The following is a 128,266-nucleotide window of genomic DNA, read 5'->3' as shown; positions in this document are numbered from 1 at the left end:
GCAAACAAAATATGACAAATTTTAAATGCGGTTGTAACCGTCAGCATGTGTCGTAACCTTTCGCTCTGTTTACTGCATTTTGTTTTATACTATATTTATTTGTTAACTTGAAAAGGGAAGAAAATATTTTAAAATAGGTCATTAACAGGTGTGCATCGTGAATCTTCTATAACATTACTACAGTGTAATTCCTACTATTGCCATGCATGCGCCAATTCAAAAGAATAAAATATTTTTAAAAAAAAAAAGTACACAATCGTCTGCACGTTAATTTTATTTCATTGTTTTTATCTCCTCAAAATTAAAGGATTGTAAATGAACCAAATTTACTTTGGGAGATACACCTCAGGTATGTAGGTTACCTTCAAAATTCCTCCCAGAGTTTTAAAAATAAGCCAAGGGAAGAAGAGATATACATGTGCATATACATAAGCACACACTTAAGCATATATATATATATATATATAAATATATGAGTATATATATGCAAGTACTAAATTACATATGTAGAAATATATCGCTTCATTCTTACAAGACATACCAACCTTTATTTAAAATGCCAAATAAAGGCGGCTTTTGCATAGGCATAGTGCAATTTATAAAATAAATTATATGTTACACAACTGTCAAAAATAAAATAAAATTATAAAAAAATTATAAAAAAATTACAAAAAAATTACAAAAAAATTACAAAAAAATTACAAAAAAATTACAAAAAAATTAAAAAGAAATATAAAAAAATTACAAAAAAATTATAAAAAAAAATTAAAAAAATATATTATAAAAGAAAACTATAATAGAAATTATAAAAACAAATTTTAATTTAAAATTAAAAAATTACAGCATGTTGGTTTCCCTGTTCCTCAACATACATATTTCATAGCCCTAAAGGAATATAGTCTCTGTTTTTCGTCTTAAATAGTATTCTACGAAAAAGCCAGTTGTCATCCTTTTTTTTTTTTTTTTTTTACCTACTTATGAGAATTAATACGTACATTTAAAACATAAGCGCATACATATATGTGCATGCAAGATGTATGTTCCTACATAAGTAACACATGAAAAACATGTAAGCCTACGTACTTAATCGCAAAACGTTTATTTCTACGTACGTAAGCAAATTATATATGGTATGCACAAATAGCAGTTACTAAAACATTATCAGTCGACCATCCCATTTCTCATCGAATTAGACTCTCGTTTCAAGATAATATAGCAAAAATAAAAAAAATAAAATAAAATAAAAAAGTAAAAAAGTAAAAAAGTAAAAAAGAATCAAAAAGAAAGGGAAAAAAAAAAAAGTAGAATTTTTTTTTTTTTTTTTTATCTCTTCCCTTTTATGCTCTTTTTTTTTCTCTTTTCCTTTCTTTTCCTATTTTTTTCGTTTCATTTCTTTTTTTTTTTTTTTGCGTCAAGTTAACGGCTTTTCGGATGTCACATGCGTAGCTTCTGTCAATTTTTTTTTTTTATTTTCGGAAAAAATATTCGTTTTCCTCTACTATTTTGATATATATATATCCATATATATAATATTTTTTTATGCATACATTTAAATATATATTTATGTATTGATTTGTATTAACATATATTAATGCGTACTTCTTTGTATTTGTATGTACGTATTTGTATTTATATGCATTTATATATATTTATGTTTTTACATTTATCTTTTTTTTTTACATATTTATGTACATTTTTTTTTTTTTTTTTCTCTATTTTTGCTTAAAGAGAGAAAAAAAATTGACAAATTTTTTTTAGTAATTACATAATATTTAGTAGTAACAAAGAGCGATCATGTGTTTGTTTGTTTTAACTGTAACATATTATGAATTCATATTTATGTGTTTATATTTCAATTACATATATGCAGTTAAATTTAGCCATTTATTTTTGCGCAGTCATATTTACGCATTAAAATTATGTATTAAAAATATACGTGTTAAATTTGTATGTTTACTACTCTTTTAAAAAATTGAAGAAGTTGAATTTGTGCTTATAACAATATGCTAGATAGTGTATATTCCATGTTTTCCTCTTATTGTTGTCCATTTATTTTTCTTTAATTGCCTTTTTGTTGCCTATGCATATGTAGTATTATATATATCCCTTCAGCAGTTTTTTCGTATATATATATATACATACATATTATGCCCGTACCTGCATACGTACGTACATGTATACATGTATTTAAGTATTTATATGCGTTTATGTGTATGTATTTATGTTTATATTTACGAAATATACTTACGCGTAAATGCATATACGTACGCGTAAATGCATATACGTACGCATAAATGCATATACGTACGCTTAAATGCATATACGTACGCATAAATGCTTATTATTTTTTTTTTTTTTTTTTTTTTTTTGTAACTCAGTCGAATGCTATTATGCGCAGACACCTTCATATTTGTAGTTATTACATACTTTGTTACGTAGATACTTGTACGTGTTTATGTTTAATGTATAAATACCTGCACAGGTTTCAGTATATATTGTGTGTTTCGACGTATGCAAGTATATGCATGTGTTAACATATACACAAGTGCGCATGCATTCCCATAAATGATGTGGAGGGAGTTTTCACACACGAAGAAGAAGAACGATAGTATGGACTTTGATGACAATTTTATTTTTAGCAATGAATGGAATGGACTAGGAGCATCATATAAAAGAAAAGAGGAAGAGGATGTTCTAAATGAAAAGATAGAAAATTCAAATAAGATAAACAATTTAGAGTTTTTCTTTGATAATTTTGAAAATAGTAATAAAGAGTATTTGTCTCATACCAATAATCAGTATGGTTATAGTAGTGAAAGAAAAGAAGTTAATGGCGATAATAATATCATGAATGAACTTAATGATTCGTTATGGTTAGAATCAAATAATAGCAACAGTATGAATGAAAACAGAGAGGAGGAAATTACAAAAAATGCGTTCACAAATGAATATGAAAATTTTAATGATATATTTGAAGATATTTATGATGGCAATAAGCAAATGGATGCAAATTCTGGTGGAACCAAAGCAGACATCAGTGCGAGTTTTGATCTGTGGGGAAGCAACGACAGGTATGAGCAGGAGCAAGTGAAGCAGCAGGATGGGCATCATGGGAAGTATGAAGTAGCTAGTACTAATCCAGTTCAAGAAAAAAGAACAAATATTTATAATTACAAGCGTTATGTAGATGGGGAAGAGAATGAAAGAGATAAAGAGGGGGAGGGGATGGACGATAAGGAGGATGAAAAAAAGAGAAAGAAAAACATTGATCAGTTAGACTTGTTTGTGTACAATGGAACAAACAAAAGCAGAAATAGCAATAGTCAACAACTACTAAAGAAGGGGAAAGACTGCGTTCCGAATGAATGCGATAAGAAGAGGGAACTACAGAGGTGTATAGAGGTAAATCCACATGATGAGGATTACAGTTCTCCCGTTAATTCTTGCCCTGATGCACAAACGCACGTTGTAAGTAGCTCAGATATTTTGAACGAAGAAGGCCGATTTAATGCGACAAACCGCCTGAATGAGGAAATACAAATGAATGGGGCGGGTCGCTTAAAAATACCCACTGCCCCACCTAGTAAAAGTAATCATGTTAACACAAATGAAGACAACGATACATGCAAAATCAATTCGACGGAAAAAAAAAATAATAAGGTAATTATTGCTTTAGATAGTCATAAGGAAAATTTGCAAGAATATATTTGTAAGAACAAAAAGAAAAGTTTTTCTATTAATAATAGTGGAAGTGAAAAGGTAGATTGTAATGATAGGGTTGCAACTAGTGAAGAAGCATTAAACGGAAATAGCAGCATCATGCATGCTCATAAGTACAGCAGTGAACAAGTGAGTAGTCAAATAGATATTGGTCTAAAGAAGAAGAAAATATTAACTCCTAGTGATGTGAAAAGTAGATGTAATAATGCTGATAGCAACAATATATGTGGTAATGATAATAACAATGGTACTGTCAATGGGAGGACTCCACTCCCACAGCATGTGAACAAGAAAATAAAACAAGGCATTTGCATTAACAAGGACAGTAGTAGAAGAAGTATGAGCATTAGCGGCATTAACAACAACAGAAGCAGCAATGTAAGCAGCAATGTAAGCAGCAATGTAAGCAGAAACGTAAGCAGAAATGTAAGCAGCAATGTAAGCAGCAATGTAAGCAGCAATGTAAGCAGCAATGCAAGCAGAAACGTAAGCAGCAATGGCATCAACAAAAGTGGCTGTAAGAGCAGTGCAGTCGAAAGTTCAGTAATGACTGTAAACAGCTTTTTATCTGATGATAACAAGGGAATAAAACAAAGAATAGATTTAAAAAAAAAAAAAGGTAGTAGTTCTTGTAATATGATATTAACCCAATCGCTTATATCCGCATCTGACAACTCGAACGATATAGATAATTCGAAAAAAACTTCAAGTAAAAATAATCTTTTCAAACGAAATAACAACTTGAATGAAACTTTAATTAATTCTAATCTAGAAGAGAAAACAACAACAAAAATGGTAAAAAAAAAAGAAAAGAACTGCATACCATCGTCCTCATTAGAAGAAGAGGATGAAGATGATGAGGATCCTATTTTTGACACCATTGCAATTAATGATGAAAAAAAATTTTTCAGTGAAATTAAGGAATACTTAAACAACAGAAGTGCAAAGGAAATGGGTTCTAAACGGCTCAGTGACTCTCTTCGTCCATTACATAACAACTTGAGGAAGCATGATTACATGGAAGGGGAAGAAAGGGGAAGCGAGCAGGAAAAGGGAAGAAGAGATAAAGTAAAGGTAAGGGAAAAAGGAAAAGATAAAGAAAAAGATATAGAAAAAGATAAAGATATAGAAAAAGATAAAGATATAGAAAAAGATAAATATACAGAAAAAGATAAATATACAGAAAAAGATAAATATACAGAAAAAGATAAATATACAGAAAAAGATAAATATACAGAAAAAGATAAATATACAGAAAAAGATAAATATACAGAAAAAGATAAATATACAGAAAAAGATAAATATACAGAAAAAGATAAATATACAGAAAAAGATAAAGACAAAGTAAAGGTAAGGGAAAAGGGGAATGATAAAGATAAAGGAAAACCCACCTTATATAAGCAGTCCTTAAATAAGCAGTTGAACAGTCCTTCGTCAAAAGATGAGTTACAAACGTCAAAGGACAAAAGGATGAACATAAAAGTAAAAAAATTGCTTGTAACTCCCAGCAGTCCAAATGATATTGCTAGCTTAGGAAAGCAAAAAGATAGTGAAGGGAGGGTGCTTAAACCTTCAGTCCTAGTTGATTGTAGCGTGTGCAGTAGCAATGGAAGTGCAAAATATAGCCAAAATAGTGGAGAGAATGACGGCACTCTAGCAAAAGGTGCAACCCGCTATGTGAATGCCCAATTGGGTGCTACTCAGGTTGTAGAAGCAAAGATGGAAAACCATAACAGCAATGGTATATTGTGTGCAAACGAGAGCAAAAAAAATCCCCTGATAAAGGAAAGGACTAGCAAGGATACAACAATAAATGTTGAATATGGGGAAAATGGTAAAATAAATTCTCGTAGTTATTCAAATAAGTCTGTTAAAGGATGGAATGAACTTATCATCAACCGAGACTATCCACAGCAGAATGGTGTACATTACAGTAGTGATGTGAATTCAAATGGATCAACCATAATTGAAAAAAAAAAAAAAAATTAATCGACAAGGAGATGCAGCTGAAGAGGAGTTATGTTAGTTCCTCCAAAGAAAATCCCTTGGGGGAAAGAATCGAGGGAAAAAGAGAAAAAAAAATTGAGGCGAAAATTGGAGTGAAAAATAAGGAAAAAAATGAAGAAAAAAATGAGGGAAGAAATATTAACGAACAAATACTAGTGGAAGAAACGGTAGGAGGAGAGAAAAATGAAGCTCCAAAAAATCCATGCGATCGTGCGAGCGGCCTATTGCAAGGAGGGAATGTCGAAAAATGGCACAGATCCCTTCAAAGAGAAGAGGAGAAAGAAAAGAGAGAAAATAATGTGGAGAATAAAGGAGAGAAAGGGGAGAGGGGAGAAAAAAAAAAAAAAAAAAAAATGGATTCATAACCCTTAGAATGGATAAACAGAAAGAAAAGGATGAAAGTGTAATTAGCAGTGAAGAGCTTGACTGGAATGAGGATATGATAAATGAAGATAATTTAGTAGAAGAGCGTATGGATGACGTTTTAAGAAGTATTAATTCCATAGATTCAGATGAAAATACATCAAAAAATAAATCGTTTGTTCAACAGAAGAGTAGAAAATTTAAAGAAATATTTATTTCTCTTATCAAAAGAGATGATACTAAAAAAAGCGAGGATAATACTGAAAGGAACAGCAATGGGGTAAATAAGAAGTTGTCAAAGAAGGAAGAAATTACAATTAAAGGTAGTGACTTTAAGGTAAATGAAAGGAACGAAAAGAATGAAAACGAACGTTTTTTATTAAATTTTTACGGATTTAAAAAGAGGTTCATTGAGCAAGATAATGAGAAGGGAGGAAGTGCAGTAGGAGCTGGAGGAAGTGCCGTTGATGTTGGTACTATTAGTAGTAGACGAAATTATTTTTTCGGCAGAAAAAAACAAAATGATGAAACAAATAATGTAATAAATGCAACTGTAAATAAGGATGAGGGTAATAGTATGATATTAAAATTTAATACAATAATTAACAATGCATCGGATGAGAAGAGAAGTGGTATATTCAAAAATGGAAAAGAAAATATGATAATGAGTAATGATACAACTACTGACACAGTTGCAGGTAGTAAGAAAAAACTAAATACATTATATAATAATTTTTTAGAGAGTCTAAAACATCCATCATGTAAAGATGTAGTTGAGAAGGTTAAGAGTTTTATTTTAAATTTCCCTCCAAATTTAAGTAGACAAAAAGCAGCCAATAAAATCCATAATTTTATAAATTTAACACAACCAGTTTTATTAAGATCAGACGTGTATAAAAACTTAAATAAGTATCAAATAAATATGATAATAGAAGGATATGAAAAATTTATTATGCAAAAATTATATTTTTATTTGTATAGAATAGATCCAAATGATAAAGATGAGGATGAAAAAATATACACAAAAATAAATTGTTTGCAATGGATTGAATTAAAGCATTTAGAAATTATAGAAGAAATTAACTTTGATCATTTAAAGATGGCACAAGCGGAGCTTGTGAGAATGCAAAAAATGAAAGCACCCAGTGATAAACTAATTATAGTATTAAATTGCTGCCGAATTGTTACATCCGTTCTTTATGCAGCAAAGAGAAGTGCAAAGGAAGATAAAAAGAAAAAAGAAAAAAAAGAAAAGAAAAGAAAAAAGAAAAAAGAAAAAGAAAAAGAAAAAGGAAAAAAAAAAAAAAAATTCTGTACAAAGTTGGAGAACAACTTGTTAATAAGGAGAACAATATGGGAGATAAAGTAGCAGGAAAAGCAAATAACAATGATAAAAAGCAGCAGGAGGAGGAAGAGGATATACCACACGAAAGTGTTACAAATAAACATATTAAAGGTATAGCGAAAAATGGCCAAGTAGTTCATACTCAGAAGGGAAATCTGCATGAGGAGGAGGAGTATGCAAAAGGAAGGAAAAGTATAAAGAGTTGTTCCCCCCCCGAGCATTATGAATATAATAACGAGTATTACAAATATCAGCATTATGAACAAGACAATGAAAATGATGTCAATTATGAATGCCTACAAGAAGGAGTGGGGGGACTCAGTAGTTCTCGCCATAATCATCCTAGCAAGTACAATTGTGGATTATGTAAAAATATGCAAACATTGGAAGAGAATAATGATGCAAATCTTGACACAACAATAGAGAGTGACGATGATGATGATGATGATGATGATGACAATGATGACGATGATGATGATGATAATGACGATGATGATGATGATAATGATAATGACGATGATGAACTTGTTCCCTGTGCAGATGAAGTCCTTCCCCTACTTATATATGTTATCATTAAAACAAATCCACCTGAACTAATTTCAAATACGACGTTTATCCAAAATTTTAGACATCCCAATAATTTCGTATCTGAAGAGGCTTACTCATTCACTCAGTTTTGCAGTGGTATTGAATTTATTAAAGAACTTGGAAAGACAACTTTTTTAAATATATCAGAAGAAGAGTATAAACGTAAAATCAGTGAAGCAGAAAAATTTTATTTAAATGAAGTTAAGGAGAGCAATAAAAAATTACAAGAAGCTGCTGGAAAATTAAATGATTTGATCAAATTATCAAATGAAAAGAAATTGTTTGGAAATACTGTTAACAAAATTGAAGCCCTAAAATTAAATTTTGAAAATGTGGAAAATTTTAATTCTCTCACTGTTGCAGATTTATCTTCTCTTTTTAATGAATATAAAATTCTTGTGAAGTTAAAAAATGATATTTTGAAAGATATGCAAGAGCATTGTAGTGAAAATTTGAGTCAATAAATGCGCAAAATGTAGAAACGTTGGTGTGTGCAATGCGAAGTGAAAAAGGTATTTTTGTGCTTTTTTTCTCCTTTTTTTTTTTATGTCCATGCAAAATATTATATTGTTATATAATCCATTGCATATTTAGTAAAATATTAGACTTTTTTTTTGCTCATTACTCTTATTATATTACCGCTTTACTGCTCTTTTATTAATTTTTTTTTTTTTTTTTTTTTTTTTGTACGTTTGTTACCGTTTCATTACAGCTACAAACATTTTGATGTACTTGTTTGTGCATGCAGTTTTGCGCGGGTTTGAACATGTACTTGTGTGCATATATGTATGTATGCATATTTGTTATGTGTACATATGTATGTATTATATATATGTATACCTCTTTTTTTCTCTCCCTTTTTTCTTTTTTTTTTTTTTTTGTTAATTGATTTTTTTTCCTTAAGTAGTATAACATCCGTCTCAAAAGGACGCGAAAATGATAACATCATTTCTTTTGTAGTTAAAACTTGTGTTGAAGTATTAAATGAATTTATCCTTTTTTGCAATAATAAAAAAAAGCGAAAATATGAGCAAAGGACAAATGAGAAGGAAACACAATGATATAAATAATATAAACGGTTTATTATAAATAATACAAACGGTTTAATATAAATAATATAAACGGTTTAATATAAATAATATAAATGGTTTGACATGAATGAACAATATGACGTATGGCTCAAGGTGAAGGAAGATGCGTGTATTCCTGCACAGTTCAGGAATTACTAAAAAAAAAAAAGTGCCAACACGAATTGAATTGTGCACCTTGCCAAGTAAGGTGTATTTGCCATTTTACGGAACAAATAGATTTTAAAAACCTGTACCATAATAAAATGTTTAAAAAAAAAAAAAAAAAAAAAATGAACCTTCCAAACATGCATATCCACATGTACATGTAAAAGGTGTAACGCAATAAAGATGTTCATATTTTAGCCATAATATGTATATGATACATATATATGTATATGTTATACTTCCAAAACAAAGGCGCGGTTTTTATTTTTTTTTTTGAAAAGAAACTCTCTTTGGGGAACTAATTTCCAGTCCCATTTCGTCGCAAAGAAAGTATGGCAAAATTTAGCATATGTATTTGTACTTATTTCCATACATATATGCTTACATAAAGCTACATAGATAAGTGCACATGTACCAACATTTGAAATGCACTGCACAGATATAATGAATTTTTTTATCGCAAGCCTTTTTCTCTACGTAAAATACAGAAAATATTATATGAACACAGATCAAAAGGCATCTCCCTTTTGACTGTTTTTTTTTCCTTTTTTACCTGAACATGTCATAAAAATAGATTTTTTCGAACATTTATATCTATAATTTTTTTTTTTTTTTTTTTTACCTTAACCTGTCATATAAAAAAATTATGTTTGAATTTTTGTAGCTATATTTTTTTTTTTTTTTTTTTTCGTTTCCCTTTTAACTATAGTCATTTATTCTGTTATTAATATCCTCCTTCCCCTTTATAACTTTTCTTAACAATTGTGGAAATTATCCCCCATATACTTATGCATAAACACAATGAAGTGCCACCTTTAAGGAAGCTATAAAATTTCTGACCATATTCATATGAATAAATTTCCCAGAAGAGAAAAAAATAATTATGAAAAAAGAATCTATAAGAAAATGTCATAAAAAATATAGGAGAAAAGTAGAGGCATATATGATAAAAATAATAACAATATAGGAGAAGTATAATACATGTTTGAAATGTGAAATATTGTATTTAAAAAAAAAAAAAGAAAAAAAAGAAGAAACCTTTCCTTTATTTTTAAATGTTAAGAGAGAATATTTTAAGATGATTTGGAGCTTCAATTTTTGGAATATTACATTGCTACTATGTTATATTCTTTTTTCATTACACATATGCAAAGGTGTTAAAGTAAATAATCTCAGTAGTTGTACTACCACTAGTAGTAGAAGTAGAAGTAATAGTAGTAGAAGTAGAAGTGATAGTAGTAGAAGTAGAAGTAATAGTAGTAGTAGTGCTCGTGGCGGTTGCTGTAGGGGCATAAATTTACCTCTCAGAAAGAAGCTTCTGAGCATACCTAATAGAGTACCCGCAAAAATAAGTAAAGGTCCAAACCAGCCAATTAAAGAGTACGATGTTAATAAAAGAAATATAATGATCAACTGTTATGATAAGTCAGACATCTTTCATAAGAGTTTTTTTTTATCAATGGATGAGAAAAAGAATATAAAGGATGTCAAGGAAAAGATTGAAAATTTACACGGAATACCAATAATTTTTCAAGAAATAATTTATGAAAATAAACCTTTAAGTAATGATGTAACTATTGAATATTTAATTAAAGACAAAAAAATAAAAATTTTAAATTTTCGACTTATACCAATACTTCCACACTTGTTTAGTGAGGAAAAAGGAGAATCTTTTAACGAATGTGAAAAAGAAAATAAAAAAATAAAATACTTAAAAAAGAAGCTAAAATTTTATGGCTACTTAACACTTCTTAACGAATATAAAAAATTATTACAAAAATTAGAAGAAAAAAATTATATACTAAAAAGTTATGATATCATCGAATCTTTTAAAACATTTGACACTGAATTCGAAAGGATGTTAAACAATAACAATTTAAGTTTAGATAAGATAAAAAAAGAAATAGAAGAATTAAAATGTCTTAACAAGAAAAAGCTCATGTTAAGGTTAGAAGTTGACTACCCACTTATGAGTAATTTGCTCTTACAAAGAATAAAAGAAATGATTCATTTTTATTACTTGGGTGATATTAAATCGGTCCTTAAATTTTCAATCTTTTTTTATATATTATATAAATATGCCAATTATCCAAAAAATGTAAAACAGTTTTTTCTGTACTTATCATTTTTTTTTCTACTGGCACCCTGTAAATCTTTTTACAAAATTTTCCATTTCGTCTTTTTTTTCATCCCACGTGGTCTGCTATTTTCTGGTTATTTTTTAAGAAATAACAAAAAAAAAAAAAAAAAAAAAAAAAAAAAAGGGGAAGATGTCCCACTGTGGTCCTTCCCTGTTTCGAACAAATTACGAGTAAAAACGTTCACTCGTGTGTAATTGCATAAATATATATATGGGTGCATAAGTGTGTTTATATATGTATGTACATATACGTATATGTATTTGTATGTATGGCGCGCTTGTTCGTACATTTTTGCCTTTGTTTTTCCCCTTCTCCTTTAGGCTTCACAAATATACTGTCGGCTTCGTATCAACAAATTTTAATGTGTCAATAGGCCAAACAGCAGCGGCTGTTTTGTCCATGTTCTAATAAGATAATTCAAGGACCAACACAAATATATGGATTTATTCTCCTGTTCAGAAGTTAAAACATTTTGCGCACAAAACGAAAAAATACGTACATAAATGTATAAGCATAAATATAAATATACACGTATATATATGTATAACAAAGCAACGAAACCTCTTAAACGTTTTATTTTTTATTTTATTATTATTATTTTTTTTTTTTCTCTCCTTGTGACGATATTTCATCCTTTTCATTTCCACCCGTATAATAAAAAATAAAATGAGTTGTATAAGTTATAATTTATCTTCTTTTTTTTTTTTTTCTTCTCTTTTTTCTTTCTTTTCTTTTTTTTTTTTTTTTTTTTTTTTTTTTTTTGTTTTTGTGGAAGAACACTGTAATTTTTAACTTCAATTTTTTATTTAAATTTGTAACTCGATCTCAGTTTTATATAGCTTAAAATTTTATATTTATTTTATTACAACCGCAATTTATTCAGTCGTAAATATATATATATATATATATATAATATTAATATACATTTCATTTTATCAAATGAATTATGGAACTGCTTCTTCCATTATTCTCGCAGGAGATGAAGCTTGTGATATTATTAAATACAAATAAAATAAAAAATATATGAATGGAAAAAAATAAAAAATAAAGGAACCTAAGAAGAAGCGTTTCCCTTCCTTCATCTTACGATATAAAAATAGCATTAGCAATAGTAGTAGTACTAATAATTAGAAGAATACTTATTTTTATTTTATTATACTGTGAAAGGAAAAAAAAAAATGTACTCCCAAATAAAATAATAAAATAAAAATATATGTTAGGTCCATTTAGCGACCTTTTTTTTTTTTTTTTTTTTAATTAAAAACACGAACATCTTCTATTTTTATAAAAAAAAATAAAAAACAAAACAACGCAATGTAAATTGTATAAAATAAAAAAAAAAATTATGTAAAATGAAACGAATATAATATCATACCTGTTATGATAAAAAACTGTAACAAAAGAAGAGAAGTCAGTGCATAGCACGAAACAGGCATAACAGGAACATATGTAGTTTTACGTATATGCAGTTATATAAATATATATGTATATATATGTACGTATTTATGTATGTATGTATACAGATATATACGCGCGCAAACGCTTATAAAAATATATTATTAACGATATACACAAAGAGCTTACAAAGATGATACAAACAGCAGGTATACATATATATATATATATATATATATATATATATATATATATATATATTCGCGCAATTCTTTTTATGTTTAGCAATATGGATTAGCCGAAAAATGAAGGAACGTATTTATTTTCACTTGTTATTTGACATTTATCTTAATATATTTTCCACTTTTTTTTTATTTTTTTATTTTACCATTTTTAGAAAAAAAAAAGTGGGTAGATATTGATGTAGATGATGACGAGTCTTTAAACGACAATGAAAATAGTAATTTAAAAAATGTCAAAAATGAAATAAAAGAAATTACATAAGAAAGTGAGGGTGTACTCTTAAAAGGGGTTACACATATTTACATCAATTTTTTTTTTTTTTTTTCATTTTATATGTACCTTTTTTTTTTATTTTTATTCTTTTTCTTTCTGTCCCTGTGTAGAAAAAAAATGGGAAGATATAGATGCGGATGACGATATAGAGAACAATAAAAAGTTGTCCTATTTTACAAACTACGAAAATGGTATTAAAGTTGTTACCAAGTACTCCGAAAATTTAAAAAAGCAAACAGTTAAAGTAAGTACAGGCAGTTTTTTGAAATTGCTACACCTTGATGGAATTAGGCTTTTATTTATATATATATTGCGTTATTTTGTTTCATTTCATTTCACTTTATTTTTTATTAATTTTTTTTTTTTTTTTTTTTTTTGCTTAGGTCACAAAGAAAATTAAAGAAGTTGTAATAAAAAAGAGACTCAATAAAGAAATTAATAATCGCCTTAACTTAAAAAATTTTAACATCGATAGTGTAATAAAAAAATGTGCACATATTATGCATACACGCATATAAACTTTAATACCCTCATAAACATATTTTACTGTTATATTGTTGCAAGAAGTTCTATGACATTTTCGTTAAATAGTAGATGCTACAAACATGATACTGTAATTTTATTCTTTTTACGTTATTCACTCTTTACTTAATGTACATATTATTTTTTATTTTTTTTTTTTTTCCTTTACCTTACACAGTGCAGTTCAGTCATAGTTGAACCAACAGATGTTGTAAATATAGAAGTCCCAAAAAATAATTTGCATGACTTTTTTAAAGGCACAGAATATGATTACTTATTCGCAGAGCAAACTGATAAAACAGCTAAAGACTTAAGGAACAGATTTAAAATCATTAAGGATGAAGAGGCGGAGGTACTCCTGATCTGTCTATTTTTAAAACACACACGCGTGCATACATAGATATATATATATAGGAATATATTACATATACACATATACATACAGATATACATACGTACACACATATTTGCATGCTTGCGTGTGTGTGTGTGTGTGTGTGTTGTATATTCATTTATGTGTTAACTTATTTACATGTTCCTCCTTTTAGGAAGCTAAACCAGAGGATGCCAGCAAAGCTGCAGCCAGGAAAGACGTGCCTTTCTATCGTACACATGTAACTTTAATGCACTTTCATAAAATATTCTTAATTCTTTCTTTGTCCATATTTTAAATTATAAAAAAATAATATCGTAACATCTTAACAGTACAGTCATTTTGTAGTTGATTATTTTGTTGCTTTGTAGTTCCGTTACAATGTTCTGATTCTTTTTTTTTTTTTTTTTTTTTTTTTTTTTTTTTTTACTCAAAATAAAGAATGCACCATTCGTGTAACGAACTTAAGTGAAGACGTCAATGTAATTATAAAAAAAGGAAGAAATATTAAAGCGATTATATTAAAAAAAGGGGGGGAGGGGAAATAACAAAATTATTTGAAAATGAGCTATATAAAAATTAAAAGCACGCATATAAATATTACATCAGTACAAATATATGACATCAATATAAATGTTACATCCATTTAAATTACTTATTTTATTTTATTTTTTTTCTGCTAAAACAGGAAAGCGAATTGTCTACCTTATTTGGAAGAGTAGGGAGCATAGTCCGAATGTTTTTGGCGAAGCATAAGTAATAATATAATACATTATAATACATATATATGTGTACTTGTGTATAATAATACTCGTTGTTTCTTTATCCTTGTCTATTTTCTTATTACTTCTATTACTCCATATTAATTTTTATTTTGTTACTTGTCACTATACAAAATGATGTAATATAAAATTATGCTAACTATTTCTTTTGGTACCTTAACATTATTAGGGAAACAAAAAATTCGAAGGGATTTGCATTTATTACTTATTCAAATAGAGAAGAAGCAAAGAGGGCAATTGAAAAATTGAACAGACATGGTTTTGAGAATTTGCTCTTAAGCGTAAGAAATGAAAAGAGAAATATATAAATTTTTTTTGATTTATTTAAAAAGTGCACCCCTGCACACTTGCAGCATATTTTTTTGTGGAATTTTGTCATATTTAATTGCATTTATTCTTTTTTTTTTTTTTTTTTTTAAGTTTTTCCTTTGTTGCTTTGTCACTTCGTTAATTTTTCCCTTTTATTTCTTTATACTTCATTTTATTTTAATATATTTTTTTTTTTCTTCTAGGTGGAATGGGCCAAGCCATCCAACAGATAAGAACTACTACCTTCCGCACTCCATTTGTTCATTCGTTCGATCGTTTATTCGCTCATTCGTTCATTCGTTCGTTCGTTTGTTCATTCTTTTTTCTTTTCGTTTTTTATTATTTTAAAAGGTCTACACAGTTTAACTTATACTGATTACTATTTTCTATAATGTTGTAATTTATGCCCAAACAATACCTGAAAAAAGAAAAAAGAAAAAAAAAAAAAAAAAAAAAAAAATACAGTATAATACAGTATAATACATTACAATCAAATTAACAGTAAAATTATGCTAGCTAGAAAAAAAAAAAAAAAAAAAAAAATTAAAAAAAATGTACATATAATTTTTTTTAAAACAATTTTAACCATTCAAGCAAATAAATTTCCTCAGGATGTATTATTTTAAACTTTTGTTTTATCTCCTCCCAGTATTTTTTTAAGTTGTTATGTGGATTTCCATACTGCATGTTGAAGATGGCCATGACAAGGTTCACAAAATTGTTATCTATAAAGAGTGGGAAGCACGTGTTTGTACATACATATATATGTATGTGTGTATCTATGTAAGCATAAATGCGTAAACCTCTAAACCACAAACGTGCTTATGTGTGGATAGGTGCATATACATAATAAACGTTTGTTCAAAGATACTATGGGTTTCTTTTTTTTCCTCAATTTCTATTCATACCATAATAATCATAAAGAAAAACAATTTTTTGAGGGGATGATTTTTCCTTAATGCTAAAATAATTGCTTAAGCTATTCACTTGATTATCCTTATTTTGTTCTTGTTCATGTGTGTTTCCATTTTTTAAGTAACCTTTACCATTTTCCGTTGTTGCAGGAATGGTATTTTTGTTGTTATCAGTTGTTTCATTTGCCTGTTCTCTGTTGGGAATGATATTTGATATGTTGTTTTCACTCAATATTCTTTTACTCTCCATTATTCTTTCATCTTTTAATGACTTCAAATAAGAAGTGATATAGCAAATCCTGTTTTTACTTTCGCTCTTTTTCATGAAATTTAAAACAGCTGCATATAGCTGTTTGTGTGAGGGGAAGCCACGGAAATAAAAAAAAAAATAATAATAATAAATAATAATAATAATAATACAAAATAATACAAAATAATACAAAATAATACAAAATAATACAAAATAATAATAATAATAAATAATAATAATAAAAAATAATAATAATAATAATAATAATAATAATAATAATAATAATAATAATAATAATAATAATAATAATAATAATAATAATAATAATAATAATAATAATAATAATAATATATATATATATATACGTACATACACACGTGCGCGTATTTTGCCTGACTTGTTTAGGCAATTTTTCAAAAATACATTGAACAAATGCAATGCGAGCGCGTATGTTGAGCACTAACTTTATTCTCCGGGATATTGTAAGGGTTTGTTATAAAACTGTAATTTACTTCATTTAATATGAAGTCAAAATTGTTCATATTGACATCTGATTTTTTTAAACGAAAAGGTTTATATAAATCAAAAATTTTTTTTTCACATTTCATTTTATTGTTATATTTCATAAAAGATATAATCTGTAATTGATGATCATCTAAATTTTCAATTTTCTCAAAATTTTCATTATAATTTTCTTTGTTATATTTCTCTATTTCCTCATTCATGCTATTCGTTAAAACATCTTTTCTCAATTTATATGTTATGACGTCGAAGGGAAACTTGCCTTAAAAAGGAGGGATGTTTAAAAGGGAAAAAAAAAATGAAAAAAAAAAGTAATAGTAACAGTAGTAGTAGTAATAATAAACAGTAATGACAATACGGAGAAAGGAGGAAAATATAGTCGACAAGCCTACTCTGCATTTCTAAATAATTGTATGCACATTGTAGGAACACTGTGAGTATGTTCAGAGTAAAATAAGTAAGATATGTTAAGCAGTACACATATGCACATTATCTTTTGCAAATTTTCGCCTTATATACCTGTGAAAACGTAGTATTTCTTGTTACTGATACTTGAAGCGAATTGCACACTGTCCTCATACTTATAATTATATAAATCCAAACGACTACAAATATGACTTTGGCCAAAATAGTTGTTCAGAATATAAAAGAACGCAAAATAGGACGTAGTAAAAAATAAAATAATTAAAACTAATGTTTTAAAAAATTCAAAAATAGCATACTTTTTATTTATCTTTAAGTCGCTTATAGAATTTATACTAGAGTCATCAGTTAATGTTTGAGTGAAGAACTGACTGCTGAATATTTTCTTTAAATTTTTCCTATCTATTTTAATTGTTCTTATATTTGTATCATTCTTTTGATAATTCAAATTTTCCTTTTTTCCTTCTTCCTTTTGCTCTTGTTCATATTCATTTTCATTTTCTTCTTTTTCTTCATCAAAATTAAATTCATTGTCTAAACTTTTATAAACATTTTTCCCTTCATTTTTTGAAATCTTATTTGTTTTATCTGATATTTCGAAATTTTCTATCTTGGAAAGGAAAGGTGAATCGTCAATTTTTTTCTCGGCCATTTGGTTCTAGTGAAGAGAAGTGAATGAGCAGTGGTACACGTTGGTTTGTTTTCTTCTTTTTCTTTTTAATTTTTAAGCCTTGCTACTCTTTTAGAGTAGTTACAGTAGTCAGAGCAGTTTGGTTGAAGTATTTTCAGGAAAGGGGAAAAAATAAAAATAAAAAAAAAAAAAAAAAAAAAAAAAAAAAAAAAAAAAAAAAAAAAAAAAAAAAAAAAATCCTTAAAGAGAAGCTTAATATATGCGTAAAATAAAAATGTATTAAAAGTGTGTAAAGAGGAAATTAAAAAATGTAAAAAAATTCTTTGCTTTAAAAAATTTAACTAAAGACTGATCATCGTTTTTTTGGAAATTCTTTTTTTTTTTTTTTTTTTTTTAAATATCTCGGAAACAAGTTTTCTTTTTTATTTATTACATATAACTTATTTGTTCCTCCTGTGTGTATTAGATGGCAAAAGGTATATTCTTTAAAGAGCTACGTACCCGTTAAACGTAGCTATAGCTCTATTTTTTTTTTTTTTTTTTTTCATTTTGGGTAATTAAAGAAACATTCAAAAATAATAATACAACTAAATCAAAAAAATTCAAGACAGTGAAACAGTATGGGCAAAAAAAAAAATAAAAAAATTTATATATATATATATAATATGTACATATAATACATATATGTATATATTTTTGCGAACTATAATCCGCCCAAATTATCGCGCATTTATTATGACTAGAAAAACGCTAGATTTATTTAAAAAAAGAAAAATTGATTCGAGGTGTGATGATGTGCAAATGGGAAACGTCAATATGCTCACGATCGCATGCGTATATTTTGCCTTGTTCATAATTATATGGTACGTATGTATGTTTATTACATATACATACGTGTGAGCTACCTTTCTGAGTTCTTTTTATGGCGTAGCAAAATATATACATACGCAAACAAACATGTATATGTATATATATATATATATATATATAAGAAACCGTGCATATGTCCACTTTTAAAGCGAAATGAAAAAATTACGATCCCGTAAAATTTTTATTTTCTCATTTTGGTAACTCTTAAGGATGTATAAAAAAAAAATAATAATAATATAACAAAAAGGAATAAAGCGCAAACAAAGTATAGATAAAGAATAGATAAAGAATAAATAAAGAATAAATATAATTAGCTGAAAAAAAGGCTTACAATATTTTTTTCTTTAATCAAGTTCACGTTTTCACAAAAGTTTCTCTTCGATTTTAACATCCTGACAACTTACCCCTTCCCCCCACCCCCAATTTTTTATTACACCTCATTTTTACAATTTTTTTTTGATGAAATGGGAGGATATAAAAGTTTAGAAAAGAAAAATGAAAAACAAAAAGAACAAAATGAAAAAATGATTGAGAACTCATTGAAGTCAACATCTTCAGATGAGCACCCATATTTTTTACAGCAAAATAACATTTATTGGGAAACAGGCCATAGGACTTACATACCTTTTTTTCATTTCTTGATACATAAGTATACGAACAAGATAATAGATGACCAAGTAAGCCAATAAGTACTTCATAGCAAGCTGACTATAAATGCGTAGTGTTATCGTAATAATGTAGTGGTATTATCATAGTACTGTCACTGTAAATGCGTAGAACCATCATATAATCGCAAAGTAAACTAAATAAGTTTACAATTCATTTTTCCTTCCTTATCATCACCGCACCCCACCCCACTTATGGCTTTGTCACATGGCGAGTACTTTATTCATTTCGTTTTCTTCCATTTTATTATAGATAAGAAAATTTACAAATAGAGTAAAGAGTGTGCATCATACCCCTTTCGTTTTCCATAAAGAAGGATACTTTCGAAGTTATTACGGAGACCCAGATATTAACATGATTTTTAATTTAAAAAAAAATACAAATTTTGTTTTTAACTCAACAGGAGCGTTAAACTCGTACAATATGCTGAGTAACCATTGCACATACGATAAGGCTACTCAAATATTTGACCAAATACTTATGAGTGCCTTTAAGTTGGATTTGAAGGGTGTTTTGGAAAACAACGTAATGTGATGATTGTTTCTACAAAAGGGGGCCATCGCATTAGATCATAAAGTCTGAGAGAGGCATAGAGGGGCAGAGAAGTAGAGAAGCAGAGAAGTAGAGAAGCAGAGAAGTAGAGAAGCAGAGAAGCAGAGCAGTAGAGAAGCAGAGAAGTAGAGAAGTAGAGAAGTAGAGAAGTAGAGAAGCAGAGCAGTAGAGAAGCAGAGAAGTAGAGAAGTAGAGAAGCAGAGCAGTAGAGAAGCAGAGAAGCAGAGAGAGACAGATTGAGACAATGAGCAACGGATAAAAAAAAAAAACATTGTAACAGCATTTACCTTACATAGACATGCAAATTGAGCAGCAACAATTTACAGAATAAAAGATGCCAAGGCGTGGACTTACACATGAGTATGCATGTATATATGTGTATATACGTGAACAACCCCCTTCCTAATAGCGTTCAGCAATTTTATACTTACCCAGTGCGCACATATAAATTGCGGAAGATCTAACGCGCAAGGTTGATTTCCCCTCGTTTTATCACCATTGAAATAGTTTGGCATTGTTTTATTTGATATGACTCAATTTGTAACAACATGATTTAATATGGTACAATGTGGTGCATACTGATATAATATGATACCATTTAGCTTGACATAATTTAATTTTTTTTTTTTTCCCTATTTTCTTTCCCTTATACACCTTTTTTACAAGTATACCAAAAGAACTTAGCTCACTCGTTACAGTTCTTTTAAAGGTGCACGAATTGATGTGTAATCTATTCAAGCATATTTACATACATATTTATATGAATTACATATATGTGCATATATATATGTATGATACATCGTAACAACTACAAAAATAAAAATGGAGCAAAAATTATGTTGAATGCTCTCTCCTTTTTATCTTTTATATTTTTATGTTTGTGCTTATTCACTAATTAACTCTTTTAACTTGTTCATAAATTACTTTTTTAAAATTTCGCAAAAAGAGTTTTTTTTTTTAAAAAAAACAGCCACTTTTCCCATTGATAAATTAAGTACACATATGCATGTGTATGTATTTATATGTATGTATATATATGTATTTATATGTATATATATGTATGTATTTATATGTATATATATGTATGTATTTATATGTATATAATGTATGTATTTATATGTATATATATGTATGTATATATATGTATGTATGTGTGTATTTATGTATATAATATACGTATGTATGTATGTATGTATATGTGTGAAGGCATTCCCCCATTGTGTGCAGTGCTAAACATAGAGTGCACAACTCCCCAAAATAAACATTTCATTAAACTCATGCATTATGCATGCATATATATATATATATATATATATACATATATTTATGTGTTTTACGTGCGCATAATGCCCATTTTAGCGCAAATACACCCCATTACCTTTTTTGACTAATTTTTATTTTATTTTTATGCGTACTCTTATTTTTATTCTTATTCGTACTCTTATCTTTATTCTTATGTGTGCTCTTATCTTTATTCTTATTCGTACGCTCATCTTTATTCTTATTCGTACGCTCATCTTTATTCTTATTCGTACGCTCATCTTTATTCTTATGCGTACTCTTATCTTTATTTATATTTTTATTTTTCCTTATGATCACTGAAACAAACGCAAACAAAAACTTATTTCTATCTGGGTGATTGTGGAGTAATATATATAATCATAAATCTAATTAAAAAAAAAAAATAATAAAATAAAAAATAAAACACGAAGAAAGCAAGAAGGAAACAGAAGCAAAGGAGAAACGAAACAGGAATGAAATACTCTTCACTTTGAAAATTAAGAGTTGACAACTGACTGTTGACAGCTGAAGTTGACAGTTAACAGTTGGCAGTTGAGCGTTAAAAAAGTATCTGCTGCAAGATACATCCTATGAATTAAAAAAAAAAAAAAATTTAAGAGAGAAAAAGGGCCGCTCTTTTGTAACACATAGGTAACGGTAAAGAGTTATGATAAACTAATCATCTGAATAGGTACACTATTGGATTTAATATGAAAATTATTGAAAAATATTGAAAATTGCTGGCATAACACGCTAAATATAATACGCCCTAGTAGTATATGCATAAGCATATATACGTAAATATATACACGCAAGTATAAACACAAGGGCACACAAAAATATCAGCACAGAGGCACGAACAAATATCAGCGCAAGGGTAAGAGTATATACAAATCCCAAGTGCACGCACTACTAAGACTCATCACGAAGCCACCCGCCGAATGATCAGATAAACCGCCTACCTCCAAAATGTACCAGAGGATTTTTAACAAAATAAATTTGTCGAAAAATTTGAAAAATAATTTTTACTTTAAACGAAAATTCAGTGATACAAAAGAACATGTGGAAATAAAATACATCAAAGAAGGTAAAAAGAAGTACATGTTGTACACAGCTGTAGCTTCATTATCTTTATCAATAGGTCTGACATATGGATATGAAAATTTTGTACTATATAAATGGAATAATAAGTATGATTATTCGTACAACCCTGATATACAATTAATTGAAAAAAAAGCAAAAGAAAAAAAAGAAGGAAAAAGAGATAAAAAGCATGTAGCAAAAAATATTATATTAGTTCGACATGGACAATATGAACGTAAAAATAGACATGATGAAGATTCAAAACGATTAACTAAACAAGGATGTAAACAAGCTGATATCACTGGAAAAAAATTAAAAGATATACTAAATAATAAAAAAATTAGTGTTATATATCACTCAGATTTAATAAGAGCAAAAGAAACAGCACAAATAATAAGTAAATACTTTCCAAATGCTACATTGATAAATGATCCCAATTTAAATGAAGGAACACCATATTTACCAGACCCAATTCCAAAGAGCTCCAAATTTGATTCAAATAAAATTATGGTTGATAGTAAAAGAATAAATAAAGCATATGAAACATATTTTTATCAACCCACAGGTGATGAAGATGAATACCAGTTAGTAATATGTCATGGTAATGTTATTAGATACTTTTTATGTAGAGCTTTACAACTCCCCTTATTTGCTTGGTTAAGGTTTTCAAGCTACAACTGTGGTATTACTTGGCTTGTTTTAGACGACGACGGATCCGTTATATTAAGGGAATTCGGTTCTGTAGCGCACCTCCCCTTTGAGAATGTTACGTATTTTTAGCATCACTGCGGTGTGGAGGTATTGGCCATATTGCACCATTGTGGTAATGCGTGCATTTGTACTGCCATTACTAATATTCCCCTCAATTAATAATGCATGCCTCTATATGTGAGACTTGCATGCACTAGTAATGAAGCATTTTTGCTTATAAGGAGATCATTATAAGGAAGGAAATATGAATCTTTTTCTTTGTGTTTTCATCAGCTGCTAATGTCGAGTATCCTAATTCCACTACATTGGTGTAGGAAAAGGGACAAAAAAGGAGATAGAAAAAGAGATAGATAAAAATATATACCGGAACGGGGGAAAGCACCATTTATTAATATATATATATATGTAAGTTTGTATGTATGTATGTATGTGTGCATATGTGTGTATTTTTTTTTTTTTTTCATCCCCCCCTGTGCTTTCATAAAATACAAATGCGACACATATGACATTCGCATTTAGTGTTAATTCCACTTCCTTTTTTATGATAAAGTATGAGAAAATTTTTTTAGTGATTTTTTTTTTATATTTATATTATTTATATTTTTGCTGTTTTTATTTACATTTCAATTTTTTTTTATATCTTTTGACTTTTTAAAATATAAAGGTAAAATAACACAGCATTTTCCCCTTTTTCATAAACAAGGACTTAAATAGTGCATACGAGAGTAAGCGCATATACATAGAAGTTACTTGTGCGTACATACACACACTCATACATATGTATATCTATACCAACATACATGTAATAGCAATGCCAACCGGTGTAACTACTGGAACAGTTATAACAGTCGAAGTGATCGCATCTGATGTGATAAACAGAAAGGCGCTGGAAAAATTAGAAATGCACAGAGCGCTTCGCTAAGGGTGCAATTCATTTTATGAATGAGCAAGGTTGATTATAAAATGAAAAAAAAAGAATAAAATGGAAAGAAAAAGAAGGAAAAGGAATGAAAAAGATAAATTTTCATGCATATTTAATAACGTTTTTGGTTGGTGGAAAAAGCGAAAAGTAGGAGTATAAAAAAACGAAAAAATGCAGAAATGTAAAAGTGCGAAAAATGCAGAAATGTAAAAGTGCGAAAAATGCAGAAATGTAAAAATGCAAAAAATGCAGAAATGTAAAAATGCAAAAAATGCAGAAATGTAAAAATGCAAAAAATGCAGAAATGTAAAAATGCAAAAAAAATATGTGTTGTGATTCTATCCCCGTCTACCTATACAATACTACTGTACAACACTTTACTCAACCGGAACATCAGATATACCCCTGTTAAGGTTGCCCCGTACCCCTTTTTCTCCCCGGACTGCTCTTTATCTATATATTGTAAAATTCATAATCTCTCAACTGCTTCCTCACATGGGTCTTGTATCCCTGTTCAAAATCGTTAGCAGTAATAATGTAACGGTTTTTTCTTATGGCTTGCATCCCTGCCTCTTGAGCTATAGCAGCAATATCAGCTGCACTAATTTTATCACTTCTTACAACAAAATTTTCAATATTAACATCACTACTAACATTCATTTTACTAATTACAGTTTGAAATATTAATCTTTTTTGTTTTCTATCTGGTAAGGGAAATTCAATTTTTCTATCTAATCTCCCTGGTCTTAATAGAGCTGGGTCTAACGTATCAGCTCTGTTAGTAGCCATAATAACTTTAACATTCGTTGATTTATCAAACCCATCCATTTGATTTAATAACTCTAATAATATTCTTTGTACTTCTCTATCAGCACCAGTTTGTGCATCAAATCTTTTTGTAGCAATTGCATCTACTTCATCTATAAAAATAATTGAAGGTGAATTTTCTCTAGCTAATCTAAATACATCTCGTACCATTCTGGGCCCTTCTCCTAAATATTTCTGAACAAATTCAGAACCTACAACACCTATAAAAGTAACTTGTGTTTCATTAGCTACAGCTTTAACAAGCATAGTTTTACCGGTACCTGGTGGACCATATATTAAAATACCCATAGGTGGTTCAATGCCTATCTTTTCATATAATTCTGGACTTTTTAAAGGTAATTCTACTGCTTCTCTCATTTCTTGTTTTTGTGTATCTAAACCTCCTAAGTCCGTATATTTAACATTTGGTCTTTCACTTACCTGTAATAACTGTATACTACTATCTGACTCAGATGGTAAAATATTTACTATAGAATGACTATGTCTATGTAATGCTACACTCACAGACGGTTTTAAGTCCTCCTTATTTAATGTTGACAATATCCTAACATAATAATTTGAACCTGCTGTACTACTAACTATTCCATAATTATTATCTATAATATCTAAAAACTGACCAATAATTAATGGTACACTTTGAATTCTTTTTATTTCGTTCTTCGATCTTATTAACTCCCTCTTCAAATTCTTATGCTCCTCTTTGATGTACTCCTCCTGCATGTGGGTAAGAACGCGCGCAACATGCACATGTTATGTCCAAATATACGTACACAAAAATTTTGTAAACATGTATTATATATACTCTATATATACATACGTGTGTATGCGTGTATCATATGCATATGCACCCCTGGAATGAAAAAACTGCGGCTCATTTTAACTCCAACGTGGTGCAAATTCATTTTGGAAAAATCACAGGGGCACATCAAAAATAAGCGTATTGGATATTCAAAACGGGAAAAAGGACGTCATATGAAGAAAGTTTCGCTCCGTAATGTACATAAACATGTGCGCATATTTATAACACGTACGAATATATGTATATATATATATACACACATACAAATGCGCCAGCGTACTTTGCCTTTTTCGCCTACTTGAATGTTTAGAACATCAATTTGCTTCTTCAAAATTTTCAATTTTATGTAGTAATCTTCCTCCTTCAGGTATTTATTAATATTATCCATTTTCATCATATTTTATTAATTTATTTTTTTTTTTTTTATTAACTTGTTCTTTTTGCTCTTATAACGTATCAAACTACTCTCATGTTACTTTTATTATGGTGGAAAAAATTTAACCATCGATAATGCGTTTTTGTTTCTCTTTTTGTTTTTGCTTTTGTTTTTGTTTTTCTTCAACATGAAAAAAGCAATAATGATTTTTTACTTTTTCGTGAACATTTCAGCGATTTCGAAAAAAAGAAAAAAAATTATGCATTAAAAGTGGTACCGCAAGCCAAAAGGTTCGCTTAAAAACGCAAAGAAAAGAAAAAACAAAATTATAAAAAAGAGAAAAAGTACAAAATTATAAAAAAGAGAAAAAGTACAAAATTGTAAAAAAAAGAAAAAGTACAAAACTGTAAAAAAAAGAAAAAGTACAAAACTGTAAAAAAAAGAAAAAGTACAAAACTGTAAAAAAAAGAAAAAGTACAAAACTGTAAAAAAAAGAAACAAAAAAAAAAAAAACAAAAAAACAAAAAAACAAAAAAACAAAAACACAAAAACACAAAAAAACAAAAACACAAAAAAACAAAAAAAAAAAAAACAAAAAAAATAAAAATAAAATAAAATTATAAAAAAAGAAAAAATACAAAATTATAAAAAAACGAAAAATAAACACATATATGCTTATATACACTCAACGACGCAGGTGCTGCATTTTGAAAAATCTTCATCTTTTAGCCCATTTTAAAAAAGGATGATTATTATGTACATTTTATTTTCCTTTTTTTCAAAGATACACAAAATTAAAAAAAAAAATTTTAAACGTCCAAGAAATTCAATTTGGTTATGTCACTCCAATTTCAGCCTTTTCCTGTTTAAAGTGAAGAACTATGTGTGTGATAGGCATACAGACATATGTACAAATTTACATTGCACGCTACACAAATTCAAAGTGCAAGTGTCACGTTATATCATAAGAGAAAAATCCCCTCTTAAAATACCAAATGAGCATACACGAACGTGTATATATATATATAATGTATATGTAACTGTACATGTGTGTATACTTAACACGTGAAATATACGTTGGGAAAAAATGAACGAGCTATGTCTTAATCCAAAAGATGTCATTGTGCATAATAAATTAACAAACGAAATGACCTAAAAAGGTTTTTTAATAAAAGTTTGAAATACACAAAATATGCGACTTAGCTGATGATGATGTAAATTGTGTTATCGAAATATAGTTATCAAATGACTGCAAAATGTAATAAAGCACTTTTTATTTTTGAATTTTTTATTAAAAAAAAAAAAAAAAAAATGTAGAAATAAAAGGACACATTATTAAATTTTTTTACAAAAAGTTTAAATATTAACACATTAAAAAAAAAGGAAAAAATTACGATGCTCTTTTTTTTTTTTCTTTCTCAAATGTTTACATATCACATATTTATATGATCACACATACTATGCATGTATAGGCCATAGTTATAGCATTCATGCACATATATTAATATAGATATGAATATATATATATATATATATATATATATATATATATATATATGTGCGAACAGTAAAAAAGCAAATACGGTCCTGCATGGAACATATGTAGCAAGAACTGTGCGTTCATATTATAATCACAAGAAATGAGTATATATATATATATATATATATATTTACACATATATGCATATAGGCATATCTACTTAACGCTTACCACACCTATTTTGTTAGATGCATAATTCAAAATTTTACGCCGTATCTGACAAACTTGTTTTTTTTAAATGATTAATTACATAGTTATAAGCTTCTTCTGTAGAATCAGTAAAATATATGCTGTCTAAATCTTCTTGAGATATAAGACCATAATCCACTAATTTTTTAAAATTTAGAATAGATGACCAGAAATCTTTTCCAAAAAGAATTATAGGTACATTTCGTTTAAATTTCCTACATTGTTTTAAGGTCAAAATTTCCATTAATTCATCTAGGGTTCCAAAGCCTCCTGGTAATATAATAAATGCTAATGATAAATAAACTAACCAAAATTTTCTGGTGAAAAAATAATGAAATTTAAAAGATAAATTTTTATCAACATATTGATTTGCTCCCTTTTCAAAAGGTAAAGAAATCATAAAACCTAATGACTTTCCATTTGCTTCTCTACTTCCTTTATTTGCTGCTTCCATAAAACCTGGTCCACCACCTGTACATATTGCAACAGTATAATTATTTGGACTCTTCTCTCCTTTTATATTTGGTAAAAAGTTATGAACCTTCGGTAAATGATTGGATATATTTTTTACTGCTTTTTGACCTTCCTCTGTTCCGAAAAATAATGTTAATCTTTTAGAAAGATCATATATTTTTACATAATATTCAGTAGTCCATCTTAATTTTTGTAATTTGTCCATTTCTGTTTTTACCTTTTCATATTCTTTTATTTCTTCACCTATTAATGGAACATTATTTGTTATTTTTTCACTGAACTTACTTAGTTTCTTTTCAAATTTTCTTTTTCTTGCTTCATATTTTTCATTGCTTAATGATCTAGATGACCCAAATATTACAACAGTGAAAAATATACCTTCATCTCGTAATGCATCTTGCACACCAACGAATTCGGACAGTATTCGAACCAATCTCCCCCCTTTACCGTTAATGAAATTACTTTTATTATAAATCTCACTTACTTCCACTTCCTTGCCATCGCTTTCTACGTCGCTATTTATCTCGCTTTTTATGTCATTATTGGAGTTTTTATTTTTTTCATCTATTTTATCCATTTTTTTTTTTCTCTTCTTTCTTCTCTTTTCTTCCTTCGTTTCTTCTTTTTTTTTCCGTTTTACATTTTTTTTTCTCTTTTTTTTTTTTTTTTTTTTTTTTTTTTTTGCACACCAATTTGAGCTACTAATAACTATTTTTTCCCTAGAATGAGTGTGTAATATACGTAAAATTTAATGTTGAACCTTTTTACCTGTACTGTTCAGGTATATACTTATAATATTGCAATTAAAATACTGTTAGAGGAATGTCACACAGGTGATCACATGCACAAACGTACATATACAAGCGTATATTATACGTATGTACATATATATATATATATATATATATATATGTATTTGTATGTTCGTACATATTATGTATTCACAAAAACGCATACTACATATAACACAATTTCAACGTATAGAATATCATGTATGTTATTTTAATTTTCCAAAAAACTTACGCAGCATGAATTTTTTTTTTTTTCTCAGAAGTATTATGTACGTGCGTGTTGTATATAAATTTAATAGGTTTTTTTTTTTTCTCTATCTTTAATGTTGCTTTTTATAAAAAAATACAGTATGTGATATATATGTTAAACTAATTATACACATATAAATATATGTTTTAATTTAAGATTAATTTTTTGGAATAATAAATCTTATTCCAAAATTTGAAATTTATGTTTTGCTAAGAACTTACTTTTTTTTACAAAAATGCATGCATTTGTCATATTTTATGTACAATGTATACTTGTTCATACAATTTATAAAGAAGATGATGTATCTTTTTTAATAAAAAAAAAAATATATTAGGTAAATTACAGATACACTGTAAATTATTTTTTACTTTAGTAAATGCAACCATTTTATATAATAGTATTTTTTTTTTTTTTTTCTAGCTGTTTTTAAAAGGTCCTAATAATTGTTACCTATTCGAAAGAAGCAAATATACTATATGAGTATACTTTTTTATGTACCTACTCATGTATGTATAATATGCAAAAAAGAAACATTTACGAGCTTAAAACTTGTGGTGCAGTGCACACACAAAAGTAAACAGAACATAAAAAAACATATCAAAACATAAAAAAACATAACAAAACATAATAAAACTAAATAAAACAATGTGTATAATAAACACCTGCTATATTTATATATGCATATACTCCTATCTATTAAGTTCCCATTCGTGCGCTTAATAAAGAATAACTCACCAAAATTATGTTAATATTTTTCTAATTTGTTCCTTAGCAATTATTTCTAAGAAATTATTTACTTTTACAAAAAGTAAAAGAAAAAAAAATGAAATATGCTAAAAAATAAAGGAAATAGAATATAATAAAGTAAAACAGAATAAAGTAAAAAATTATATAGTAAAATAAAACAAACGCGGAAAATAAAAAAAATGCAAGCTACTCAATTTTGTAATATATGGGGATATTATACAACTAAAACACTGCAAACGTAAATACAAAAATTAACTGTACTAAACATAGGATATTATTTACATTTTATGAACAATATTGTCTGAATGGTTAAATAATACCATACACTATAAAGGATGTGTTAGTGATTATGTTACAAAAATATTATGATGCCTGAACCATGAAAAATGCATTTTTCATAACAGGGTATTTTGTTTAAACTAGAGGTTGCCCCCACATACATGTATAATATATAATGTATATCAGAAGGATAAATATTAAATATTTATCTTTTTCATTGTTATTATATTTTATTTATCGAACAAATGTTCCTAACCATTCAGAAAAAAACTTTAAATATACTAACACATTTGAAGGAAAGACGCCATTTATATCTGCAACGTTAGTAAAAAAAAATGGAAAATTATTAACGAGACAGAATATTATTACATGTTTCTTGAAAAAAAAAATATTTACAAACAATAGCTATATAGGGGAGGAAAAAAGAAAAAAAAAGATAAGTTATTTTAATAGAAAATTTTCCTTAAAAAGCAGAAAATGTAGTGGATACAGAAATACGAGAGAAGGAAAGGAAGAAATTGTTAGAAAAGTTAAAAGAATTTTGAAAGTAACAAAATTATTAATTCAATTAAACAGTTTTAAGTTAACTCCAAATTTAAGAATGGACTTACTAATAAATATGCCAAGACCACATGTACGAATACATATGGTTAAAAACACGTTAATGAAACTGGCTGTTAAAAATACCCCCTTTGAAGCTGTTACTCCATTTTTAAAAGAAAGCAATGTATATTTGTTTATTATGGATGAAAATTACATATCTTTCTCCCTCTATCGAAATAAAATGTTTTGCTCCTTATATAAAGAATATAAACTGAATAACGTTATAAAAGTGGCAGTATATGAAAATACAGTTTTAAATAAAAAGGAAACAGAAGATTTAATAAACTTGAAATCATATAATGTATATTTTGGTCATATTATAAATAAAATCAATAAAATAATTACAAGCATACCTAGCTCGATTATGCAAATTCCTTCATCCATAGCAAAAGGAATTTATTTACATTCGCAAAAAAAAGAATAAATAATTATTTTGTACATGCAAAAAATTGTCTATTTAAAAATTAATTTTTTTTTTTTTTTTCTAAGGAAAATTTTCTTCCTGGAAATCGTTTTCGCAAATTTTAATGTTGTAGGTCTTACATAATTCTTTTTATTTCATTGAAATGCATTGCATTGTATTTGCTTTTTTTATTCTTTTTTATTTTTTTTTGTAACATTTAAAGTTGGCACAACCTTCTCAAAAAGTGTATATGCATTAATGCACACATATACACACGTGTATATATATATATACATATATGCAGAAACCCGTGTGATGTAAATTAATAAATAAAAGGTATATGCACAAATGAACATGTTGAAAAGAAAAATGTGAACAGCGTTATTACATAGGTACAAATGTTTAGACTCTTTTGTATAAGTGAATATATGCCACATCCTTGCCCAAATTTGCACCACATAGACCAATCTTATTGTCGTTGCACACGTACCACCTTAAATGGGAAAGAAAAAAAAACATATATATATATGGATAGATAAATAAATAAATAAATACATCCATACATTAATACATTTGTGTGAACATTTAAGTGTAATTATTCATGCATAAACGGCAACAGTGCTAGCTTAACGGTTAAAATGTGCATTTTTTTTTTTTTTTTTCATTCCGAGTTCTTACTGAGAATTGTCCTTTATGTAGCATATGTAGTGCCCTGAATTTGCATTGTTCCCTATGTGTACGATGGACGCTACTAATTCATAATTAGCTGTAAAGAAAAACATGCAAATGCATATTTACATATATATATATATATATGCATACATAGACGTATGTTCGTATATATGTATATACATACATTTATTCGTGCATACTCCTTGGCCAACATTTTTGGTATAATTTTTCTTTTTTAGCATCTCTCCCAATTTATCAATTTACACTTTTAAAAGCATTGCACATAAAAATAAATAATCTTCAATGTACATGCATGCACCTATATATATATGTGTGTATATATATATGTGTGTTAGTCTCTCTGTCCCTCCCCTGTTTTTTACCCAATCCATCGTCGCACTTGTTGCTACTTATAATCAAGTCGCATTTGCTGTCAGTGAGGAGATCCATGTTTGAAAAAATATAATCAATGGATTTCTGTAGGTCATTTTTATTTATCAAAAGAGAAGCCATGGCCACTTCTTTTTTTATTCCCATACTAATAATAGAATCCAAATTATTCGTATAAATTTCTGTTTTATTGTCATTTGCTTCAAGGTCTAACTCTACTGAATCTTCTCCATAAATATATGATATGCAATTGTTTACATTTTTTACTTTAACTTTTTTAATGGCTTCAATTACTTTGTCTTTTTCAAAACCAAAATCTAATAATGATTCAACAAGCTCTTTATACTGTTCTAAAATATTACTCTCGGAATTTCGATTGTTGTTGTTTGCACTGTTTGGAATGCCCCTTGAACGACTGTCATTGTTAACACCATTATTAACATTATTGTTATCGTTGTTATGATCGCCATCATTACCCGAGTGAGCACCGTTTTCAGACCTCATAAACTCAAGATTAATATATTCGTCCGTTTCCACGGGTATGTTAATTTTTTTAGCGCACCAGTTTTCATCAGCATAAAAACGTTTGAGATGAATGAAAAGATAAGGAGGGAATGATTTGAATTTCATAACTCTATGAGCGGAAACTTTTGTTTTCTCCTTTTCACAATAGTATTCATCTATATGATCTTTTTTAATATAATTTTTTAAGCAATCTAATAAAGAAATTTTAACATTTGTTAATTCCTCCTGTTCATTTTTTTTTAATATAATACTGTCTAGCGGAATGTCCAGAGATAATATAATATTTTGAAAGGAGCTCACACTTTTATTTTCTTCGTTACTCACTATTGTCTGTTCTATTTCGAAGGTAAAGTAGTTAAATATGGACTTTTCCCTTTCCGCTTTTGGGGAACCAGTAATAATGGTGGAAGTAGCAGTACTTTCCATCATTTTTTCGCTTTTATTCGCCTCCCCCTCTTGGGTATACTGACCGTATTCTGCGTTATCCCCATTCTCCAATTTCCGCTTATTGTTATTACTTTTTAATGTTCTATCGAATATATTATTTTCATTATCAATTAGTTCATTTATAAGGAAGGACAAATATTCATATATGTCTTGTTGATTGTTATTACTAAAGGAGTTACTTTTTTGATTAAGGCAATTTCTAAACATGGACGGATTAATGCTTACACAATTTTCATCATCTATGTCACTATCATAATTTACTTGTATATTTCTATCTACACATTCTTCTTTAAATTTTTTAATATAATTTTTTTTTTTTTTAATATAATCATCTGGTTGATATATCATATAACACAACTTGGAGTACTGTAAAAACATATCTTCATGTGTTTTTTTTTTAAAATCTAAACTAAGTAAAAAATCATACATATTGTTGTAATACCTATAACTAATATCTTTAATTGATAACAAAACTTGTAATGCACTATTCATATAGCAGGTATTACCTAAATTGATGAAACCAACTTTTCCTTGTTCACATACTGTCTGTATATCTTTATCTAGTATGGATGAAAAGTTAATGTTTTGATTTTCTTGTATTTCTTTTTCTAAAGTAGTAATTTCTGTTTTTTCTAAATTCATAATATTTATACCTAAATTTTTTAAATGTACGGCAATATATGGATCTATTACACTATCATTTTCATCATCTGCATAAGAAAAAACATCTGCTTCTCCTTCTTTTGTTATAGTACCTAACTTAACAACTAGAGGATATTTCTTACCACTTTCATAATAATGTTTTAAGGATGCTCCCTCCTCATTATTTAAACAACCACCTACATAATTATAAATTTTTCTACCACAACCGATATACCCATCTGATAAATTTAACCAAATATTTTTTGTAGACTTACAAACTGCACAAGCTATATGCTCATTCTTTATTCTAATGTTAGGTAGTTGTATCAAATCTTTTGCATATTTACTCTCCTTAATTTCATTAACCCATTTGTTTATACTTTCTTTTTTCAATTCATTTTTGTGATTTATTATACTGTTACATATTTTTCTAGTATTTTCATCTAGTTGTTCTAATTTTATATATATACCCGTTTCAAAATCATAAATAGAATAATTCCACTCATATTCATAGACCTTTTTCTCGTTAAAACCTCCTTTCGCGTTTAGATTCAAATTTGTTATATCACTCTTTTCTTCTATGTTCTCTAGTAGCTTTTTCTTTTTTTTTATATTTAAATAAAACCTATGTTTTTTACTAACACTTGCTGGATTTAATCGGTTGTAATTATATTTCAAGCACTTCAAACTGAAGCTTTCGAACGACAGCAAATCGATAAATACCCCCTCATCGAAGATGTCCTTGTGCCCTCTACAAAACATGGAAGTGAGAAAAGCAGAAATGGTATACTTGTAGCTAATCACGTATATATATGTATACATGTATGTGTATGCATACATATATGCACTTACGAATAATTTACAAATCGGTGCAAATTTCACTACTCAATTTCGATACGTTGATAAAAGTGTCAAATGAAATATACTATATACAACACAACAGTATGTTAGATAAAAAAAAAAAAAAAAAAAAAAAACTCTTAAGAAAAGCTCCTTTTTAAATAATTATGCTTTTAAGTTTGAGAAAAAAAAATTATCAACTTTGCTTTTATTCTCATTTGTTCGTTCTCCCAACATACTCACATCATATTCACACAATAACAAATGGGTCACCCTCTATATACACATATGAGCAAATGTACGTATATTGGTATAAATAAAAATATATATATATAATACATATATGTACATGTATATATGTTTTATTTTATTTTTTCATTTTCATGGCAATTACGTTACGCTACATTCCCCCAAATATATAATGTCTTCTTTCGTTGGTTCATTTAAACTGCTTGAAATTGAGGATATAACGTTTTTAATATCAGCCATGTTTTTATTCACTTGTTTGAACTCAAAATGGGAGACAATATTATGTTTTCTCCTTCTACTCCGAAGATATTTTGTACTTTCGTACTTTTGTACTTTTTTCCCTTATGTTAGGAGACCTTTATGTACTTTTTTACTTTTGTGAAAATAACTTAAGGTGTTATTACTCGTAGAGAAGCGTTTTTTTAAATATTCATACAAGAAATAAAATTAAAAAAATGAAACATAAAGATAAAATAATAATACCATATAGTATGATATAACACCCACGCACAATGGTGATAAAATGAAGTCAATAAAATAAATGCCTTCTAATACTACTACATGCTACAGGCCCATACGCATATATATGCATAAAATACATATATTATATATATTTATATATGTATGTTTTTTTTTTTTTTTTTTAAATAACTTGATACACTTTTAAATGAAAAAAAAAAAAAAAAACAAAAAACACATGAAATATTGTATAAGGTATAGTACAATATGATATAATGAAAAAAGAAAAAACATTTTTTCTTCACAGATAAAATTGTTCTAATTTTCTAAGGCATTTTTTTCTTCCTAAAAGTAAGTTTATATAAATCAAAAAAATAAAAAAAGAAAAAAAAGAAATATTGTATGAAGTATTAAATAATGATTCATTTTTTTTTAATTTTGCGCACACAATTTTTTTTTCAGTCCTTCAAAAATGAGTAAATAAAACCTAGTGAAAACATTCAATTTTTTTATTTTTTATTTTTTATTTTTTGTTTTTCGTTTTTTGTTTTTCGTTTTTCGTTTTTTGAAGCTTTTTTATATTCGTTATATTCTTACAATGCTAATTATTTCGTATGCCTCCTTTTTGGTCCCTTTGGAAATATAGCTTTCTCTATCTATAATTTTGACTATGTACATGTTTTCGCAGTATTCCAACAATTCTTTTCTTTATTTCAAAAAAATGAAAAACAGAATTATGTATGAGTCGTAAACACATTGGCGCACGTTCATCTTGTTTATTGTGTACGTTCATTTTGCACATTTTTTTTTATTTCTTTTTTTTTTTACGCCTATTATTTTATTTCGTTTTACCTAAATGTTGTAATTATGAATTGTGTTCCTCTTCGAGCTAGTTCCTTAAGTCTGTATAAAAATAAAATGAAATAAAAAAATTCAGCTGCACCACTTTAAATGTAGTTTTTTTTTTTTTTTTCAAGTGTAATACTTTGACGTATAATATTCTGAAATATAATATATTAAAATAAATTATTTTTGAGGCACAATTTTTTTATTTTGTTCATACAGCAATGAGAGATTATCCCTGTGTACTGTATCCAGTGCGGCATCAATTTCATCAAAAAAGAAAAATGAAAAATTATCAATTTTATTTAGACACAAAAACAGACAAATAGCAACAATGCTTCTTTCCCCCCCTAAAAAAAAAAAAAATATAGTAAGTGAAATAAAAAGAAGTAAAATAAATCGAACATATATTTGGATAATATACAATATAACAGAGCGAATTACTATTTGTCCTTTTATTTATTTAAAGCATTAACATGTCCATGATATATATGTATCACCCTTTCAATTTTATTACCTGACAATTCTTGAATTGTATAATGCATTTTCTCATCTTCATTTGAGGTGATATTTATAGAAATTCCCGTAATTTTATCAACATACACTATAAAGGTAAATAATATTTTGTACCTTTTTACCACTTAGTCATTTTTTCGGTGCATGCGTGTATATATGTATATGTAGTTATATGTTTAATTATATACATGTGCACGTACATATGTGTGTGCAACTTCTCCCCTGCACTTTTGCGTACCTTCGTCATCGATCGCTTTTTTCCTTATCTTTTTTTCACTCATTTCCTTTAATTTGTCGTGGTACTCCTTTTCGCTCATTTTCTTTAACACCTAACAAGGAACATTATTTACAATTTATATGCACTATAAGCCTAATCGTTATATTTAAAATGTGCAAGTAGAAAGTAATCCTTTTTAGAACTTACCAAACTAGCTTTTCTGTTTTTAAAAAGTAGCGAGAAATATTCGGAAAAATATTTATTTATTTTTATGTAGGTAGCCTCTAACGCTTCATCCTTTTTTTTTCCAATGTGCTGAAAAATTTATAAAACGTATAAAACGCCAATAAAAAAAATGAGATAAAAAAAAAAAAAAAATGGTAAATTAAGTGTATCAAAATAAAACTATTTCTGCATAGTAAAATGTAGTAACTTCAAGTAAAAAGAAATTATACTTGTATCATCTCCTTAATATTCTTATAAGACGTGTTTATTTCTTCATTTCTTTTTTTTAGTTCATTAAAATCGCCTTAAAAAAAATTAAACAAAATAAGGAATGTATGGTAACTGGAGAGCTAAATTAGCTACAGCGCAATATGCTTGGAAATTTTCTTTCATTTAAAAAAATAAATAAATTAATAAATAAAAAAAAAAAAAAAGTATACTCATCATCATATTTAATCGATCTCCGGCCTTTTCATTTACGTTTGAATATTTTTTCAGTTCCTGCAGTGTTGTCATTGTTATATTTAATGTTGTTACTGTTGTTATAAGTACGCAAATACAACGAAGTATGTTTGAAGGAGTAAAGAATGCATATACACATATGAAAACACGCACATTTTTCATTTCATATAATTTCTTTTTTTACGAATGTAATTGATTTAAGTTTTGAACACAACTCCTGCTTATCATAATTTGTGTATTCTTCGAATTCCTTTATTCCTTGTGGTAAAAGAATTTTTTTTTTTCTTATATTTTCCTCGTTTCCTCTACAAAGTTTTTACATATAACGAAATGAAGAAAAAAGCATTGTACAACATTGCGTTTAATATAATACATACATATTGACGTAACATATACATTATATGTTTTTGTGTGTATGTAATGTGTATATATATATATATATATATATAATGCGTGCGCATTTGTAAGCATGGAGTGTGTATAATTTTTACTCTAAAATTCTAAGTTCTTCATTTATTTGATTCATCTGATGACAAAGATCTAATATTTTTTTTTTATGCTTCTTTTCATTTATTAAAATTTTATCTATGTTGGACTTAACGCTTTCCATTTCTTTCTACAATGAGTGAAGAATGGCGAATGAAACAAAAAAATATATAATTATATTGTTTATAACTATTTATTGCCTTTTTTTTTTTTCTTTTTTTTATGTTACCTTGATTTGTTTTATTTTTTGCTCATAGTGTATCTTCTCCTTTTCAATCTAAAAACAAAAAAACAAATTATTTTTATTATTATTATACAAATTCTTACATATAATACATGTAAAATAAAAGCGTAATATATGACATAAACCTCCCTTTCCCTCTTTGTAAAATGTTTGCTACTATTTGTAACTTGCCTTTTCGATGTAATATTTTTTATCCTTCAGTTCTTTGTTGTATTCATCTATGTCTACATCTTCGTACTCCTCCATGTATATGTTCGAATCATTCTGCATGCCAAATATGGGTAAAATACGCCAAACAAAATGAAAATAAAATAGGACACAAAAAATGGTAAGCAAAACATTAACATAAATGGAACAAGTAGAACAAAATTGGAAAGTTTTGAAAAGAACATCTGGTTTGGCGAATTAAACAATATAAAGGATTACAATAATTTTAATCACATTATTATTAGAAATAAAAAAAAAAAAAAAAAACTGTGATTACCTCATTTCTCTTCTGATAGAGCAATTCCAACTTATTTTTAAAATCATCGTACTCATTTCTAATTTTGTTTAGCTCTTCTTTTAATTTTTTGACCTCATCATTTAAGGAATTAATATCATCTACCCCATTGTGCGATTCATCTGGGTTTATATTATTACTTCGTAACTGTAATATTTGTATTTTTAATTTATCTTTATACTCTTCAAGGTTTTCTTTTTTTTCTTTTAAATACTTTATTTTTTCATTGGTCGTTCTAATGTTTTCATCATTCGCATGTATGTTATTTGTAATTGAGTTAAGGGTTGTTACACAACCATTTTTTTGAGCTAACATAGTTGATTTCTTATCATAAATATCTATTAATTCATCCTCTATTTTTTCAATTTTCTTTGTTAACTCTTCAATAGTACTTTTCTCTTTTTTTTCTTCTTCCTTCAATTCTTTCAACTTGTTGTATATTGTGTAAATGCCATATTTTTTTTTGTTGTACCCGCCATTCATGAAACCATGATTGCTTAGCTGCGCAAGGGTGAACGTACACGAAAAATTAAAAACATATAAACATATATATATGAACATATGTATGTACATATAGGTGTACATCCTCATGCACACACGAACCCATGTGTAAATGGAAATAAATAAAATAGCAAATTTATAACAAGAGGGAAAAATGAGTGTTCAAAAATATGGCGAAAATGTGTATACGTATACGCATAAAGAACAGCTAAGCATATAATATACTGTGTAATATTTTACTTTCCTTTTTTTTCTTTTTTTTCCTTTTTTTCCTTTTTTTTCCTTTTTTTCCTTTATCGTGCGCATATTTGCCTTACGTAGTCTCCCTCAATGTTCACGCAGTTGTAACTGTCTTCTAAATAATTCTGACACGATTCCAACGATTTTACAATAACAGTTTTAAATAAAATATTTTTTAAAAATTCATATATTTTGCTATTATAATTTACACAATTTATCAACGGAATAATGTTCTTATCATTTGGATAAGTAAACTCACTATATTTTTTTATGTTCAATAAAGGTACTATAGTTAATTTTCCGAAAAAAAAATCTTTGAAGTCAAATTCTTTATTTTTTTTTTCATCTCTTTTCTTTTCTATAAACTCAACTATTTTTTTTGCTGTTTTCATATCCTCTACAATTAGCGTGAAATAATGATTTTCCAAAACGGTATCCACAGCCTTGACATACGTGTTGTCTACCTATGGAATTAATAAATGCACGTACGAGTAAATGTGTGTATGAACTCAAGATTGTAAATATGTATGTATCTATCTATTTATGTACGTATGTGTGCACGTATGAGAATACATGCAGCTTAACAACATGAAAACTTCAAACAGCTCAAGACATAGTGCATCTTATATAATCCATAGTTTTAAATTTATAACATTTATATTGTCTATTAAGAATCCTAAAATATTTTCCTTATTTATATTTCCATCTTGTAAGATAAGATCAACCATTTTGACAATTTCTTTATTAGAACTTTTTATCATCTCTTCATATTTTTCTGAAATGTACGGCACAAAATGGATTTTGCATGTATACGTATAGCACATATATGTATATAAATATATATTCTTATATATATGTACATACGTGTGAGCAAAAATTAATTTAAATTATATTGAACGCATTTCATTCTGTGAGTTCGCTTACCATTTACTTCAATCATTTGACTTTTTATGTTATTTAAATTTGCAGTCCCTTGTGATATTTTCTGTTGACATTGCCTTTTTTGTTCCACACAACGTTCTGATTTCTATGAGCAAGTATAAATGGGAGAGAAAAAAAAAATAATAAAATACGTGCGTAAAAGCGGAGATGCTTTCCTACAGTTGCACGTTTTTTGAATTATATGTACACATGTCTTAACGTATATATATATATATATGTATTTATATCTGTCTTTCTGTACGTATGTATATGTGCACACTTATACATAGTACATATATACAATTATATCTTTTACATTGTTGAGTTCATTTATTTCATCCACATATTTTTCTGACAATGATTTATTCCCCTCAATATTCTCCTTTAAAAGCTTGGACTCTTCCTCGAACTCCTGCAGATATTTTTCGTTTTTTATGGTCTGCAAAGGATCACCGAAAAGTAAAAAAAAAAATCAAATAAATAATCAAATAAACAAGCAAACAAATAAATAAACAAACAAACAAATGAACAAACAAACAAACAAATGAACAAACAAACAAATGAACAAACAAACAAATGAACAAACAAACAAATGAACAAACAAATGAACAAATAAACAAATAATAACAGTAATAATAGTAGTAATTATAGTAATATTAATAATGTAATAAATTATTCTATATCAGTAATTCTTTTCTCCCTTTTTTTCCTTGTTACCTCCTTCTCCAAAAAGGACAATTCTTTATTGATATCATTTATCATCTTTTCGATTTTTTTCACATTATGGGAATAACTTCCCTCCTTCGTATTATTCATCTTATTTTTTGATAAAAGCTAAAAAGATGGTAAAAGAAAAAAAAAAAATACAAAATTTTTGGTTTAAACTGAAATACATTTGTATTTTTCTTTGCTTTGTTGTGCCTTAATTTATCGCTTAAAAACAAGGGTAATATACGCGCCAGCAGCTCTAAGCAGATTGATGGCGCTTCAATATTTATGACTGTGCAATGCATTATACCATGTTTATTTCATTGTTCTTATTCTCTATTTCTCTTTCCTTTATATTGATAACACTTTTGAGACTTTGTAACTTTTCATTAACTCTGAGTATAAATTCGTTAATCTGGTTTATATTTTCAATTTTGCATTTATTTTTTGATTCTTTTAAGCTTTTTTCTTTTTTTTTTTCATCAATTAGGATTTCTAGATGTATAATATTTCTTTTATTTTGAATTTCTTCTGAAACCGTTTTGTCTAACTCATTTTGATAGGACACAATTTCTAACTTCATTTTATTTAACTTTTCGGTATATTCTGATTTGGTACTATTACTTAAATTTAAATTATTATCTTCATCTTGTGTTTTACCTTTTAATTGTTGCAGTTTTGATTTTAATATTTGTGTTTCTTCATAAATATTTTTGTAATTTATTTCATTTAAAAAGTATTCTAAATAAACTTTTTCTTTTTCTAATTTTTTATATTCTAAAAATTTCTCAAATTCTTCTTGTAGGCTCTCTAATTTTGTATTCATATCATTGAATTCTTTTTCAATTGTATCTTTTTTAGAATCACATTCTTTTAACATAGATAAAGCATCTTTTTTTTTTTCTTCAAATATTTTTGCACCTAAAATACTTTTTAGATAATTTAAAATTTCTTCATCTTGCATATTACTCAACTTTATTATTTGTCCTTGCTTAATAATATTATATAAGTTATTAATACATAAACCACAACTTTCTAACAACTCAACATATTGATTCTTACTAATATTCTTATCATTAACGTATATTTCACATTTCATATTTTCTAATACTTTTTTTATTTTAATTTCATTCTCTTTAAACATACTAAAATATTTTTCAGAATTATCGAAAATTATTTCCACATAACAACTTCTAACAGCATTTCCTATTCCTTCATGTAAAAAAACCTGCTTGTACTCACATATGTCGCTTAATATAAACTCGATGGCCAGTAGGATATTACTTTTACCTGACCCATTAAACCCCACTACAGAACAGTAATAATTAAAGAAAAAGTGTGTATTAAGGGACATGTGCACATCTAGGTGAAGAACAAAACAGGGCGCTCATATATATATATATATATATATATATGTGTGTGTGTGTGTGTGGGTAGGTATACACGTACATGCATGTATGTATGAATATTGCACATAGGCAAATATACACTTTTTTAAACATATATGTATATGTATAAATGACAAACACAAAACTTAAAAATTGAACTAAAATTGTATTAAAAATGCACAAATTTTGACATAGAAGGCTCTGCAATAAACTTAAAATAATTTATGCCATGTTAAATACCTATGCAATTAATTCCTTTCGTAAAATCGATCGTTATTTCATTTTTGTACGTTCGAAAACCTTTTAATTTTATTTGCTTTATGTGCATTGTATGTTGCTGGTATGTTTTAAACTGTCCACAGTTTTACATTAATGGCAAAAAAATATAAATATTTATTTAGACTTGTATAAGATATAGTAACTTATTTAAAATATATATATTTTAAAAAAATGAACAATAAGAAGAGTACGAAGAATACTAAAAAAGAAAAAATATATCTTATGTTTTTAATTGTTCCCTAATTCATAATCACTTGCATAATAACGAGAACATGTTCAATTATCTTTAAATCTTTTTTGTGTTTTACAGAATTGCTTTTTGTGTAATACTTTGTACATTTTTTGTAAGCGTTCAGGCGATAAAACATGAAAAAAAAATACCCTCCAAAAAAAAAAAAAATTTACACAATAAACACATGTAGTAAAAGAACAAGATAATTTTGCATTATTTCACATTACATCGCATCATTTCGTAATAGTTTGTATTATATTTCGCGGGATTAATTTGAATATTTTTATATTTCAACATTTCAAGCAATATTATATTTCTTTTTTGTTTACCATTTAAAAAAGCACAAAAAAAAAAGCTACATTAAAAAAGTAATATTTTATTTTTGTAAGTTTGTATTTTTTTTTTTTTTCCTTTCATGTGTACATATACATATGTACAATATACACATGTTTGCATACATTTACGTATTCGCGTTTATTTACATTTATAATTAAAAAATAAACAGCACAGAGATAATTTAAAAAAACAAAAAAATATATTACAAGGAAAACATTTGTTTATGAACACAAATTAATGTATGCTACATATGAACAGTACTAATGTGCAGGGACGTTTTAAATTAAAACACTAAACATGCCAAAAAATCATAAATCTGCAAAAATGCATATATATATATATATATTAATACTTACGTATTTTTTTTATAAATATGGCTCAAAATTGTTTTTCCCTTTTATATTTATTCAAAATACTTTTTACATCAAGTGTTAAATTATCCAAACTTAAGAAATGTTTATTCTTTTCAAAATTTATTAGCTCCCTATGCAATTTATCTGTAGATTCATATAAGTCTTTAAATTTCCCCTTTTTTTTCAAAATTAATAGAACACATTCAAAGAAATTTAAAGGAATATTTCTTACGTTAAATAAGCTTAACACGATACTGAAAATCTTCAGGGTCATTCCAACGTTTTCTATGAATAAGAGAGATAAAAAAAAAATTAAATTATCAGTAATTTGGTAAATACATGAACATATGCACACATATCCACATACACATTTACATATGTACTGTCCTTTTCTTTTTTCCCATTTTTTACCTTCGAAAAACGCCGCTTTCATAACAATGTAATATAATTCAAAATTATTTGCCTTCTTAGATGAAGAAAATATTTCAAACTCATTGAATATTAAATTATTCTGAAGAAAAATTGAAAAAAAATGTAATAACATATACAAACCACTTAGAATATCTTTAATTGTATATTTGCAAATTTTGTTTTTTTTACCATATTTCTATCGAAGAGTAAAGAAAAGATATCTATCAATATTTCTGTACTAAGGGCAATGTTACACTAAAAAAGGGAGGAAATAAATATGTAGAGGTATGTATATGCGAAATTCGTGCTTGGGCATATGTATAAATGGGGTACATATGTACGCGTATTCCTATCATCACGCTAAGGAATTTAGTTGAACAAACATATTAAAAAAAAATTTTTTTTTTTTTTTGTTACCTTTCTTAACATTTCCAAGAAATTTACTATATTATCCACCCTTTTTTTACTTAAATCAAAATAAATGCACATATGAATAAAACTTTCGTAGTTTTTTAAAATATTGCTCACTATTTTTTGATTCAATAGATGTTTAAAATAATCTTTATTCATAGACCTTAACATTGCGATATATTCATGAATGTTTATTTCGTTACTTTCTATTTCTAAATGTTCTTCTGATCCTTTGGATAATAAAGCATTCTGTTCCTTGAAATTTCTATTGTTCTCAGCAAAAATAATAATGGTTAAGACAGACAATACATTGTCATAAATCCCATCTAAGTTTTCATATATGCGAAGGAAATCTCTTGAATTTAAATATATGATATTGTTGTACGTAAAAAAAATATCTTTTAATATATTTATTAATGAATCGAAGTTTCTATTACTTACAAACATTTTCAGCTTGTTGAATAAAAAATCTTTCAAAGAATCTTCATTTATTTTATTTGAACCAATTGTATATTTTAATTTAACAAATACATTTGCAACATTATTAGAGCTAGCAAATAGTCTATTTAGTTCTACATGTTTTTCTTCATTATAATTTTTTTCAATTATGTCTTTATATAAATAGTTACTTTTTATTTTAACATTTGCAATTTCTGTAATATTTTTTTTGTTATTATTATTATTATTATTCTTTTGCTTATCATATATGTCTTTTTCCATAGTTGCGTTGCATAAAATTACATTGTTTTTCAGAAGTAAAAATATAAACATTATATTTTTACAGTTTACCGGGTCAATGGTATTTTTGTTATAATCATACGAATCATGTTCTAAACCCATTGAAATAAGCTCCTTCAAATGTTGAGCATTTTTTAAATGATTCACAGATAAGAAGACCATATTTAATATAAAATTGGGTATATATGCATATATATCATTCTTATTCATTTTAATTATTTCATAATTATTGGACAAAAAGAAATTTATGGCATTTTGTTTTAGAAAACGGGCATATTTAATATCGTTTTTTATATATCTTGTCACATAATAATTTAAAAATAGTAGTAGAAAAAAAAATATATTTAGAGTTATCCTATAATTCTGTTTATGAAAAAAAAGGTTCACTGATTCAAAATATATGTTTAGTATATTATTTATGTTACTCAGTTCACTTTCTAATATTTCATCTGACGGATGATCAAAAAAAATATATTCGGTAATAAAGTTACTTAATATAAATAAACTCATGTCATATTTATCTTTTTTCGCAATCTCATAAACTTTATTATATAAATTAAAATCTTCTTTCGACTCTTTACTTTTGAAAATGTAATACGACAGTTTCTTCTTCCTTAAATTTATTATATCATTGTAAATTCCCCTATTTTTTTTAAAAGGACAATTAGTTTCACTTTCTACTTTTTCATCTTCACTGAAGTCGGTTTCACCTACTTCCATTTCACTTTCCATATTTATTTGCTCATTTTTCTCATGATTTAAATTGTTGAAAAATCTTATTAATATTAAGTATGTTTTATATGTTTTTATAAAGGAATATTTTAGTAAAAGGAAATATAATTTTCTTATATTAATAAAACTTTTAAATTTTATGAAATATTTTATAAGTTCATTTAGATTAAATATATTAATTATTAAATTCATGTCACATTTTTTTTTTAAGTAATTACAAATATGTTTGTATAACATTGTTTTAGTTAATACAAAATAAGAATCTTTTGAAAAATATAAATTTAAATAAGATTTACTAATCAGTTTTAATTCATTCAATACATCCCCTTTGTCTATATCACACTTCTTAAAACTGTATATCAAATTTTTCACATTTAAATATTTAATAGGTATATTTTTCTTTAATTTCATCTTTTTGTACACCTTATACACTTTATCATATTTATGATTACTCAAATATGACTGAATAAATAAACTATATGTTTTATTATTTACGTACACGTTATCTCTTTTTTCCAAGTGTTCAATCTTGTCATATGCTTTCTTTTTTAATAAATATAACAAATAATTGTTAAAATTGTCCTTCATATAACTGGAACTAATTATTTCGTTTTTACCTTTTGAGTTGCTAACAAAGGGTTTCCCGCTTTCTTCAGTTGCGTGTTCATCATCAATTTTTGTAACTTCTTTTTCATTTTTCTCTTTCAAAATTATATTATTTTTATGTACTTTTTTATGAACATTCTTGTTTCCACATAAATTTTTTACATTATTTTTATTTATACATTTTTTTTCATTTTCTACATTTTTAATGGATTCGCTAATTTCTAAAAGTAAGTTAGATAAACCGATAGAATGTACTTCCTCAATGTTATTATTTATAACTAAGTTAAAAATTTTCTTTACATCATGTAAGTTTTTTTCATTAAACGAGATAAAGTTCTTTTTATACAGGCTTAAAACCAATAATATTTTCGAGTAATCCCTTATATAACATAAATTGTCTAACAATATAAAGAAAAAATAATTAGTAATATGCACTAAACGATCATCCTGGTTTCTGTTTTTTGCTAAGTTTTTAAAATTTAACAAAATGATAATACAAAAATAGTGGTCACTAAAATAAAAAAAAACATAAAACAATAAAATTTTAATGGATATATTGTCATATAACTCTTTAAATAGTAAAGTTCTATATTCCTTTACTAAAAGCTGTTCTTTACTGCTTTCAGGAATTTTCTTTTCTTTTTCGTTACTTATATCTTTTAAGTTTTCAATGCATTTTTCATTTCTCTTTTTTATATTAGTGGCATTATTCTCACTTTCTACAATAATTTCTTTAATAGATTCATATTTCTTTTTTTCTTCTTCGAAAATAGTATTAATAATACAATTCCTGTATACACTATAATTTAAGTTATCATCATATTTCAAGACATGTTCTTTTAAATCCGTCAAATTTACTTGGTTATGAATTAACAGCAAAAAATAATAAAAGCGAGCTTTACTTATATTGTAAGAATATAATGAAAAAATACATAAAAAGAAAAAATGAGGGTTGATTATGTATTCGTATTGATGAACTAATTCTGGATTTTTCTGCACAAGTAAATTCAATGATGAAAATATTTCTGTTAGAAAATAAAATATATTATTGTTATTTAAAACTATGTTACTGTTTAAAATATAAAGGAAGTTTCTAATGTTTACTTTTATAGCATTATTTTTTTTTATATCTTTTATGAGTTCATGCATATTTAAAAATACAATTTTCAGCTTATCACATGAGTGTGTATCATGCAAATAATTTTGTGAGTATTTTATAATTTTATTCATTATGTTTACTATTTCATTCTTAATAAAGCTAAAAGATACATAATTGTCTTTGCAGAATTTTAATAAAAGCAAATAGATTTCTACGTGATTATAAAACGCTTCTAAGTTCATATCATCAATTACAACAGATCCCAAAGAGACTAACAATGACTTTAAGTTTTCTGAATTCAAATTGTTTTCTGCCTTCTTTCTTTTTTTATCAGTAGATAGAAATGCTCTTTTATATTCTTCATTTAAGAAATTTATTAAGTTTTTAATATCATTATTATTCATATCATCAATTTCTACCTTATTCCAGCCATCTGGACTTGAGACGAAATTACATATAAATTCATCCAGGTAGTTCGCATTATTATTTTTATCTTTTCTTAAAAAAGAAGTATTAGAAAGATACGTTTTTATCTCTTCATATATTTTACTATTATTGATATTTGAACTTAGGGGCTTTTCAGCAGAAGAAGCTGATTTTTCTAACCTGAGCGTTGTTCTTGTATTACCATATTTTTGTGTACGTGGCATAAATTCACTGTTATTAAAAAAAAAAGGTATGTTTTTTAATAGGAAACATGATAATATGTTGTTGTAAAACGTAAAAAATAATAAAATATATAATTTTGGAAAAAAAGTACTTTTCATATTATGTCATTTCGGCTGTTCAAATATAATATGTTTTCAAAACAAATTTTTTCTTTGGCATTATGTTTTTCATAATAACAAATAATTGTTTTTATATATAAGCTAAATTTAAATTAACCTTTTAATTGTAAAAATATTAATAGTAAAAAAAATAGTAAATGATAAAAAAAAAAAATTTTAATTTTATATATACAAGTTTAGCAAATTATAAAATTATTTTTAAAAAATTACATGAAGGAAAAAATCGAAAGTTTTGCAGAAAAAACATGTGTATTTACGGAATTTCTTCAGCCAGGCACTACTAAGAAACGAAAATAAAAAATTAAATATATAAAAAGAGAAATTTTGAATATATAACTGTATTTTAAACTAAGGGCAATTTTACTATATTATCTTTTTTTTTATGAGAAAGCACAAGAAATAGTATTTTTTAATACTGACATTAAATTTACAACAACATAATTTATAAGCAATAAAGTTAACAGTATCTAAAATAATTATAATTTTGCATTATCAAGGAGCACAAATCGTGCTTTCATATGTTTTGCCATTGTAATGTGTAAGTAGGCATTTTAAATTGGTGGGAAGCAATATAGTTGTATATATATATTTAAAGCGTAAAAAAATTAGGAAAAAACCAATGACATTCTTTAATTTTTTATTAAGGTAGCTTAAGTTATTATAGAATATATTTAAAGGTTCGGAACAAATGTTTTAAACTAGGATATCCATATATGTGCAAAAGTTTTTGAAATTATAAAAGTATAGATTTACTTTTCCGATGCTTTACTATTTCATTTGTTTATCTTTATAGTAAATAACAAAGAGCTGGATGATTCTGAAATAGATTAAAATAAAAATATACTATCTTATATTAAATATATGCTATTATTTACGAGTTATACAATGTTCTACTTTCTACTAACTATATTTTTCGGGAAAGATAAAAAAAAGTTTTTACTGTCTATTTTTTTTTTTAAATTATTTTAACAGTTCTCTCTCCATACAAGAATAATAGTAATTTTTTTTTATAATATAAAGTTTACATATATATATTATATATAATATAATTTTTAAAAATGTGTACATATTCTGGATAAAAAATATGTACATGTCCATAGTTTTATATTTGACTATATGTCTTTTAAAATTATATATATATAATTATTTTATATATTTCATATTTTTCTATATATTTAATCTTTAACCATAAGATAGTGATACAACATTAGTTCTTATAAAAAAAAGAAGAAATATAAAGTTAAGGAAAATTTTATTATCCAAATAATTAAAAAATTACAGTTTTCATATCAGTATTTATAAAAGTTTGTATCTTTAATTAACACTATAAATGATACAGTTATATTGATAAAGAAAAATAGATGAAAATTATATAAACTACAATTGAAAATAGACTCTGTTTATTACACGTCAGTCTAATTAATATTGCACCGTTTTTAAAATATTAAAATTTTTCTATGTTACATGTCTAATGAGTGAACAGAAAAAATTTTTTATAAAAATATGTAGAACTTCAAAAAATTATAATTTGTTATTTATGTAATATGGATTTATAGGATTACGTGTGAATAATATAAATTATATTAATCATTCCATATAATCATTTGCTTAAGTACTAATGTGTTAAGTATATAAATTAAGATATTAGAATAATTTGTAATATATACAATTATTTTAACGTTTTGTATATATAGAAAAGGAACAAAAAATATAACCACATATTATGTGTACGTTATATTAAATTTCATATGTCTAAGATTTTTGTATATTTTTACCATTTTAAATTATTCCAAATTTCACTTTTATCTGTAACCATCGGTTATATATCTCCTGATGTATCCATTACATTCTATCTCAAAAATGAGAGTACAATGTAACTTCTATATTTTGAAAAAACGATAAAATTCCAAATATCTTTTTTGCTTATTTTTTTTAATTCAATCATTAAAGATAGAGGCATAAATTTGTAGATATTCATTTATGTATGTGCAGTAATATTTATTTCATGCACATTTACTCATCTCAAAAGGTTAATTATGCTCCAGGCACATGTACACTCATATTTTTTTTATCTACGCATAAAATTTTTTCTAATATTTTCATAATATATTATAATCCATTCAATTCAGTGAAAAAGACAAAAAAAAATTAGCATATAAACTATAATATAAACAAAAAGGCTTAATTTTTTTTTTTTAAATAGTATTAAAAACGTTATTTACGAATAATTAACTTAAGATGTAATATAATATATTTTTTATTTAACTTTGAGCTAATACAATTAAGAAGGTAAATAATAGTAATGATTTTTAAATATAATCTTTTTATGGGAATTGTTTAAATTTTAAAATTTTGTCGTCTCAGTATAATAATAAATCGTTTTATTTTAAAACTAATTTTTCCAATTAGTATTTACCTAAAAAGTCATTTGGGATTTATAATATTAATATTTTGTTTTTGACAAAGCTTTTCCTCTTTTACAAAATATTAACAAATAATATATAAAAAAAATTAAATCATAAATAAAATAAAAGTACAAAGAAAAAATAAATTAAAAGATTAACATAAAAATAACACGTTAGTTTACTAAATATTAAATAATATAAATAAAAGGTTAAAACAAATAATATAAAAATAATAATACATATAATTAATAAATAAAATAGAGAATAAATTAAGAATATAATTAAATAAAGAAATTATATAATAAAATTAAAAGTATAATTATATATATAAATTAAACATATAATAATTATATAAATACATTAAAAAAATGTAATTAAATAAATAAATTATATAATAAAATTAAAAGTATAATTATATATATAAATTAAACATATAATAATTATATAAATATATTAAAAATATAATTAAATAAATAAATTATATAATAAAATTAAAAGTATAATTAAATAAATTAAATATATAATAATTATATAAATATATTAAAAATATAATTAAATAAATAAATTATATAATAAAATTAAAAGTATAATTAAATAAATTAAATATATAATAATTATATAAATATATTAAAAATATAATTAAATAAATAAATTATATAATAAAATTAAAAGTATAATTAAATAAATTAAATATATAATAATTATATAAATACATTAAAAATATAATTAAATAGATAATTTATATAATAAAATTAAAAATATAATTAAATAAATTAAAAATAAAATAATTATATAAATATATTAAAAATATAATTAAACGAAATACATAATAATTATGTAAATAAATATAATATATAATAATTATATATATATATATATTGAAAATATAATTGTATAATTAAATTAATAAATATATATAAATTAAATATGTAATTATTTAAATAAATTAAATATATAACTCTACAATATACTAAATATATACTTATTTAAATATATATTACTTAATAAATAAATTATATAAAGTTAAATATATAATTAAACGAATATATTAAATATATATTTTAATAAATTAACAATACATAAGAATAATTAATAATGTATATATTTTATAAATAAAATAAATAATTTTATTATAGGTATAATAAAGAATATACAACATTTAAATAATTAAATTATAATTATATTAACATTTTAAATAAATTAATTAATATTAAATAAAAAAACATAAAGCAAATGGATAACATTTTAAATAAATTGAATATCAAAACATTTGTCATTTATGTATATATATTAATGATAAATTGATACATATATATTAATTTAATAGTTATTAATATATTATAGTACAAATAATTATATTAATTTCTTAAATAATTAAATACATAACAATTATATATATCATATAAAAAATAATAAATAATATAATAAATTAAAATCACAATTATATAAATAAAATAAAATAATTTGTATACAATTAAATTAATATTAAAATAAATTTATATTGAATAATTACACAAAATTAATTATAAATATATTAAAAATATTCAATTAATAAAATAACAATAATAATTACACTTAAAACTTGTTTAAAATTACAAATATATTAAATAATACAAAGAAATATGTGTATTCCTTACTAAATATAATTTTATTTATATAAAATAAATAATAATTAAATTAATTAAAAATAAGATAATGAAAATTTTATAGTAAATAATTAAATTAAAATAAACAAATTAAATTCAAATAATTAATAATTATAATAAATTTAAAAAAAGTAAATATAAAAAATAAATAAAATAAACATTTATAAGATATAAAGGAATTTTAAAATAAAATCTAGATATATACATATTAGCACAAATTAATTAAATAATAATTTTAATTCAAATTATTATAATATATTAAAAAAATAAATAATATAATAATTATATTAATTAAATATAAAATTTAATTTAAAAAAAAATATATGTAAATGAATAATTAAAAACAATAAGAAAATAAATAAATATTTAAGAAATACATATAATATAATAATTAAATATTAATTTTGCTAATAATAATATTTAAATAAATATTTATAAATAAAATAAAAATTAATTAAATAATTTATTAATAATAATAATTAATGAATTTTAGAATAATTAGTAAATATACATTGGAATTATTTGAAATAAATATTTTAATATATTATTTAGAAAAATTAATAATTAATTAATTAACGAAACATTTAAAATAATAAAGGTGTTTAATTATTGAAGAAATATTTAATTAAAATAAAATATTAGTTAAAAATAAAATAATGTTTTCAAAAAATATTAATTGTAGTTAATTATGTTAAATAATTAATTAAAAATATTATATTTATTTATATTTTTTATATATTTATTATAATATTTAAATATTTTAAATAAAAATTTTAAATATTACTACTATAATATAATTAATAGAATAAAAATGTTAATTTATATATATAATTTTTAGTTGGATATAAAATAAAAATATATTTATTTTGTTAAATTATAGATACTTATTTTCTATTTCTGCTTTATTAAGTTTTATGTATATTGTAAATTTAATTATATATTAGTTTTACGTTAACGTAATTTTTAAAACAATAATGTACATATTGTAATATAATATTTTGTTCAATTTCTGCATTTTATTTTACGTATTTATTAATTTCAATAATATAAAATACATATATTTTTATAGCTATATAATTTGTGTTTTGTTTTTTATTATTTAATTTTCCTTTTTAGTCTCAATTTAACTAATTTTTACTTATATATCATTCTTTAAATTTTGTTATATTTTTAATAAAAACAATACGGTATTTTCAATGCATAATAGACAGGTATGTTTATCGTTCTGCATACAAGAACAATGTACTACAATATAAAATTTATAGGATAATATTTACATAGCTTATGTAATGATCTTTTTTGACACATAATATATTCAGCATTTGCTTAGATAATGAAGGATATTACAAAATGTATTATTATATAGATAATTATTCTAGATATTACTGGTTTTAAATATAAATAATTTTATGTAAAAAAAAGTACTAAAAATTATAGACAAAAAAAAATTATATATATATACATCGAGTTTTTTAATGTGTTAATAGTTTATAGTGATATTTACTGTTAAAAATAGAGCACTGTAGATGAAATTAAAATATTAATATTTATTTAATATTTGATTTTGCGTACTTTAAATAAAATGAACACTGAATTATACAAATTTTGGTTATATTAAAAAAACTACAGGAAAATAAATTAATACGAATATCGTATTTAAAATGTTTTATGTATTTATAGCATGTTAATGCATTTTTCTATAAGAAGTAAACATTCTATTATGGTTGTGTAAAAAATATCAATTCTTTATCCTTTCAAAGAACTCTCGTTGCTAAATGGAATTTAAAAATAAAAGAATAAAAGAAAATAGATTATATATATTACATAAGTAGTAAAATTAGTTGTATATATTAATATGACTTCTTCATGTTCGAAAGATAAAATGAATTATATATTGCATTGTTTTTCATAAAAATGTTTAGTTTAATATTTCACAGAAAATTTTGAAAAGGGGCATTATAGTTTTGGAATATATTTTTTTACTTTTTATAGAAGCAGATTATTTAAAAGTAAAATTCTACTTGTTTAAGAAAAATACATGGAAAGTAAAAACAATACAAATAAATTACAACATCAATAGCAAATTAGCTGTAAGAATAACACTTAGAGAATTCCAAAAATCTATAAACAACAGAGGCACAGAAATAACTAATGGTTTAACTTAGGATTATAGTGTCCTTTTCAAATTTTTTTTGGATTAAATTTTTTTTAATTCGTTCCTAGATAAAAAGACTGAACATAAAACTCAAAAAGAGTTACTGAAACACATTAACAGGCTTAAATATTATAATAAAATTTTTAAAATTAATCTAGTTGAAGAATACTTTATATATTAGTCAAGGAGTCCACAAAATCTTACATAATTTATAATATAAATTTCTATTTATATAATGATACTCACATCTATTATTTGTTGCTGGGGTTATGAAATATATCATGTAAAGTCAATAATATAATAACCATCTATTTAATTCTAATTTTCATTATTTTCTAGCACAATGCATGTTAACTAAACATAAAAATATATTTAATTATGAATATATTGTGTTTCACATATGTGATGAAAGACTGTTCTATATAACCAATAAACAGATTATATTTGTGCATATAAAAATATATATACTACACCTTAAAAAAAATTTCATTTTTTTTAAATCATCATTTCACTTCAATATAAAAAAAGGTAAAATGCTTTGACCCTCGTGTTGACTGTAGTCTTATTAACTCATTTAAAAAATAAACCTTCCTGGTTTTAAGGTACAAAAAAATATTAATGAAAAATCGATGCTTTAAGCAATTTTCTACAGCTAGAAAAATGTGGATATGGCTTACCTTAAATTAGATGTTTACATATGGAAATTTCTTAATACTTTATTTTGTCCATTTTTAATGTTAATTTAAAAAAATAGGTATTTGTGTTTTTTTATGTTTTGCTTGATTCGTTTTTTAACGCAAATACTATAATTTTATTGTTTCCTTTAATTTTTCATAGTAATTTGAATAGCAACACATTATTTGTATACGAGGATGAAACATTAATTGATGATGTATTTAAGATAGTATTTTTTTTAACAAAATATATGATCGTTCCTTTTTATATTTCTATATATTACAATTTTTTTTATACATTTTATATAAAACTCAGAAAAATGCATTTTTATTAATATATTTTAAAAAATTTTGTTTATTCTTAGATCAACATGTAATCCTTAACCCTTTTAAAAACATGGCAAATATTCATTTTATTTCGTAATTAATGCAGATTTTTATCTTGAACTTAAAATCAAAAAACCTTAACTAATTAAGACAAATGAAAAAAAAAATTATATTTAAAAGTAACAGAAAAAACAGAGTAACATAGTATTGTGCATTATAAAAAAACATATAAATATTTTTTTTAAAGGTAGACAAAACTATAACTTAAACTTTTAGCATGATATTTTTTATAATTAGACTCTTTGAAATTACAAAAAACAAAATGTCTAAATATATAAAATAGGGAAAAAGAGAAAAGGAAGTGTAAAAAAGAAAAAATTATATATTTTGAATGGTTATTTTATAATGCATAATAAGAATTGTTATATCAGAAAACTATAATTTATATTTGAGAATATTCTTATTTTATTTGAAATTTTAAAAATTAAAACTTTTTGCCTTAAAAAACTTATATTGATGATGTAGGACAGAAGTTTTAGTATTGTTATTTTGAGTTTGAACAATTTATAATGTGAAGACACACAGAAATACAGAATAAAAAAAAATTTATATTAAAGCTATCATGAAATATCAAAAAATTCTATTTATGTGTAGATACTTGTATATGTGATGAAATTAAATATTCAATATTCTTGTGCGTAATTTATCAAAGTTGAGTTCATTCTAATAAATAAAATTTCTAAAAACATATGTTAATATTTCTTATGTGTAATTTTTAACTATGTAATAAAAATAAATTGAAATTATAAAATAACTACAATTTAAATTTCTAAAAAATGCGAAAATAAACAGTTACAGAAAAAATACATTTAACATTCACAAAATTCGTAAAATATAAAATTTCTTATTCTATTGTCATTTAATGTGTGTTTGATCACTTTGATAAATTAAGATTTATATATTCTAATTAAAAAAAGATGAAAAGGGACTTTTTGGTTCCGTTATATCATTCTTTTAATACCCTAAAAAATACGTAAAACATTTAGTTGTATTTATAGAAAATGAAATTTATGACTATTATATATGTAAAAAGGTAAATAGTATAATGCTATTTGTATTTACTTATATATAAAATCGTCAAATGATACATCTTTATTTTTATTTGCATTAAATTCTATATTTAAAAAGGCATCTACTTCATCTTCTGTTAATCTTACACCTGTACCTAAAGGTAAATGATTTTTTTTTTTTTTAAATTGAATAAAAACACCCTAAAATATTGATTACCATGAAGAATTAAAAAAAATATTTTTATATATTATATGTACATAAGGATATTTTAATGACTTACCCAATGTCATTAATAAATATTTTAGTTTTTGTAAGCTAATAGTTTTAGCACTCTCCCTAGTATGAGCTTGTAATGATGTTAATAACAGTTTTGCAATATTTTCATCATAGTAGAATTCTTGAATAATAGCGTAAAAGTTATCTAAATTTAATTTACCATTTATCCTACATTCTATATTTTGTTAGTCATAAGAAAATAACATCAATATAATTTTAAAAAAATGTTTGTGAAATATAACAGCGTTAAGTAATGAACTATTAAAAACTATTTATAAATTAAGAAAAATGTGAGAAAAAGAAAAAAGTTATCCTTACAGGTGGAACATTTCGACCTTACCTTCAAGCAGAGCAGTTGATTCATTTTTATTGAGGAAAACGCCAACAGACTTTAATAAATACAATAATTGTTTTCCGTCTAGCCCATTCTTATCTTTATCGAATTCATTATATATGAACTCTATCTCAGATCTCTTAAAAAGGTATGAACAATATAAACATTTATATGAAAATGATGCAATGTAATACTTTTCACTTTTCAAAGAAACAAAATATGTAATATATGTACTTAAATATTTATATATATATATATATATATTATGTACATTTTTTTAGGTTACCCTTTCTTTAGACAATTTGTACTTATTCATTTATGTTATTAAAAGTAAAAACTTACACTAACAAGCATAAAAACAATTGCACTTTTTTTTTCCCAATTTTAAAGGAGCGTATAAACTAGCTTTTTGTGAAAAAATTAAGTGAAATCAATTTTAAAGAAAAACTGCGTAGAAAATATAATTATTTAAAAAGAAAATCAGTCTTTTTTAACTACGAATAATAATAAAAGTACTAATTTTTCAAATTTTTGTGGTCTCTTTTGGTATATTTTGAAATGCATATATTTAGGAAAATGTTATAATTATATTAATTGACCATATTAAAGAATAAGTTAAAAGAATGTATAAAAATAAATCATTTACGCTTATATTTGGTACATAATATAAAAAATTATATACCATATATGTAGCAGCAATTTGCATATTATTAAATTTAATAATTCTTTTTACAATTAACTTTGTAACTTTGTTGAAGTAATTTTTGAAAAATACTTGTTAAACGAAATTCATGGATATTAAAGTAAACACTACCTTTTGTTAATATGAAATCAGTTATGTATACGTTTTGGACATTGTATATATATAATATTATAAAAGCTACAATAAATAAAATATGTGTGTATATTATGATAAATTTTGTGGGAAAATACAACAAAAAAAAAAAAAAAAAATAGGTTGCACGACATTAAGATAAATTTCCATATTTATTGAAATAATCTAAGAAAAAAAAAAGTAATACAAATTTTTGTTTTTTAGAACAATTTGAACCAGTGTGTGTATTGTTTATTTATTTTCATTATTCATCATACGTCCCCTTAATTCAGAATAGATATTTGTGGAAAGCACTGAATGTTTTAATTCATTCGTTGGGTTATATTTATTTTTAGAATGCTATTACGAATAAAAACAAAATTGAAATTATTATATTTTTTTTCATTGTGTTCGCATGGATACTTTTTAAATACCATTAGTATATAATATTCGTTTAAAGTAAATGTATTTGTATGAATTGTACTTCCAATATAAATAATATATATTCCCGTAAAAATGTAAATTACAAGTCTATTAAACATTTCGAATTAAATATGATATTCAATTCTCTTAAAACAAAAAAAATATTTCATGTTCACAATATAATCAACTAAAAGTATTCGCACGAACATTAGGCCACCGCATTTTTGGCTAGTTTATTAATTAGTGATATATAAAATTCAAATGAGGAGAATGGGAAAGAACACAGAAGATGAAATATCTTATATTGTACTAAGTTTATTAGATATTCTTTCTTTAATTGTTTATTTTATAACTCTACAATTCTATAATTCATAAAGACGCACTTAAAAATAAAGTTACAAACTGTTTTAATTTTTTTTCCCTAAGTGTACATATTTTGCTTTTCCTCCTTTTTCAACATTATATTATTCCAGAAATTAACAAATGCAATTTTGATGTGCTTAATCTTAATCTACCTATTTTATGTATTATTATTACTTTTATATTTAGTAGTGATTTTTTTCATTTTTTATTTTCAAAGATAATTATATTTTTAACAGCTCTTCCCTTTTCGATAACAAAATAAGGAAAAAACACTTTTTTTTTTTTTTTTTTGCTTTTTTTTATATCATAAACTGATATTTAAAGATACTTGTGTTTGTTTTACAATTTTGTTACAAAAAGTTATTATTAATTAAAATATATATCTATAATTATAATAAATTTATGGACGTATGTTATTTAAATAAATCTTTAAGAAAAATTTTTATTTCACATAACACACATGATGATACCTAAATGTTAGCACGCTCACCATTGCGCCACCTCACTTATAATATTTTACTTCTGTGTACATATTAATCATTCAGCAAGAGTATATTTATAATTTATTTCGCAGAACATTATATATAAATATATTTATATATCGAAAGTGTTAAGGAATTATTTTAAGAAATGATCTGTTTTGTTTAATTACACCTTTGTTTTTGCAAGAGAATTGGGGTAATATATTTTTTTATATATAACTGTTTGTGCATTTGCAACACGGAATAGTGTATTTTTCCCTATTTCTTTCGTTATATTATTCATTAAAAAAAAAAAAAAAAAAATTTACAAGAAATATGCTTTTTGTCATTCTTAATGAGTTATATAACAAAAGGAAAAGTTCAAATAACTGTTTGATGTTTACTTCTTATTATTCATTTTATTTGTTAAGAGAATTGACTAAGTATCTTCCTAATTTGTGTTCAAAATGTAAGAAACAAATTTACGTTCTCAACATAACATAATTTTCATAATTCAAATGAATTATTTATCAAAATAAAAAATAAATATGATTTCTTAATTATTCTGTGTTTAGAGATATAGTATATACAAAAAAAAAAAAAAAATTAGAAAAACTTTTCAAGTTTTTGTATTTTTTTTAAATTAGTAAGACATCAGGAAGGGCACACATCATCGCATTATCTGGGGTTACTTTTTTTATAAGTTATTTGAACAAAATAATAAAATGTTAAAATGGAGAAATACAAACAAAAAGATTAATTCTTTTTTTTAGTTTATACAAATTAGATCCTATAATTATAAATCGTAGTTCTGATCACCGTACTGTTTGTCATTTGCTATGGTATGGGGTAAATGCTTGTTCATACATATATATATATATGTGCATATATTTCCTTTTCCATCAAACAAGCTATTTTCATGACAACAAAAAGTTATCTGACACATTTTCTCCTATATTGTTAAGAGGATTTTTCGAAAAATATTCTACTTGCAATGAAAATTTTGTCGTCTTCATTTCTGTGTATAGTTTATTCAGAAATTTAAAAAAAAAAAATTCTTCAAAAAAATTAAAAAATGTTACCTTATCAAATTTTAATTTTCTTATTTTGTTTCCCTTTTTCCTAATTTCATTATATTTTCGTCTAGCATGTTTTGTTATATTAACAGTGTATTAATTGTTACCCATGATATCTTAAGGAAATAAAAAAAAAAAAAAAAATGGCATAAGGTTTTGCTTGCCTCTGGATTGTTCAAGAGGAGTATATATTCACATAATAACAAGTTAAACGTTTCTGTTTAATCATACTGTAGTTTCATTCATTATGAACACATATAATCCAACATACAAGTATGTATATTCACACACATGTGTGTTTTTTTTAAAGTACCAGAAATGCTGAGAGTGCAATCAACACATTACTCGTTGCAATATTATAGTTATCAAGAAAATAATTTTCATGTATTTTTCTGTTGTATAAGGCAAAGGATGTGAGAAATTGTAAAATAAAAAAAAATAAAAATCCCCAAATTCCCTTGATACGTAGTATTCCTGATATGATACCTGCTATTAAGCCTAGGTTGTTAAAAATATGCAAAAAAATAAAAATAATATGCACACATATATAAATATTTATATATATGTGAAAGCACGTTTCCGCCAACTATTCGCACAAAAATATAAATTTTTATCCTACCTATTACTTGCTTATAATAGAAAAAAACATCGTCCATCTCATTCTGCGAGAGAAAAGGTAAATTTAACGTATAAGATGAAAATTATGCTTATCTCATAAAATATTCAATACATATATATATATATGTGAATGTATATGTACACATTAAAGTAAAATAATATTGCTTATTAGTAGTATCATACATATAAAACATATATATTTCTTCATATTCAATAAAGAACGGCTAAAATACTATATTATTATGACTAACTTTTGTTAATTTTTCGTGGAAAAGTTTTTTAAATAACCTAATATCATTTGTTCTATTTGATTTTTCCATTTTTAAAAAGTAAGGGAAAAAATGTACGTGAGTATTATTTTATGTAGTCCTTTCTCTAAAACGTGAAATTAAGGATCATTTTAAAATGAAAAAGTAAATAGGGTTATCTTTTTGTATTTATTAAATAATTAAATTCCAAAAAAAAAAAAAACATAAATAAATAAATAAAGTTAAAAAAGCAACAATATATATATATATATATATAAAAAAAAAAAAGATAACTAGTAAAGCAAATCGTATATTTTATATGGGTACATGTATATTCATATATTTTACTATTTTTAAACGGAGAAAGCTGCAATAATAGTAGAAATATTTTAGAACATACTGAAAACACAGAAATTCCATTATTCTATTTATATACTCATTCTGATAGTGCTGGTAAAATGTTCACTGTTCTCATGGATTTTACAGTGATACACAATAACAACTAAAATTATTTTTTTTTTTAAATTACACATTTTATAATGTTTTTCTTTTTTACTTGGTCATTTTCTTATCTCCTTTAGTGAAAATATATAATAGTATTTCTACATTTTACTAATGAAAACTAAAAAAATAGAAATATTATATTACAAAATCAAAAATATGGGAAACATTTTAAGTTTTTTTTTTTTTTTTTTAAAAAGACTTGTTCGAAGTAAATAAGTCACATATGAAAATTTTAATTCTTGAAAAAAAAATAAAAAAGCAAAAAAGAAAAGAAAAGAAGGGAACATTAACCGTTCGATCCATGCATAAAACAACTGTTACCTGCACTCGTTTAAAAAATAGAAAAAACACAAACTTACTTTTCTTTTTGAACTTCAAATTTGAAAAAAAAAATGAATATATAATTAAGCCAAACATGTAATTATATTAAGTATAAAAAAAAAAAAATAAAAAAATACTCATCATATATAATTTTACACATACTATACCACTTATTTTTTTTATTATAGAACGAAAAATATTATATTATATATTTCTTAAATGTTTCGCATATAAAATTAAAGTTTTAAATGGGTTTTACTTTTTCCTTTTTTCACATTTCCAAAAAAAATTAAATTTATACCTTATTGTATTATAAATAAGATATATAAAAATATTTGTACGTGAGTATGTACAATATTATACCACTACGCAATCAGAAAGGAAATCCCTTTTTTATAATGTACAGAAATAATAGCATTTCGTCCTGTATTTGTTTATTTCTTATATAAATTCTTTATCAATAGGTGTTCTACTTTTTATAAAAATTATGAAGAAAAAAGAAAGAAATAAAAAAGTAAAATATAAGATAAAAAAAGAAAAAAAAGGAAAAAAGGAAAAAAGGAAAAATAAAGGAGTACATATTTGTATACAACCATAACTTCAAAACTGGATGGAATAAATTTATGTTCGTACACGTGTTTTTGCAAGTGAGCTTGTGTTGTTCATTTACTTTTTTTTCCAAGAAATAGTCCTATACAACATAAGAATAATAATTTGCTGCTATTTTTACAAAATAAAAAATTAAAAAATTAAAAGATTTTATAAAATTATAACATTAACAAATGAGTAATTGTGAGTACACAACCCAAATATAGTAAAAACCTTACAATATTAAAAACAAATTTTCATAAGTTGTACCCAAAAATGTTACCTAATTTCGGTATATTAAACATTATAACATTAATTTGTACATTATTCTTGCCAATACTTTATCTAAGCCCTTCTTATTATTCAGTTTAATTCTTTCCATATGTTAATTAAGCAAATGGTCTCATCATATTCCCTAATCTTTTACAAAATTTATATATTACATATATTGGTAGTAGTTTTAGACATCTTTTTACTCTAGTAACATTACTCTTTTTCATTGAATAGACCTTTTTTTTTAAAAAATTTATTTTAACAATTTTTTAGAATTTGGTGACAAGAAAAAAATTACAGAGAATAAGAAAGTTCACTCCTCGATAAGGGAAAAACAATTAAGTAAAAGGGAGAAAAAAAAAAAAAAAAAAAAAAAAAAGCAAACATTTGCTAAGCAGAGCGTTTGAGTAAATTTATTTTCATGCCCCTATTTTCCTTTTTTTTTTTTTTTTTTTGCTTAAAATAATGTACATGTACGTGTATATACACATTTATAAAGAAAAAGCCATTCCTATAAAGAGGGATATGGTGGAAGAGTTACTTAGACGAAAAATAGCCTTGTTTTATCTTATTCTGTATCACGCTGCTTTATGCTGTGCTACGCTGTTCCATTTTATTCTGTTCTTTTTATTTCTATCCCGCTGTGTTCACTTTATTCTGTTCCTTTTCTTCAATTTAGAAATAGCCGAACTGATGAATTACAAGAAAAATGACAATTCTGAAAGAAAAAATGTAGATTTCAATTTTGAAGAACAAAAGGATGAACCTAGTGAGAAGGGAAATAAATTTAGTATATCAAATGCATACATAGCTGAAACGTTGAATAAAAAATTATTTCAAAAAAGTTCTACGTCCAAATTTGCTTCTTCATCTTTTAGAAATAAACCAAATAGCGATGAAAGAAATAAGGTATTAATCCTAACTAAATATAAAGGTACTACTACAAATAAAAAGGATACAAATATAAATAAGGTAAGCGAAAATTACAAAAATCAATTGAGTAATGTTTTCCTTTTGAAAAATAAATTTGGATCTGCAAAAAGCAGGTTTTTTTATCAAAAAAAGTCAAGCGATATTTCCAAAAAAGATTATATCACACGAGATAATTCCACTATTAGCAATAAAAATTCAAAAGTGGATGATATAAATTATAAGATAGGAGAAAACTCATTAATGCAAGGGATTAGCAGGAGTTGTAGTCATAGTATTATCATGGATGATATTGGAGGTGGTAATGATAATAATGTAGACAAACATACTAAAGATAATTGTAATCATAATGGTGGTGATGATAAAGATAATGACAATTATAATGATAATAATAAAAATGAATCTATGATAATTGGTGGACCACATAAACATGATTATTCTAACAATTCAAGTAGTGTTAAACCCACAACATGTAAGAAAAGAAGAGCAAATTTTTTTTTATGTTTTTCAAAATTAAAAATAAAACATAGTAAGCGAAAAAATGATCTTCAATGCAATAGCAAAACAAAAAAAAAAGATCTTAGCAAAGAAGAGGAAAACATAGGAAATTCCAGTAGCAACAAAGGGGTTTCTGAGCACCCGGACAGTAGTAAAAAGAACATAAAGCAATTTTTTTGTGTTAAATGAAAATTATTGTTTTATACTTCTTTTTTTTTTAAATTAAAATTTAAGAGGTGATTGTTAATTTGTGTTTTATATGTACATATCAACTGTTTTTGCGTACTTTATGCGCAATTTTTTTTTTTTATCTATCTTTATTTTTCTTCAGTTTTCTTTTCTTTTCTTTTTTTTAATAAGAAAATTTTGTACTTTATCTTTTTTATTATTTACTTCAATCTTTAAGATATGGCTAATACCTTATAAAGAACAATGTATCACGAACAATATGTTAAAGAGAGCAATTTTTTGCGTAAAAGAAGAAAAAAAAATAGAGCTAAAAATGTGTAAAAATAATAAGGAAAAACGTGAAATAATATAAAGAAAAATGTAGAAAAAAAATAGAGAAAAATGTAGAAAAAAAATGGAGAAAAATGTAGAAAAAAAATAGAGAAAAATGTAGAAAAAAAATAGAGAAAAATGTAGAAAAAAAGAATATAGAAAGTTGTAAGAAAAAATAGGGAAAACTGCAAAAAAAAAAAAAAATAGAGAAACATGTAAAAATATTACGTTAAAGTAGCATCACAATTTGCGGTAAAAAAAAAAAAAAAAAAGCATGCTAAAATTAGTTGTTATATTCTGGTGGCTGCATATTTTCCACCGCATTCGGATAATAATTATAATTGGAATAAAAGTCAGGAACGTTTTGAAATCTTTGATTAAATAAAAAGGGTACTCCACATGTACTGTACATAAAATTAGCCCACTGTGCCATGGTCTCTTTATTGCATGGGAATCGGGTCATAAAAGGGGGAAGATGAGAATACTTCGAATGGCTGAATAGGATTAAAAAATAGACATAAATATGTTCACTTTGCGGTGCAGGTATATATGTACATATGTAATGCATAAGTATATATGTACACATGTAATGCATAAGTATATATGTACACATATAATGCATAAGTATATATGTACACATGTAATGCATAAGTATATATGTACACATGTAATGCATAAGTATATATGTGCATATGTAATGCATAAGTATATATGTACACATGTAATGCATAAGTATATATGTACACATGTAATGCATAAGTATATATGTACATATGTAATGCATAAGTATATATGTACACATGTAATGCATAAGTATATATGTACACATGCAATGTATAAGTATATATGTACATATGTAATGCATAAGTATATATGTACACATGTAATGCATAAGTATATATGTACACATGCAATGTATAAGTACATATATATATATATGTATATATGAATATGGAACGACATGCATAGAGACACATGAGGGGTATATGTGGTTTATGTAAAAATGAATCTTATTTTTATGCCTTTTATTGTTTTGCCGTTTCATAGCCATTTTGGGTTTCTTTGGCTCCGCTTTTCTAACTTCGACCATTTTATCCTACGAAAGAAGAAGGATCAATCGGTTAAAGCGTTTCTTAATACGTGCACGTAAACATAAAGACGTATATATACATACACACACATATGCGTGTACACTGTTTCTTCGTTTCTCTGCTTCTTGTTGCTTTTTCATTTACATATATTTTGTGTCTTTTGTGTTTCAAAACTTTGGCTACTGATGATTCATTAGCGAAAACTACAAATCCAAAACATCGAGATCTACCAGACGAATCAACCACAATTTGAACTACATCAATGTCCCCAAAAGATGAGAAGTAACTGAACAATAACCAGTATAAAAAAAATAAAAACATGTGCACATACAGGTAAGTACATACGTGTACATACATACACGTACATATATGTACATACATACATATATGTACATACATACATATACGTACATACATATATGTGTCTATACCCACGCACATACGCATATTTAAATATGTAGTGATAGAACATTCTCTTATGAAATTGGGGAATTTTTTTTTTTTTTTTTAAATAATTTATGCCTTTCCAGTGTATCTTTAGTCCAGTAATAGTTTAGTCCACCTACGAATATTTTTCTTTGAATGTCGGAGGGGGTAGTATTATGCTCCTCACGAACATCTACTCTTTTTCCGTTTAGTTCATGAGAATCCTGAAAAAAAAATAAACGAAAAAATGAACAAAAAAATAAATAACAAAATAAATAAAAAAATAAATAACAAAATAAATAAAAAAATTAATAAAAAAATAAATAAAAAAATAAATAAAAAAATAAATAAAAAAATAAATAAAAAAATATGATAAAAGAAATTTTAAATTATAATAATGTTAGGAAATGTGTCTGTTTATTTGATTAGCTATTCTATATTTTTATATACTATTAAGATTCTATCTTTATTTATTTGAGATGACATTGTAACAAACGCAAATCCCCTGTTTCTTTTTGTTTCATGGTCTTGCGCTATAACTACATTTTGCACTGGCCCATATTTTTCGAAATATTCTGATATGTACTTTTAAAGTGTAAGAGGTAGAAGTAGCAAAAAAAAAAAAAAAAATATATTTATATATATTAATAAATAAATAAGAATAAATTAATAAGTGCGTGTTTGTTTTTGTGTGTATGTGTGGGGTACAAAACATCATAATACAAATAGAGGAAGGAGAAGGACACACAAGTTTTCTAAACAAGAATTATGTCTTCTTTCATTACTTTGTTTGTGATGTTTTGTGGAATACCACCGATAAAAAATTTAAAGGGCTCATTTATGTTTTTTGAGTTAATTGCAAATTCGTTAATTCCTGTGGAAGCTGTATGAGCACGTGCATAGAGGTACGTGTGATATCGTATATACGTATGTAAGTATGCGTGAATGTATGTATGTATACATAATGTGTACTACTGCATAAGGTCTAGTACAGAAAGATAAATATATTATCACACTACCAGTACTTAGCGTATCTGCATTCTTATTCTTCGGAGTTGTGTTTCCCTTTTCAGTTTTGTTAGAGCATTTTGAAACATTATTTTCATGACAACAACATAGCTTCTTTTTTTCTAAAAAAAAAAAAAAAAAAATGAGTACTTTTTTCATTAAGAAGGGTATATACATTCGAAAAATAGAAAAGTAAATAAATTATCAATACATTTGTAGAGAGACAATGGAAATAAGCAATTGCCAAATAAAATTATAGAGCGTATCAATACGTTATTGAAGCTTCAATATAAAAGAATAAGGTGTGCACTGTATGTTTTTTATTTCAATGAAATGGTGCTCAGCACATGGTAAATCAATCACTTAGAATTTTCATTCTATACTGCAATATACTTATGTATGCATATATATGTATATATATATTTTGAGTACATGTGTGTTTATACATGTATAGATATGTAAAAACATGAATACTTACTCCATCCCTCTATTGGTCTAACCTGGTCTATAAGATTCACTAGATAAACTCCTTTCCCTTTTTTCTTTTTGTTCATAATTAGCATCACACTCATTTTTTTGGATGATGCTGTCTATCTTTTTTCTTTTTTTTTTTTCTTCTTCTTCTTCTTCATTTTTAGATGCCTTCGTTTTCGAGGGTACATCTACATCACTTGACTCATTCATGATATCATGACATGTCATTTTTCTCAAATTTTTTTTCTTTTATTTTTTTCTTCTTCAAAAGGTATAGAATTTATATATATATATATATATATATATATATATATATATATACATATGTACATGTGAGGGTAACTTGATACAAACTTATTTTCTATATGCATATCACAGGTTTAAATCGTACATGTGTATAAGGGATGAATCGGGTTTGTAAGAATTTATTTTGGGTATAAGTATACGTTAAGATATTAATAGTTTTATTAGTGTTTATTTCACTAAAAATTATAATAATTTTAGTAACTTCTATTTTACTAAAATTTATTTGTTACAATAAATTTATTTTCGTACAATATCTGTTTTTTTTTTTTGTTACAATTTTTTTTTTTTTTTAAATTATTTTTAGAAGATTCCTTTTTCTTTTTTGCTCTTTTTTTTTTTTTTTTTTTTTTTTTTGTTTTTTTTCCTATTTTTATTCCTATTTTTATTCCTATTTTTATTCTTATTTTTATTCCTATTTTTATTCCTATTTTTATTCCTATCTTTCTACTTTTTTTTCTTCCCTTTTTATTTCCTTTTTTTCGTCCTTTTTTTTTTTATTTTTCTATATAATTCTAATATTCAAGATGTAAAACATTTAAATACTAAACAATTACCCATGAGAAATAAAATAAAAAGTGTGCAAAAGTAAAAAAAAAAAGGACATACTTATTGGTAGGAGATAAAATTAGACAAGATGTACGAGTACTTGTACGCCTTTTCAAGAGAAAATATAAAAAAAAAAAAAAAAATACTAGGTTATCCTATATATAATACATATATGTAAAAATATTTTTATTACTATTTTATGTTTTATTTATTTATTTTTTTAGTTCTCTCTCTTTATCTTGTTAGTAATTTATAAAAAAAGAATTAAGTTCTAGAGAATATGCACATGGAATAAAATAAAATGTAATTTAAATAAAATTGTTTTATTATTAATTTTTTTTTTTTTACGACCTATACATAAATATTGAGAAAAGGAAGAGATAGCAACGTAAAAAAAAAAAAAAAAAAGAAAAAGTGCACGTACACAAACATATATATATATATATATATACACATGCATCCACATAATACACAATAGCATAATATAGCGCCTATTAGAAAAAGGTTTAGAAGCTAAAAAAATTGGACTTTTAAAAAAAAAAAAAAAATTGAGGTGCAAATGCAATTCTTATAAGGAAGACGGAGTAAAAGTGTACGCCTTCAAATTTTTCTTTTTAAAGTATTATAAAAAAGGAAAAAATAAATAAATTAGGTAAAAAAAATGACGTAAAAAATGACGTAAAAAAGGAGGTATAAAAGGAGGTAAAAAAGGAGGTAAAAAAAAATGAAGTAAAAAAAATGAAGTAAAAAAAATGAAGTAGAAAAAATGACGTAAAGAATAATGTATAAAATGACACAAAAAATGATGTAAAAAACATGAATTTAAAAATAAAAAAAAAAAAATAATGTGAAAAATGACGTAAAATATGACCTAAAAAATGAAAATCAGCAAGTCGGAATTACCTTAAAACGAATGGGCTTCTTATCAGCACTAACTTGATTTTTATGGCATGGAGCACGTTTATTACATCATTTCGTGTTTTTTATTATTATACTATATATACAAGATACTGAAAGATGTATTTGCAGCTATAATATATCCATTTTGGTTTATTTCATACTCATAATTTTTCTAAACGATTCCAAGTCGTTTTGCCAACTCTCCCTTTCTTCCCTTGTTTTGAAGAAAAATAAATAAGTGCTTATATTAACACTACTTACAGCTATTTCTAAAGACTTGAGATTGTCTACTTTTGTTCTAATGGATGTTATTTTGTTTAAAGGAAATGATCCAATAGGTTTTTTTCTCCCATCTTCATCTGCTTTTCCTTTATACCATTCGAGCATTTTCCCATCTTTCGAACAAGTGACTTTAACTGTTTCATGAAATATTGCAGTTTTTATTTTTATAATTTTAGTTAAAGTTTTTCTATATTGTTTTATTTTTTCGTCTTTTATATCTTTAGCTGATATATTTTCATCAGACTTATCAGTAGATAATTTGTCATCATCCTCTTCATCTTCTGTTTCGATGTTTATTTTTCTAGCGGTAGGAGAATATGTAGGTCTTCTCCTTGCATTCCGGATGACTTTTGGATTTATATTATTATTGTTACTACTATCTTTATTATTTCCATATAGGTTTGTATTATTATTGTAATTACTTTTATTATGATAACTATTATTACTATAACTATTATTATTCTCATTTTTGTACCATCCTTCATTAGCTCCGTCGTTGTCCTTTTTCGCACCAGCGTAGTGCGTTTCTTCATTTAAGTCATAGTTGAAATTTTCTAGCAGGTTGGCCAAAGGGCCATTATTCGTCTGAGAACGGAGGGGGGGGGAAAAATAAAATAAGCAAATAAATGCACAAATAAAATAAACAAATAAATGCACAAATAAAATAAACAAATAAATGCACAAATAAAATAAACAAATAAATGCACAAATAAACGAACAAATAAATATACAAATAAACGAACAAATAAATATACAAATAAACGAACAAATAAATGCACAAATAAACGAACAAATAAACGAACAAACAAAAGAACAAATAATTGAACGAGCTAGCTGCAGAATAAACTATCACGCATGAATTAACAACACAAAAAGAGGAGGCTTATAACTACCCAGTGTTATTGCTTCCCTAGCATTATTTTTCAGCACTATTCTTTACTTACTATCTGGGGATCATAATTAATGAGGGGACCATCTGGCGTCCTCTTTCCCCATCTCTCGTAGCAGCTATACGGAACTGTGTTGCCCATATTATTTTTCCTTATATATATATACATATACGCGCTTATACATATACGCGCTTATACATACACACGCTTATATATACACACGCTTATAAATACACACGCTTATAAATACACACGCTTATAAATACACACGCTTATAAATACAAGCACATATATACATACACCCGAGTATATATATACATATATATAATTTGAAGAATTCCTTTTTTTTTTCTTTTTTCTTTTGCGGCTTTCAAAATATTGCGGGATTATTTATAAAAAAAAAAAAAAAAAAAGTAAGGACGGACGGACGGATGGACAGAAAACTTTGGAAAAGAGGGACTATCAAAATTTTTGTTTGAATTGGGAAAAATGAACATTGAACGAAAACGTCTTGTAATAATATGCGATAAATAAACCTTTAAAAGTGTGTACTGTTGAAGTTCATATTTTTCCTTTTTTTTTTCTGGTTTTGTTTGTTTTTGCGCTTGTTTTCGTTATTGTTTTTGTTTTTCCTTTTATTTTTGGCTTTTGTTTTTATTTTTCCTTTTATTTTCGCTTTTGTTTTTATTTTTTTTTTTATTTTTTCGTTTTAAATATATTATGATTATATTATTTGAGGTCTAAAAATACAAAATTTGATTTTCACACAATTGTACCTTAAAGGATAGAAACATTAAAAAAAAAAAAAAAAAAAAGGAAAGAATAAAAGGATCAAAGAATAAAATATTAAACGAATAAAATATTGAACGAATAAAATTGTGAATGAATAAAATAGTAAACTAATAAAGGATTAAACGAATAGAAGCATAAACGAATAAAACATAAACGAATGAAGCACATACGAATAAAACATAAACGAATGAAGCACAAACAAATAAAATATAAACGAGTAAAACATAAACAAATAAAAGGACTGACGAACAAAAATGAAAAAAATAAAAGAAAAAAAAAAGTTAAGCACACAAACAGAAAAACAAACCCCAAACTATTCAGTAAATGTAAAATTAATCTTTTAATTTTGTGTTCACATTAATACATTTTATTAAAAAAAACAAAAAGAAAGAAAAAAAAAAAAATTGCAATACAAATTTAACACGTAAATACGAACGCATAAATATATGATACATTAACCAAAGAAAGAATAAAACATATGAAATTACTCAATTACAACAAACGAAGAAATGTAGATGAAACATACTTAGGGGGAAAAAAATACTAACGTACGTTCGTATATACGTTCATACAAACGGTAACACATACATACATACGTTCGTACATACGTTCATACAAACGGTAATACATACATACATACATACGTTCGTACATACGTTCGTACATACGTTCGTACATACGTATGTTCGTTGTACTTTTTTGATTATTTTAATGGGCAAAAATCTGGATGAATGAATTTTCTCATATATTATTTAATTCGAGTCTCAAATGACCGCTTTGTGCTTTTTCAGATGTTTTTAAATTTCTTATCAATGTTGAAATACATAATAAAATAAAAAGAATAAGGCAGAGGGAAAAAAAAAAAATAAAAAATAAATAAATAAATAAATAAACAAATAAATAAATAAAATGGGTAATTCAAAAAGACGCAGAGTTAATTTTTAAGACCATAATGCAAAGCGCTTTTTCCTTATTAAAACATACGTATGGGTAGAAGGTACATATGTATGTAGGTATATATATGTATATATATATACGTATATGTATATATGTGTATGTAGATACAGCAAATACAACGCCCATATTATATATGCGCAAAGACATAGCCATGAAAGCGGGGGAACAAAGATTAGCGTAGGCAAATGCAAAGATACGTAATGATAGAAAATACACACACGCTGATGATAACGTAGAGAAACTATAATTAGAAGGAAAAGAGTAAAGAGAAAAAGTAAAATGAGATTTATGTTTAAAGTTCTACTACTAGCAAATGTGTATTACATTATAGTTTTGTGTTTTTTGAAAAACAGTCACTCAAGTAAGGACAATGTTTTTTTATATATACAAAAAAAGAATGTTATCTTCAAAATTTTGAATTTTCAAAAAAGTAAAAATGTACGTAAAAAATGTAACAGGGTTGTGTATATGACGAATAAGGAAAATAATGAGCAGACAAGTGAAAAAGGCCAAGAGGAGGAAAAAAAAAAAAAAAAAAGTGTAAAATTTTATGGGTTCTCACATATATATAAACATTTAAATTTGGATAAAGGTAACTTAACACATAAGGAGGAAGAAAATGTAGGAAAAGCGGAAGAAATAGAAGTAGTAGCAGGAACAGATGAGGACGAAACAGGCCCCTCTATAGAAGCGAGTAGTGATGCTGCAAATATGAGAAACAACAGTCTACTAGTCAAGGATGACCCGAATAGGATACAGAAAATGAAGTTCGAAAATATATATGACTACAGCAGTATATTTAAAGAAAAGGAAAAAAAAATTGAAGTGAGAAAATATATAGGGAATATTTTTCAAAAACTTCCTAAATTTAAGGACAACTTAAAGGTTATTAAAGACGCGTTATTATATCTGAAGTTTATAGAAAAAGGGAATTTATATTTAATTAAGAATGTTGATAAGAAGAGTGTAAATTGTGAACCTTATGATGATTTGTCCAATACGAAAAGAAAAAAAAAAGGAACTAAAAAAGATAAAATAAAATTAGAATTAACGAGTATTTATAATAATATAAATAAAGAAAAACATATGAAAAAAAGGATATGTAAAGAATGTTGTATTAAAGTTGATTTATATACAAAACTTTTATCGAGGCCTTTAAATAATATTTATAATTTACATAAAAATATAAAAAAATTTTTACACCCTTTTCAGTATAGTTTATATGAAAATGCAGTAACGATATTATATAAAGATGGAGAAGTAACAAATTCGTTAAGTGATGTTTTAAATAATATTTTAGATATTAGAAAATTAATTACAATAACAGGAAAAACATATGCTGGTCAGCTGAAATATTTAAAAACATGTAGAGAAATTTTTAAAAAGTTAAATGAAGCTATAGTAGATCTTAATATTATTTTACAGTCAGGTAGGAAATGGTTAGATTTATATAATTCGTATATAAAAAAAATAAGAAAAATAAAATATATAGATATAACACAACCTGCTATATCAATTATAGGTTGTACTAATGTAGGAAAAAGTAGTATTCTTAATTCTATTACTAATTCTAAATCACGGATAGCTGATTATAATTTCACTACTAAAGAATTCAATTTAGGCCATTATTCATTTACAAATGAAAGTGATATATTGACAACACAAATTATGGACTTACCAGGTTTAATAAATCGATCAGAAGACAAAAGAAATATTATGGAAAAATTATCTCTTTCTTCTTTAAAAAATATACCTTCAGGAGTTATATATGTTTTTGATCCTTTAAAAAAAGATGATCATAAATTCTCTTCTTTGAAATCACAAATTGATATTCGATACTATTTAAGAGGATTATTTCCTTTTAGACCATGGATTGATGTCATAACAAAATCGGATCTAATAAACTTTGATCAGGTCGATATACCAAAAGATATAAAGGAAAATGCTCTCTTTGTCTCTGCAATGAACAAAGATTCTTTACTACCCCTGAAGGATAAAATTAATGAAATAACACTCAAACTGAACAATTTTTTGAGCAAGCATACAATGGAATGAAGCGATTTATTTTTAAGAGAGAAACGTTTGCAAGAAAGGGGATATTACTATTTGTCCATTTTATGAAAAATAAACAAATATTCATCATAAAAGATAAATTAAAAGAAATTGTTGTAAAAGGAAGTAGAACATAAGAAGGGTGGACGACTGCTATGTATAGCATCTACTGCTCGGTGTAAGTTTCAAAATGGGGGAAGAGAGTGAACAGGCGAAAAAAAAAAAAAAAATAAATAAATAAAAACAAAAAATAAATTAAATATATTAAATAAATTAAATAAATAAAATAAAAAAAACTTATGTAAATACGGTAGAAGTAAAACACAATTAACGTTAATTTTTTTTTTTTTTTTGGCTTACGATATGCTTCATGTCTTGCGTGATGATTTTTAATTCCACTTTGTTACTCTTAACAATATATGGTGCTTCTATAATTTTGAACAGTTAAAAGCACTCTAGCGTTTGTAGAGAATTCTCGTTATTATTTGGATTTACAATTTATTTAAACCTATTTAATAATGCACTTTTAAAAAAGTGCATTTTTTTTTTTTTTTTTATATATGACCCTTTTGTACCTCCATGATTTTTCATTTGACATTTATCCTCTACCATTTACGCAAAACATTTTACATTTCACGTGTTTCTTTTTAATACCATGTAAAATCATTCATTTTAAGCTCTTCTGTTTTTACATATTTTGTTACAGTTTGAAGCTATATTACAATTTCTTCTCCCGTTTATGCTATTCACTTCTACTCCATTCACTTCTACTCCATTCACTTCTACTCCATTCACTTCCACTCTATTCACTTCTGTTATATTCTATTCAATTTCAACTTTTTTTAATGTGTATTGCATCCATTTTCCCAATTAAGTGCAATATTTTTACAATATAGAAATATTTTGCTTAAAAAAAAAAACTGCCTTTTAGAGAAATTATCGCTTTATCTCTTTTCAGTAATAGGAAGTTTTACCTTCATTAGTATATTTCTTTGCGCTCTTTAGGGGAGGGGGGTCTAAGTGCATTTAAATAGAAGAACTACGTTTCTTCGCTTTTCTGGACTTCTTTCTATTACTCCTTACTTCTTTGCACTTCTCATCACCTCTTACCTTCTTTAGCTTTTTGGACCGTTTTGAAGGTGCATTATCAGCCATACATGTACATTTTCACTTTAGTGCAAATGGTTGGAACTTCATTCCTTGTGATTCCAGTACTGATACTAGAAGAGCTAGACCCCTTAGGTAAATTTTAGTGTTTTTTTTTTTTTTTTTTTTTCTTTATTTTCGGTTTCTGTATAGTTGTGCTTAATCACCTTTTTTAATTATAATTTAAACTTTTTTTTCATTTTCAATTTCATGAGGTGAACTAAGTTTTAAGGAAGAAAGGGCATATTTTTTTAAATGTGGTTTTCCATTTGTCCAATTTGTATAATTCGCACAATTTGCTCCCTTTGTCCTATTGTCCATCATTTCTTGGCATTCTTTCCCACCTGACCATGTTCATGTACCTCCTGAACAATTGCTGAATTACTTAAGGCAAGCTCTTCTTTATGAATTTTTTCATCACGTAAGAATGTTAACATTTGGAAACTCCACAATCTGTCCCATAACATCAATTTTCAATGAGTTTCTCGTTCGATACCAGTACTTAGTTTTCTATATATTTTATTTTTATCATATTGCTATGTAGTAGTACTACTTATTCTTGTAATTTTTTTTTTTTTATTTGAATTTTTGGTATATCATACAAGTTTTCCTCCCCCTTCAACACTTTTTGGGGAATATTTTATTTGTTTTGCCTCATAAATAGGGACCTTTTCTTCCCTCTCGTTATAATAATAAATAGGCTCTTTACATGGAACAAACGTATTTTTGTGTATTATTGTATCATTTATATTTGTTATGCGTTCTTCGTAAGTATATCTTGGTATCTCCACAAATTTTGTAGAGGCAGTTGGATTCAATTCTTTTTTATTTTCACCACCCATATTTATAGTATTATTTTGTTCTCGCTGCTTATAATACATGCTTTCTACTACATTATTTCTAAAGCAGAAAGGGTCTTTTAAAAAGTTAACACTCAGACCATTCACCTGAACATTGTACCCAGCATCAAAATCAGGAATATATGGGCCGTTGAACAAAACAGTTCTCATTTGTTAAAGTATGATTTAAAAAAAAGAAAAGCGGAAAAAATGGGAAGAATAAAAAATGAAAATAATGTACAGAAGAAAAACTAAAAATGAACGAAGATATTTACAGTCTTCCAGCAGAATCATGTACTTTGGGTGAAGTGCTGCAGTTTATACTTAATATCAAATGTGCGTGCGTGTGTTTGCATATGTGTGTGTTAGTTCGAAATTTCACAAAACATAGTACTCAAATTGATTACCACATGGCTCTATATTTTTCTTAATATTCTTTTTGTACAATAAAAATATGTGTTTCTTTTTTCGTTTATATTTTTATTTAATAAATAATGTAAAAATGGAGAGCTAAAAAATAAGTACTTAATATTTTTACAAATAATAAATAGTTTTACTAAGACATAAAAAAGGGTATGTCTTTATGTGAAGGGTGAAAAGCATTAAAAGTGAACATATTTTTGCTAATTTTTTTTTTTTTTCTAGCTTAAATCTTAAATATTGCTTCAGAAAAAAAAAAAGAAAAAAAAAATTAATAGCTAAAGGTGCATACATATGCTTGTGTGCACTAATGGGTAGATTTTTTTTTAGTATAGCTAGTAAATTTTTACTTCATAAATTTTTAGTACATTTTTTTTTTTTTTTTTTATGAACAGGTAATAACTTTTTTTTGTTTTTCCTGAGAAAAGGTATTAACTTGTAAATTTTTTCCATGAACAAGCAATAACTTTTTATCTTTACTACAGATAAAAATTGGTTTATTTAATTTTTCCGTGAGCAGGAAATAACCTTTTTATTTTTATTCTTCTACTTTTTGCGAATTTAAATATAACTTCTAGTTTCTGTCTTATTTTTCTTTTTTTATTAAACAGTAAGAACATATTTTAGTATATTTTAGTTGCGCCGTTTGTAGTGCATTTCGTTATTTTAGTACATTCCGAAAATATTAGCATTTTAATATGTTACATTGGACTTGAAATAAGTTTATAATTCTTGCAAATAATTTCCTGCCTTCTCTCAATGAGTTTTTTTAATTTGATAAAAACTTCAAAACATTTAATTCAAAGAGGTTATAAAAAATTTTGTTAAAATAGCTAAATAATAGCTAAATATGAACTAGATTTTTGCCTTAACTTTATTATTTGTATATAAGAATTAACAGGATATGTATTAGGAAAAAAAAAAAAAAAAAAAAAAAAAAAAAAAAAAAAAAAAAAAAAAAAAAAAAAAAAAAAAAAAAAAAAAAAAAAAAAAAAAAAAAAAAAAAAAAAAAAAAAAAAAAAAAACAGAACAGAACGGAAATAAACAGAAAAGAGGTGACAACCGATTAGCTATTAGCAAAAGATATGTTTTACTACCGAATCAAAACATTATCATAAACATTTGAAATTAACAACAATCTTAAGGAAAAAATATTTATATTATCACATTATGAATTCTAGAATGTTAAAGTTGTTTCCTTGCAAAGAAATATTTGATAAAACTTTTCTTTACAACGTAACAAACATAAAACAGAAAAAAGGTTTAAAGAAAAAGATAGGAGGAACAATTTTTAAAAGTATGAAGCGCATTAAAAAACTACTTATACAAAAAAAAAGAAAAAAAAAAGCATTTTAAATTTATTAAAAATATTATGTAAGAAAGAACAAAAGAAAAAACCTAAAAGATCTTAATGTTATTATACATATTATACCTGGTCAATATTTTAATTTTTTTAATTGAGAGCATATATGAGTGTGCAAATGATTAACGCTCCTCCTTCAAAAAGATGGAAAATTATATTTGTTCGCACAACTTACTTTTTTTATTTTAGTACTCACTTATTTTATAAAATCATATGTTGAAAAGATTTATTCTGGGTAAACAAATTGCAATGTAATGACAAAACAGATTTTATTTTTTTTGGAATCACAAAAAAAGGAAAAAATGAAAAGAAAAAAGAAAAGAAAAAAAGAAAGTAAAAAGGAAAGAAAAAAGGAAAGAAGATAAGAAAGAATAAATTGTAAGAAAAATTGGCAAAAGGAAAAAATAGTGAGCAAATTTTACAAAAAGAAAAATGCAATAGAAAAAGAAAAAAAAAAAAAATAAGAAAACACTAGTAACATAGTGTGCAAAGTTGTTTACTGTTGTTTTACAGATTCAAAAAAACAAAAAAAAATTTATAAAATATACCATTAGATATTCGCTTAACAAATTAGTTTAATTTTGAGATTACGAGTGTATATATATATATATATATAAAATAGTTGCTACCTTAACACAAAAGGGATGTTGTTTAAACATCTATAAATGTCATTATACTGTAAAAAAAAAAAAAAAAAAAATTATATTATGTATATATAAATATATATACATGTACAATATGTACATATACCCTTACACGTACTTGTTTACATATTTATGAGTAGATAATTAAAACATCCCTAAAGCTACAAGCAAGTATAATTCAGTTTTCAATTCGAGTTTTTTCATTTCATTTGAGTTCCTCACAAAGGGAAAATAAATTCTTAAAAAAAAAAAAAAAGAAAAAAAAAAAAAAAAAAAAAAGAAAAAAAAAAAAAAAAAAAAAAAAAAAAAAACATACATATTATAAGGAAGCAACACCATTTTATTATGTTTTAGGTTTAATTAATTTATTAATTTTATTTTTTAATAAAACCCAAAGAAATTATGGGAAATCAATGTTGTGCAGGAAGAGATGTAAGAAACATAACCCACACACAATATTTTTTTTTTTTTTATAAATTATATGAAGATAAAAAATATAATGCTTTTCATAGTATATAAGAACATTAATAATACACGTCGTTTTAGCATTAACACAGTATATTTAGATGTGTATGTATGTATATATATATATATATATTTTTTTTTTTTTTTTTTAAGTTACTTTATAAAAATAAATTGCACGAATTCGGTTTAGAAGGGTCAAAGACAATAAGAAAATTATTATCCTTTACAAGTAATTTTTATGTTTACATTTTTTCCTATCTACTACCAATCACCCCATTCATTTGCTTTAACATAATTGTTTATTTTAAGCCTCTCTTATTTTAAATTATTTACGAAAAATAAATAAAAAAAAAAAAAAAAAATTAAATAAATACTGTAACTTTTTATAGGCAATGATATTCTAAGATTCGATAAGGCATATGATGAGAATGATGTGCAAGAATTTGTCAATTTATGTTCCTCTAGTTGCGAGGTGAACACATGAAAATGTGCAAAATATGAGTATATGTTTATGTACATCTTATTGTATGAATGTTTGTACATATATACGTTACAACGCATTAGATTCTCCTAAAAACACAGAATTTATAAACAATTTTTCTTTTTAAAATTAGATCGAAAAGTTAGAGGACAGAATGCATCCTTGGGCCGCAGACCCTAAAACAATAGGAGCCTTATCAGCAACTCAACTGGCAATTCTGGCTAGCAAAGAGAGTAATGGGGAAAAAAATATGAAACAAAACATAATATAATAAAATTGTACGCATACTTTTCTTTGCTTTACTTCACGTTTCATTTTTTTTTCCATTTTTCCTTTTTTTTTTTTTTTTTTGTTCTTGTTAGACGAACCTCATTACAAAGATGCAATTCGTGAGGCCGACGGAATACCTGTTTTCATAAATTTGTTAAAATCACATGTAAAATTTTTTTTTTTTTTTTTTTTTGAAAGAGGAAAACATTTTATATATAATAAATAGACAATTTAACATTTTTTTTATTTTCTTTTTTTATCAAATAGGAATTAGATAGAGTACATGCGGCTGTTGTTGCCTTGTCATTTTTGTCCGTTGACAGTAAGAGAAAAAGAAATAATAAAAAAAAAAAAAAGAGAAGAGAAGAGAAAAGAAGTGAAAACAAAAATGATCTAATTAGAGCGAAATGATTATGGTGTAATACATAAGAGTTACATACATGACTGTCAAATGGTATGCTTTCGAATCCTTTTGAATGTATTAATATTTTACTTTTTTTGTAGATGTGAAAAATTGCATATGTATGTTTGAGAATGGGGCCTTACCATATCTTATTAGTGGAATGAAGTCAAATATAGATGGGATGAAGGCGGCTTGCGCTCAGACCTGTAGAAATATTTTTGTTCTGGGTACATGAAAAGAGACAAACATATAAAAGGGAGCCATCCCTCCCACATATATATATATAATATATATATATATATATATTATATATATATGTATGTGCTAGGGTGTCTTTTTACCAACCAAACCTGTTAAATATAAAGCCGTATTACTTTTTTTTTTTTTTTTTTTTTTTTTTTTTTTTGCAGACAAAAAATACAAAAAGGAATTTTTAAAACTAGGAGGAATAGTTCAACTCGTGAATTTATTAGAACTGTAATAATTATAACAAAACAGATATGTAAAGGGAAATAATTATCTCATGAGTTGGTGTATACACCCATCTTTTATACATATTTTCTACATTATATTTACCTTTTTAGACCTCCCAATTATGATGATAGTCAACCCCTATATACTCAATTAGAGGCAATTTATCACTTGGAGGATTTTATACTGGTATGTTTTGAATATCCTATGAAAAGGTGGAACAGCACGTACATTTTTGTACCATCTTGCTATATGCTTTGGTGGGATTGTGCTGCTGTGTCTACCACTGTTTCTTGAATCGCTTCTGCTTTTTCCTATACCCCTGATTCAGCTTGTGTGTTTATGTACACAAACGCGAATATGTTACATACCAGGGGAAATGAAAGCATTTTTCCTATAAACATGTACATGTGCATAACAAAAGAGAGAAATTGTCATCTCCGTTATATTTTTTTGCTTTTCCTTTTTTTTGGTACAGAATGATGGAGATGAAGTACCAGAATTTTTGGAAGTAGTAAAAAGCTCTAATGCAATTAAAAATTTAAAAAATTTGCAACAGGTACGGAAAAAGGGAAAGAATTATTATTTCTTGTTTGGAGAAATATACATAAAGATATGTATGTACGTATGTATGTACGTATGTTTGTACATATGAATATATATACGTGTATACATATGCACATGCCCTCTAGCATGAGAAGTGGGAAGAATTTAAAGTGCTATGCGTGACCTAACAATAGTGACCTATTTTATGGAGAAATATAAATGAATTAAGAAAAATATTCTTAACAAATAATTTAATTATTGACTGTTAAGTTCCAGCTGTGCAAGGCTATGCATGCGTGTATATATATATATATATATATATATATATTTTATTTTTTTTTTTTTTTCAGTGCCCTGAACAAGATCTTGCCGAAGCTTCAAATGTTCTTCTACTAAGACTCACCGATTAGTGTCTTTTTTGCTACAAATTTTTCGCAATTTTTTTTTTTTTTTTTTTTTTTTTGTTATGTTACAGTTACAGCTACGGTTATAGATATGACTACAATCACAATCGTAGACATATACGTAGTTATATTCGTAGTCAACCTTTTGTTTTATTTTTCAAAATGTAAAAACGTCGTGCTCGTTAGAGTTGCGCATTTGACGGATAATCCGTAAAGAATTTATCACACACACACACACACGCACACACACAAATGCGTATATGCAACATGTGTGCATAACATGTGTACGTGTAACATATATATGTATATATGTGCGTGCCAACGCTTTTGTTCCTTTGCATGCTTTTAAAAAAGGTTCACTTATTTTCTCTCATTTGAATGTTTTAATGTTGTAATATTTGCATAAATTTGTTATCATGTCAAAGATTCACTTGGAAAAAATTGTGTATATCGTATAAACTGCATAAATTTTAATAATCACAAGAACTGCGATAAAAAATAAAATTTTTAATTTTTTTGAAAAAAAAAAAAAATGTCGATATTATTTTCTGTGCAAGAGGCGTTTACAAGTATGCATAAATGTTAGCACGCTTTTATGGGCATTGGTGAGCAGGGGGTTCTTCGTTCATTTGTCCACTTGGCTTGAATATCTGCACATTTTAAAGCTTCTCTTCCTCCCGACCAGTTGTTTAAAAGCACTAAGTGAAAAGCTGAGTAAATCTACATACTGCTAAGTAAGCTAAGTGCCGTTCCTCACGAGTCAGTTGTATATTGGTATTTCCTTCGACTGCAGGAGCATTTCTGAAAAGGCGGATAGGCTGTCTAGGCCTCTTATTTCATTTTTTAGCTGAGGCATACATACAATGTGGAAATCAGAACCATAGAGAGTTTTTATTTGTTTAAGGTACTTGGTTTGTAATTTTCTCCTGGAAATATACACATCTTGCAGTTCTTTTGTTTTTAAAATAAGATTATTAAAAGTTGTTTCCACATTTTTATCTTTAATTTGTGTTAGTAAGGATTCACAATGGTTTAAGTCAACCATGGGAGATTCTAAAGGGAAAACAACTTGATTAACTACAATATTATAACACGAGATACTTTTTTTTGTTAACTCTTGTATTAACCTTTCAGTTTCATATACACTTAAAAATTCTGGAATACAAACACATACAAATGTTGTTTTTAACGGATTTTGAAAATTTGATTGAATACTAATAGACATAGCATTAAGATGATTAATCTTTTCATATAATCCTTCTAGTTCCATTTCATTATTGGTAAGACTCTTTAATACATTCAGAGTTCCTTGTAATTTTTCTCTAAGGTTTATTAGATAACCTAATGCTTTTTTTAATAAATCTGGAAAAGCTAATAGTCTAAGTGTATGTCCAGTAGGTGCTGTATCAAAAACAATTACTGAGTATTTCATATTTTTTATTGATTGCATTAATTCTGCAAAACATAATGCTTCATCAATACCTGGAAAACTTTGTAATAACTCAGGAATTATATTATCAAAAAATTCTTTTTTATTCAATTTAAAAGCTGTACTCTCTGCAAATGTCGTATCTATTTCCATACAATATAAATTAGTAAACGATTTTACAAGTGTTGGTTGGTTTGTAAATTTTTGGTTAAAAGCATCACTTGTATTATGTGCAGGATCTGTAGATATTAATAAAACTGATTCTCTTTTTTTAGATAATTGTATTGCTATAGAACAAGATGTAGTTGTTTTACCTACTCCTCCTTTTCCTCCTACAAATATCCAATTTAATGTTTCATTTTCAATTAATTTATTCAAATTCTTTTCATATTCTTCATCGCTTATCTCACTGCTCTTTATACTTACAGAGCATGCATCTGATTCTGATTCGGACCCGCTCATAATATTATGTTATCTAATATGTAATCTACAATGTATAATAAATGATCTATAATATACGATCTATGGCATACGATCTATGATATACGATCTATGGCATACGATCTATGGCATACGATCTATGATATACGATCTATGGCATACGATCTATGATATACGAACTATAACATACGATCTATAACATATAACCTATTTAAGCACACTTCGATTTTTTTTCCAGTTACTTATCTCAGATGGGGAAAAATTATCGGTGCCTTGTACATCAATTTTTTTTTTTTTTTTTGGAAACCTAAACGTATTACAGGATTTTTCTTTATCCTTTTTTTTGGGCTTGAATAGATGCTGGTAGCTTTTATCATGAAATGAGGAACGATTAGTTTGCTTACAAATCTGCTGTGTGTTGAACAAATTACGGCGTGGTAGTGGTGGTGCCTAACCAATTTTACAGGTGTTGATGAACTCGTTGAGGGTTTGTTCACCTGTACGTTGATTCACACTCCAATGAACTATGATGCCTGGATGGTATATACATATACTTATGCATATACTTGTACTTGTACATACACTTTTACTTTTGTACCTGATGTACAATTCGTAGGTGTACTTACAAATTAAAATTTGTATTTTTTTCGGTTGATTTTTTTTTTTTTTTTTTTCCCCCCCCCAAAGTAGTAGCGGTATTTTTGCACTTCATATACTGACACACGGTTGTACATGTAAATCCCTATAATGTGTTCAGCTATATAATGTATTACTCACAAGTAGTTGCATACGCAATGCTGCTTCGGAGCAGTTTAAACATTGGACGCTATTTATAAAATTAATGCGGTTAGTCTATTAGAATTGGCGTGGATTCAAATAGGATGAAGAGCAGAGGTGTGGCACGCAGCAATGACATAATTCGTTTTTTCACTAAAGAGATTGTTATATTTTGCTTGATATATTGTTAGATAAAATGCTAGGAATACTACTGGAATTACTACTGGAATTACTTCTGGAAATACTACTAGATATACTGCTGGAAATGTTACTGGAAATATTTCTGGAAAATTTATTGGCCCTTTTGCTTGCAGTTTTGCAGTAACTAGGTAGTCTTGAACTCGAAATTTGCTATTTCGCTTTCGTGTTATGTTTTAAAAAGAAAATTTTAACATTAACATATATGGTAAAAAAAATGAAATATTAAAAAATGGCATATCAAATAAAGCCAAATTGAAAAGCGGCATATTATTAATCGTCATATTAATAATCATCAATTTAATAATCATCCATTTAATAATCATCCATTTAATAATCATCCATTTAATATACGTCAATTTAATAATCATCCATTTAATAATCATCCATTTAATAATCATCCATTTAATATACGTCAATTTAATAATCATCCATTTAATAATCATCCATTTAATAATCATCCATTTAATAATCATCCATTTAATAATCATCCATTTAATAATCATCCATTTAATATACATCAATTTAATTTACGTCAATTTAATTAGCGTCAATTTAAAAAATAGCGCTTTAAAAAACGACTTTTTAAATGTACTTCAAAGTGGTAATTTAAAAGTACATCAAACGGAGTATACCCGAGGGTCAAAGAATTATACATCGGAGGTGCACCAAGAATGGCATTACCGAGGGGCACATAATAGTACCTCCCAAGTACGCTAAATAATCTACGAACAGTGGGGTGCACGCGAGGAGCTACATATGAGTATCTTTCTTATTTCGGAAAAATTCAAATTATATCGTATATCGTATTTTTTTTTTTTTTTCCTGTAAATTTACATCCTGCACTTTTAATCGCATAATAGTAACAATAGGAGTAAAAAAAAAAAAAAAAAAAAAAAAAAAAAAAAGCATTCCTACAATTCGGGCCTTCCCCCTCTTTATTATCATCATCATCATCTTTTTTTTTTTTTTTTTTTTTATTGCTCATATATTGCATTCATACAATTTTGCTAGTACTGCACATTTGAACGGTATTTTTAATTCCTTGTAAAACCGAAATATGCCAGTTATTTGTACGAGGATTTTAAACATTTGACGTGAAAATAATAGAGCCCGGCGTATTCTTGTGCGGACCATTTTTTATGTGTACCCTTGAGTACATAAATACGATAGGCCAAATTATATTATTACATTGCATATACATGGGAAACTCGTCTGAACAGAACCCCCGAGGGCCCCTCAACCGTTTACCGATGCGTGAGGAAACAGAAACACGTGCGTTTTGAGGGGTGTGCATAGGAAAACGGTGCATCTTTTATATACATATCATTCACGCGCCAACTGCTGCGGTAGCTACTGCTGTTGCTACTACTACTACTACCACTACTACTACTACTACCACTACTACTACCACTACCACTACCACTACTACTACCACTACCACTACCACCGCTTCTATAGTAGTAACATTGCCGACATTTCATCAAATGCAGTGTGCAATAATGAAAAGATCGTCTTTTCTAAAAAAGTCGTGGCGTGGAATAGTTTTCAAAACGTGCGCAGTTGCTAACTTCAATTCGGGATGCTACAATTTAAGTGAAGCCAAAAAGGAAATTGGATTTTTCGAGAAACTGATTAGTATCAGGGGTTATGAAAGCGAGGAAGAGAAGGAAGGTCGAGATGATCAGGAGGACAAAGCTGGAAAGTTCAGCAAAACAAAGTTCCACGGAATAAGCAGAGAAATGGTTAAAAAGTACAGCGAATGGTTGTCAAGGGACTACGATAAATTGAGAAAGAAGTTGAAGGAGGAGAAGAGGGAAGAACTGATTCCCCCTTCGTGTAGTAGTTATGAAAGATATTTATATAACTGTGTAAAGAATAACGATTATAAAGACCTAATAATAGCGGATGTTATATATGAAAATAAGAAAAAAGTATTATGTATAGGTGAGGGTAATTTATCTTTTAGTACATTACTACAAAGGAATTTACAACAATGCAAAGTGGTGGCTACATCAATGGAAGACCCTATAAAATTAGAAACAAATTATGGAAAAAATTTTAAAAAAAATTTAAAAATATTAGAATCCTTTGGAGGTATATACTTACCAAATATAAATGTAGAAACAGTGGATAAGCATTTTTTGAAAAATACGTTTGACATAATTGTTTTTAATTTCCCATTTGTATTAGTAACTGATGAGTTTATACAAACGAAATGGGGATACAAAATGGGTAAAGATATTAATAAAGATATTAATAAAGATATGTATAAAGATATTAATAAAGATATTAATAAAGATATGTATAAAGATATGCATAAAGATATGCATAGCAAAATGGATAGTAACAATTATATTAAATATTATAAAAAGGCTGAGTATTATTTGTTGGACAAGATGTTTTATTACTTATTTAAAAATTCGTCAATTTTGTTAAAAGATAAAGGGTTTTTACATTTGAGAGTGAACGACAAGTATTTAACATGCCGTTTCTTAAACGAACACTCCCTATCATTTATACAAAGAGTTAATTTTTACAACTCATACAATATTTATAAGTCTTTAAAATATATTCCATCTATGTACAATTCGAGTTTTTCCAATGATAATAATAACACAAAAAAAAAAAAAAATATTGTTTTTACATCCAATGGCAAGATTTTCAAAAGTTTTAGTATGAAACATACGTCAACGTTGGTTTTTCAAAAAAATTGAATTCATAAAAAGAGGTAAGGGGAGGAAGAGCGGATGCAGAAAAAGACACAGCGTTGTTGCAGAGAAATAACGTGGAATGTAGCTAACATATCGCAGGTCTTACGTATTGGCTTGTTTGCTTTACACATTAAGTACAGTACTAAAAGAACAGCGTTTATACACAATGACGAGAAAGAAAGACGGGTAAAAATAAGAAAAAAAGGCGGCTTCAATATACATAAAATTGATATTACCAAGATGTATGGCAGATACTGCACATACTTTTCAAAATTCACTCAGAGAGCCCCTATTTTCTTCTTCGCATTAAAGTTAACAATTTTATTGTTTTGCAAAATGTCGTAAACTACACTAGCTGAAGAGAAATTGAATGGACACTTGAAATATAGCATGAGATTTTTATATTTTTTTATTTTCTCAGAAAATATTTTGTTACACTTCTCTGTTTTATTCTTCAATTGGTCCTTTAGTTTCATTTGGTTAATGAATAGGTTATTGTAGCAATTGACTTTGTTGTGGTTACAGTAGTTTTTGGCGATGTTGTCGTAGTGATTGTCATTGACCTGGCTACTTCCGTTATCGTAGCTACTTCCATCGTTGTATTTGCTACCAACATCATCGCAATTACTGTTAGTGGCCGAACTGTCCACTTGCACATCGCACTGCTTGTATTTTCTCTTCCTTTTTTTTTTTTTTTTTTTTCTTCTTTTTTTCCTCTATTCATTATGCTTTTTGTCCTATACGAGGGGCTCATGTATAGAAACGTGTTCCAAAAAACAGCCATGTCGATAGCGATTAAAGAAATGTTAATATGATTTGATTTTATTAAAATAGAAGAGTATAAAAATAGCTCCAACACTTTTATAAGTATATCCTGTCTTTTTTTTTTGGACCTTTCATCCATGTACATGTAATCTACTTTGTCTTCCATCACTTTACTGTTTATTTTATTAATATTAAAATTTAAAATTATATCTTTGTTCTGTATATATAGCTTATCATATGAATCATACACTACTTCTTCTATTTCGTCTATGTCAAAACCTCTATAAAAATAATAATCATGATTTAGCTGATGCAATTTTTCTGTAGTGCTTAATTCACATATAGGTATGCTCTTGTTTCCCTCTAATATGTCATATTCTATTTCTTCATAATTATTTAGAAAAAACCTGTTCAATATATGATTTTTTATATATTCGTGGATTACATTATTGGGATGGAATAATTCCTCACTCGTGTTTATTACCTGCTCTTGCTTTACTCCTCGTGGGCAGCCGTCGCTAAGATGGCTGTTTCTAACATGGATGCTGCTAACGTGCATGGTATAAACAGGGTTGCTTCTTACATGGTCATTGCTAACCTGACCGGTGCTAACCATGCTTGAACGTTCAAGATGATCACTGGGAAGAACGCTCGGTACACTTTGCACAGTGGACTCCTTCCCCTCAACACATGACTGTGCATTTGGGTGAAAACTCCTATTTTTAATAAAATTTACATAGGTATGTATCAAATGCATTTTATTGAAGAGGCTTTCAACTGAATAGGAGAAATTTTTTAATCTACATGTTTTAAATAAAATCTTTAATGTTTTTTTTTGTATATTTTTAAGAACACATGATGAGACTGCAAAACATCTATAGAACAATGCTTTTTTATGTGGATATGAGAATTTGATTAAGATATGATTAATATTCTCTAGTAAGGGCAAACTGGAATTATTATGAGCATTAATAATATAATTTTTATCTTCATATAAACATATACACACATTATTTCTACTGTTTAGTTCGTACATTGAACTCTTGTCTAGTTTATTTGCATTATATATAGATATAGCCTTTAGTCCATGTGTATATTTAAAAAAGTAATTTATGTTTTTATATTTCTGTACCTTATTTTCATATATAGGGAATAAATCACATGCATAGCAAATTAACTCGACTACTCTTTTAACTGCACAGTTAGGGGGATACATAATGAAAATGATGTTACTTGGATTACTCAAGTGTACTTCCTTTTTTCTATTAGGAGATGAGCCCTTACGCTCTCCCGTCCTAGCGTTATGTCCCTTAGCATCGTTCGAACAATCGGGGAACCTCCTCTTCAAAATTCTGTACAATTTGATTATTTCATTTTTATGACCAGCAACTTCGTACAAACTATTGGGTCGAAAAAATACACTCCACAGGTTCGTAATCTTTTTCAATTTTTCGCTTTTTCTAATATTCTCTTTAATTTTCTTGTCTTCCAAGTGCAAGTGTCCATTCACCTCCTTTTCCTCACTGGATTCTTCTCTGTACTTACAATTACCACAATTACCGCAATTACTGCAATTACCACAATTACCGCAATTACTGCAATTACCACAATTACCACAATTACCACAATTACCACAATTACCACAATTACCGCAATTACCACAATTACCGCAATTACTGCAATTACTGCAATTACCACAATTACCACAATTACCGCAATTACCACAATTACCGCAATTACTGCAATTACTGCAATTACCACAATTACCACAATTACCGCAATTACTGCGCTCACTTAACTCGTTCGGTTCCATCAAGTTATCATCAACGGATATGTAGTCCGAAGATGAGTCTTCCCCTCCATTCAGTATATCATCTGATGTTGGTTCTTCCCCGCTGAACGGGTGAAACTTTCTCAGATGCCCATTTAACTCGCCACTCGTTTTGTTGCACGGTTTCGGACAGTATTCCGTACATGACTGCCTAGATGACTGCCTGGATGACTGGCTGTACGAATGGCTGTACGAATGGCTATAAGAACGGCTATACAAATGGTTGATCGATTGGACATCCGGATGATTAATAACCTGACTGACCGGTTGACTAACCTGTTGGTCAACTACATGGATAACCGCTTGATTAACCAATCGACTTGTTATCTTTGTGGGAACTTCCCCCAACACTTTCGGCGCGTGAACATTCACCCCATTTTCACTCCTTAAAAATTCCAACTCCCTGCACACACCCGCATCCACTATAGGGGTACTACCGCTTGACCATGCTAGAAGGCCTTTGTTAATAGAGCATTTCGACAGGATGTTAGATATGTTTTTAAAGAAAAGAACATATCTGTCATAGTTGCTCTCGTTAAGGGGTGCTGTAATTGAGTATAGTCTCTTGTAGTAGTTCATTAATGAATCTATGTCAGACTTAAATTTCCCCTTGGCAATGTGTAAAAATAAGAAAAGATTGTTTAACTTTTTTCTTAGATTAATTAAAATAATATTACGATCGGATGTAGTAGTGGAGATATTGATCTGACTAATGAGGTCATCAATTATTTTGAAGATACGTTTTAATCTGTTATTAATTAAAAATATAGGAACATTATTTATATTAGTATCGTTAAAGAGAAATTTAAATTTCTTTCCATTATATTCATTCCTAGGTATGAACATGTTCATACATTTAAGGAAATCAATTTGTAAGTGTAATAAAATACCTTTTTCATTAAAAATAGGACCATTAAAACTTGTCATTTTTTTTAATATATCTTCACTTACATCATGTCCTAACACTACTGCATTACTTCTTCGAAGGTTATTAGTTACACTATACCCTACATCTTTTAGTTTTTTAGTTAGTGCAAAATTGCTAAAGAACACGAATTCTCCAGCAATAAAAAAGGTATATGGTTTATTCGAATAATCCCTGAACAATTCAGAAAAATTGTGGGTTTTGTTTTTTTGACCATTTCTACTATTCACACTTGTGTTACTCTCATTGCATTCTCTCTCAAAATAGTCTTTATTCAATATTTTTAATATTCTTATTTTTCGTTTTTCTACCAATATATCTTTCACATTGTCATTTAGCTTGAAACTATTTTTAATGCATGTTAATTTTTCCTGCATATTTTCGTGCACTTGGTAAAAGCTGTTTGCGGAGTTGTCGCATCCCTCGTTCTCGTTACGTTTGTTACCATTCATCACGGCATGGGGTGCAGCAAATGGTGCGTTATAAGTTGTAGTAGTACTTGCCATTTCACTTTCCCCATGCAGTCCCCACTCTCTAGCCTCTTCCTTCCTTTTCCTCTCTTCATCTCTTACACTAGGCGTGTTGCTAAGATGCAAAATTTCACACGCTTTATTCCCATCTTTCATTTTAAAACTAGTGGCAGCCCCCCTTATATATACACATGACCTCCTCTGGTTTTTATTACTGGGTTGTTCCTTGTCTTCTCTGTTTATTTCTACCCCAAAACAACTGTTTCTCCCAAATATGCTTCTCTTCATCTCGGTACTTTGAATATCCAATGCATTATCAGATGCTAACATCTTCATATTTTCATCTGCGTCATTTTGACAATTTAGCATGTTATTGTTGTACGGGTGCTTATTCTCTTTTATACTTCCTTTTATATTCTCTTTTTTATTTATCTTTTTCTTATTTTTTTCAATCAATAAACCCCTCGATGTGACTGTTTTATCATCATTCCTTTGGGAGTTCGTTCTTTTTCCCTTTTGTTGATTTCCACGTTTTGAAAACAAATTTTTCTGACTGTAATTTTCCCAATCCGAAATGGAATTTCTCTTGTAGGCAGCCTTCAACTCTCCGCAATCGAAATCATGGGAGCTCTTGTGACTAGCTCCATTTTGTTTCCCTTGGTTGTTGTGGGCATCTCCTTTACGTCCGCTCTTATCCCCCTTCTCCCTATTTTTAAGACACATAAAACTGTTTTCACTGCTTGTGCTGGTGCTCTCCTCTGTGTTTGAACCCTCCTGGTTTACATTTACGGTAATCTCGATATCATTTCCAAAACAATTTACTAGTGAAACTTTTCGTGTCTTTGTTGTTCTATTACCTTTATTAGGAGAGGCCATTATTTGACTTTGTGCAGTTTGTTCTCTTTCGCCTATATTTTTTTCATCATACGTATAGTTACTCTCATGTTCAACTGTATTTATAATTTCACCTGTGTAAGAATTATTATTCCTTATGTTACCACTGTTATTTATATATCCATATATACCCTCTTCTGCTTTCTTCATGATTCTTTTTGCATTATTTCCATCGTTTTTCCTCTTCCTTCCGCGCTTTCCCTTTTTCGCGGTTTGCTCCTCGCAGTTTATACCCTTCGCGGATGCCAATCTGCCCTCAATACAGTCCAATGACTTTTCCGCTGGCCGTTCCTCCTCCCCTGCAATGTTTTCCGACTTGTTTCTTTTAAAGAGTGTTCCCCAGGTGGTTGTCCTCTTTACTTCTGTTGATAAGACAGAACTAAGTTTGTCCTTATCGTATATGAGGGTTGTGGTGGGGTACTGTGGATTCGCTTCTACGTTATCAGTTTTTCCCTCTTCCTTACTTTGTAACCTCTCTCCTGAGTTAGAATTCCTATTTTTGGTCTCTTCCGGGAAATGAAAGTCTTCTTTTTTTTTACTCTTATCGTTATTAATGCCGTAATTGCAAACATAATTACTGTAGTTATTACTTTTATCATTAGTAAGATTGTTATTATCTTTCCTAAAAGGTGTTTCGCGTATTTCTTCATTATCTCCGCCCTTTTTTAGAACCGTCTCTTTGACACCATGATCATAGGTACTTAGTTTGTGTCTTCTAGGTGCACTCCTGGTATTACTACTACTACTACTACTACTACTACTACTATTACTATTACTATTACTACTGCTACTATTACTACTGCTACTATTACTACTACCACCACCACTGTAGTCATTATTTTTACAAGTCGACGAAAGAATTAATTCATTTCCTTTAACATTACTTTTTATTACTTTAAAGAAGTTTGTTATTTTGTTTGTATACTCTTTTTTTTTTTTTTTTTTTTTTTTTTTTCTTTGTGTGCTCATTGTTCATACTTATGATCTTATCATCCCTTGTGCTGTTCATGCTTTATGTGCAACTAGAGGAGTAAAAAAAAAAAAGGAAAATTCGTTACAACACTGTGATAGCAATGATGGAAATTATAATAGTAGTAGTATGGACGAGAGTCGTTATCCTCTTTTTTTTTTTTCCTCTCTTGAGAATCTTGTTTCAAGGTGGCAGAGTGAGGGAAAAAAAAAAAAAAAAAAAAAAAAAAAAAAATTTACTGTATAATAAAAAACAATTGTTATATTTTCAGCAAATAATACGAACACTTCAACATGTTCATAATGCTAGTCATGAATTAACGTATGTGCCCCTATATATGTGTGTATATATATACATATATGTGAGAATGATTAATGGAAAGAACATGATGATAATGAAAAACAGCGAGTAAATAGAAATTTCAGCTTGAGATGTGCACCTAGTTTTTACGGCGCATTATACAACTAGTTTTGCACCTAATTTTACTTCTTATATTACTTTTTTTATATTTTATTTTATATATATATATATATATTTTGTTATCACATGTTATATGTACACATTCGAAAAGCTAGGCGACTACATTTTTTAAGACAGTTTAAAAGGAATAGAAAGGCAAGGGAAATTTTCATGAGTAATGAAAAATACGGACAAAGATGTTTGTAAAGCAGATAAATTATACACTTATATGAGTAAGGGTATGTATTCAAATATGTACGTATTCATATGTTTACGTATTCGTACGTGTACGTATTCATATGTGTACGTATTCGTATGTGTACGTATTCGTATGTGTACGTATTCATATGTGTATGTATGCGTGCATAATTCCGTATTTATTTGCATATGCATATGTACGATATTTCTTTTTCTCGCGTAAGTTGCACAAAAAAAAAAAAAAAAAAAAAAAAAATTTCAAAAATAACGAAAACTTGAAGACAAATAGCTTTACCCATATGGGGAGATATAATAAAATACGAAGATGACAAAGTAAAGGAATCTTTTTTTACTTATATGTTCATTTGTTCATTTGTTCATTTGTTCATTTGTTCATTCGTTCATTTGTTCATTTGTTTATTTATTTATATGTTTATCTGTTTATTTATTTATTTATACGTTCATCTGTTTATATAATTATTTATATGTTCATCTGTTTATATAATTATTTATATGTTCATCTGTTTATATAATTATATATTCATTTATTTATTTGTTTAGTTGTTTATGTATTTGTTAATTTGTTTGTTTATTTGTTCATTTATTTGCGTTCTCTTTTCTTTCCCTTTTTTGTTTATTCGACGTTTTCCACTAGAGGACATTGCGCATTTTCCCGCCTCTCTTGCACACTTGCAAACCTTTCCATTTTTGTAAAAAATGCTTGGTCCTACAATTTTATGAATAGGCAATATATTTATCTAAATATAATAATGGGTAATAAGTCAAGAACTATTTAATATAATAGTGTTCTCTTATACATAATTATATAATTTTAGACTGTCTACTCCTTTTTGTACCTTCCTGTCTTTGCTATTTTGCTCCTTATTTTGTTTATTTGGCAGTTGCTTAATTAACTTTAACCATATTTTATTAACCAATTTTATTGCTAATTTTTTTTTTTTTTTTTTAATTATTTCTTCGATCCTTAACAATTACAAAAATGTACACATTTTGCGAAAATTGCAAAGTAAAATAACGTCCATTTGAGTTTCCACTTTTTCCATTTTTTATTTTTTTAGCGGCTTAGTAGAATATGTAAAATAGTTGCATATAAATAGAGTGACAATAATGTAGTACACATCTTCTGGTATTACCTGTACGTGGTCAGGTAAAAAAATAAAAAAAACGTTTAACCGATTTGAATTTTTGACCTTAATCTCGCGTTTATTTTAAATTTACGATTGTTATATTTTAAGTTGGGTCACCTATTAATACGGCTGCTTAAGCATACTTCAACTTGAGCTTATACAACTTAAATTTTTTATGGAATGAAAACAAGACAAAGGGGAAATAAATATAAACATATACTTTTTTAAATTCAACCCAAGCCTTTTTTTTCATATTTTTTACTCTCTCATGATGGTGAAAACAAGGAGCACAAAATGAGCAAAAATATGCGAAAAAATGGTGAAGAAATAGAAACAAAAAAAAAAAAAAGAAAAAAAAGAAAGATGGATGTATGTATGGAATATATTTGTTTATAAATACATTTGTTCAGTTAACATATTTTGTTTTGTAGTTAGCTTTATTCAAACATCAGCTACAAACGTTCAACCGTTACATCGCATTTTTTCGCTTTTTTTTGTACCACAATTATTTAATTTTTTAATTATTTAACTTCTTAACTTTTTAATTATTTAATGCATGGAAGAAAGAACTAAAGCTATTTTTTTTTTTTTTTTTTTTTTAATTTAAACGTTAATACTACAAACGAATATTCTTCCCCTCGTGTGGATCACAGATGCCTTCGGCTTTCATCCTTGCCCTCATTCTATACAGCTGATTGTGCTCCTTCCCTCCACTGCACATTCGACATCAGCCTTAGCGTCAGCATTAAAGTAAAAGTTAGTGTTATCTTTTACTTTTTCTTTTATTTTTACTTTTACTCTATTTTATTTATTTATTTTTTTTTTTTCACGATTAAATGGAAATTTTGAATAGATAACAACAATAAACGGTATAAGCAATTATAGGCGCTAGTGGTATAGCACTAAACACAAGCGCAAAATATACGAATGTATGCATATACTTGTATATGTATTACGTATATATATCTATGCATATGTACATAAATATTTTATAAGCGCGACCATAATATAATATGTGAGCTCGTTAGTACCCGTATACCTTTTTTTTTAAAAAGAAAAAAAAAAAAAAAAAAATATTTGGTGCAGTATTCGATACTTCCTTATTTTTTAAAAAATAAAGGAAGTAACATGTTTATAGGAGTTCATATCTTCCCTTTGTTGGAATATATCATATTGTATTGTATGCCATATATCATATTGTATTGTATGCCATATATCATATGTAATATATCATATCATATGTAATATATCATATCATATGTAATATATCATATCATATGTAATATATCATATCATATGTTATATATCATATCATATGTAATATATCATATCATATGTTATATATCATATCATATGTTACATATCCATTTATATGTAATATATGCTATTACATATGATATATCATAACATATATTATTTTATATATTTTTTATTTTATTTATTTATTTATTTATTTATTTTTTTATGTTATTTGCAAAATGGGGATATGGCTGTGATGTATATTATGTTAGCATTTGTTCAATTATGCATTGCTTTTACCTGAGTGTTCATGCATAGCCCCGTTAATATATACATAAATTTTTCAAAAATAATTTCAATCCATTGCAAGCGCATATTGGAAAGTAGCATATGTTTGATATAAAAAAAGTAATGTATAAAGGGAGGCAAAGGTATAGGTACTGGGTTGAGATAGGTATATAAGTTGTTTGTGTTCGTAAGCGTCTTTTTGTTGTCTTGCATCTTTACTAACATACCATATTTACTGTATCCTTCTTTTGCCACGTCTTCATTTTTCCGCGTCTTCCTTTTTCCTCTTCCCCTTTCTACCACTTCCTTTTTTAAAAGATGGTAAGTGGGGTAGATCGAAATGATTTCTTTCTCGACCTCTTCAGGGGTGGACCGGGTAAGCATATCTGCTCCGGTAGAGAGAATATCCTACTAGAATGCAACAGTCTTGAGGAAGACATAAGAAAAGAATTTATAAAAAATTTGGAGAATCCATCATTTTTATCCAAAGTATCCATGTTTAAAAGAAATTTAATTTATGATTTTTCATTCATTAAAAAAGAAGAAATAAAGAAAAGAATTTGGAATAATTTAGAGATAATAATTGATAGCTTAGGAAGAGAAGATACAATAACAGTTTACAATAATTTAAAAAAATGCTCAGGGGAAGAAGAGAAGGACCTTTTCTTGGGATACTTGAACAACTTTTGCTGGGACGAGGAAAGAAAAGTCGCAAAAAAAGGAGAGAAAAAGAAAAAAAAAAATAAAGGAAACAAAAAAAAAAGAAAAAAATGTGGAAACACAACTGTGGAAAATGGTGAAGAAGAACATAAGATGAGACAGCAACACGAAAAGAGAAAGTGTAAAGGGGTTAGCAGTCGTACGATAATTTACTCTCTGGTTAGAAGTGGTCCTCCTAACAGCTCTATCATTAGCAGTGACCCGCTTAACCGTACTGAGTTGAAGAGCTACTTGCCTGATAACGTTAATTTAGAAAACATTCTGTGGAAACACATAGATGTAAGTAATTACAAACACAAAGGGTTCGGTTACATCAACAAAAGCATCAACACTTTGTGGAATGCCTACATATCTTACAATCTACTGAATACAAATAAATGCAAACAGAAAGATATAGTAGAAGACCTTTTAGAGGCAATCATACAAAAAGAGCACGAACAGATAGGACTTATCGAGGGGTTCAGGAATGAAGACTTGTGCAAAATTTTGAATATACGAAGAGGTGGTAACAAAGAGGAAGAGAATAAAAAGGAGGATGAGAACAAAAAGGAGGAAGAGAACAAAAAGGAGGAAGAGAACAAAAAGGAGGAAGAGAACAAAAAGGAGGAAGAGAACAAAAAGGAGGAAGAGAACAAAAAGGAGGAAGAGAACAAAAAGGAGGAAGAGAACAAAAAGGAGGAAGAGAACAAAACAGAGGAAGAGAACAAAAAGGAGGAAGAGAACAAAACAGAGGAAGAGAACAAAACAGAGGAAGAGAACAAAAAGGAAAAAGATACTGCATCTAACTGTATTAGTATAGGCGAAGTGACCATAACTGATATAAAAGAATACCCTCTTAACAACTTTATGTGTGATGTTCTGTGTTACCCAGGGCAGCTTAGTCCAATGATTATTTTAGAAAATGCATTACATGGTGATAATAAAGGAAATATAAACTATTCCGTGGATGTGTATGATAACCTTATGAACATGTTAATGTGTGGGAAGAGATCGAGCTATGAAAAAGGGGGAGGAGGGGGTGACGACTTTGCGTCCAGAAACATGAGAAAGTTGAAGAAGTGCCTTAACACTAGTAATATTAATTCGACGTTTATTCCTTATGGTGTTCTGTCCTCAACCTCGGCCCCGTTTGTCCCGTTAGCCCCGTTACCTATGTCCACAACGTCTGCTATGCATGCTCCATTAGCCGCACCCATCACGTCCTCCGTGTTTGCCCCATTAGACATATCTACTACGCCCGCCCCCTTTGCCTCTTATGTTCCATCTGCTGTATCTATTACTTCATTAGAACCCCCTTTGAAGGATGTTGTTAACACCCCGGCAGTTACACGAGTGTGCACAACGAAGAACACATGTGTGAGCAAATCGGTCAGTTTCTTCATGTCGACAGAGGAAAGTCAAAAAACATTAACAAGCAATAATTTAAATAAAAAAAGTTGCAATAAATTTCGGATGCTGGAAAGATCGAACAGCACAACTAATAAGGAAACTTTATTGAATGAGTTAAAAGCGAATTGTAGTACTAACGCTAATACGGATGCTAATACTGATGCTAATACTAATGTTAACACCGGTGCTAATACGGATGCTAATACTAATGTTAATACCGGTGCTAATACGGATGCTAATACTAATGCTAATACTGATGCTAATACTAATGCTAATACCGATGCTAATACTGATGCTAATACCGATGCTAATACTAATGCTAATTCTGATGCTAATACTGATGATGCTAACACTGATGCTAATGCTAATACTAATGCTAATGCTAACACTGATGCTAATGCTAATACTAATGCTAATGCTAACACTGATGCTAATGCTAATACTAATGCTAATGCTAATGCTAATACTAATGCTAATGCTAATACTAATGCTAATACTAATGCTAATACTAATGCTAATGCTAATGCTAATGCTAATGCTAATGCTAATGCTAATGCTAATGCTAATGCTAATGCTAATGCTAATACTAATGCTAATACCAATGCTAATGCTAATACCAATGCTAATGCTAATACCAATGCTAATGCTAATACTAATACCGATGCTAATACTGATGTTAACATTAACTTTAGCACTAGTATGATCACCAACATTAACAAGCCGTGTAAGGAAGATCCGACAAATAAATTCTATAGTAATATTAAGCTAAGCGATGGTATCAGCAATCTTGAGAAGGATCCCAACATAATCATAAAAATAAAGAAAGAAATACTTAGAAAAGCAAAGGCAAGAAGCTTAAGAGCACAAGCAGAAAAAGAATATGAAAAACATTTATACGAGTTAATCTTAAACTCACTTAAAGGGGAAATAAAAATGAATGTAAAAAATTTTGTTAAAATACATCAAGTAGGACAAGGTGCATATGGGGATGTATGGATGGCAGAGGACATTACAAATAATAAAAGAGTTGCTTTAAAAAAATTAAAATTAAATGGAAATAAAGAAGGGCTAGCTAAAACGTATATACGAGAGATATCTATTCTAAATTTACTAAAACATAAAAATATTGTTGAACTAATGGGGGTTATATATACAAAAATTCCAAATGACGATGATTCAGACCGAATGGACGACTTTCCCTCTGATCAATACCAAAAAAGGGAAGTAGAAGAAGAGGCGGATAAAAAAAACATATGCAATGTTACTGTATCATTGAGCGATGCAATGAAAAAGCGTAAATTGCAATTGTCCATAATGGGAAAGGGGGACAAAGTGTGTGGGAAACAATCTGGGTGTAGCTTGTTATCAGGCACATCACGTGGGTTGGCGATAGATAGGTTACGTAGTTCTACAGAAGATTCATCGATTACTGCATCGACGGACTCGTCGCTTTACTCATCGACAGAATCGTTACTATCTTCTGCACGCTCCTCATCAACGGACTCGTCGCATTACTCGTCGACCCGCTCGCGCGCCTCATGGATGAAGTCCGCGCAAAGCAAAGGAGAAGAAAAGATGTCCATATGGATGGTGTTTGAGTATGTACCTTTTGACTTATCAGGATATTCTGAACTGCTAAGGGAAGAAAGAACACAACGAGAGAGATATAAAAATGAAAATTTGTTTACTATAGGAGAAATAAAAAATATATTTTTACAATTGTTGAGTGCTTTAGATTATTGTCATAAGAATAATATAATACATAGAGATATAAAAATAGCTAATTTACTTATTGATAAAAATGGAATATTAAAATTAGCTGATTTTGGATTAGCTAGATATCATACGAATATGACTTCATCCAATATGACTAATAGAGTTATAACCTTATGGTATAGACCTCCAGAATTATTATTAGGTTCAGAGTATTATTCATCAGCTGTTGATATGTGGAGTTGTGGTTGTGTATTAGCTGAGTTAGTTACTAGTAATCCTTTATTTTCAGCTGAAAATGAAACAGATATACTAAAATTAATTGTAAATAAATTAGGTCTTCCTAATGATAAAGATATGAAATTTTTAAAAAATTTACCATATTGGAATGATATAGCATTTAATCCTATTCATCCAAATAATATTAATAATGTCAATCCGAACAAAATGATTGACACTGAGAATGCTATTAGAAATATACAAGGTGTAGGAGATATAGGATTAGATCTAATTAAAAAATTATTAAGGTGGCAACCATATGAAAGACTAACTGCTTTTAATGCTCTTAAACATCCATGGTTCAAAATCAATCCTTTACCTGAAAAAATACATCAACGAGATAATATTAAAGCTGCTCATAGTTATATGACTAAGAGTTATAAAAAGAGAGATTGTCCTAAAATTAATTTTAGAAAAATTAATGAAAATTTTAGGTTTTTGAATGTTGGAAATTATAGAACAGCTTTCTTTCTCGGAAAATACAAAGAGAGGCAGGCTCAAGTCGCATCCCTCCAGGCATTCTCCTCGTGTGCGGGCCCCCAAGGTGCGTCTTCCGGTGCATGCGCATTACCATGTGTGGGTGTGCTGTGCATAAGTGCGTTTGCTTAAATTGGCTGAACAGATTGAAGTATTGCATTATTACTATTTTATTATTACTATTTTATTATTACTATTTTATTATTACTATTTTATTATTATTATTTTAGTATTCTTTTATTATTACTATTTTATTATTATTATTTTAGTATTATATTATTATTTATTATTTTTATTTTTTGTTTTTATTTTATTATTTTATTACCCCTTTGAGATGCACTTCAAGCATTCTTGCGCAAGTGCAGGCATGGAAAAAGACTCTCCCATATGTTCCTTTTTGCCAATTTGCACACCCCTACTAGTGTACGTACTTATCCCAGTGCACCCATGTATTCGTATTTTTCATAACAGGTAAAACGGAAAAGGAAAAGATGGACCTAAAAGTTAAGGCAGAGAATGAAAAAAGAGAATCAGAAAATAAGAAGGACAGAGCAGCAGCAGAACGAGGAGCAGTTGACGGAGTAGCGGTCAAACGAGGGGAACTCGACAGAGGAGCTGCTGGAAGATCGGGGAATGACCACAGTAACAGAAGAAAGTTGAAGCCCTTTTTCAAACAGCTGGACGATACTAATATTGTCAGAACATATAGAGACGAATATAACATAAGGACTAGTAGCAAAAAAGATGACTACTTGTCAAGGGAAGACCGCAAAAGTGTGTTACCGTATGATGTTAAAAAAGAATATATATTAAAAGAGGATGAAAAAAGGAGAGTAGCACAAAGAGAAAGGTATTACAATTATAAATTTAAGAAGCTTTATAAGGAGGAGAGTCATAGTCAAAGTTATCGAAGCAAATACAGAGACGAAAAACGGTGGGGAGAGATAGATTCAGAAAGGAGGAAACATTCATATAATTATAAAAGCATATACAATGAAGAGTTGTTTAGACACAAAATGATCTACAGGAGTAAGGAAAATAAAAGTCGGGATAGGGACTGGTATTATAGAGAGAGAACTAGAGACTGGGACAGGTACAGAAATAGAGCCATGGACAGGAGTAGGGATGATAGAAGTAGGGATAGAAGTATGCATAGGAGTAGGGATGATAGAAGTAGGGATAGAAGTATGCATAGGAGTAGGGATGATAGAAGTAGGGATAGAAGTATGCATAGGAGTAGGGATGATAGAAGTAGGGATAGAAGTATGCATAGGAGTAGGGATGCTAGAAGTAGGGATAGAAGTATGCACAGGAGTAGGGATGCTAGAAGTAGGGATAGAAGCAGAGTATGGCACAGAGGCAGAAGCAGAAGCAGAAGCGGAGGAAGAGAGGAGTGGGAGAGGGAGAGGGAGAGAAAAAGGGAAAAAGACATAGAGAAGGAGAAAGGAAAAGGCAAGGAAAGAGATAAGGAGGTAGGCAGAACAACGGATAAGAAGCGAGATAAGGGGGGAGGAAGAACAACGGATAAGGAGCGGGATAAGGAAGGAGGCAGAACAAAGAGTAAGGAGGTGGAAAGGACTACGGGTAAGGAGCAAGAGGGGGAGAAGCATAAAGAGGGAGAAAAAAGTGCACACAAAAAAAGCAGTAAAGATAACACGAATAATAGTGATGAACGCCAAAAAAAAAGAGCAAAAAAGGCATAAGTTAGGCGTAGAAGACGTTAAAGGTGAAAGATATAAAAAAAAAAAAAAATTAATTAATTAATTGTGAGTGTAAAGAGGGCTATAGCCATGCCGATTATTTTTACGCAGTGCTCCATTTTAAATAATATAAATAATTCCTGTGCTTCAAACATGTTCAGAATCATTTTGGCAAAAAATTATGCAAAAAAAAAAAAAAAAAAATTATAAAAAGATGGAAAAATTCTCGTTTTAGTAAAGTCAAGGAGGAAAAAGCATCACATGCCTCAGAAGAAAATAATGTACAAGAGGGACTGAACATATTATAAGGAAACCATGCCCATGTTCATTTAAATGCTAGGCGGATGAAAGTCATTAAGGCTTAATATATATAAAAATTATTAGCACATGTGTAAATTATGCAGCTATAAAGAAAAATTATCTTCACATGAAAAAAGACGTACATTATATAGGTACGTGTTGCTTCTCCATGTACACACACGTGCACAAACACTTGTGTGTAACTGTAAAAATGGCTCTTTCTCCCGTGATATTATATATATACATATATATATATATATATATATATATATATATATATTCAAAAATGTTTTGACGTCAATTATGTGAGTACAATAGCGCACATGTAGGGGCAAATGTGAGTAAATTATTTTTCCTGAATATTAAGACAGTAAGAGTAACTCTTTTTACCTTGTATAATCAGATCTTTTTTATTATTTTCCTATTCTATCGTATCAATTTTTTTTTTTCTTATCCTATCTTATCAATTTTTTTTTTTCTTATCCTATCTTATCAATTTTTTTTTTTCTTATCCTATCTTATCAATTTTTTTTTTGTTTTTATTAAATTAAGGGGACTGCATACATGGGTACATGCACAAATATATATGTTCACGCACAAGCGTGCAAAATGGGTAAACATCATTTTTGGAGTAAAAAGCTCCCCTTTAAACTTTATTAACGGTATCTTTTTAAAAATTACTGCACTTACAAAAATTATGCAAAGGGATGGAAATGGAATATAGGAAAGCTTTTCCCCTCTCCACGCTGCTACACGTAAGCATGAAGAGCAAGCGGACCGGACGTAGGAACAGTACGTCGGTCAATCTGAGCAAATTGGTAATTAAGTTTTCCTAGAGAACTCGAAGATAACATTGGGACTACGTTCCGCTAAGTAAACTCCTTATTATGTTTTCCTTGGCTGATGATATGGCCTGATTGAGAGGGGTGTGTTCTTGTAAATCCCCTTCATGCATGTACAATCTATTAATAATAACATCCGAATTTGTTTCCATAATAATACCACTATCAGCTATTTCATCTAAAATTAAATAAACTGAATCGAGTTTATCGATCAACTGTTTTTTACCTATTTGGTTATTTGTAATATTGTTTAGGGACTGCTCAACTGTTTGTATTATTTCATTTAGTATTATTTCATTATCATTTTCATCTCCAACTATATAAATACTAACATCATTTATGGATAAGTATAAAATAATATATTTATTTATTACTAAAATTTCTGTTTCGTTAGAATTACACCCTAACTTTTTAGCTTTATCAGTAATATCACTTTCAAATAATTTTTGTTGTTCTGATGTTTTTAAATTATTATATAATGTACCATCATATGGATAGTTTAACGACTCTTTACTACAACCTGTATTATTCAGTTTATCATCTCCTTTGGGAGTCAATTTGTCATTGTAATATTTGACTGCAATTCTGTTTCCATCCGTATCTAAAATGAGTATAGCTTCTAGCTGCTTTATCGAAACGGACTTCATCTTTTTATTTTATTCTATTTTATTTATTTATTTTTTTTTTTTGGATAGTTATTCTTCTCCCTTGATTATAAATATTGCGCAAACGTGAATGCATCTTACGACCACAACAAATGATTCAGTTGTTACGCAAATATTTTGTATATATACGCGCGCATGAACATGTGCATGTAAAATGTACGATCGTTTGTTTACGTGAGTGTTACACGCACGTTATACGCCAACCCGTACACATGTAAAAATATATATATAAACAAACACACACACATACACATATATATATATATATATATATATATATATTATATATATATATATATATATACATATATTTCAAACGAATGCCTTTTACACAATGAAAAGGCGTGTCTGCACTTGTCCAAGTATTTAATTCTTAGAAATGTCAACGAATATAAATTAGCTTTGGGGGGTGGGTTGAAAGTTCTCTCATCCCCTTGTTTGCATTACCATATAGTGATTATAAATGAACATTAAATCTATAATAATTAAAAGTAAAGCGCATGTTTGCCTTATCGTACCCCATTAAACATGTCGAAAAAATGGATCATTTGTTTTTTTCACGTGCAAGTTTATACGGATATGCATACATAGTACAGGTTTATGCGGTTAATATGAATACATATACAAGTATGCAAACAGTAATGTATACATATATTCGTACATTTAAATGCATGTACATATGTTAATACCCATGTATGCATATACAACTCATGGGTGTTAACTCGTCTGCTTAAATTAAAAAAAAAAATAAAGGGGAACCATTCAAACTATCGATGAAAACATGATAAAAAGGAAAAACATTGTTCCCTTTTTTCCTTTTTCAATTTTTTTGATGATAAGCAAACGTATATGTGTTAACTTTTGTTTTCAATTAAAATTCTTTCACGCTTTAGTAAGTTTTCGCATAGAATAAATCGTAAAAAAAATAAACTTAATTTTTCTGAACATTTTGCCGTTAATACATTGCGCATATTACTTATTTGATCATCTGTGTACAAAAATGTAAATATACAAACGTGTATGAACATATGCATATATATATATACAAACGTGCATGTACACATATACATATATTATATTATATACATATATTATATTATATACATACATAATATTATATGCATATATATATATATATATATATATAATTAGTGTGGCAAATTCAGCCGAACGAAACATCCCCTTAGTTTAGGTTTTCCTATGCTTTTAATTTATTATTTAATTAAAAAGCAATATCGTAAATTTTTTTTTTTTTTTTTTTTTTAACATTCGGCAAAAATGATTTTTATCATTTGAATTTCTACATACAAAGCATATATATAAATATATACTTATGTCAGCATATATACGTATATACATAAATATATTGCTCTTCTAATGTGAAAAGAACCTTTTTACGTCGTTATAAAAATTTAATTTTTTCTACTTATCTATTTTTTCCCCATCTTTATGGTTAGCGCATTATTTATAATTTTTCGTTAATCGTAGTACTGAAGCTATTTTTTTTTTATTTTTTAATTTTTAATTTTTTAATTTTTAATTTTTTAATTTTTAATTTTTAATTTTTAATTTTTTAATTTTTAATTTTTTAATTTTTAATTTTTTAATTTTTAATTTTTTAATTTTTAATTTTTTTATATTTTTAGTCTTATTATTTTATGCTTTTTTAAAATTATTTATAAGAGAGAAGAATAAGAGACTTTCCTTTTTTTTTTTTTAACGGCTGTTTGAGTTTGTATCCATTGTACATACCTACGTAGACATAAACATAAGTACTGGTATTCTTAAGTACAAGCACAACTAATAATATAGTGGTATACCGACATACAAGTATATTGACATACGGACGTACATTATAGAAAGGGGTAATATTAGTACGAACTGCGGCGCTAGTAGAACATGACACATTTATACGAGGAGGTTTACAAGAAAAGAAAATATTTTGACCGGGCCTTATGCAATGATTATGAAGACTGGTTAAACAAAATTCAATTTTCAAAAACTGTATATATTGGAAATTTGTCCATTTATACAACAGAGCAGCAAATATATGAGGTGAAACAAAGAAGAATAATATGTATTTTATTATATATATAAGTTTAACACATAGTATGTTGTATTGTCCATATATCAATTTTATATTTTTTATTTTAAATAGCTATTTTTTTGAGGTTAAAAATTCTGAACATTTCCTGAACTGTTCATAAATAATTAGCTTCACGTGGCATTCAAATGTTGATTTACACGTGTGTGCAAGTGCACGCCGTTTGGGCATGTTGTATTTGTTTGTCTGAAAATATAAGCAAATATATATGTATGTATATGTATATATATATGTACATATATATGTACCCATTTTTACACATATGTTCACCCATGCACATATATCCATGTTGGTAAATTTTTTTTTTTTTTTTTTTTTTTTTTTTTTTTGGAATTCCTCGCAGCATATGTGCAAGGCAGGTGATGTTGAAGACATAATTATGGGTCTGCACAGAACGGAAAAATTCCCATGTGGCTTTTGTTTTGTGGTTTATAAAAAGAAAGAAGGTTATACTCAAGCTGTTAATTTTCTTAACAATTCAATACTAGATGGTAGGATTATAAGAGTTGATGAAGATTTAGGGGTAATAGGAAAAAGAAAATATGGAAGAGGAAAAACGGGGGTACAAAAAAGAGATGAAAGAAATAAATATTATGATGAAGATAGACCAAAAGTGCTTGATAACTTAGTGGATTATAATTTAATTACAAAAAAAAGAAAATATGATAATACGAATGTTAATAATACATATTATGAAAGAAATGTTAAACAAAGGACTTTAATCAATAATAATTCTCTTTATTCGAATGATTTTAGAAATAATAAACAAGTCAACTTAAAACCAACTGTTACGCTGTACCCAAATGTACAACATTTAATGACATTTGGTAGAAATAAAAATAACAGATTGTATAATTTTCACACGAAAAGGGATAGAAAAAAATATGGGTAAATTTAATTTTTATATTTTTCTATTATTTTATTTTTTTTTTTATTATTTTATTGTGATATTTTTATTTTTTTTATCGCATTGTGCATGTTTTTACATGTACTTGCCTTATATGGTCAAACTCCTTTTCACGTACCGAGCGAACTTCGTCATTCTTTGTCACTACTGTTACTTCTGAATTATTTAACATGGTGTGCATCTTATATATATATATATATATATATATATATATATATATATATATATACACCCATACGTGTGTATGCGCACATGTTGATGTTATCGTTTACTTTTTTATTTTATTTTTCATTCATCTAGTGGTGTTATCTTTTATCCATAACTTTATTCCCATTATACATTTTGCGTTATACCCTTAACTCTAACCTTTATGTTTTTTGTTTGTTTTACTTCCTCTTCTCTCCCCCTACTTCAATTTCCAAAAAACTGGTAAGTCAAAAGGATAACATATGTCACTCATGGGCGCATGGGCATATATGGTGCATGTAATTAATATTTGCATCTTCTCACTTTTGGTACTAATGAAAATATACATAATTATGATTATTTTTTATTTTATTTTAACCATTCGGAGAAAACAAAAAAAAAAAAAAAAAATTGGTACAATGAACAATTTTTATTTCATTTTTAATAAAAGATTTTACTTCACTGCTAAATTTTTCCTTCTTGACATATATATACAAAAGCAGCTAACTTAAGTTCCTTTTTTTTTTTTTTTTTTAAAGGAGCATTGAAAGGGGACATTCATGTCTACACAAACGTGCGCGTAAACACGTGTACACACACACACGCGCACATACATATATATATATATATATATATATATATACCCCCATATAATGGAAAGCAAATGAACCCAACTCGTTCACTCCTCCCACGTAGCTGCGCAAATATGACTAAAAATATTTCATAATAACATTGTAAAACCTATCGAAGTCTCTTACCCCTTTTTTTATCTCGAAATCTACAATATTGTAATTTAAATTTTTAAAAAAATTAAGAACAGGTACGTTGCTCGCTTCATATGCATTCAATCTATAAGCAATAGTTTCACTAGTATCATCATTTCTTTTTATTAGATTTGCTTTTCCTCTACATATTTTACACTCCTTTGATGGTAAGAGGGGAGGCATATCATAACTGTTAACTCTAATATCTGTAACATTAAAACAGCTGTTACATGTAGAGCAAATTCTTCTTCCCAGCAGTTTTTGAATTAAAATGTATTTCGGTAAAAATATATTAACAAATATGTCAATACCTGTCATATTTCTTAATTTTTCACTTTGAATTAGATTTCTTGGAAATCCATCTAATATAAAACCTTTGTAATAACATCTTTCATCTGTATAACATTGTTTTATTTCTTCTTCTACAATATTTATAATTATACTATCTGGAACAAGATTTCCACTTTTGACTATTTTGTTTACTTCTTTACCTATATTTGAATTATTTTTTATTTCCTTTCTTAAAATGTTCCCAATGTTTATATGTTTTAAATTTTCTTTTTTTGATAAAATTTCTGCAAAGGTGCCTTTACCTACCCCAGGCGCGCCGAACAGCACAATTTTCATCATGCGATATTTCAGGTAGGAGTTTATGAATGACTGCAGTCTTGGTTTTGCATTTTTTGATTTTTCTTATATTACATTTATATTACATTTATTTTGCTTTTTTTTTTTTTTTTTTTTTTTTTCTTCATCTTTTGGCGAAAATAATATTAATTATGGGGAGGTTCTTCCGGAAAAAGGAAGCACGCCGTTTCTACCTTGTGCATACATATATGTATGCATGTATATATGTTGTATGTGCATGTTTATATAAGTATAAATGTATATAAATTAATGCACATGTACATTCACGTGAATTTATGCGTACGTGAGTACATTCGCACGTTTAATTTCTTTTCCTTTTTTGCTTTCGCTTTTGTTAAAATTTATCCAGAACCGTAGCTGTACATAAAAAATTGTTTCCTTATATCTGCTGAGTTTTCAACCATTCTATTAATTTGCCGAAACTGGTATATATTCTTTGTACGATAGTTAAACGAATCGATCAAAAGCAATGACGTCAAATGGGCGTTGTGATTAAAAGGAAATCACGCATTCTGTTAAATGTAAGCTTTTACAAATTCAATTAATTTTGCATATGTCAAAAAAAAAAAAAAAAGAAAAAATGAAATACAAAAATAAATGGGTAAATATATGCGTATACATATAAGCAAGGATAAACGAATAAATTCTTTTATAAATGAATAATTAAAAAAAATATGGCCAATTCAGAATTAATATGGCTAATTCAGAATTAATATGGCTAATTCAGAATTAATATGACCAACTCAGAATTAATATGACCAACTCAGAATTAATATGACCAACTCAGAATTAATATGACCAACTCAGAATTAATATGACTAATTCAGAATTAATATGACCAATTTAGAATAATTATGACCAATTCAAAATTAATATGACCCGTTCAGAATTAATATGACCAATTCAGAAATTTTGCTTTCACCTTGCACACATAATTACACATATAAATGGACATACGTACACCAGATTTTTATAGTTTATTTTTCTTCTGCGAAATATAAACCCCCTGTTTTCATTTCAATTTCATAGCAAAACGACGTTGTGCGAAAATGTGGCATACGATGCGAGTACTATAGTGGCAAATTGTTGTACACTCCCGATCGCAAGTTGGAATTGGCATATATACACATATATATGTATATATATATATGTGTGTGTGTATGTATATACATTGACACACATTTGGATGTTAATTTTACCTCCTTACCCTGTTCATGTTTTTTTTTCCTCCTGCCGTTCATACGCCTATACCCAGCTAATGTTTTCCCCGTTTGATTGCTTCACTCTGAGCTCACTCGTACAAATAATCCTCTATCAAGTAGTTGAGATTTTTCCTGAACGACCTGAACAAGTCATAATTAATTTTTTGAAAAATTTTTTTCAAGTAAAAAAGGAAAACATTCATTTGATTAGAATAAATATTGTCATTATAGGAGGTGCTCATTGGAACAAAAAAAATGTTATGATATTGTTTTAATTTTTTATCATTTGCCATCTTTAATAGGTATTGTAAATTTTCAAAAGAATTTAAAATAATATCTGGTTTTGGCAGACAATATTCGAAGAAATGGTTTTTATAATATTTTAAAAAAATTTTATAAAAATTATATGCTTGATCGTATGAAAAAAAAATAGGCACATATTTTTTTTTATCACTTGTTTCTAGTTGTATAATTAAGAAGGGATCATTTTTTTTTTCTTTCCCCTCTCTCTCTTTTTTTTTTTTTTTTTCTTTTATAGTACTATCATTGGTGGTACTACCATTTTCTGTAATTACTTTATCATCTCCTTCTCCAGTAACATCATTACCATCTTCAATAGTGCAGGTGATAAAAACATTTGGATATAGTTCAACTTTGACTTTGACATCATTTTTTAAATTTTTGTGAAAAAAAAATTGATAAAAATATTTTTTTATAGGAGACTTATACAACCTTATCTTGTTAATATAATATATGGGTGTACCATAAAACACTTTCTTATTTTTCAAAATATTTTGTAATTCATTATAATGTGGTATTAGAATAAAGTCGATTTTTAAATTATAGCTGTTTTTTATTTTCTGGAAATATTCTAAATTAGTCGGTTTAATTTTTGACCCAAAAAATAATTTATTCTTTTTTTTTTCTTTTAAATTTTTATTGAATAAATGTACAATGTCATCTCTGTACGCTTCCGCGGTTTTTACGTCAAAAAAAAAAATCCCCACGCAATTGTTGTTGTGTATTTTATTTAAATTTATCTCTTCCCTGCTCTTTTCGTTATATTTGACAACTGGAAATAGCAGATCACTGTTCTCCTTTTCCGGGCAAACTACATCATACTGAAAGTTGTTACTGCTGCTACTGCTGCTATTGCTGCTATTGCTGCTACTACTGCCACCCCCGTTGTAGTTGACCCCCTGTTCGTCACTGCAGTGGTAAGCATCACTCTCCTTCTTTTGGCTTTTCGTTATTTCATCACTGCCATAGTCCCAGTTAAACGATAAAATAACCTCATCAAACTCATTAGTTACTACATATAAAGGAATATTTTCTAAATTTTTCATTTCATATCTATTCTTTTCTTTTTTTGGAAAAATAAAATTCAATTTTCTTATCAATTTGTGCTTCTTCGTTATATGTAATATCTCCTTTCTCATGGGACTTATTATATGCACATGGTCATATAATACTACCACTCTTTTGCTCCTAACTAAAAATAATTGTAACCAGCATAGAAAAAACCTAGATAAGTACAATAACATACTCATTTTACAAAACTGCCTCTTCACAGGTTTTAGAACTAATGGCCCAAATAGGATGAAGTCGCATAGTAATTCGAGGCATTTCAAGAAAAAAAAAAAAAAAAGAGAAAAAAAGAAAAATGAAAAATGAAAAAATAAATTTCAAAATTGCAAAGTGTCAAAACTATCCTTCCTTTTTTGCTTGGTTTTTTGTTTCGTTTTTTACTTCTTTTGTTTTTCTTATTTTTTCTTATTTTTTCTTATTTTTTCATATTTTTTCATATTTTTTCTTATTTTTTCATATTTTTTCATATTTTTTCATATTTTTTCTTATTTTTTCATATTTTTTCATATTTTTTCTTATTTTTTCTTATGTTTTGTTTTGCTGTTTTTATTCTTATTTTTTCTGCTCTCCCATTTTTACTTTTTAATTTTTTAGTTTTTATTAATTTAAAATATTTTTTTTTATTTTCTTCATTTTTTTAATTTTCTTTATTTTCTTTAGCTTCTTTATTTTCTTTACTTTCTTTATTTTTTGATTTCCCTCTTTTTTAGCGCATTTAAAATTTGCAAATAAGAATTGCATTTTTTAGCGGAGCACAGTTGGATATTGCCTGTTGGTTCGTTCTTCTTCGCTTGTTCTGTATATTCCGAAACGGCTTTACACATATAAGTGATTGCATGTATATACATACATACGTACGTACATACATGTATAATTACACACATACGTACGTACATACATGTATAATTACATACATACATATGTAATTACATACATGTATAATTACAAACGTACATAATTAGGTACGTACATGCATAATTACATACGTTAATACATAGGTACATGAATGTATATGTGTGTATGTTCTTCTTATAAGCGATTGTTGCCCTCTGTTTAACAGGTCCTCGAGAGTAAACCCACGTTTATATTTTTAATGTGTTATGCACTGTGAATGCAGCGCGTTTAAACAAAATATATGGTATAGATTTACAGGGACGATATTGTAGGTACACAGTTTTGTAAGTTAACGGCTTTATGATTTGCCGATATACACATATAAAGAGTTCATGATTGGATATAGAACCATTAACAACCTATAGTGCACGTTGAGGAATAATTTCTCTTTTTTTCTGATAGGTGAAACATGGATGCACATGCGTATGAAAACAGTCTGGGTATTGGAAGCGACTTGAGGAATAATGCATTTAACCAAGTAGGTGATATTAAAATGGATAGAAAAAATTATTTACAAGAAATTAGAATGAACATTAAAAAACAAGTAGATATATTCATGAATAGATTCCTTCCTATGAATATAAAAAGAGAGGACAAACGATTTGTAGTTATAATTGAAAAAAAGAAAAATTACGATAACTTTCGATGCCCTATATGCATGTTAGTATTTTTCAAGCCAGTAATAACGAAATGTGCTCATATATTTTGCAAAGAATGTATAGAACAAGCTTTCAATAAATTTAATTATTGTCCTATGTGTAGAAAAGACATAAAAGAATTCAAACTAGAAGATGTATCTAATAGATTTTTAGGAAGAGAATATGAAACAATTAAAGTTCGATGTTGTAAATGTAGAGAAATTACAAATATACAAAATTATGAACAACATTTACAAAGTCATTACGAGGGTTCCATGGATAGTATAAATCATAGTGTGAGTAGGTACCATACTATACATGATAAGAAAGAGCATAAAACATTTAGCAGTCTGAATTGTTATAATAATGATGGAAAAGGTAAACAATATGATCAATCATGTAACACTTTCAATATTTCTGTTGAATCAGTTAATCCATTTTTTAAGAAATTTTATTCCTTTTTTAATAAAAGAATAAAAATTGACGATATGCATGAATTTATAAAATGTGTACAAGAAGGGGACGAGGGAGTAGACATACAAATACATAATATACATCTGATGTTTGGGAAAAAAAGTGCACAAGGGGATAGTCCGTACAAAACTGTAGATATAGATGATATCACGTGTGATGCTTTTCTTATCGTTCAGTTAAAAAGGAAAAAAGTAAAAAGATCGAAAGGGTCGGGTGAGAAATTTGCAGGATTTATGAGCAAATTTTCTAACTCGACCTGCAATTTAACAGGATCATCATCCCATTTCATATTTGGGAATACAAAAAGAGCAGGTAGTACTACCTTACTAATAACAAATGAGGACATTTTACAAAGCGGAAAGGATATAGATGAACAAAAGAATAAGACAAAGAAGATGTATAGTGATGAACGTTATGACATGTTTCAGATGAAGATGCTAAGAAAAAACAAATCAAATAAATATGTATTTGTCCTTTTTGAATATAATGCAAAGAATTTATTTTTTACAGTATTGAAGAACATTCCAATTTTTAAGAACATGTATATGACAAGGATAGTTACATTTGCGGCGAAGGGGAATACGCACAGGGGCGTGCACAACGATGGCGATGGAATACATAACGATAACCCGGATTCTCGTAATAAATATACAGACGAACAGAAATTAGAACAACTCTTCTCCGTGCTTAAGGAAAAAACAATATCGAATACATACCACAAATATTTTTATAACTCTCTTCATTTGTTTTCTGATATCGTTGACAAGTGGAATAGCAAATGTGTTGAATTGTATGTGGATGACGCTGCTGAGTACAGTGCTGACTCGTTCGTGGTTCAGGAGTCCGTCCTGCATTTTGAAAAAAAAGATTATTATTTTAAAAACAACTATGTGATGGATCATGAGTTGATGTTTTTTCTCTTTTACTTGAAATATGAATTTGCAGTGCCAAGTTGCATGGAGTATACTACGTTATACTGTGAGGAGTTTCTTAATAAAATTTTATGTAATGACAGCGATAGTAGAAGTAATGACAATAGTGGTTGTGATTGCAATGCTGGAAATAGTAAGAACTGCAGACCGCTTGACTACACAATCCTAATAACGGATGTTTATACATATAAGGACCAGCACCTAAGTGAGTACGAGAAGGATGCACAACATAAAGACGAACAACCTTTGTGTGCACCTAGGATTTTTTCCGCCGGAAAAGATAATGTAAACATTAATATAGTTCTTCGAATGAAGAGGGGAAAGGCAAAAAAACAGGACCAGTGGATGGGGGAGAGCAACTGTTTGGGAAAAGGAAGAAAGATGAGCACCTGTACTAGTACCAATTACAAAGATCTGCAGAATTATGATAACATTCAAGATCTATGCTATTTAAATTTTTCTTATTCTGAAAAAGGATTTCAGTGGCATGTTGACAAGTCGTTCCATTTTATAAATGATATAGAACATAAACAAATAAAAGTTTTCTGCAGTATCGATAAATTAATGCTCTTCTTTTTTAGTATAAGAAATAAAAAGTACAACTCGATTTTTTGGAATTCCACTCATCTTTTGCAGTACCTACTGCACTACTGTGGGGAGTGAGAAGAGGGTACAATTAGTTAAAAAATGGTAAAAAAAAAAAAAAATAAAAAATAAAAGAATGAAAAAAAATAAAGTAAAAAAGGAGTGCATTTTAGCCCCTTCCGAAATTCATTACGTCTTATTTACGTCCACAGGTGCACAGTTACTACTGAATGAAAAATAGACGCGCAATTTTATTTTCATCATCCTTTATCTTTTTTATTCCTCCCCCCCCTTTACTTTTCTAGTTTTATCATTTTTACGCGAAAGGGAAAATTGCTTTTTTTTTTTTTTTTTTTTTTTTGTGCTATTTGTTTTATGATAACATGGCATGTAGTGAACTGGCAGTTGCGAGTATGAAAACGGGACGGGCGCGCGTTCGTGCTCAATAATGTGAGAGTTTTGAGGCCCCCACTCATTTGTGCACCTATTCGTCAGTTCATTCATTTGTTCGTAACATGTTCGTTAATTCATTCAATTATTTATATATTTTATTTTTTATTTTATTTTTTTATTTTTTTTCTATATTTATTTTGTTCCCCCTTTAGCCCTTTCAAGTCGCGCGCAAATAAAATTTCAATATGTAAAGAGAAGAATATTTTATTTAAAAAAAATTTATGTACAAATCATTCAAAACTGCATTTATATGTATACAGTACAGAGTTATTCTGAACATGCAAGGTCCTTTTTCAAAGAAGTTACTTTTTTTTTTTCGTATTTACTTATCCAGACAATTGCATTTATATTACCTTTTCGAAGGACGAAAGGCATTTTTCCACACACGTTACGTGCGTCGTGTGCGCTAAAAAGTATATATCTATATCTATATCTATCTATATATATATATATATATATATATATGTATATGTATATGTTTGTACATGTGTATGTGTAGGTGCACACGTACATACGTAACACAGCCACGTTACACTGGGGTTATTTCGCTATTTAAAAAAAAAAATTCATTTCTTCGGTATATTAAAAAGTCTGTGCCTTCTTTTAAGCAAATAAAAGGTGCAACAAAAGGGGGGATAATGCATATGTGCATGCGCATGCATACTTATTGTACATATAAATATCTGCACACACACGCATATACACTTAAGTACTACCCTTCTGGGTGTCACCTCTTTTTTTTTTTTCTTTTTTTTTTTTTTTCTTGCATTTTCATCAATAATACCGTTTTGAAATACTTTTCTGTTTAAACATGAAATTTTCGTCTTTTTTTGGCTATACGTAAAATGTAGCACAGTTCTAAAGATCCGCACACGTGTACGCATAAATATATAAATATATATATATATATATATATATATATATATATTATATATATATATATACATGAATGCATGTACGTATGTATGTATGTGTGCACATATGTATATATATACGTATGTCTGTACATATGCGTGCACACAAGCCACTTTACTCATTTGCTCTTCTTCCCCCAGCAGCTACCCCGCTTGGGCGGGAACGGGAAAATACGAAATTAGTTTCCCATCCCGCTCTGCATTCATTGTCCAGTAGTTGTTTATCGGCATTTCCTCAATTTTATTAATTGCCTTCTCTTCCAGTTAGCTCTAACAGATGGTCTACTCTTTGATGATAGGTGACCCTTAACACGTAGTCCTCTATATTTTTTCCCTGCCGATGTTAAACCTCTTAATTCTCTATGCTTATGCACAGGATTACAAATCCAATTAATTTTTGCATTATTTCTTATAGCATTATGCATAGGGTCTACTAGTATAACTTCAAAATATTTATATACAGCATCTTGACCAACCCAATAACTATTTAATACACGTAAATTTCCACATATACTCTTCCCAACTTTTCCCTCTGCAACGCTTCTTAAATTTCTTTTTGATTTTTGTTTATGTACACCTTGATGTTTTGGTTTCCCATGGACTACACCTTTCCTTACTCTCTTCTTTCTATCTCCTCTTCTAACTCTTACACGATATATTACGAATCCTTGAATTGCTTTATATCCTAATCTCCTTGCCTTGTCGGGTCTGCTCGGTCTCGACACCCGGTGCACAACTGGTAGTTGCCTTAACAAGAGTGCAAAAAAAGCGTACAAAAATATGCACATGTGTTTTCAAGCATGTATAATTTGTTCTCTCCTTGCAAAACGACATTTGCAAGTGGTTAAAAGGAAGAAGAGGCCCTTCCTGCCATTTCGCACTACACACCATATGTATATATATATATATATATAAGTACATATACATGTATAACTGTTTGCTATATGCTATATACAATCATACGCCCGCGCATCAAATGATAAATCATGCAAACACTTCACAAGCCCAAGCAAACATATTTTATGTATACAGCTGTTGCCTTTGCTCTTATAATATTTTACCTGTACTCCCAGGTCCTAATACGCAATAAAAAATGCATTGCATCGGACTGCTTTTTTTTCCATATTTCCTGAATGTACTTATATGCTCCCATTTTTACCTTATATATATGTACGTATGTATATGTATATAAATATATATGTATATAAATATATATGTATATAAATATATATGTATATAAATATATATGTATATAAATATATATGTATATAAATATATATGTATATATGTATGTACTGTTCATATAATTACGGCCTTTAATTTTGCAACTTCAGCTTTCAAAATTTTGTAATTTCTTAAAAAAAAAAAAAAAAATTAAAATTAACGTTAAAATTAAAATTAACGTTAAAATTAACGTAAAAATTATAATTAACTTAAAAATTAAAATTAACGTAAAAATTAAAATTTAACATTAAAATTGACGTAAACATTAAAATTTTAAAATAAATACAACTTACACGAATTCACGTAAACGTATGTGTTCGTTAGTACATATAATACAATGTAGTGTACTTTTTGTATATATATATATATATATATATATATTTTTTTTATGTACATTTTTTACGTATATATTTTACCTTATATTTTTAGTACAAAATTTTTCTCTATAACAAAATGGGAAGGGTTATGCAACAACGTATTCAATTTGTATATATGAATATATAAAATTCGGCAGTGCGCAAATGTATACATATACATATACATGTATGTATGTATGTATGTACGTATGTACGTATGTACGTATGTACGTGTACATATATATATTTTAAACAAAAATAGCGGAAGGACATCCCAGATTGAAATAAGGGGTATATACTATTATATGTATGCATATACGTAAGTACTTTCGTACGTGCAAAAATACATGCATGTAAATGCTTATAACACGCGTACGTGTTTATTATAGGGGAACTTTTTTAATTATCTTTTATATTAAAAGAATAAAATAAAACAAATGTTGGCGCTCTTCTATTTTCGGGGAACAGTTGCATAAATTATAACCCGTACACGTAAATTTTAATTATATTCAAACAAATATAAACAGAATAGTAATTAATGAATTCATGAGGTGCGCGTTTAATTTGAAACATATAGGTATATATATATATATATATATATATATATGTAATTTTCTTTTTGATTGTTCTTTTTTCTTTTTTTTTTGTAAACGGAAAAAGTTTATATATGTTCCTGCATGAAGAAAAAAAAAGGGGAGGGGAGTGGATATGTATTCGAAAAGGAGACTGCCCTATTTATGATATGTTAGAAGAAAAACAAATAAAAAAAAAAAAAAAAAAAAAAAAAAAAAATTAAAAGTACATTAATATTTTCTCCCATTTGATCTATTCTCTTTTTACATTTATTTGATGCTTAATTTTTTTTTCCCTTTTTAATAATAGTTTTTATTATTTTCATAAAGCTTTAAGGATAACTCTTTGTCAAAAAAAGAGTATTTTAGTGTCGTCCGATAATATGTATGTAATATTGGTTTAAGTGTATATATACAAGTGTTTGTACATATATGCACACATCTGTGTATGCATGTGTATTATGTGTGTACATATATCACCATACGTGTGAGTACACATATACTTAATGTAATATATATTTAATAAATGCATATTTTTATACAGTAGTTATCATACTAATGAACAGCTGTAAATTTTATGTGTACATGTATTTTTTCCCACTTATAGCCACCTAGCTACTTAATTGATGTTACTATTTTATTTTGTCGTTTTTGTACATTTTTTTGTATAAAACTATTATTGCTAATATTGAATTGAAAGAAAAGCAAAAAAAAAAAAAAAAAAAAAAAAAAAAAAAAAAAAAAAAAAAAAAAAAATACCCTTTGTTAATGCATGTTCAAAAATTTTCCCATTTAGTAATTTTTTATTTTTTACCCTATAAGAATTCATATAAAATGAATATAACATGATTGCAAGAACCTACTATTTAAAATTGTTGTTTTGAAGATTAAAACCAAAAAAAAAAAAGAAAAAAAAAAAAAAAAAGTAATGACTGAAACCTTTAATTATAATTGGAAAAAGGAACTGGGAAACATTATACATATGTATATATTTATACATTTGAATACGTATGTATATACATGTTTGTACATATATGTACACCTGAATACTTCCTTTACCTTTTGTTGAGTCGACTTGCCTTTTTCATCGTGAAGCCTAAGAAACGCACGACATGTAAAATGCGCACGTCCACGCTATACACACACACATATATATATATATACATATATATATATATATATATATGTATGCATATATACGTCCACATGCACATACGCTTATTTGCATAGGTAATGATTTAAAATTATCGAATTTTCCTGCAGCAACAACCGAGTAAATGTATGAAAGAAAAGCTGCATATGTAACTATGCCATACACAGTATATTTACGACGATTTGCATATTTATATACTTGAATATGCACATATAAAAATATAAATATATGTACGTATGTGTGTATAAGCATATGTATATATATCTACACACGCATGCACATATATAATTTTGAACATACGGGGGTTCGAATAATAGGGGAGTGGTTTATGCCCTTCGTTGAACATACCCCGTGGTTGTCAAGTAGCATAAATAAATTATTTTCAAACAAATTTATATTTATATTATACACGTACGCATACACATGTATACGTAATTAAGCACACGTACGTACATACACATAATTAATACATATGCGATGGTATCTGAATTTAAGCAAATATTACTGTTTAGAAGCCTGTCAAGTAGGTAAAAAAAAGAAAAAAAAGAATGTGCATATTAAAATACATAATGGACTAAAATGAAGACGATTTGTCTAAATATGCAGAACAAATAAATACACATCCCCTTATTCATTCGGAGATGTTTGTCACCTTCAAATAGTGGATATAGTAATATTAAAACAATAAAAGAAAAAAAAAAAAAAAAAAAAAAAAAAAATGAAACGAAACGAAAAGAAAACGAAAAGAAAACGAAAAGAAAACGAAAAGAAAACGAAAAGAAAACGAAAAGAAAAGATAATAGGAAAAGGAAAGGGCAAATGTAAAGTGAAATAATTATAAAAAATGTATGTATTTAAAACAGTACTGAACGCAAATACGAATAATACAAAAAAAAAAAAATTAAAATTAACAGGCTAATAAATTAGTGGGACAAGAATATTTTTCCCGTTACGTTGTTCTATGTTGTGCAATGTTGTTCTATGTTGTACTATGTTGTACTATGTTGTACTATGTTATGCTCCTTTTCTTTTTTACATTACACCTTTAAGTAGACTATAGCGACCATTTAGTTCTGTTAGAACGAATGTAATATATTACCTAATCTCAGATAACATGAAGAGTACATTATAATGTATTTTATAAAACTTATACACTCAACTAAAATTACTAGCGTTTCGATTTTTCATGCAGAACTACGTACAAACATGAAGAGAAAAAAAGGTAGTTATGTTTGAGAAGGAACAAATTAAGATGGAAAGAGAATATATACTAACGGGAAATAATGAGATTACTTATTTTTAAAATAATGCAAAAAAAAAAAAATACATATATACACATGAATATGTGCATTACATATATTATATATACACACATATGATACACAGGGGGTGCTTAAATGCGTGGAGCTCTAAACAGTTTGTGTAAACTAAATTAAATTAATACAGGTGTGAATTAGTTTGTTTATAGGCTTGAATATTATTATGTGTGTAAGTGCGATTTTTTCATTGTCCAGTAAAAAAAAAAAAAAATGCATACATACATACGTGCATACACACACACATACAAACACATAATATTTACGTATACATAAACTTACATACACATTTACGAATGTATTTATTATATATATAAATGCACATATAAATATGTACAGACCTAAAGTCCTCGTTAGCTACTTTTTGCTTTTTCCCTTTCATGCTTCATAACCATATAATTAAATACAATAGATAAAAATAAAAAAATTAAAAGGCACCAAATAATTTAAAATGCTCAAAATATTAATATAAAATAAATAAGTTCATAAAGTAAATTCAGCTATATGACATTAATAATATCATCTTCGAAGACATGCACAATTAATGTAAATAAAAATGAGTAAATAAACATTTACTAATTTTGCTTTTTCACAGATACGAAAAAAAAAAAAAATAATATATTAAAAAAAAAAGAGAAATAATACTGATATATATATATATATATATAATATTACGTGCGTAAGGATGTGACTCTATATAGGCAATCATATATATATATATATATATATATATGTATAAATATGTATGTATGTACGTATATGTACCTGGAAGTGTGCGTACACATATGCGTATTCACATATATATATACATATAAACGCGTATACAAATAAAAGTGTATATATATATATGTATATCAATATATAGAGCCACATATGGGTAATATCATATCATGGGTTTATGTAATTACACAATCCAAATACCATAGCAATAGTATACAGGTTAAGGAGCACGTTTATACTTGCGACTCTCCACAATTACTATCGTCATTATTTAAGTATAATTAAAATAATTAAAAATATGTAAGTAAGCAAATGCAATGCTCTTTCAATATGATCCGTATATGAACTGGAAAGATTTTAAAAACAGTCATACAAATTGGTGATATCTGTGTTTCAAAAATTTTCTTATTAAAAATACAGAAGAACTTGCAAATGCACACATATACAAACATGTATAAACATTTGTATATCCCCACAAATATATCCACATGCATGTACATCCATACATATATATCCATAAACATATACACCGATACATATATATCTACACAAAAATACACTCATACATATATATCCATACACATATACACCGATACATATATATTCATACACATACATACGGACACATATATATCTACACACAAATACATCTATACATATATATAACCGCACACAAATCCACATACAAATCTACACGACACAAATTAGTATTTTTTTATGTTACACCTTATTCTACAAACACCTTTATTTTCTGATTATTTAACGTGCCACCATCATATCGACCTTGAGATGAAAAAAAAAGAAATAATTTACACATTTATGCACATGTACATACATGCGTACATACATGCAAACAAACACACACACACACACAGTCATAATACGATACACGTTTCCGTTAATATGACGCTCAATTTCTTGTTTTGTGTCTCAGGTTTTGTTATAATTTTATTACTGGCTGCTAGGGCGGCTGATTCCAAGTCGGGAAATGTTATGCACGCGCAACCTGAATGTTCACCCTGCGAAAAACGAATAAGAAACATGTAGACGAAATTAAAAAAAATAAAAAAATTACATGTACATGTAATTAAAAAAATTGCAAAAAACGTGTATAATTAAAAAAATAACAAAAAACATGTACTAGCAATTAAAAAAAAAAAAAAAAACATGTACTAGCAATTAAAAAAAAAAAAAATATATATATATATACCTTGCTTGTCAGCATAATATCTGCTCGCAACACATTTCCCATACATCTGAACGTTTCCAAAATTTCCCTCGAACTTAAGTTTTTTGGTATCTATCATAAAAATAAGAAGACGTGCGCACGTATATATATAACTATGCACACATACATACATACATGATTATAAGCAAATATAGGGATCCTCGATTGCAAAAAATTTAAAATAAAAATAAACATAAAAGAGAAATACATGTAACAAAAATAAAATATATAAAATGCGCGAATAAATAAACAAATAAGGTATATCTAACATTTGTAACGATTATATTATGGGGCTTCTTATCATAGGACGGATTGTTCATCCTAAGAACTTTCTCTTTGTACTTGTACTTGGATTTGTCAATATTTTGATCGTCTTAAAAAAAAAAAAAAAAAAAAAAAAATACGAATAAAGCACGTTAATATACGTAATTAAACTTGTAAAAGTAAAAATATATACATAGGCGTTCAATCTGCACAATGTTAACAAGAGAAAAAAAAAAAAAAAAAAGCATAAATGAGAAACATAATTAAAATATAAATGGAAAAAAAAAGAAGCTTTTCTTACATATCTGATATTTCACATTAACTACATTGTCGTACATGTTGTTGGGTACAGGGGTATTCATGTTATTTCCCCATACATTTAAACCTATTAAAAGATGAAAAAAAAAATTGGCATTATTATTCATAATTTGGACAAACACATATACGGGTAAACAAAGGAACAGATAGGAATCTGCGTATACATCTGAATAAGCAAAAGGACTAAAACCAATTCACGTAGGCGTAAACACAAAAACATATATGTTCTCTATTACTAGGTTCGTTAACAAAATTTCTCGGCTGAAAATATTTGGGTATATTATTATTCTCTTCAATGCTATTCTGGTAATTTGAACATATTATTTTTTCATCGTTGTATTCATTTGGGCGCAGCTGATTTTGCGAAGGTTTCGTTAGGGCTGCAAACAAAAAAAAAGAAAGCGTGGATTGGCGGATAGGCGAAATATAATATTATTGTGCGCAGTTCCATATATTTGTATAATTTATGTACATGTACATATGCATATACGCATACAGACATATATTCAAGCAGATAAGAGCACTTGGGAAACTTTTCGTACCCAAATCACATGGAGGTTTCAAAATATAATAACTGGAAGCTTCTGGAGTATGCATGTTTGAATAGTTCGGTTTTACAATTGTCGGGAAAGACATTTTTTTACTGTTACTACTATTATTTTGCTGTTGTATATCTATGTATGAATAGTCATTAATATGTTGATGCATAAAACTATTTGATATAAAGCTATTTTTTTTTTCCATATTTATATTAACAGTGTTACTACTATCATGCTGTGGAGCAGGCCTCAATATTGGAGTAGACATATAACTGTCTGGTTCTGTTAAATTATTCATATTATAATTTTTTTTAGTATTGTTACTATAGTATATATTTGATTGAAGATTTGCATTCATGAGCATACCACTACTGTTTGATATGCTATTACTGTTTGGCATGTTACTACTGTTTGGTATGTTACTACTGTTTGGTATGTTACTACTGTTTGGTATGTTACTACTGTTTGGTATGTTACTACTGTTTGGTATGTTACTACTGTTTAGCATGTTGCTACTATATAGCACACTACTTATATTAGCATCAGGAGGTTTTATATGTATACTTGGTTCATAACTTGGTATATTTGTATTATTCATAGCGTGTTTCGGGTGTGTACGAACAAGTGGAGGGGTCTGTGGATAACTTAAGCTTGGGCTGTGATTATAACTCGGTTGACTTAATATATGGTGGTTCGGATGCAGGTTCATATTAGGGTTATGACTAACGTTCAGGTTGGGGTTAGAATTCACATTAGGATTACAGTTAGTGTTACGGCTGGTATTATAGTTAGCATTATAACTGGAGTTATAGTTAGCATTATTGTTAGCGCTACAAATCGGATTACAGTTCATGTTATGGCTATTATTGTGATTCATATTTGCATTTTTCCTGTACTTCCATGTTTCTGTGTTTTGTTTTGTTACAGGTGGAGGTGGAGGAGGAGGAGGAGGAGGCGGTGGGCACACAGCCAACATATTTGAATTAGTAGTAGACATGTTTTGATTCATTTTTGTAATATTCTTTTGGCTGTTCTTCAAAGAATTAGATGCTTTTTTTTTGGACTTTTTAACAGATACTCTTTTTTTATTTTTTTTTAAGTTGACTGGTTTTTTCTCGTTCTTCCCTCCACTTGGTTGTTCTTTACTTGACGCTTCGATTTCTGCTTTTTCTAAAACTTCTTTTGGTGTTTCCATTCTTTTGGAACTGGTCAGGTAGCAGGGGTCAGTAAATGTATGCACGTATGTACGAGCAAATGAATACGTGAGGATATGTACGCTAATTTATGTACATACACATATGTATATGTATACGTACATGTATATGTATACGTACATGTATATGTGTAAGTACATGTATATGTATAAGTACATGTATATGTATACGTACATGTATATGTATAAGTACATGTATATGTATAAGTACATGTATATGTATACGTACATGTATATGTATACGTACATGTATATGTGTAAGTACATGCGTATGTATATATGTACCATATGTGCGCACGATGTATGTATTTTTTAACGTGGGACGAACTTTTGAGCAAATTAACAAGAATTACTTCAAAAGAACAAAAGCGATGCGTATTTACATGCATACATTCATACATGTATGTATGCATGTGCGCACGCACTCACGCATTCAAGTTTGCCCGTTCGCACGTATATTTGTCCACGCAAATGGTAACGTAAAAGAGAGCCACTTGCAAACGTATCCAATATCGATATATATACAAAGACGTAAAGGGAATGACCCTTCAAATTTTACTCATAGGTGCTATTATGTTCATGTTTTTATGTTGAAATTTATAAAACGTACTTTCTTATAATTGCAAAAATATACCCATTTGCCCCCAAAATTTCATTGGAATATAAGCAAGAACGTGCATATGTATATGTATATATTTATGTATATATTTATGTATATGTTTATGTATATGTTTATGTATATGTTTATGTATATGTTTATGTATATGTTTATGCGTGTATACGTGCACATGTACATACGTATGTTTGCGCGTGTATGTTCATGCATATATGTATATATATATATATATATATATATACATGGTATACAAAAATTCGTGTACCAATATAACATATAGAAAAAAAGTATACCATTAATAATTTAAAAAAAAGAAAAAAAAAAAAGAGCATTATAAAAATAGTCAATTCTTAAAAGATATGCATTAAAATGTTTTCTTTTAATGAACAAAAAATATGTACAAACCTGAACAGTCATAAAAATAAAATTAAAAAAGGGGGCACATAATATAAGTATATATATACATGTACGTATGTATTTATATAAATAAATGCATACATATGCATAAATATATTATAAATAAATAAGAATGAAATACCCAATTAAAATATACTTTTAAGTCCATCATAAATACACGCATAATATGTACTTACGGCAAAATAAGCAAAAATATATCATCCTACAAAAAGGAAAAATAAAAAGGACGACACAAAATGAATGTTACCGCGCGCGTATAAATATAATAAATACATATATATATATATATATAAATATATAGAGAGAGAGAGAGAGAGAAAAGTAAAATGATAAATAATTATATATATAACACGCTGCCAATAGTTCCTTTTTTTTTTTTTTTTTTTTCCTTATAATACGTGTACTTAAATTTTCGAACGACAATTTTCTGATGGTGTTCACGGCATTATGTATGTACGTGTACATACCAGTATGTATATATAAATATATGAGTATATAATGTACGCATGTGTACTTACATAAATATATATATGTTTTTGTTTATTTTAAAAAATTTGTAAAGCTCATTTTTCTTCTTATACTTGTCGTTATATTAAATGAAGCTTTTTTTTTTTTCTTTTTTTGTCTTTATACATGTTTAAGCTTATGTTTTAGAAATATATATAAATATGTACGTATGAATATATATGTATATATGCTTATGTATATAAATTTATGCTGTGTTAAAATCATATGCATTGGCCTGGTCAAATTTAATACAAGAATGGTACAACACGTAAAAAAAAATTTTTCCAAAATTTTCTATTGCTTAATACGTCATTGTTTGTTAAACTTTTACGCAGAGTTACTGAACATAATAAAATAAGAAAAAGAAAAAGAAAAAAAT

At 27.0% G+C, this 128,266-nt stretch overlaps 32 protein-coding genes and 2 pseudogenes across 34 annotated transcripts; 13 read left to right on the top strand and 21 right to left on the bottom strand.

Annotated features, from left to right (window-relative positions):
* Nucleotides 1–2,568: 2,568 nt before the first annotated feature.
* On the top strand, nt 2,569–8,487 carry MKS88_001439 (vacuolar protein sorting-associated protein 9; the record flags this gene model as incomplete). The annotated part of the gene is made up of 4 exons (XM_067214363.1): nt 2,569–5,661; nt 5,727–6,026; nt 6,113–7,235; nt 7,412–8,487. The coding sequence occupies 4 exons, from the start codon at nt 2,569–2,571 to the stop codon at nt 8,485–8,487; spliced, it is 5,592 nt and encodes a 1,863-aa protein (XP_067074805.1).
* Nucleotides 8,488–10,336: 1,849 nt separating this feature from the next.
* On the top strand, nt 10,337–11,807 carry MKS88_001438 (ubiquitin; the record flags this gene model as incomplete). The annotated part of the gene is made up of 2 exons (XM_067214362.1): nt 10,337–11,373; nt 11,720–11,807. The coding sequence occupies 2 exons, from the start codon at nt 10,337–10,339 to the stop codon at nt 11,805–11,807; spliced, it is 1,125 nt and encodes a 374-aa protein (XP_067074804.1).
* Nucleotides 11,808–12,987: 1,180 nt separating this feature from the next.
* MKS88_001437 (eukaryotic translation initiation factor 3 subunit G) lies at nt 12,988–15,529 on the top strand (the record flags this gene model as incomplete). The annotated part of the gene is made up of 10 exons (XM_067214360.1): nt 12,988–13,003; nt 13,192–13,254; nt 13,421–13,554; nt 13,694–13,786; nt 14,011–14,184; nt 14,381–14,438; nt 14,647–14,687; nt 14,894–14,961; nt 15,157–15,268; nt 15,500–15,529. The coding sequence occupies 10 exons, from the start codon at nt 12,988–12,990 to the stop codon at nt 15,527–15,529; spliced, it is 789 nt and encodes a 262-aa protein (XP_067074803.1).
* A 106-nt stretch (nt 15,530–15,635) lies between these two features.
* On the bottom strand, nt 15,636–18,057 carry MKS88_001436 (uncharacterized protein; the record flags this gene model as incomplete). The annotated part of the gene is made up of 5 exons (XM_067214359.1): nt 15,636–15,714; nt 15,883–16,021; nt 16,205–16,559; nt 16,925–17,244; nt 17,502–18,057. The coding sequence occupies 5 exons, from the start codon at nt 18,055–18,057 to the stop codon at nt 15,636–15,638; spliced, it is 1,449 nt and encodes a 482-aa protein (XP_067074802.1).
* A 1,313-nt stretch (nt 18,058–19,370) lies between these two features.
* Nucleotides 19,371–20,676, top strand: MKS88_001435 (ATP synthase-associated protein; the record flags this gene model as incomplete). Its single annotated transcript, XM_067214358.1, has 3 exons — nt 19,371–19,583; nt 19,825–20,097; nt 20,632–20,676. 3 exons carry the CDS (start codon nt 19,371–19,373, stop codon nt 20,674–20,676), a joined length of 531 nt encoding a protein of 176 aa, XP_067074801.1.
* Nucleotides 20,677–22,374: 1,698 nt separating this feature from the next.
* MKS88_001434 (phosphoglucomutase-2) lies at nt 22,375–23,268 on the top strand (the record flags this gene model as incomplete). The annotated part of the gene is made up of 1 exon (XM_067214357.1): nt 22,375–23,268. One exon carries the CDS (start codon nt 22,375–22,377, stop codon nt 23,266–23,268), a length of 894 nt encoding a protein of 297 aa, XP_067074800.1.
* Nucleotides 23,269–24,574: 1,306 nt separating this feature from the next.
* Nucleotides 24,575–26,136, bottom strand: MKS88_001433 (26S protease regulatory subunit 6B; the record flags this gene model as incomplete). The annotated part of the gene is made up of 2 exons (XM_067214356.1): nt 24,575–25,663; nt 26,047–26,136. The coding sequence occupies 2 exons, from the start codon at nt 26,134–26,136 to the stop codon at nt 24,575–24,577; spliced, it is 1,179 nt and encodes a 392-aa protein (XP_067074799.1).
* A 1,733-nt stretch (nt 26,137–27,869) lies between these two features.
* On the bottom strand, nt 27,870–28,904 carry MKS88_001432 (lysine decarboxylase-like protein; the record flags this gene model as incomplete). The annotated part of the gene is made up of 1 exon (XM_067214355.1): nt 27,870–28,904. The coding sequence occupies one exon, from the start codon at nt 28,902–28,904 to the stop codon at nt 27,870–27,872; it is 1,035 nt and encodes a 344-aa protein (XP_067074798.1).
* Nucleotides 28,905–30,569: 1,665 nt separating this feature from the next.
* Nucleotides 30,570–31,421, top strand: MKS88_001431 (50S ribosomal protein L10; the record flags this gene model as incomplete). Its single annotated transcript, XM_067214354.1, has 1 exon — nt 30,570–31,421. The coding sequence occupies one exon, from the start codon at nt 30,570–30,572 to the stop codon at nt 31,419–31,421; it is 852 nt and encodes a 283-aa protein (XP_067074797.1).
* Nucleotides 31,422–31,802: 381 nt separating this feature from the next.
* Nucleotides 31,803–35,405, bottom strand: MKS88_001430 (ubiquitin carboxyl-terminal hydrolase 13; the record flags this gene model as incomplete). Its single annotated transcript, XM_067214353.1, has 4 exons — nt 31,803–31,893; nt 32,079–32,166; nt 32,456–34,827; nt 35,311–35,405. 4 exons carry the CDS (start codon nt 35,403–35,405, stop codon nt 31,803–31,805), a joined length of 2,646 nt encoding a protein of 881 aa, XP_067074796.1.
* Nucleotides 35,406–35,942: 537 nt separating this feature from the next.
* MKS88_001429 (uncharacterized protein) lies at nt 35,943–38,497 on the bottom strand (the record flags this gene model as incomplete). Its single annotated transcript, XM_067214352.1, has 11 exons — nt 35,943–35,969; nt 36,222–36,330; nt 36,477–36,527; nt 36,688–36,817; nt 36,985–37,071; nt 37,222–37,312; nt 37,408–37,515; nt 37,656–37,729; nt 37,866–37,926; nt 38,072–38,192; nt 38,379–38,497. 11 exons carry the CDS (start codon nt 38,495–38,497, stop codon nt 35,943–35,945), a joined length of 978 nt encoding a protein of 325 aa, XP_067074795.1.
* A 276-nt stretch (nt 38,498–38,773) lies between these two features.
* Nucleotides 38,774–48,724, bottom strand: MKS88_001428 (uncharacterized protein; the record flags this gene model as incomplete). The annotated part of the gene is made up of 13 exons (XM_067214351.1): nt 38,774–38,881; nt 39,102–39,620; nt 39,938–40,324; nt 40,514–40,635; nt 40,785–40,887; nt 41,098–41,220; nt 41,499–41,615; nt 41,800–42,797; nt 43,118–43,229; nt 44,148–44,362; nt 44,489–44,588; nt 44,678–44,743; nt 44,906–48,724. 13 exons carry the CDS (start codon nt 48,722–48,724, stop codon nt 38,774–38,776), a joined length of 6,789 nt encoding a protein of 2,262 aa, XP_067074794.1.
* Nucleotides 48,725–57,075: 8,351 nt separating this feature from the next.
* Nucleotides 57,076–58,066, bottom strand: MKS88_001427 (calmodulin-like protein; the record flags this gene model as incomplete). Its single annotated transcript, XM_067214349.1, has 5 exons — nt 57,076–57,091; nt 57,192–57,294; nt 57,421–57,591; nt 57,757–57,889; nt 58,037–58,066. 5 exons carry the CDS (start codon nt 58,064–58,066, stop codon nt 57,076–57,078), a joined length of 453 nt encoding a protein of 150 aa, XP_067074793.1.
* Nucleotides 58,067–60,728: 2,662 nt separating this feature from the next.
* Nucleotides 60,729–61,825, bottom strand: MKS88_001426 (Rab5-interacting protein; the record flags this gene model as incomplete). The annotated part of the gene is made up of 5 exons (XM_067214348.1): nt 60,729–60,829; nt 60,995–61,003; nt 61,233–61,385; nt 61,507–61,549; nt 61,757–61,825. 5 exons carry the CDS (start codon nt 61,823–61,825, stop codon nt 60,729–60,731), a joined length of 375 nt encoding a protein of 124 aa, XP_067074792.1.
* A 1,617-nt stretch (nt 61,826–63,442) lies between these two features.
* Nucleotides 63,443–65,056, top strand: MKS88_001425 (uncharacterized protein; the record flags this gene model as incomplete). The annotated part of the gene is made up of 3 exons (XM_067214347.1): nt 63,443–63,458; nt 63,713–63,781; nt 64,119–65,056. The coding sequence occupies 3 exons, from the start codon at nt 63,443–63,445 to the stop codon at nt 65,054–65,056; spliced, it is 1,023 nt and encodes a 340-aa protein (XP_067074791.1).
* Nucleotides 65,057–65,651: 595 nt separating this feature from the next.
* Nucleotides 65,652–68,595, bottom strand: MKS88_001424 (annotated as a pseudogene). Its single transcript has 8 exons — nt 68,394–68,595; nt 67,911–68,015; nt 67,671–67,759; nt 67,336–67,470; nt 67,022–67,109; nt 66,604–66,713; nt 66,344–66,464; nt 65,655–65,806 (listed from the first exon to the last, which is right to left on the bottom strand). Coding segments are annotated over exons 1-8 (1,002 nt in total).
* A 1,674-nt stretch (nt 68,596–70,269) lies between these two features.
* Nucleotides 70,270–71,432, bottom strand: MKS88_001423 (acylated pleckstrin-homology domain-containing protein; the record flags this gene model as incomplete). The annotated part of the gene is made up of 2 exons (XM_067214346.1): nt 70,270–70,986; nt 71,346–71,432. The coding sequence occupies 2 exons, from the start codon at nt 71,430–71,432 to the stop codon at nt 70,270–70,272; spliced, it is 804 nt and encodes a 267-aa protein (XP_067074790.1).
* A 1,887-nt stretch (nt 71,433–73,319) lies between these two features.
* On the top strand, nt 73,320–75,095 carry MKS88_001422 (GTP-binding protein; the record flags this gene model as incomplete). Its single annotated transcript, XM_067214345.1, has 1 exon — nt 73,320–75,095. One exon carries the CDS (start codon nt 73,320–73,322, stop codon nt 75,093–75,095), a length of 1,776 nt encoding a protein of 591 aa, XP_067074789.1.
* A 669-nt stretch (nt 75,096–75,764) lies between these two features.
* MKS88_001421 (uncharacterized protein) lies at nt 75,765–76,675 on the bottom strand (the record flags this gene model as incomplete). The annotated part of the gene is made up of 2 exons (XM_067214344.1): nt 75,765–75,914; nt 76,583–76,675. The coding sequence occupies 2 exons, from the start codon at nt 76,673–76,675 to the stop codon at nt 75,765–75,767; spliced, it is 243 nt and encodes an 80-aa protein (XP_067074788.1).
* A 159-nt stretch (nt 76,676–76,834) lies between these two features.
* MKS88_001420 (uncharacterized protein) lies at nt 76,835–77,248 on the bottom strand (the record flags this gene model as incomplete). Its single annotated transcript, XM_067214343.1, has 1 exon — nt 76,835–77,248. One exon carries the CDS (start codon nt 77,246–77,248, stop codon nt 76,835–76,837), a length of 414 nt encoding a protein of 137 aa, XP_067074787.1.
* A 2,658-nt stretch (nt 77,249–79,906) lies between these two features.
* On the top strand, nt 79,907–82,550 carry MKS88_001419 (armadillo-domain containing rhoptry protein; the record flags this gene model as incomplete). The annotated part of the gene is made up of 11 exons (XM_067214342.1): nt 79,907–79,936; nt 80,123–80,198; nt 80,359–80,441; nt 80,584–80,683; nt 80,813–80,886; nt 80,988–81,042; nt 81,225–81,350; nt 81,534–81,600; nt 81,708–81,783; nt 82,073–82,153; nt 82,491–82,550. 11 exons carry the CDS (start codon nt 79,907–79,909, stop codon nt 82,548–82,550), a joined length of 828 nt encoding a protein of 275 aa, XP_067074786.1.
* Nucleotides 82,551–83,304: 754 nt separating this feature from the next.
* On the bottom strand, nt 83,305–84,435 carry MKS88_001418 (arsenical pump-driving ATPase; the record flags this gene model as incomplete). Its single annotated transcript, XM_067214341.1, has 1 exon — nt 83,305–84,435. One exon carries the CDS (start codon nt 84,433–84,435, stop codon nt 83,305–83,307), a length of 1,131 nt encoding a protein of 376 aa, XP_067074785.1.
* A 921-nt stretch (nt 84,436–85,356) lies between these two features.
* On the bottom strand, nt 85,357–86,873 carry MKS88_001417 (uncharacterized protein; the record flags this gene model as incomplete). The annotated part of the gene is made up of 3 exons (XM_067214338.1): nt 85,357–85,474; nt 86,025–86,114; nt 86,641–86,873. 3 exons carry the CDS (start codon nt 86,871–86,873, stop codon nt 85,357–85,359), a joined length of 441 nt encoding a protein of 146 aa, XP_067074784.1.
* Nucleotides 86,874–87,131: 258 nt separating this feature from the next.
* On the top strand, nt 87,132–88,106 carry MKS88_001416 (uncharacterized protein; the record flags this gene model as incomplete). Its single annotated transcript, XM_067214337.1, has 1 exon — nt 87,132–88,106. One exon carries the CDS (start codon nt 87,132–87,134, stop codon nt 88,104–88,106), a length of 975 nt encoding a protein of 324 aa, XP_067074783.1.
* Nucleotides 88,107–88,381: 275 nt separating this feature from the next.
* Nucleotides 88,382–93,957, bottom strand: MKS88_001415 (uncharacterized protein; the record flags this gene model as incomplete). The annotated part of the gene is made up of 2 exons (XM_067214336.1): nt 88,382–88,745; nt 88,847–93,957. The coding sequence occupies 2 exons, from the start codon at nt 93,955–93,957 to the stop codon at nt 88,382–88,384; spliced, it is 5,475 nt and encodes a 1,824-aa protein (XP_067074782.1).
* A 1,215-nt stretch (nt 93,958–95,172) lies between these two features.
* On the bottom strand, nt 95,173–96,484 carry MKS88_001414 (annotated as a pseudogene). The gene is made up of 3 exons: nt 96,381–96,484; nt 95,473–95,599; nt 95,176–95,373 (listed from the first exon to the last, which is right to left on the bottom strand). Coding segments are annotated over exons 1-3 (429 nt in total).
* Nucleotides 96,485–97,608: 1,124 nt separating this feature from the next.
* Nucleotides 97,609–103,571, top strand: MKS88_001413 (cdc2-related protein kinase 3; the record flags this gene model as incomplete). Its single annotated transcript, XM_067214335.1, has 2 exons — nt 97,609–101,935; nt 102,340–103,571. 2 exons carry the CDS (start codon nt 97,609–97,611, stop codon nt 103,569–103,571), a joined length of 5,559 nt encoding a protein of 1,852 aa, XP_067074781.1.
* Nucleotides 103,572–104,727: 1,156 nt separating this feature from the next.
* Nucleotides 104,728–105,357, bottom strand: MKS88_001412 (coatomer subunit zeta; the record flags this gene model as incomplete). Its single annotated transcript, XM_067214334.1, has 1 exon — nt 104,728–105,357. One exon carries the CDS (start codon nt 105,355–105,357, stop codon nt 104,728–104,730), a length of 630 nt encoding a protein of 209 aa, XP_067074780.1.
* Nucleotides 105,358–107,274: 1,917 nt separating this feature from the next.
* On the top strand, nt 107,275–108,371 carry MKS88_001411 (nuclear cap-binding protein subunit 2; the record flags this gene model as incomplete). The annotated part of the gene is made up of 2 exons (XM_067214333.1): nt 107,275–107,430; nt 107,823–108,371. The coding sequence occupies 2 exons, from the start codon at nt 107,275–107,277 to the stop codon at nt 108,369–108,371; spliced, it is 705 nt and encodes a 234-aa protein (XP_067074779.1).
* Nucleotides 108,372–109,282: 911 nt separating this feature from the next.
* Nucleotides 109,283–109,963, bottom strand: MKS88_001410 (GTP:AMP phosphotransferase; the record flags this gene model as incomplete). Its single annotated transcript, XM_067214332.1, has 1 exon — nt 109,283–109,963. The coding sequence occupies one exon, from the start codon at nt 109,961–109,963 to the stop codon at nt 109,283–109,285; it is 681 nt and encodes a 226-aa protein (XP_067074778.1).
* Nucleotides 109,964–111,275: 1,312 nt separating this feature from the next.
* Nucleotides 111,276–112,736, bottom strand: MKS88_001409 (uncharacterized protein; the record flags this gene model as incomplete). The annotated part of the gene is made up of 1 exon (XM_067214331.1): nt 111,276–112,736. One exon carries the CDS (start codon nt 112,734–112,736, stop codon nt 111,276–111,278), a length of 1,461 nt encoding a protein of 486 aa, XP_067074777.1.
* A 1,121-nt stretch (nt 112,737–113,857) lies between these two features.
* Nucleotides 113,858–116,155, top strand: MKS88_001408 (RING zinc finger protein; the record flags this gene model as incomplete). Its single annotated transcript, XM_067214330.1, has 1 exon — nt 113,858–116,155. The coding sequence occupies one exon, from the start codon at nt 113,858–113,860 to the stop codon at nt 116,153–116,155; it is 2,298 nt and encodes a 765-aa protein (XP_067074776.1).
* Nucleotides 116,156–117,665: 1,510 nt separating this feature from the next.
* On the bottom strand, nt 117,666–118,597 carry MKS88_001407 (60S ribosomal protein L15; the record flags this gene model as incomplete). Its single annotated transcript, XM_067214328.1, has 2 exons — nt 117,666–118,191; nt 118,506–118,597. 2 exons carry the CDS (start codon nt 118,595–118,597, stop codon nt 117,666–117,668), a joined length of 618 nt encoding a protein of 205 aa, XP_067074775.1.
* Nucleotides 118,598–123,512: 4,915 nt separating this feature from the next.
* On the bottom strand, nt 123,513–126,329 carry MKS88_001406 (RNA-binding protein; the record flags this gene model as incomplete). Its single annotated transcript, XM_067214327.1, has 7 exons — nt 123,513–123,568; nt 123,675–123,804; nt 123,996–124,085; nt 124,283–124,386; nt 124,579–124,662; nt 124,832–124,975; nt 125,138–126,329. The coding sequence occupies 7 exons, from the start codon at nt 126,327–126,329 to the stop codon at nt 123,513–123,515; spliced, it is 1,800 nt and encodes a 599-aa protein (XP_067074774.1).
* Between the last annotated feature and the right edge of the window lie 1,937 nt (nt 126,330–128,266).

Source organism: Plasmodium brasilianum, chromosome 5, assembly GCF_023973825.1.
Source record: "Plasmodium brasilianum strain Bolivian I chromosome 5, whole genome shotgun sequence".
NCBI lineage: Eukaryota > Apicomplexa > Aconoidasida > Haemosporida > Plasmodiidae > Plasmodium > Plasmodium brasilianum.
This window is presented reverse-complemented; position numbering and strand designations above follow the sequence as displayed.